The sequence below is a fragment of the Mytilus californianus genome, unplaced genomic scaffold (genome assembly GCF_021869535.1).
Source record: "Mytilus californianus isolate M0D057914Y unplaced genomic scaffold, xbMytCali1.0.p SCAF_1, whole genome shotgun sequence".
In the NCBI taxonomy this organism is placed as follows: domain Eukaryota; kingdom Metazoa; phylum Mollusca; class Bivalvia; order Mytilida; family Mytilidae; genus Mytilus; species Mytilus californianus.
Genome location: NW_026262581.1, coordinates 14752402 through 14896580, shown reverse-complemented (window position 1 = coordinate 14896580; position 144179 = coordinate 14752402). Strand labels below are relative to the sequence as shown.

The window sequence follows — 144179 nt, the reverse complement described above, 5'->3', positions numbered from 1 at the left end:
ACTGATTAGACGAGAGTAATAGAAAAGAAAATCTTCACGTGACAAAGGCTACAAAATCCAAAAATTGCTGTCTGAAAAAAAAAAGAAATGCAACACGTGAAGGCTGTTTGGTTTTAAAGATCAGAGAATATGACATATAGATGCATGTTTAACCTCATTCTTCATTTGAGAGAAAAAAAATACTGACACGGACTCGTAATGTATCTGCGGTTAAAGTGTTTCTTGCTATTCCTTCATTTAAAAAAACAAGTATTCCTTCTATTCATACAAACAAAGAACAATTAAAAGGTGTTGTTATAAGATAATTTGTTGTAGCAATTTAGATTTAATTAGTATGTCTCATATGGGGATTGGGATCGGCATCATACGGATTTTCAATATCTTTCGCTTCAAACAAGATCAGTTAAGAATAATCGTCAATTAACTTATATGTTATAATATTAAGATACTAAATGATATGTTGTTATGTCGGCAAAAAACTCTACAGAGCTTATGTTTCATGTAAACCCGACTTAAAATATTTTATTCTATATTCTATTCTATGTTAGCCTTATCAGTGAATATAAAGTAGTGCACGGAATGCACAAATAAAAGAGGTATAACCAAGGCCAAGTTTGCATACATTATGTTTTGTCTCCAATGTACAATTCTCTTAAATATTTGGCTGTTACGAACGTAGATGCAGATGTGACAGTGCGACTATGATCGTTATGTTAATTGATCCAAAGTTATAAATATTAGTCTTATTGTATTTATTTATTTTATTTTACAATTTAATTTATTCAACATCGATTTTATCAAAATAATTCCAAATGTTAATTTCAAACCAAAAAACAGATCATATCAATCATTTTTGTTTCAAAGATACCAGACAGCAATTAGAACTGCTGAAGTACGAATTTAATACAACATGGCAACTTGGATGATGCCAGAATAGCCAGAGACACTTTTTTTTACTTTGTTTACAGTTAATGCTATTGTTCATGATTTGTATTTTCAAAATTGATTAAGGATAAAAATAACGAGATTTAGTATGAAAGCTAGTGAGACAACTATCCCCAAAAGACACAACGGACACAGATATAAGAAAATTTTCAGGTCACCGTACGTTCAGTGTTCTAGAAGACAAATGCATAATTCCTTTCAAAGCAACCATTGTCATGATCAAACGATAACACATCAATGTTTCAAATAAAAAAAAGAAATGAAACTGCAGTCAACCCCTGGTTAAAGATGCGGCATTTGGAGTCGCAAAACTAACTAGATAGACTTTTCATTCCCTATTGTTAATATTCCTTTTTTAGACGGCGATGTTCCTTTGGCTCCATCATACGGTGTTTAGATATCCCAACTCGTTCGTGTGTAGTGATGTCATAGATTTTAACGAACGTAATCAATGCATCACTGGTAAATTATTAAGTCAGGGATTTCGTTACCATAAATTACGTAAAACTTTTACTAAATTCTTTCATAGATACAAAGATTTGATTGGTAAATTTGGCTGTACCTGTAGAAAACTGATTAAAAACGGTATTTCACATCCTAAATTTTACGGTAATATTGTACTTAAAGCGTGGAAATTACTATGTGATCCGTGTAAACTCATCGAACCTTTAAACAAACTTATTAGTAAAGGTTATCTTACCAATGTTGTAATTAGATCTTTGAATATAGTTTACATTGGCACTTATATCGATTTTGTCATCAGCAAATTCAAACATAACTAAATTTGTATTCTTTTCAAACGGGATGTATAAAGACACACCCACGTTCATTTTGATCTATAAAGAGGTTAACTCCTAACTATCCTACTGCCTGTCGATACTTTTATTTTTGGCATTGCACAAGCCATGCCTTCTTTGACTGTCCATGACGTTAAAATACTAAATCCCTGGGATGTGTTTTAGTTGATTTTAGTCTCTGATGCATGATTTTTTATTATTAATTGTTTTTGGCTTTTAACAAGCTGTCAGTAACTGCGAGTACTCTCAAATCGTACTTTCTTGTTTATTTGACCTGTTGATACTAATTGTAATGCTTTTTTTATTATTTAATGTTATTCAGGGTTATATTTGGTCTATATACCAGCTTTGATAAGTGTTTGGTATAACTATAAATTTTCACTTCGTACTATGAACATCAAAATTATTTATTTTGTAAAAATATTTCCTTTCTCTATTTGAACTGTACACGTATACCTAACAACAAAATTATTTTCATTTACCTGTGTTTAAAGTAATTGCAAATGGCTGATATTTTTGTTCGAGCATATTGTTTTTTTTAAATTGTTTAACATTTCACAGCGGTATAACATGTTACTTTTATTATTCTTCCCTTAGTTTATTTATTTTGTATTTACATTGTATCATAGATCAAATTTATTTGTTCAGTGTATGTTCACTGGTGTTAATATGTCCTTTGATTAAGTTTAGCCATTTCAGTTGATATTTTATAGTGTGTCTTTCTATGTTGTGATGTTACACTATTGTTTCAGATAAGGGTGAAGGTTTGGTACCATTAAAACGTTTAAACCATCTGCAATTGTTTGCACCTGTCCTAAGTCAGGAATCAGATGTTCAGTAGTTGTCGTTTGTTGATGTGGTTCATAAGTGTTTCTCGTTTCTCGTTTTTTATATAGATTAGACCGTTGGTTTTCCCGTTTGAATGGTTTTACACTAGTAATTTTTGGGGCCCTTTATATCTTGCTGTTCGATGTGAGCCAAGGCTCCGTGTTGAAGACCGTATTTTGACCTATAATGGTTTACTTTTATAAATTTTGACTTGGATGGAGAGTTGCCTCATTGGCACTCATACCACATCTTCTTATATCTATAGCTACTACCGTCGATCAGTGCTTCAGGGTCTATTTTAGAGTTGAACGTGCAAAGATATTCAGAAAGCAGCCGCGACATATTACAAATGCCCCATTAATAACACGATTATCGTGAACCTTTAACTATAGAAGTGTATTTATGTCGATAACCAGACTGACCAAAAGACGTTAAACCACAATTCGTCGTCAAAGAATTAAAAGGTACATTCAGTATCTTCAATTTTAATTTTTGTTGAATTTCTAATTTTGAGATACTTATCAAAAACGGTTTGTCGTATATGCCATTCGTCGCAAGTGGTAGACCATTTGCTTCATCAAGAAAGGTTTGTTTACATACGACCTATTCATTTGTATTGGAGTGCTAACTAAACAATATAAAAGATTAAAGGCCTTACATGTTTGACTTTAAGATGCAAAAAAAAAAAGTAGAAGAGTTTTGGTCGCATTTACAACTGAATACCTATCTTGTTACATGTATTATGCCAACGAATTCTGGTCTTTGTTAGTCTTGTATGTTTTTTTTAATTTTAGTTCATTTATATGTTTTGGAGTTTAGTGTGACGTCCATTCTCACTGAACTAGTACACATTTTTGTTTAGGGGCCAGTTGAAGCCCGCCTCCGGGGGAGGGATTTTTTGGCTGTGTTGAAGACGCATGAGTGACCTTCGGCTGTTTTTTTTTTTGCTCTTTGGTCGGGTTGTTGTATCTTTGACACAATCCCCATTTCCCCTCTCAATTTTATATTGTAATTTTTTCTATAATATCGAAAGAAAAAAATTGTATTCAATGCTTGTTACACTGATTTTTTTTTAGTAATCTTTGCTGCGTATACGTAGTGATAAAAAAAAAATAGAACTAAAGTGCATACAGAATCTAAAGCTCTTTCCAAAGTCCGATTTTCAGAGTGTTCTACTTAGTCGGAATCAGGTCCGCTTTAATGTGTCAATTGACTAAATTCAAATGCAGCATATGAACGATTGTTTTAGATTTTTCCGGTATTTTTCTGGTTTAGATATAAATGGCGTATTCTTGTAACGTCTACTGCCGCTAAAAAATAAATTTAGGTTGATACATGAGGATAATTATTTTCGCATTGCAACATTTTAAACCAATTTTACATAAACTTCCTATAGCCTGCTATTTTCTACGTAAAATATATTAGTTGGTATTGGCTTTGAACTATCTTTTAGTAATTTTTTTGCGAGTACTCTCAGATCTGTTCTTTGTGTCTTCTGTGTTATTTCTTATTTTTTTGTGCTTTGCATCGATCTGAAGAGTTAAACTTTTTCAACTGATTTTTATAGTTTGTTTTTATGTTGTACTGTTACACCACTGTACCGGGTTATGAGGAGTGTTTGGCGTCCGAAAAAATGTTTAACCCCGCAACATTCTGTATGTGGCTGTCCCAAGTTAGGAACCTGTAATTTAGTGGTTGTCGTTTGTTGCTGTGTATCATATTGGTTTTTCGTTTATTGTTTAATACACAAATCAGACCGTTTGAATTGTTGCACATTTATCATGTCGGAGCCTACTATAACTTAATTACTATTAATGCGGTAAGCGTTTTGCTCATTGTTGAAGGCCGTATGGTGACTTCTATGTCATTTGATCTCTGGTTGAAAATTGTCTCATTGGCAATCGGACCACATTTTATTTTTTTTATTTAGAGGGATATGATAAAACTATATGATAACTGTGTTTTTTTTTAATTTTTATTTGTTTACATTATTACTAACTAGTTAGCAGAACGTATTCTTTCGAACTCGTAACTTTACAGCGCCTTTTCAGAAAACATACCAAATATTGAAGAGATTAATTTGTTTTGTGTTTGCAAAAAGGCGATAATTTTTGTCAATAGATTTTCCACTGTGGCAATATGATTATGTACAGCGTACCCAATGTCACATGTACATACATTAGACGATAAATAAATACTTCATGCTTACTTAGTTTTAACGCCATTTGTAAGTTTTACCTGTCCTTTATCTACATTGTATGTAAATACAAATGGCGACTGATATATTAGGACAACGTCAATATTATTTAGGAATTTTGATTTTATCAATTTTAACTGGTAAGACTTAGTTCATAAATCGTCTTCTTATTAATAATTGTTTAACTTAGTTTTCCGAGATTTCGTATTTTATTTATTTGTAAAGTTAATTTTTGCTATAATTGTACTAGTAGATTAGTTAAGTTTAACTTGAATGAAGTGAAAAGATCAGGTTATCTATCTGCCGGAACACATTGAAATAATATATATCATCGAAGTAAAATTTTTATTGAATAAAGGCAATACCTAAAGAAAGGTACATTTATATAATATTGCATGTCTCAAAAATTACCTTTCATATATAATGTTACATTATTTTCTGTTACACGACTTTACCCAAGCCCTCAAGGAACAATTTATCATATGTAATACATACATTTGTACTTATTATTATATTATTGTATAGTGTTATGAGGTCAATCTACAACGACCATAAGAAATTATTATATAAAATTATACGATTTAGTGTATTTTACTTAGTTTAGTTAAATGTACACGAAAATGTACTTTTCAGATCGAAGGTGTACACAGGACAATAATAGTCCATTCAAAGGTCTATATAGACCACATGACATAATACGTTAACATTATATCAGTAGTAGATAAGTTCCCTGGAATAACCGGATATAACCAATTAAAATTAATCAAAAGAAATGGAGCAAATAATTTTGGAACTTGTTGAAACATCCTCGTTACTTGCAATTTCATTGGGAAAATCTCTGAAAAAATAAAAGTGATCTGACAAAACCAAAACCGGTCATTTCCATCTCTAACCCCGGTTATAGTATACTGAAAATACTACAGGTGTTATTCTTCTTCTTCTTAGATATAGTAGTTAAACTCAATAATGAGTACTCAATACTTGTGCGTTACGTAGGTGTTGGTAATGTCTATTTACAATAAAAGATCAAGGATCAAAAAAGAAAATACGGTGCATGCTGTACAGTTGGTGCAGGATAAAAACATTCCATCATCTAGGTAACCAGTGTCTTGAAAGCTTCGATAGTGGGAGCTTTCACTGTCGATTCCGGTAATTTATTCCAGGCTATTACTGTTCTTGGAAAGAATGAGAATTTGTAGTAATCATGTCTTGGGCTGAAGATGGTGTATGCCATGGTATTGTAGTGTCTTGATGTTCTATTTAGTGGAATTAGGTAAGTATCTGTTGGAATTGCTACTAGTCCATTTACAATTTTGTAAAATAGGCATAATCTGATGTTCACCCTTCGTTGGTAGAGAGGTATCCAGTTAAGCTTGCTTATCATGCTTGTGACACTCGATTCATTACTGTAGTCGTTGAATATATAGCGAGCTGCTCTTCTTTGTACTCGCTCTATTTTGTCAATATTTTCTTGTGTATAGGGGTCCCATATGGCTGCGCTATATTCCACTCTTGGTCTTATAAGTGCATTGACAGCATTGGTTTTTGTTTGTTGTGGAGCTTTTTTGATGTTTCTGCTGAGCATCCCTTGTGCTTGGTTTGCACTGGCTACAATGTTGTTTATGTGTAGGTTCCAGCTAAGGTCATCTTTGTTTGTTATTCCCAAGTATTTCGTGTCTGTGACTGCTTCTAGTTGTTTCCCATGCATGTAATAGGGTTCTTTTATGGGGGTTTTAGATCTTGTTAGGTGCATCACGTTGCATTATTGGCGTAAATACTAATTCAGAACAACAAGACAAGCACGAATCTGAACTCTAGTGCAATAGTTTTTTCCTTCTAAAAATCCGTTTGCTCGGCTTTCAATGAATATATACTGTTGGACTTTAGAAACGCAACACACATTTTGGTATTTTTTTACCAAATCATGCTTGATCCTCATAGAACTACTATTCATGCTTTCCATACTTCCTTATCTTTAGAAAAAGTCAATACCTGACTAACCTGAGGTTATTGAACATACCAGATTTTCGAAGTGACACGAATTTCTAAAAGCGAAATTTGAAATCCATAAATGATTTATTAAAGTTTTTTTATTTCGCGAAACAATTCTTTCAATCCATACTCACACTTGAATCATTAAAAAAATGTTGAATCTTCATATTGCCGGGACTTAGCAATGAAAATCTGAATGAGGCATACGAATTTTGCAGGCAGGAATACGTAAACGTGCTGTTTCTAGACAATTTCACGTCAGAAACTCGTCTTACTGTCCTTACAACAACGGTACAGACAGACGGGATTTGTTGATGACCATCCATTACCCGTTTGATATGTATTGACAACGCCATATCAATAAAATTGGATTATGCAACGTCATTTGCAAGACATGTTTACAGCCTGCAACGTCAACTGCTAGTCTAATCGCCGAATGCCATGCCAGACAGATCCATGCCAAAAATGTTTCCCATATACTGATATGCCAAAGATTCGATTGCAGAAAAACTTTTTAAGCTCTAAATTTTAATCCCCTTAATAGCCAAAACACGATGTAATGCTTGGGACAGTTGCAAAATCAGAAGGTACAAAACAGAACTCAAAACATGCCCAACAGAATTGGTTGACCTTTCTGACAATCATTTTGGCGATGGTTACAGACAGTCATTGCCTTCGGCGGTGACACATTAATTGTTAAGGAGAAAACGAGGGTTTCAGTGCATACCACATGATTTGACGAAAATGACGTCATCAATTCATCTTTCGAACTGCAAACTTTTTTTGTCAATAAAGAAATGAATGAAATGAATGATTATTCATTTATTTTACCATTTAAATTGCATATTTGAAAATGGGAATAACAAAAATAGTCAGTATATAATACAATAGATTTAATTCAAATGAAAAAAGTGACATATTTGACTTTTTCATATTTAAAAAAAAATCTATGTAGGGAAGAGTAATTATTTATCTATTCATTTATTTATTTATTTTACAAATATCATGTACTTCAATTTAGTTTCAAATTAGTCAGGAGATAACAGTTACTGTTTATATGACATTAATTTAACTTGCTTTGTTCATGACAAGGAATGTCAATTTAACCCCGAGTTTATCAAATGGTTCTTTTTTTTTTAACCAAATTCCACTTGCCTTTCAGATTGCTGTAAGTCTGATGAGTGTTCTGACGGCCGCAATTGTTCTGACGAAAACACTGAAGATAACGAGAGCACTTTGTAAGTTTATTCAGTATTTTTCCTTTCGATGAAATATGTTGGCATTAGCTTTGAGTGATAAAATGTGTCCTTTTTAACTTTTGTGATTCGAGTGTCACTGACGAGTCTTTTGTGGAGGATTCTGGTATCTATGATGAGTTTATGGACAGAGGCGATTTAAAGATTACAGAAATTGGTTCGACATAACAAATAGATCTCAAACTAACGTGAAATTAATTCTGAAATTAAAAAACAAAAACAAAAACACGGTGTAAATGTTACTATATTTTCAAGCAAGAAAAATGATTACCCTCCTTCCTTTTGTCATACATGTAAACTCATTAAAGGTTATATACAACAGTTTTTCAACACGTTTTCATTTATTTATGTTCCGTGAGGGCTATACATGTATAACACTACTGAACTGATATTTTTACACATAGTGTCAATTTCCAATCGTAAAAAATAAATCTTTTCTGTGTCGATAAAATTCGTTAAGTATAACTATGTTTAGAGAACTATATAATATTTCAATTCTATACAAAAAGTACGTTGTTTCAAATTGTTTGTTTAAGCTAATATCAAAATAAGAAAAAGAAGTTATTTTAATATGTAGAAAATTGAAATAATAATCATGCTACCGAAGTATGAACGCCAGGAGTTTTTATTTGAGTGTGTGTGTTTATCCTTAAATTTTCGTCGCAACTTTTCAATTAAATCTTGGTCTAGCAATATTCCTTTTTTTTCATAAGTCGTTCTTATCACTCGATTAATCTACATGTAAATCAGATATATACGGAGACATTCTATGTTCATTTGTTCGAACGTAAGAAATCGGTGACAACGGACAATAAAACGACTTTAAACAATATTATTGAAGGAATATAAATTATTTGACCTCTATTTATAAAAGGGACCTCGGTGGCCAAGTGGTCTTAATTTTTATTGTACATATTTGAATTAAATTTTATCAAGAGAAAAAAGAAAAAAAAGTAGTGGAACTAATGTATCACTAGCCTGTCAACGGTGAGGTTGCGAGTTCCAACCTCGCACGTGGCAGGTGCTTAATTGACTAGGATTGCCTTTTTTCCTGCCGAAGGTCGGTGGTTTCTCTTCAGGCACTCCGGCTTCCTCCACCAATGAAAAAATGACCGCCTCGAAAAATCCAATAGTGCTGAAAGTGGCGTTCAACCCCAATTAATCAATCCATTAATAAGACAATACAATATTCAATGCACAACGATTACATTATTCAATGTTAATATATTTTAGCTCTTCTGGAGAATTTGCTGGGATAATAGCAGGCAGTATTGTTGGCGTGTGTCTGTTTTTGATTTTTGTTATCTGTATTTGTAATGCAATAAGGAGAAATACTTCAACTGAACAAGAAAATTATCAAGATAAACCAACAGTGTCATCAGTGTCACATATTAGTAATGGAAATACAACAGGCAAGTATTATGTCATATTATCTGCAAAGGGATGAAAACACATTTTTTTATGAAAATTGTCTTACTTTTTTTGTGATTGCAATGTTTTTGATAAAGTAAGTGAGCAATAATAATAGATATTTCCATATTACCGACTTTTGACTCCAGAATTTTTATTTTTACGACAGGTAACCTATTATGTGGTAGGACCGTCTGGTACTCGGTCAAGTAAGGGCAAATAAAAGAAGTTAAATCAAACTAATAATCGGTGCAATTTTTTTGTGGGGGGACTGTTTTATGTTTTATTTACACGACATAATCATCAATAAGCAACTAATTTATTCCCAAATTAGATCGATTTTAAGTTTGATTTTCAACTTTCCCGTCGAAAAATTATATACTCCGGAGTCAACAGTCAGTAATGTGAAAAAAGTCTATTTAAGAAAGCTTTTGTTCCGAAAAGAAATAAAATATACGTGTAATAAACATCCCCCCCCCCTTTTTTTTTTATCTAATATCATATCCTATAGACCATGTTCTAAAATGTTGAATAATATCCAAGAAAACTTTCTAGAATTGATTCATGTCCCATACCATATCTGGAATGTTAACTCATGTCCCGTACTATATCCTAGAATGTTAACTCATATTCCATACCATTTTCTCGAATGTTAACATATGCCCTATATGGAATGTTAACTCATATCATACACCATGTTCTAGAATGTTAACTCATATCATACACAGTGTTCTAGAATGTTAACTCATATCATACACCATGTTCAAGAATGTTAACTCATATCATACACTATGTTCTAGAATGTTAACTCATATCATACATGTTCTAGAATGTTAACCCCTTATCCTACACCATGTTTTAGAATGTTAACTCATATCCCATATCATGTTGTAGAATGTCCCTTACTGATATATGTACGCACTAGGCTCTTTGGATATTATTTTATGATCTAAAATTTTATATTGCAGAAACTCCAAGGCCAATACAAGAAAATGGGGGCTATATAAATACCGGATTTATCATGGAACCCACGGCACCACCGTACACTGATTTAAGTTCTGCTCCACCTTCCTATGATGACGTCGTTAATGGAGAATTTTGTAAATAAGCGTCTAATGAGTGGACACATACTTCCTGTTAGGAAGTTATAACCGATGACAAAAGTCGATATCATCATATATAAATAAGAACATCATATAAAAATGCAATTCGATATGCTAGACACTACCATCTAGTATTACTTGCCACCAGGCATAGACAACACGCATGTGCCACTAAGTCTACTGCACATCCGTCAGCAGAGTGGACATTTAACGCACGACGTACATTAGATTATCACCCTGGCTTCCGTCTTAAACATGATTTCGGTGTAGAGAGTGCAAGCTCTAGAATATTTATGTTATAGATGATCACAATATCTAGTATAATCAACATAAAAACATTACACTGAGCATTAGGAAATACAAAGGCTAAGGCACGTATAGGCTAAAGATCATTAAATAAACTGCTTCTCGGAATACTTGATATCATATCCGGATACCTCGTTATTGGAGGAGAAATTACATTGAAGTTAATTGTCTTATTAAGAACTGTTTTTTTCATAGTATGCTCTATTATCATTTTAACATAGGTAGGCATTACATTTGTCATTATCTTTACATCGAGCGTAAGCGAGCTTAAACATGTGTACACTTAAAATGCTTTCCCCGTGTTTAACTGAGCATAAAGCATGACATGACATAATTATTTCGATTCTAATATGATGAATCAGAACATTTTTGCTTCGAAGCGGACATAAATCACGTTTATTAGAAAGGTATCTTATTTTGATTTGACGAAGCAAAAACAATCTAGAAATAAAAATGTGTAAAATTTTAAAATGTTTTTTATTTGAGTTCCCAGCGATCAACAGCAAATATCCGTTTTGATCTCCGTTCAGCTGACGTTGCAATGTTAATTGTGACGTTACGCACATACAACCCATGTTTTATTGGAATTAGAACTTGGCTTGTTTACAAAACGAAAGAAGGAGATCTTACTAGAACCAACACGTATGATCGTACCAGTCCTCCAAGGTTTTAAATAAAGACTACTCGAAATTCTATGGATTTAAATCTCGATAGAATTGCTACCCGTGTGTCTATTTGTTCACTATTGATACACAGACAACGTCGACTCGAATAGGGATCAGATTTTTCTGTAGGCAGAATATGCCAATTGCCTACCCATATAATAATTTACAACTCTAATTAGTAAAGAAATGTTTCAGTAATTAATACACAGACGAGTAAAATATATGAACGAAAGGAGATTAGGGGTACACGTAAATGAAACAGCAATCCAACAACAATAATAACCATAATGACATGTTAAATATTTGACATTGTTTGGTTAAACTACTAAGCATTTATATATTTTTGACATTTGGTAACTGGTAATTTATAAAATTCTAAAGTTAACTCTTAGACGTACCGTAGGACGGATATTTAGAGGAGAATAAGACGTTTAGCATGAATACAGATAATCTGCGGATTCCGATATTAAGTTGTTGTCCGTGTACGTTAATTTATGATGGTAATAAAATCATTCTAACACATCAAGCAGCAACAAACAGATTCAGAAAACCAGACGACATGTACTGGTTCATATGTTTTAGACTGAATATAAAAAAGAAGATGTGGTATGGTTGTCAATGACAACTCTCTACAAGATACTAAATGACACAGAAATTAACAACTATAGGTCACCGTACGGCCTTCAACAATGAGCAAACCCCATACCGCATAGTCAGCTATAAAAGGCCCCGAAATGACAAATGTAAAACAATTCCAACGAGAAAACTAACGGTCTAATTTATGTACAAAATAATTAACGAAAAACAAATATGTAACACAGCAACAAACGACAACCACTGAATTACAGGCTCCTGACTTGGAACAGGCACATACAGAATGTGGTGGGGTTAAACTAGTTTGAAGGCGCCAATCCTCCCCCTAACCTGAGACAGTGGTGTAACAGTACAGTCAACATAAGAACAAACTATAAAAATCAGTTGAAAAAGACTGAACTCATCAGATGGATACAAATAGAAATACATCTAAAAAAAAAGACAGAGTGGACAGAGTGGACGTGGACGGTTACTTGTACATCCCAACAACCGTTGAAAAAGACACTAAGTACAGATCTGAGAGTACTCGCAGTTACTGACAGCTAGTTCAAAGTCAATAACAATTAATAAAAAAAATCATGCATCTAAGACTAAATTATCAATCAGTACACATCCAACATCCAATGGATATCCACAGTCAGAAAGGATGTGAATACGTTTTTTAACACATCGCAAAAGCACAGCTAACAATTAGTAAGTGTTTAGCTACCGGACCAAGATACATGTATAGCCAAGCTAACCTCTATAGCCGAATGTTACCATGCAAAGGTCATGACATTTTATATATCGGTCTATATTCTTAAAATATCGTTGTTTTCTTTTGTTTCTGTATGAACATAATAAGATATTGGGGATACGACAATGAGAAAGCAAAACAACATCAATTATAGTCTTAATCAAAGTACTGAAGTACTGAACATCGGATGACCCGCAAGTTATGTTGGATGGTGAATAAATGACAGGCGGTAATACTGATACCTGCCAGACAAATATGTACACCGCCGCTGAATGCGTTTTCGAGATATTCATCCGCAAACACAATTTTACGTGTGCATAGATATTAATGATTTTTTACTTATATATATATATATATTTCTCACGACAAAACATTTTCATATTATTTATTTAGGTTCTTAAAAAATATTTTCATGAGTATTCATTGAAGAAATTAATTTATATTAAGCGATAAGGAATGTTATTTAGCACTCGATAATATCCGCGTATTTATACGAAATACGTTTGGTTATCACTCAAAATCGCAAGGGGCGTGTGCAGAAATTTCTGCGGCAACATAACTATTATCATTATTTTGAAAGATTGTATACATGCTTACCATGAATATCTCCCATGAGGAGTGAAACCGGAAGGAACAATGTGAACAATGTAGACAGCATAAGCATAAAAGCATAAAAGATTTATTTAAAGTCGGTTATACATATAACAATACAACATAAGCTCTATAGAGCTTTTATCCGACATACATATATGACAAGCACAATACATAAAACACATAAAATAGTAAGCACATCATGCAAAGAATAAATAATGTTTTCAAGCACAGCAATTTGTAAGCAAAATTAAAGCATATAAAGCAAACATAAAATGCAGATAAACTAACATTCATGCAATAGCTATTATATAAAACACTAAAAATAATTCAAGCATTCAAAACACAAATAAAAAGTTATGCATCAAAATATAAAAGCCAGAGTATACAAGATAAATAAATAAATGATCTACAACTCATTGAGATCTGCAGGAGGAACACTGACACGAACTGCCCTCCCAATTACCAATCAAACTTTTAAACTTACCCAAAGGCACTTCTTCCCTCATCTTATTCGGCAGTTCGTTCCAGAGTTTGGTTCCTGCATATCTGAATGAGTGTAGCCCATGGGTAGTTGTCCTTACCCTGGGAACATCTGCTATGTTGTTATTTCTAAAAGAGTAATTACATTTTTTAATTTCAATAAGTTCTTGTAGATATAATGGACACTGTTTATTAATAATTTTATACACCTCTATTGCTATCAATCTAATTCTTGTGATTTCTAAACTTGGTAATTTTGATTTAATTAACAGTTGTTGATAAGTACTACAATAGTCTTCATATATAAATCTTAGGGCACGCTCCTGTATTTTCTCTATTTTTCTGGTATTACAATCACCACAGAAGTGCCATATTACAGGACAATAATTAAAATTTGACATGATAAATGAATAATATATAGTAAGTCTACCTAATTTTGTTAAATGTTTACCAATACGTTTAAGTACATGTAACTGTCTTGATGCCTTTTTACAAATGTTAGAAATATGGGCATCAAACCTAAGCTGATAGTCAATTGTTACACCAAGTAATTTCACTTCTTTTTCACAGTGTATGATATTACCATCTAGATTAAAAGAAATATTTTTATTTTCAGTTTTCTTGCCAATGGCTATTGCCTGAAACTTGTCAGGGTTGGCCTTCATATGATTTAAACTAAACCAATTAATTAGCTCTAATCTTTCTTTTTCTAAAATATTTACAACAGTGTCTATATCAGAATGTGAATATGACAAAGTATTGTCATCTGCATAATTATACAATGAACTGCTTGATACAAAATGAAAAATATCATTCAAGAAAATATTAAAAAGTACAGGTCCTAACATAGAGCCTTGCGGCACACCTTTATATATATCTTTCCAGGTACTCATATCTATACCAACTTTTACACATTGTTTTCTTTTACTTAAATAGCTGTCTATCAAGCTTAAAGCTGATTCAGATAATCCATATGCCTTTAGTTTTATATTAATAAATTATGAGGAAGGCAGTCGAAGGCTTTCGAGAGGTCCATCAACACAGCAGCAATATATTGATCATCATCAATAGCCTTCTTCCAATCCTCAATGATTTTCAAAAGTGCTGTCTGGCAGCCGTATCCTGCTCTAAAGGCAGACAAATATGGATGAAAAATATTTTGAAAAAAATCAACTGTGTGAACGTTCATTTTGAAAAATTGTATTCGGGTGCGGGATTTTCTCGCTGTGTTGAAGACCCATTGCTGGCCTTGGGCTGTTTTCTGCTCTAAGGTCGGGTTGTTGTCTTTTTGATACATTCCCCGTTTCTCTATTCTCAATTTTATATATGTTTACCATGAATATCTTCCGTGAAGAGTGAAACCGGTAGGAACAATGTGAACAATGAAGACAATGCGAACGATTTTTAATACAAAGACATATAGAATCGTTTTCATAACATTGTGGACGAGACCATTTCTTGGCGCGCTCAGGTTATCAATTGACTGGGTCAGATAAGGTGAACGTTCGTCTGTAACGCCCACTTATCACATCGTACTTGTTGTAGACATTTAAACTGTGGGGTCGCCAAAGGTTCTAAACGCCTAAATCAAATAATACGAATAACTAGCAGAGGACTAAATCTTGTGTGTTGATTTTAATGTTGAATACTTTTTCTCATGCACATGCATGAACTTTACTCTTTTATTCTATTTAAATTCCCACTGGAAGGCCTCTGACAGACTGAGTGTGCGTAAAATCATTGTTATCGATAGCCAATGACAAACAAGTTAAAGGTAAATGATTCAGTAGTATTACCAACATAAGAATTGCGGTTGTCCACACTGTTACGGGAATACCTCTATGCATTTCTTTTTTTTTTTAATTTTCTTATATATATATATCCTAAATTGAGGTAAATTATATGGCCTTCCAAATACCGTTTCGATTCCTAACATCACTGAAGAGACATTAATTGTCGAAATCCGGATATGCTGTACTAATTTTTGCACCTTTTGTTTGCGGTATACCATCTTTTCCGCAAGTTTATTGTTTTCTGTTTGGTATTAAATTAATAGTTAAGATCTATTTTGTTACATCTGGTGATCCGTTTATTTGGCAATCGCCAATGGCAGTCAGCAGGGTTTAAGACCATCTGTTGTTCGACCTGCTAGTAAAATGCGTTTTGTTAAAATGTACTTTTTCACTTTTTTGGTCTTTTGGAAAAGTTGTTTTTGCTGTATTTAGACCCCTCTACCAAAAAAATTGTTTTGCATGCACACGTATAAAAAATGCGTTTTTTATCCAACGCAATCATAGGTTTGAACGTTGTTTTCAAATTAGACTTATTTATATTTTTTTCGTTTGGGCTTGTATTATATTTGCCTTCGGGTTTATATAATTCGTTCATCATATTTCGACTCTTCAAAATTCAAGAGTCAATCCTAAATTGAAGTAAATTATATGGCCTTCCAAATACCGTTTCGATTCCTAACATCACTGAAGAGACATTATTTGTCGAAATCCGGATATGGTGTACTAATTTTTGCACCTTTTGTTTGCTGTATACCATATTTTCCGCAAGTTTGTTGTTTCCTGTTTGGTATAACATTAATAGTTAAGATCCATTTTGTTACATCTGGTGATACGTTTATTTGGCAATCGCCAATGGCAGTCAGCAGGGTTTAAGAACATCTTTTGTTCGACCTGCTAGTAAAATGCGTTTTGTTAAAATATACTTTTTCACTTTTTTGGTCTTTTGGAAAATGTTGTTTGTGCTGTATTTAGACTCCTCTACCAAGACATTTGTTTTGCATGCACACGTATAGAAATTGCGGTTTTTATCAAACGCAATCATAGGTTTGAACGTTGTTTTCAATTTAGACTTGTATAACGCAATCATAGGTTTGAACGTTATTTTCAATTTAGACTTGTTTATATTTTTTCGTTTGGGCTTGTATTATATTTCCCTCGGGTTTATATGATCCGTTCATCCTATTTCTAATATTTCGACTCTTCAAAATTCAAGAGTCTATCCTGAATTGAGCTAAATTATATGGCTTTCCAAATACCGTTTCGATCCCTAACATCACTGAAGAGACATTAATTGTCGAAATCCGAATATGGTGTACTAATTTTTGCACCTTTTATTTGCGGTATACCATCTTTTCCGCAAGTTTATTGTTTCCTGTTTGGTATTAAATTTATAAATTTTAAAAGATCTATTTTGTAACATCTTGTGATCCGTTTATTTTGCAATCGCCAATTGCGGCAGTCAGCGGGGTTTAAGAACATCTGTTGTTCGACCTGTTAGTCAAATGCGTTTTGTTAAAATATACTTTTTCACTTTTTTTGTCTTTTGGAAAATGTTGTTTGTGCTGTATTTAGACCCCTCTATCAAGAAATTTGATTTGCATGCACACGTATAAAAATTGCGGTTTTTATCCAACGCAATCATAGGTTTGAACGTTGTTTTCAATTAAGACTTGTTTATATTTTTTCGTTTGGGCTTGTATTATATTTTCCTTCGGGTTTATATGATCCGTTCATCCTATTTCTAATATTTCGACTCTTCAAAATTCAAGAGTCTATCCTAAATTGAGGTAAATTATATGGCCTTCCAAATACCGTTTCGATTCCTAACATCACTGAAGAGACATTAATTGTCGAAATCCGAATATGGTGTACTAATTTTTGCATCTTTTGATTGCGGTATACCATCTTTTCCGCAAGTTTATTGTTTCCTGTTTGGTATTAAATTTATAAATTTTAAAAGATCTATTTTGTAACATCTTGTGATCCGTTTATTTGGCAATCGCCAATGGCAGTCAGCAGGGTTTAAGAACATCTGTTGTTCGACCCGTTAGTCAAACGCGTTTTGTTAAAATGTCCCTTTTCACTTTTTTGGTCTTTTGGAAAATGTTGTTTGTGCTGTATTTATACCCCTCTATCAAGAAATTTGATTTGCATGCACACGTATAAAAATTGCGGTTTTTATCCAACGCAATCATAGGTTTGAACGTTGTTTTCAATTTAGACTTATATATACATATATATATATATATATATATATATATATAAACGTCTGGATATTAGTCAACGATCTTTCTTACGAGGGCGCTGGATCGTTACGAGTAACGATACATGTACACAATAAATAAATTATATAAACGCCTAAAAAGTGTACAATACAACACCAATAATAAAAAAAAGGAAACATTAAATATAATTATCTATTATAAATATTTCGGATAACAGACATCCTTCATTACTATGATTATGATGTAAAATGAATCATATCAATCTATTCTGATTTAACTATAACAATCTTGAAATTCATACAATCAAAACAATCAAAACGAACACAAAAACGCTTGTACAATTCGAAAATGATGTAGGTTATATATGTATTTACAACAGAGACTGCATAGATATAATTCTAATAAAAAATAGTAATGTGCGATATGAACTGGTACATTTCTAAAATTTCAAAGGTGACGACAGTTAAGATGTTACAACAACGAATGTGTGGAAATACATTCCCAATGAACAGCACTGACCGATCTAAGCTGGTATAATATTTCAAAATTGACAACGGTAAATTAATTACAACAGAGGCTGCGTAATTAAACATCCCAAATAAATAGCAGTTTGATAATGATTAAAAAAAAATAATAAGAAATTTTGACAAAGGCTAAGTAATTGAACGTGGCTGCGTACTTGTACATCCCAAATAAATAGAACCCTGCGATTTAAACTGGTATAATTCAAGAATTTTAGAGTTGACAAAGGTAAAGAAATAGCAACAGAGACTGTGAAGTAATATGTTATATAACCCAAATGAAAAACACTGCGCGAATTAGAACTACACCTTTTCATTTATCCCATTTGGTGCCAATTTTTTAATTTTCTTATTCAAAATCTTTCCCGAGTGAGTATGTCCGCCCTGGACCATGAAGTGTCGTGGTCTATGATTGTAATGGTCAGTCGATTAAGATCTGCCTTAGTGTGGCTTGCTGGTGAGACCTGATTTATTTTCTAAAACAGGCTCTTCGTCTGTGGGCTCTTGCAAGGGATGCGGAAACAAACGATGTCTGACTTGCACACAAATACTGAATACCCAGACTTTTAACAGTCACTCCACTGGTACGGAATACACCATATTTTGCAATGTTAATTGCAAGACTACAAATGCTGTGTATCTTCTACAGTGTAAATGTGGTAAACAGTATGTTGGCGAGTCAGAACAGCCATTTCACAAACGAATGAACGGCCATCATAGCGACTATGAATGCAAGCCAGACCTTCCTCTCAGTCGACATTTGAGATCCCCTGGTCACACTAAGGCAGATCTTAATCGACTGACCATTACAGTAATAGACCACAACACTGCTTGGTCTAGGGAGGATGTGTGAAATGCATGTTGTAAAGGTCAGGTAAAGGTCAACCTACTGGTGTTCTAAATACCGACAGTAAGACTCTTTCAGTTGTCACATTTTGACACTTATTTTCGCTTTGTTGCAAAAGGAATCATCGTAAAGGTTAGAAATATAGTCATAAAACAAGCGAGATAAAAGTCAGTCCAAGAAGAGTTGATGCACTAAATACTGTATTTATTTATTTGATGAGGAATGACCATTATCAGTGTCTGGTTTTCAAACTCACCAAAGAAACCAGGTTTTCTTTTTGTGCATTAGATGCGCGTTGGTCTGTACGACTCGACTAAAATAGTTGGAAGGCAAACTGTATAAGGAAATTAAAAAGCATTGAAAATCCAAAATTCACAAAAAGCTTGCAAAGGCAACCACCAAAAGAATTGTTTTATTTTTAGGTCATTCTTTACATGAATGTAGAAAATTTACTTTGCGCAAACGTAACATTGGGACAAACATAGAACATTCATTTGTTGTGGGACCTCAGCAAATATTGTTTGTATACACATTTTGTAAAGGATATTTTACTTTTACAGCCATATAGACTTAACCTTGACAAAATTGAACTAAACTGACTGCTAATAACAAAATAGTATTTCACAGTTGCGCTTTTAAACATATTTGAAAGAAAAACAAAAATCGTTATGTAATTTTTGGTCTAAGTCCTAGAGCATAAAATTCTTTAAGTGTGAGGGAGCACATTGAAAAGTTCCATACCTGCTACCTTTTCTTAGATACTTTACGTGTATGCACAAATTGGAGAGTTGATAAGACAAAAATCTTGCGCTTTTGGTCGTTCAATTTTGGCGTGTTTAATGCATGTTATAATAATTTAGGTTTAGTTATTGCGCGTTTGGTATAGTTAAAAAAATCTATGAGTCGCACACATATATATGATTGCCGAAAAATTACATTTGATAGGAAAAGAAATTTACCTAGACTTTGCGTTTCCGTGTGTTCACGCATGTAAGATGAAAACTGAACCTTTATAATGTATCTACCCTGGATATCATATAACAATCTGAATCTACTCTAGCAGATACCATTTGAAAAAAAATCAGATCTGGATATTCACATTATTGCTATTTTTATTATTGTTATTTTGGAATCGTCCGGGTTCATTCTTCGGAAAAATGACCTATCGTTCTGAAAAATAATAAATCCCTATATAAGTATATATAATAAATAGTAATGAACAGGTTGAATGAGTAAGAACGGATGTTTTCGTTTAAAAACGGCAATTTTAACTTTTCTATTTTGTCAATGTTTAGAATTCTGCTTGCATTTTACTTCCAGAGGGTACACATTTCATGACTTTATAAAACCAAAAAGGTTAAGTACATAGATATAAGAAGATATCATAGGCGGATCCGGGAGGGGGGGGCCTGCGGGGCCCGGGCCCCCCCTTTTGTGGGAAAATTTTGGTTGATTATATAGGGAATCACTGAAGCATGACTGGAGCAGCCTCCCCCCTCCCCCCTTTTAGGTCAGTCAGTGAGCCCCCCTTACAAAAAGTTCTGGATCCGCCACTGGATGTGGTATGAGTGCCAATGAGACAACTCTCCATCCAAGTCAAAATTTATAAAAGTAAACCATTACAGGTCAAAGTACGGTCTTCAACACGGAGCCTTGGCTCACACCGAACAGCAAGCTATAAAGGGCCCAAAAAAATTACTAGTGTAAAACCATTCAAACGGGAAACATACATGTATTTATTGAAAATTTTGTTGATCAGGATTGACAGCGAGTTATGTCAAATGTCGTTGGAAAAAGGGTGAATGTTGGATGACCATGTTGCAGAAATTGCTAATCTTAAACCGTATGCTCCGGCGTGAAATGAAAATGATCTCATAAACTTTATTCCATCGTCTAAAAATAGATATTGAAGCCATGGATTTCTTTTTTATTATACTAAAAAACTTCTTGACATATTATAGGGTTTCCATATATATTATTTTTTTAACATATCGAAATCTCTTTATTTGTCTGTGTCACGTGCATATATAATACGTTGTCTGTTTACATTTTTACAAACTAGGATGAATGCAGGTAATTCTCTAAAGCGTCATATTACTAAATTTAGAACACAGGTAAACATTTGAATCATACCTGTTGACAAAGGATAGAAAATGGCGAAGTGGGACACTCCACTTCGAATCGGATTTTCCTTTATATCGTATTTAACAGGTAAACAAATTACTTTAAATCTACATTTCGTGATAACATACTCAATATTGGTTTTTTTATTATAAGTGTTGATCTATATATTGTATTCTATACTTTGATCTGACATTAAATTACGCAAGATCGAAGATCTATATCGGTGTCGATGACCCCTTACACCTGATCAGACTACTCACTTTTACATGAAACATTTTCATGATTTATAGTAATTGTAATAAAATGAAATGTACGCATAAAACATGGGGGTGATTCATAGACGCATCCGGTCTCGCTCCGTTTGAAACTCTCAGTTTGTTTCTATTGGCTAGAATATATTCCAAAAGTAGAATATATGTAAACTACATTATATTTTTACCAGGGCTTTGTATGTAAATGTTTATATCGGTGAATATAAATATTAACATGTTATTGGCAAATCTTTTTAAAAGATTTTAACCTGCGAACAGATATCTATTGTACAAATAACAGTTACACAATTAAATGTTTGTTTGTTTCGATAGTTTTGTTACTCCGCTTACATATGTAGGAAACGGCTATGTGATTTAATTTATATTTTTGCGTGACCGTTAATTTTGGGGTCCTCTTCGCGATCCGCGCTTAAGCCCCCATCACACTAGACCAAGACCACGAAGATCCCACGACGATCTATAAAAAACTAGGATCGCGGTGAGATCGTGGTATGGTCGGCTGGAGTATTCAATATTTCATAGAAGAGGGACGAAAGATACCAGAGGGACAGTCAAACTCACAGATCGAAAACAAACTGACAATGCCATGGCCAAAATTAAAAAGACAAACAGACAAATAATAGTACAGATGACACAACATAGAAAACTAGTGTAAGCAACACGAACCCCACCAAAAACTGGGGATGATCTCAGGTGCTCCGGACGGGTAAGCAGCTCCTGCTCCACATGTGGCACCCGTCGTGTTGCTTATGTTATTACAAATCCGGTAAATAGTCTAATTCGGAAGGTCACATTCGTGAAAAGGGAAGGGTATTGTAGTTACGACATAAGGAACATATCCGATATCATCTGTGAAACGGTTATTCCATAACGGTCAACCAACTCGTGATGGCGTCCGTAAAATTTACGAATTTACATAGTCTTCACGTTCTTACATTTGTACCACGACCTTGCTATGATCCTGATAAGATCCTGCTACGATTCCGCTACGACAGTAACACGTTCTAGTTACGATCTTGTCACGCTCTTGCTACGTCTAATACCTTACCACGACTTACATGATCTCTGTACACTTCTACCAAGACCTGCCCGATCGCATTACGATCTTAATACGAGTCTCCTACGATCGAACCACGACTCCACTACGTTTCCACTTCGTTGTCACTACGCTCTTCGTCCCTATACAAATCTTTACTTTTCTATTGTACACACCAGTTTCCTTGAGAAAACATGCCACTAAAGGTATCAAAAACATTTAGATGGTCGTGGTGCTTACAGAAGAGGTTCTTAAAGAACTACACGAACAAATATCGCCAATATAACAGCTTATATTCAAAAAATCATTTCATACTAGGCAAACTCCTATAGACTGGAAACAGGCCAACGTCGCTCCAGCTTTTAAAAGGGAGACAAACATAAAGCAGTAAATTACAGACCTGTTTCATAAAAAAATGAAAACAACACGTTTAATAATTTTATGCGTCCGAAGGGCTTTTCTGGATTTACCTTCATCAGGAACGCTCAAAGCCTAACATTTGAAATCCGAGGGATGTATAAGTACCGAAACAGTTGAAGAGCTATATGACAAAAATACCTAAAACAAATAGCCAAATCCATGTAAGGTCAACTTTGCCTGAGGGAGTTGAAACTTTAGTTTCTTTATAATTTCAAAATTTATGGAAGTAAATGGAACACATAGTTACAAAGCATTTAATGAACCACCTTGAAAATAACCAAAAATGAGATGATCCAACGACGAGTTGCTCGTTATATCAGCAATACCACAATACGAGTAGTGTTACAAACATGCTTACAACATTGAAATTACCATCACTAGCAGAACGTAGGCTATGCACAAGGTTGGTAATGATGTATAAGATATCATACCATCTTGTTGCTATTCCAGCTGACATACTCATTAAAGCAGACTCAAGAACTAGGAAAAACCATACACTCACATACAGGCATATACACACATCTAATGAGTCTAACAGACATTCATACTTTCCTTATACAATACCACAAATCGGAATCATCTCCCCGTGGTACTTGTCCGGGCACCATCCGTTGATAGCTTCAGGTGATAGCATTATTAGCATTAATTAAGATTGTATATACATTGTAGTTTTAATCACTAATTTGTTATTTTCATTGCACTAGATAATTATGTTTTGTTTAAATTGGGGTAAATTCTATAAAAATTCCACGTACGCGACAATATGTTATAATCGGATGTCGATGCCAAAAGAAGAAGATGAACAGAATGATGTCTTGCAATTATCGTGGCATGGACGTAGTAGTAAGTTCGTACTGAGGATGGCAAGCGCGTAGTAGCAGCGTACTATTGTCTTCCTCATCGTCGTATAATCGTATCAATATCGTAGTAGAAGCGTAAGAAAGACGTAGTGAAATCGTTATAGTCGCAGTGAAATCGTAGTATGGTCGCAGCGAAATATTTTGAAATGTTTAATAGAATGTATGGCTCTTTTGGTCTAATGTCTCATGTCAAATGTTCGATAGAACTTAAATGTCTATCCAGTATATATATGGCATTGGAAGCATTATCACTTTCATAATATATACATAGTAGATTTTTGTAAAGTTTATGAAGTATTTATAAAGTATGAAGCCACAAATTTCCTCAGAAGAAATAGAATTTCCTCAAAGGAAATATTAATGCAGCAAATTCCCTAAGGAAAATCTTTTTCCCTTGAGGAAAATACAATTTCCCTTGAGAAAAAATCTTTTTCCTTTAGGGAAATTTGATTTCCCTTGAGGAAAACTACTTTTCCTCTGAGGAAATTGTTGAAAAAAGGGGCATAACTTTTTCAACAGTGGTGCTAGAGCCAAAATTTTTTAGGACAAATATCAGGGAACAATACCAACCAAGTTATCAACTTCATTTTGACTTAACTCCAAAAATTAAGGTGACAACTTTTGCACTCAGCGGAAGTGCAAACTTGTCCCGGAGACTGTTAAACGCTTGTTCAAGTGTTTACAAAATGCGATTGTGACATGCTGCGCCCGGCATTTCCTATTATCAATCGACATGATACCTTTTTATTTATTTTTGTGTAAGGTCGAGATGTCAAGAACAGAGATAATGGGTTAAAAATGGGATAGAAAAGGGTGGTTTTAAAACTTTGACAAACATTCAGTTTGATAATGAGGTGAATATACCATATTTAACCAATAACTGCTGAGTCCACACACAAAACGACTTTAAGACCTTATGATAATGATAGATAAAAGAAGATAATCCAGTCATCCTTATTTTAGTTCAGTAGAGGATGCGTTGCTTTCTTTCAGTTTGTGCTTACATCTTTAGCTTAATGAACAATTGTTTGATTGAAATGCTTTATTCCATTTTAATTGGTTTCAATTTTTTTTAAATATATATGCAGATGATAACATGTTAGATTTGAAATTATCTATAATTTTAGACTAAAAATGCGTTCCAAATAAATAACCAAGTACTGAGACGATGATGTATGAACGAATCTGTATGGAATAAGCACCAAATAACATGGTATATAAACATATATGCAAGAATAAAGAAAACAGTCAAATTATGCAGATATGACTTATAATTATACACATACGAAACACTGATATTTTGACAAGTGGGATCTTATTTTCCATGCCGCATTTAAATAAATGATGATGGATAGGGTTTAACACCCAATTGCAAATATCTAAAATTCAAAATAGATTTGAGATATGAATTTCATTCAGATTTCGTTTTTATACCCCAGCCGTAGCGGAGGGGTCATTAAGTTTTACCCTTGTCCGTCTGTACGTATGTACGTACGTTCGTACGTCCCAAAATTGGTTTCCATTCTCTAACTTTAGTTTGCCTCAACCAAATGTTATGAAACTTATACACAATGCTTATTACCACAATATACAGATCAAGTTTGAATTTTGGTTGGTCACTTTTACCGTTCTAGAGTTATGCCCTTTACATAATTACAAATGGAAAAATTGCTGAATTTTTCGTTTCCGTTCTCCAACTGAAGTTTAACCTCAATTGAATTTTATGAAACGTATACACAATGCTTATTACCACAAAACTCAGACCAAGTACAGATTTGGCCCTAGGTAGAGTCACTTTTACAGTTCTTGAGTTATGTCCCTTTATAACGTTATATGCAAGCGGGGGCATCATCTGTGTCCCATGGACACATTCCCCATGTTTCTCTGTTGGAATGTAACTGTTTTTAGTTTCAGTAGATATATGACGTTTTCATCAAAAATTAGGTTTTGAATTTTTAAATATTTTTGCCACGAGCATCACCAAAGAGACATTTATCGTCGAAATGCTCATCTGGTGCAGTAAAATTGTACCTTTAGTGTTATTGAAAAAAAATTTAAACTAAGAGGTAACTTATATGAAATGTAGTTAAACATATGCCAGATTTTATGCCCTGGCAAGAGAATGAGAAAATTAAATATCTTCTTTGTTCATCAACCTCAAAAGAAGTAAAAAGCTTAGGATCCTTTTTTAAACAGGCATTAGAACTGAGGACAGGTGACTCTTGATTTATTTATATAAATATGTATATAAATAGATTGTTTTGCTTTTTTACTTTTATATGTTTTATGGGATATGTTTTCCTATGGTTTTGTTTGTGAAAAGTATTTTGTGTATGTTTGTATTTATATAATTTGTCACAAACTTATTGTTAAGAGTTTTTATGACAATAAACATTTGAATTGAATGCTATTATTAATCATATATAATTTTTGCAAAAAGGTGACACAACTGTTAGAATGTGTGGTCAACAATTTGAATATTTTAATTCAGTGTGTTACCAACATTTAAAAAATCGAACTTCAATCGAAAAATGGCATCGGTATTATTTCGTCCTCCATTCGATGAGAATGCCGATTTTTATACGACCGCAAAAAAAATTTTGTGGTCGTATATTGGTATGACGTTGGCGTCGTCGTCGTCGTCGTCGTCGTCGTCCGAAGACACATTAGTTTTCGCACTCTAACTTTAGTTTAAGTGAATGGATCTCAATGAAATTTTACCATATGGTTCAATATCACAAAAGAAAGCATTTTTCTAGTTTCATGACAATAACTTGTTTGAAAGTGTATGGATCTTTATGAAATTGTACTACAAGGTTCCATATCACAAAGGGAAAGCTGGAATTGAGTTTGGGGGTAATTTCCCAAAAAGTTTAGGAATAAGGGGCCAAAAAGGGGCAAAAAATAAGCATTTTTCTAGTTTCCAGACAATAACTTGTGTTCAAGTGTATGGATCTCTCTGAAATTGTACTGCAAGATACCATACCACAAAGGGAAGGCTGGGATTAATTTTGGGGGTAATTCCCTCAAAATTTTAGTAATTAGGGGCTATAAAGGGGCAAAAAAACAAGCATTTTTCTAGTTTCAGGACAATAACTTGTGTGTAAGTGTATGGATCTTTATGAAATTGTACTGCAAGGTTCCATATCACAAAGGGAAAGCTGGGTTAGAGTTTGGGGGTAATTGCCCTAAACGTTTAGGAATTTGGGGCCAAAAAGGGGCCAAAAAACAAGCATTTTTCTAGTTTCCAGACAATAACTTGTGTTCAAGTGTATGGATCTCTCTAGAATTGTGCTGCAAGGTACCATACCACAAAGGGAAAGCTGGGATTGAGTGTGGGGTGATGAATCATAAGGGGGTTCAAAAAATTTGGGGGGTGGGGGTTTCCTTTTTTTTCTTTAAAATTTTCCATTTTAAATTGGTTATTTCTGATTTATATATAAAAGCAAATAATAATGATATGGTTTGAAAAGCATACATGTGAACCTCCGGACAAAGTACAATAATCCCGTTTTCAGGAGTCTCCTCCCGACCTCCCGTTGAAGAGGAAATAATCCCGTGTATGAAATTTTTCATGAATGAAAAATTTCTGCCCAACATATCATCTCAGGCATCTGGTGTAACTGACATTACCTGAAGTTATATTTTACCTGTAAATCAATTAACATGCATAATTATATGGCTTCACTTGTCAGCTTGGGTGTCAAACATACTGGTAATCAACGAATTTTTACCTCAGGCTAACTGCCGTTGTGTAACAAAAACTGTGTATTTATTGGATTACTTCCCTTGATTTATCCTGTTTTAAGTTACTTTCCTTTTAATAATGAAAATTTTTAAAAGAATATAAATAAAATATAAATTGAACAAATAATCATTAAAGGATGGTAATTAAATGATTTTAAATGTCTTAGGAGGATTCTATACTTCCTTTCAAGGCTTAAATTGAAATTTATATAATAACTATGACCCTTGTTTTACAGTTAGAATGATTTTCTGAGTATGCAAATAAAAACTATTTGCAGATAGGTAAACACATGTTCTGGTTGCAATGATTGTTTTATAGAATATGAAGTAAAAAATTTAAAGAACATACTGAAAAAAAACAATGTTAGATTGAACATGTAGAATATAAAGATGTAGAAACTTTATATGTACAAGGGTACTATAAACATAATAAATTGGATGGAAAGTTGAAGAAAACACACTTTAAAAGACCATTTTTACAGCACACGGTTACATTTACTACAAAATTTATGTCGATTAAAAACCTCCTGATCTGAGTCCTAATCTCCTGACCAAAATTTCCCAATCTCCTGATCTGAGTTTCACAGTCCATCACATGTATGAATAGGTAAATTAAAAAATTAGAAGTTCTTAGACCACTTTCATTCTGTGTCAAATATTTAATTACAATCCAAATTCAGTGCTGTATCAAGCTTGAATGTTGTGTCCATCCTTGCCCAAAGTGTTCAGGGTTTGACCTCTGCCGTCGTATCAAGCTGCGCCCCAGCGGAGCATTTTATTTTTTCATACTTCTTATTTCAGACTTGTTTGATTATTCTCTTTGGAAGGGGAGGATACTTCGATTTCAGTCACGGTTTCTGTTGTTCCGTTGTTTTCCCCTTTTAGTTGATGTGTTTCTCTCGGTTTTAGTGTGCAACCCGGATCTGTTTTCTCTCAATCGATTTATGACTTTTGAACAGCGACATACTACTGTTGCCTTTATTTACCTAGACTGTTTCTTATTAAACAGACGACCGTGTTGATGTGTTTGTTTATGACCTCAATAATATTAGGCGATAGCTATCATCGAGTAAAGAACTCTGTACTAAAAGACTCAAAATTGAGGCAACTCACATATGTATCGTCAAGTGTATATGTTATGGTCACCAATTTTTGTTTGTACGAAACGCCATATTTGACGAAGGGTAGGGAACGACCATTTAACTTCAAAAGGGGGAAGGGTATTGTTTTTTTCCTTAAAACTATTCTGATCCCCAATTTGATGAAAATCAATATTGTGGTCAAGCAGATGACAAAACAAATATTCTGAATCCAGATTTTCCCCATACCTTTAGTGTTAAATTTTGAAAAAAAATACTTGATTGACAGCATTAAAAAAAGATTTTTTTTCTGACTCAGACAAAAAACCATAAACCCTCCGCCCCTTTTGAATTTAAATGGTTGCTCCCTTATTACGTGAGGAATGATGTTTCATTGACCGCCATTAATCTTGGATAATGATACGTAATTTAAGTGAGGATTTTTGGTTATTTTTTACAATTTTAAACACGCAAATATATTAACATAATACCAGTCTGCGACCTAGAAATACTTGCACAGCATTCAGTTCGTATTTGTGTTTACATGTAGGTTTTGTAAATATTAGAATTATATACAATCCTTAATAATTAGTTCCTTCCTTATTTCAATTTTGTCCAAAATACTAGATTAAATCATCCATCAAATATAAATTGCTTACTGTATACATATCCTAGTAGTTACCAATCTCTGAATCTGGTTTCAACAATTTTCATAGTACACAATATAAATAAGAAGATGTGGTATGAGTGCCAATGAGACAACTCTCCATCCAAGTCACAATGTATAAAAAGTTATCAATTTTGGTCAAAGTACGGCCTTCAAGACGGAGCCTTGGCTCATACCGAACAGCAAGCTATAAAGGGCCCTAAATTGACTAGTGTAAAACAATGCAGTAAACAGGAAAACCAATGGTCTAATCTATATAAAAAACGAGAAACGAGAAACACCTATGAACCACACCAACAAACGACAAGCACTGAACAACAGGTTCCTGACTAATGACAAGTGCATTAAAATACAGCGGGTTTAAACGTTTTAACAGGCGCCAACCTTCACCCTAACCCGATACAGTAGTGTAACATTAAAAAAAAACATAAAAAAGAGACACCCTATAAAATATCAATTGAAATGGCTTAACTCGATCAAAAAGACATTTAAACAAAAACAAGTAAACATACACTGAACGAATAAGTTTGATCTATGACAAACTATGAAATGGCGTTAAATAAAATAATGTTCATAGGTAAATTTTTAAAAATATAATAATTTTGTTGTTAGGAGTACGGAAGTAAACATTTTTTACAAAATTAAATAATTTGTTGATCAGAGTTCGAGTACAGAAGTGAAAATTTATTGTCATACTAAATACTTATCAAAAATTGCTATATATTAAAAATAGTGAGACGAGATATAACACAAAATAAGTAAACATTGAATTACAGAAATGCATTACAAATTGTGTCAACAGGTCAAATTAACCCCAAAGTACGAGTTGAGAGTACTCGCAGTTACTGAAAGCTAGTTAAAAGCCTATAGATTATCTGTATTTTGTTTGACGCATTTCTATCGTAAAATATCAGCTTCGAGCCACAATGTGAACCTTTTTGGCGAGTGAGCTAGAAAGCTTCACATTATGTCGATCGGCTGATTTTTAAAGACATATATATATTATATACAGCGAACCCGATAACCTGTTAATCGTGCTATTTCCCCTCCCTTAGACAGTTTACGCTTGACAAACACAATAAAGTTAAGTGACAATGTCTCCTCACACAATGTGCGGTCGCTGAAAACTTCTCCTCCGACAGTGTGACGTCACTGATAAGTTCTCACGTCCCAAAGCCGTGATGCGAGAATTACGGAGCTACTTAGCAGGGTGATACTAGTATAGGCAAAGGGAAGCACGATAAATGCTCACTCGGGCTTCTGATGCATAAAGCTGGATTTTGGTGGGTTTCAAAAATAAGGCACGTACTGCTATAAACCCATTCTTTTTTCAAAATCTAAGAGTTTACTTGCTCTAGCCCAGCATGAATATCTACAACTTTCGTAATTATGATTTAAGCAAGCAGTTATACTTTATTCCTTTGGTTATTCTATAAAATTATATCAACATTAAATAAAAAATGTTTTATAGCAATACAAAGTATTATTTTTTATCTATTTTAGTATCAGTATTATGCCAAGAAGGAGCTAAAACCTGCTATTACACCGTGATTGATCCAAGCAACCCTAGTCCTCCATCGGGCTCGAAATTTTGTTACAATGGATGTTGCTATCCGAGTTCTATAAATCCATGCTGTAATAAAATAGAACCAAATGAATCACTGCAAGTATTTATATGATATTTTTCTATGAATATTAATACTCTTCTGGAGGAATCATTGGATTGTTACAGTGTAGCATATTGTTTGTATAAAAAATCACCAGGACTACACATTATTCTATGAATTTTGCAGAGTATTCTGCGTTTTCACAACTTTTCTGGAGATAATTTTGAATTCTAGTTAATATGTAAAGATGCATGAATAGACGTGTCAATGTTTGTCTTTGGTATTTGTCAGTTAACAGTATTAAGTGGGAATACTGTTAATACGAGTGCATCCAAGTGATTTTTCTGTTTGATTTTATTGATAAATGTAGTATCTCAAGTTAAAGGTCTCTTGTTAAAGGTAGAGTTAATGCAAAGTCCCTCCAACTTTGTTTAGTTTTACTACTTGATTAAATTTTACTTGAAATAACAAAGAGAATTTCCTCCATTCACGTTGTAGTCCACTTAATATCATTGTGGATTAATTTTAATTCTGTTTTTGAGACACCAGACGGCATTTATTTAGGGAAAGACCATTAACTTCAAGGGGGGGGGGGGGGGGAGGTGGATGGTTTTTTCCTAAAAAAAAATTTGATCCCCAATTTGATGAAAAAAATTATTGTGGTCAAGCAGATGACAAAAAAAATATTCTGAATCCAGATTTTCCACATACCTTTATAGAGTGTTCAATTTTGAAAAAAATAATTTGATTGATATTGTCGAAAAACTAAAAAAAAAAATTTGACTCAGATAAAAAACCATACCCCCCTTTTTGAAGTTAAATGGTTGCTCCCTTAAGGGAAATTTTGCTGGTCATTATTATAAGTGTTTCTTTATAAATTCAGTTTAAATTATAGATTCACTTCATCAGACATTTTCCGGTTAAATATGCGACTATCAGAACATCCGTCAAATCAATTTCAAGTTCCATGATGGTTTTCAAAGGACTTAATTTCAGCTGAAGTCATGATGTATCCATGTAACTTATGCATACTAAATTGTCTCAATAAACATCGAAAGCGGCGGCGATCTACTTCTATTGGTGGCTGCTAATTCGAATTAAGGAATATGTACCCTTGTGTTGATTCAAATGAATGCTAAACATATGGAAATTTTATAGAAAATCCACAGCCTTTCCCCTTGTACACTAATATTTGACAATTCAGTGCTTGATAAATAGAGAATTATTGCATGCAGTGCTAGCAATGATTTTCTTAAAACAAGTTTAGAAATTAAGATATTGGTTATAACAAATAAAAATATGGACCGATTCAAGTACACCTTCTAGGGTGTGCTCGACTTTAGTGACTCAGCACGAGGTTTTTCGGAATGTTAACGTTGTTTAGGACAAAAAACGCTAGCACATCATGGTCAAACAAGTGAGTAATCTATGTTTAAAATTTTATAACGAAAATATCTGTATTAAAGTCTGTAGATTTTCTACAAAAAACTTGGTTTTATTTGCCACAAAATCCCCATTTTCGATTAAATGCAATAAGACAATACATATTAATCTTTGAACGAAGTTTCCTTTTGGTGTATGTACAAAATGGCCCATCTCTATTATTCATTATCTTTGTTGTATTGATACTATTGCAGTTTGAAAATTTCGTAATTCACATGACTACAGAAGGGGCCATAAACACATGTTTTACTGCATGCGCATCTATTCAGTTTCTATGTGCAACTGGTGTACATTGCCATATGAACGACGAATAAAACCTCTGACCAACACACTTATAAAGACTGTTTATATGATCGATTAGACGATTTGGGTTTGACATAATTAATATTACTTCCACAGGTCTGCAGGTGCCATTGGAGGAATTATCATTGGAGTTTTAATAGCAATAATTATTGTTGGTGCAGTTATATTCATTTGTTTGAGGAAATCAAGAATGAAAGAAAAAGAGGCAGCAAATCAGTATATGACACCACAGAAACCAGTAGTTTCCTATATAGCACCATCAGAAATGAGCGGTAAGGAAAAATTACGTAGACCGACACAATACTGATGTACTAGGGTTTATAACATTGTATCAAATTTCACATTAAGATTTTTTTGTAAAATGAAAAAATGCAATATTTGCTAATATTTTTGCTGGTCATCCTTTAAAAATGTACATTAAGAGAAAAGGTGAAAATATTGGATCTTGCATTATTAATTTTTCTCCTTAAAAATTGAATTATGTACATCTACCATAAAGTGAACATATTTATCAAATTGAAGATTTTGTAACAGGAAAGTTACAACAAGATATAGATTGATTATACAATTTCAAATAGAGAAAAAATAAATGTATCAAATGGCCCGAGAACACAGTTATTTCGTAGTGCATTTCTTTTAGACAATAAATTCAAATTAAAAAAATCGCACCTGCTCTATCTCAAAAAGATTTTTACAGTGTAGTGTACTACTATTGATACAAATAATATCAAAATTATAGAAACTTCTACCAGCTCTAACTCAAAATATTGACAATTCTGTGTTAAGGGGGTCTAAAATTCAGTTTGACAGCTTCAGGCATTCTAATTTTTGACCTTTTTTAACTGGACCAAATCACTACTTAACATAAAGATTCAGCACCCAAATTTTTTAAACATGTAATTTCATCCCCTTAATATTTCATGCATAAAATATCAAGAAATAAATTGGGAAAGTGTATCAAAAAAAAATGCAAGTTATACACTGTTCACACTAGGGACTATATTCGTAGACAACGAAAACCAAAGGACGATAACTGTGTCCTTGGACCTAAAAGGATAGAAAGACTTGACCAATTTTAATAAAACTTTGCATGACCTAAGCTTAGGCAATTATAAGATAGTTGGCCAAGTTTCATGGCCATAGGATATATATTATAGAAACTAGGGCCATTTTAATATTGAAATTTGGATGTTTATTTTTGACGTTTAAATCAAATATTTTCAACTGTCAAGATTTTGGCCTAAAAAATTTAAATATTGCAAAAATTTGCTTTTTAAATACTCTTGAATTTAATATAATAAGTTTTAAAAGCAAAGGAACACTCACTTGATTTATCAGATTTATTACAGTTATTCAAAAGTCAAATTTATATGAGCCTGTGCCTGAAAATAGAGATTTTCGAATTAAGGGAAGCCTTACATAAACATGCATTTTTTTCAACCAATTTGAAGTTTTTGAAGTTTTTTAACCAAACATTATTCTTCATTATATATTAAATGTACTTTGAATGTAAAGAAAAGTTACAAAAAGCATACCACATGAGTATAAAATGGTCTTAGGCCATGTAAGACTGAGAATTATTTAGAGTCGATTTAGGCCGTAGCCCATATTTACATATTTAAATGCACACAGAGGCTATAAGAAATTGAAATTTGTTACTTTTTGCTCATTTCGATGCTAAGATGTCATGATACAAGAAGTCTAATTGCAAAAGAACTCCTGAATTCAACTTTTTTTTGCAGACAGTATGGTCTGATGACCAGTTTTTCACTTTTCAATGGAAAACTTGCATGTAGTTTTAGTCTCATTTGGCATATATTTGAACCACTTACTATCCTAAAGAAGAAAATTATGGTAGCATATGAAATGAATAGGGTGTACTGATCATTGTAAAGTGTTTTTTTTTACAGATTTAGTGAAATATTTGTGATGGACTACAGATTTTATGTACAAAGCTCTTCACATTTCACATACATCAAACAAGCCGTTTAACCAGGGACATAAATACAAATATTCTGCACATTTTTTCTGTGATAATCTACTTTTCTCTAGATTCCGAGTTCACAAATGGTTAATTAAATTTGATTTAAGCATAGAAACACAAATATCAGGAACATAAAAAGCTGTCAGATAGAAAGTCAGCATGGCTCTTAGGCATAAAATGGAAACTGCTTTAAAATGCTTATTTTAGCCGTATAATGCCGAAATGGGACATTTTAACAGAATTTCTGTCAAACAAAGATGTAAATCCTTTACTTTTATTGAGTTTGACAAATTGAAACCAGCAAACCATTCAGGAAAGTTGCCAAAGTACAGAATCTACATTTACGGAATTCATCTCTTAGGCCCGAGAACACAGTTATTTCGTAGTGCATTTCTTTTAGACAATAAATTCAAATTAAAAAAATCGCACCTGCTCTATCTCAAAAAGATTTTTACAGTGTAGTGTACTACTATTGATACAAATAATATCAAAATTATAGAAACTTCTACCAGCTCTAACTCAAAATATTGACAATTCTGTGTTAAGGGGATAAAATTCAGTTTGACAGCTTCAGACATTCTAATTTTTGACCTTTTTTAACTGGACCAAATCACTACTTAACATAAAGATTCAGCACCCAAATTTTTTTAACATGTAATTTCATCCTCTTACTTAATATTTCATGCATAAAATATCAAGAAATAAATTGGGAAAGTGTATCAAAAAAAAATGCAAGTTATACACTGTTCACACTAGGGACTATATTCCAAAGGACGATAACTGTGTCCTTGGACCAAATGTACAATAGATTAAATATTTATTGCTGAATTTGATATTGATGTTTTTGAGGTTAAATACTTGAAAGAGTCTACTAATATGCAATTGCGATGTTGTCGGTTAGTTGGTTTTTATACGACCGCAAAAAAATTTTGTGGTCGTATATTGGTATGACGTTGGCGTCGTCGTCGTCGTCGTCCGGCGTCGTCGTCGTCGTCGTCCGGCGTCGTCGTCCGAATACATATTGGTTTTCGCACTCTAACTTTAGTTTAAGTGAATGGATCTTTTTGAAATTTGACCATAAGGTTAAATACCACAAAAGGAAGGTTGGGATTGATTTTGGGGGTTATGGTACCAACAGTTAAGGAATTAGGGGCCAAAAAGGGGCCAAAAATGAGCATTTTCTAGTTTCCAGACAATAACTGTGGAACGGTGTATGGATCTCTCTGAAATTATACTACAAGTTTCCATACCACAAAGGGATGGTTAGGATTTGCTTTGGGGGGTTATGGCTCAAATCGTTTAGGAATTAGGGGCAAAAAAGGGGGAAAAACAAGGTTGTCCTGGTTAATGGACAAATACTTTAGTACAAAACATAATTTAAAGCAGTGTAAGGGAGATAAATCCAATACATCATTGAAATTATCTCCCTTACACTGCTTTTAAATTATGTATAAAGTAATGGTTAATGAACAATAAAGATAATCTAAAACAGTGTAAGGGAGGTAATCCAAATACAAGGTTTTGGTTACTTCCCTTACACTGCTTTTAAATTATGTTTAAAGAAATGCATATTTATAAAGGAAGACCAGTAAAAATATCTGCAAATGTTTTCATCTTTTTTTTTTACAAAAAAATCCATATGAAAGATTTGACACTATATTTTTATTAATTCTATTATAAAATAGATTAAGTTAGCACTATGGTAAATTTAAATGGGTAATTATGGTTGCCAACTCCATTGGAAATTTGAATTGAGATTATGACCATATCTTGAGGGAAAGAATTTTTTATGGGAAAAAGGGGGGGGGGATAAAAAGAAATTGTGGGGGGCCAATTTTTTCTCATTTCAGATTTCAGAAATTAAAAAGAATTATTCTTCAAATATTATTTTTTTTTCAAATTTCAAATATTGAAAAATTTCAAGAAGTAATCTTTAATTGCACAGTATGGCGCATTAGATTTGTAAAATCTTTGATCACATTTATTTATTTGTTATGCCGATTCTAACAGTGTATTTAGATTTTTAATTTTGGGTCCAGTTTTCAAATTGGTCTACATTAATGTCCAAAGGGTCCAAAATTAAACTTTGTTTGATTTTAGCAAAAATTGAATATATGAGGTTCTTTGATATGCTGAATCTAAACATGTATTTAGATTTTTGATTTTTGGCCCAGTTTTCAAGTTGGTCCAAATTGGGGTCCAAAATTAAACTTTGTTTGATTTCAACAAAAATTGAATATATGGGGTTCTTTGATATGCTGAATCTAACCATGTATTTAGATTTTTTATTTGTGGACCTCCTTATCTAATTGGTTCATATTGAGGTCAAAAGGGTCCAAAATTAAACTTTGTTTGATTTCATCTAAAATTGAATTATTGGGGTTCTTTGATATTCCAAATCTAACCGTGTATTTAGGTTTTTAATTTTGGGTCCTGTTTTTTAAATTGGTCTACATTGAGGTCCAAAGGGTCCAAATTAAACTTAGTTTGATTTTAACAAAAATTGAATTCTTGGGGTTCTTTGATTTGCTGAATCTAAACATGTGTTTAGATTTTTGATTATGGGCCCAGTTTTCAAGTTGGTCCAAGATAGGGTCCAGTATTTAAACTTTGTTTGATTTCAACAAAAATTGAATATATGGGGTTCTTTGATATGCTGAATCTAAACATGTATTTAGATTTTTGATTATGGGCCCAGTTTTCAAGTTGGTCCAAATTGGGGTCCAAAATTAAACTTTGTTTGATTTCAACAAAAATTGAATTCTTTGGATTATTTGATATGCTGAATCTAACCATGTATTTAGATTTTTTATTTGTAGGCCCCGCTATCAAATTGGTTCATATTGAGGTCAAAAGGGTCCAAAATTAAACTTTGTTTGATTTCATCGAAAATTGAATTATTGGGGTTCTTTGATATGCCAAATCTAACCGTGTTTTTAGATTTTTAATTTGGGTCCCGTTTTTTAAATTGGTCTTCATTGAGGTCCAAAGGGTCCAAAATTAAACTGAGTTTGATTTTAACAAAAATTGAATTCTTGGGGTTCTTTGATATGCTGAATCTAAACATGTGTTTAGATTTTTGATTATGGGCCCAGTTTTCAAGTTGGTCCAAGTTGGGGTCCAAAATTATACTTTTTTTGATTTCAACAAAAATTGAATATATGGGGTTCTTTGATATGCTGAATCTAACCATGAATTTAGATTTTTTATTTGTGGACCCCGCTATCAAATTGGTTCATATTGAGGTCAAAAGGGTCCAAAATTAAACTTTGTTTGATTTCATCAAAAATTGAATTATTGGGGTTCTTTGATATTCCAAATCTAACCGTGTATTTAGATTTTTAATTTTAAGTCCTGTTTTTTAAATTAGTCTACATTAAGGTCCAAAGGGTCCAAAATTAAACTTAGTTTGATTTTAGCAAAAATTGAATTCTTGGGGTTCTTTGATATGCTGAATCTAAACATGTATTTAGATTTTTTATTATGGGCCCAGTTTTCAAGTTTGTCCAAGTTGGGGTCCAAAATTAAACTTCGTTTGATTTTAACAAAAATTGAATATATGGGGTTCTTTGATATGCTGAATCTAACCATGTATTTTGATTTTGGACATTGGACCATAATAGGTAAATTAAAAAAATTCAAGTTCTTAGACCACATTCTTTCTGTGTCAGAAACCTATGCTGTGTCAAATATTTAATAACAATCCAAATTCAGAGCTGTATCAAGCTTGAATGTTGTGTCCATACTTGCCCCAACTGTTCAGGGTTCGACCTCTGCGGTCGTATCAAGCTGCGCCCCAGCGAAGCATTTTATTAATTTTGTTGTGTCTTACATTAGAGAGATTCCAGGTAAACGGCATTTGCTTGCGAGCAACAGAGCTTAACAAGATGTCGAAAATTGTCATAACGTCCTTACTACAGACATCAAAGCAGCAGGAATCGTCAATATTGCTGAACTATTTGATGCTATGTTATAAAAGAGTTTTAAAGTAAATATTGAAAAGTATTGTCAATTGCAGTATATCAAATTGCACCCACAAGCTCTTCCTATAAACTACTAGATCAATTTAAACCTAACCGCTGGGCAATTGGCTGTCGGGCCTTTGGGTTTCAGAATTGTATCAGAGGTTCTTTTGTTGCTAGTTAGATTTCCGTTCCTGCAAATATAGCATAAGGGTAAAATGAACCAAATCAATTATTAACAAAATCTGTATAAATGTACTTGCTTTGTTACTGTCCTTGTATTTTGGTTTTCAAGATGAATCCGAACTGCAACCACACTTTAGAGCCAGAGACGAGTTAAAACAAAGCTTCAAAAGATCGATGAAACTTATACATTTGTGACCTGCTATCGGAATTTTGAAACATTGTTTGTCCCGAAGTTTAAATTTAAAAATGATTACAATTTCAGATACAACAGATTACAAGCGTGATAACAGAGGATATGCAACAAGTTTTTCCACGCAGGCACGTAGTAGGGATACCAGCCTTAGTTACCTGCCGCCTATCGCCAAGCACGATGATGATAGTGATCTTGAAACAGCAAGTAATAAAGTGTCTTATAAATCGGAGCCATATTCCATGAAAAGTGAACCTTATAAACAGCAAAGCCAAAACTATAAATCAAGGAGTTACGCAGAATCAGTTTCAAGTGTTGATAGACAAAGTGTGGCATCAGATCTGACTTCTGTGTCACGAGATCATCGTTCAGGTGACGGTCCACGTGATCGTCCTCCTCGTGATCGTTCTCCACATAATCAAAATACTCGTGATCGGCGTCAAAGAGATCAATCTCCACGACAAAGTAATTCTAGGCCACATCATAGACCACGTGTAAATTCATCTTCTAGTACGGACTCCAGGGAACATCGACCAAGACATGGCCATTCCAGACATCACACAAAGAACAATGCAAATTCAGTATCAAGTGTGAATTCAAGAAATCATAGCAAATCGATTTCAGAAAGTGTAACTTCTGATCAAGGCAGCATCGGCACAACAGTTTAGTGTCATGAAAATTTACGCACATACATTTATATATAGATTGTGTATTGATATCATATTTCTGTCTACTGGTTACACCAATTAACTGCCCTTTAAAATGATATTAAAGTACCCTTAAAGTAAAAGAAAGTGCAAATATTGACATTGTCGTGCATTGACATTATCCTGTTGATTTTCCGACGCTTTAATCTTGAACAATATATAAAACCGTTCAAAGTGTAATTGCTGCTTAAAACATCTAATTCGGTATATATATATATATATATATCCGTATACGGAATTTTTATAATGAATATGCATGTATGTCAGTCTATTTGAAGCCAGGATTATGTATGTGCTTCAATCTTTCACTTCTTTGTTTCTCGGAATGAACTACTATTTAAAATTGTTTCGAGTTAAGGCCCTTTGTTCACAAATATTATATACCGGTTTGTATAACATGTATGCTTCCAAACTTACAGAATATGCATATTGTAAATATAAAAATAAGAAGATTTGCTTGTTGGTTTTCCTCTGGTCCTCAATATGCCTGAAATATTAACCACTGGACATTAAGTAATTAATCTATCGATTGTGTACTCAATCAATAAATTTTCTGTTTTATATGTAATACACTGCTTAAATACAACTGTTATGTGAAAAAAGCATGCCTCAAGCAAGCAGTATATCATGCTACCTATATGAAAATCCCCACTGTATATATTTAAGGAAATCTGTATTCACCAGAAGTTTATTAATTTCTGTAACCCCAACTTTTCCCATTTCCAACATCAGAAATTTGGTTACTTTTTCACTCTTTTTTTATCAAATAAAAAGGGTAAGGTATTATGCAGATATTCGTCATCATGATTGCAATTAAAAGTTTTGCATTTATTTTCCCCTTGTATGGTTTATATGGGCATTTTTTGTATTAGATCAAAATTCTAGAGAAAAGGGAAGGGCAGCAAAAATCAAATGCAAATTCAGACTCAATATTTAGACTTTTAATTGTACATGCTTATTCAGAATAGTAAAATGTTCAAAATGTCACATGAATATATGTAATGCTTATAAGACGCTAGGTTTATATTTTTGTTGTGCTACATGTAGCTCACAAGGTTGTTCTCCACGGGAATTCGCTTCACCCCTACCCTATTCAGATTCAAACCGACCACTCTTGCTCTTTTATTTTGTATGCTTGAGGGGAGTAGCGAACAGCCGTTTTAAAGTATTCTCTTTTACCCGATCAGGGATGGACCACATGAACTTCTTCAACGGAGTCGACCAAAGCGGTTCAAAAAGGAAAAACAAATGGTTATTATTCAGTTGACGATAAAAATCTGCATGTACAACATTTAATCAGTTGTTTTTATCTGATACATACATTTTATATCAAGAAACTCAAAATGCAGTTAGTTTGGAAGAAATTTCCAATTGATTGATTGAATGTTTGCAATTAAGCCCAATGTCAAATATTGCCTTTGAATTTGAATGCCACAAAGTTTTGGAAACCTATCAGATAATATTCATCTAGGCCTTTCTGGCCTTTGGATAGTTGTCACATTGACACTAATACCATACCGTATTCTTTATATTCTTATTTTTCACATGCCAGAGTTACCTTTGTTGATTAGTATAAAATTGCTCATTGTGATGAAATAGATATTAATTATATATATATATGTACAATATGCTATATATTTTTTATTGTAACTTTTATTTTGTATTTTTAAAGAAACTTAATTACAATTTGGAATATATATTCTGTTTTAATTTCTTCTGCCATCAAGTTAATAGTATTGACGAATAAAACATTTTTATTTTTTTATAACGATATTGAAGTCCTGGTTACCCATTTTCAATTTCAAAATATGCAGCAGCATAATAATAAGGTAATAGCATTTGTCGTAACAAATTACCAAAAGTACTGGTACGCAATATCTCTTTCTTTCATCTACTTTTTGCAAGTGATGCCGGTTTCATTACAGACGACAAAACAACCTTACTTGACGACCAATATATTCTACTAATGAAATAGAAATATTCATTATGCATGATTTAGTTTTGACATGTCTTTTTTTGTATTACCGTATAGCGGGTCAATTCTAGCGATTTAGTGGCAACTGAGACTACTATTATAGTAGTCTCAGGTGGCAACAACAAAAGTATACGAAACATTTTGGCGGTTTTTATTTTGGTGGATACTTAAATACCAATTAAATATTATGGCGGATACTGAAATTGTTGCAGTTAAAAAGTTGTAAAAATTGACAAACAATTGTCTATTGTTATGATAAAATGATATCTTTTTTACCTGAATGACGTCTTATTTATTGATCATATTTTGATACAGTTAATCAATAGAATACCGGTAACGTAGATATTTGTCACAGGTATACACACTTCTTGTAAATTTTACGGTTGATTAATTACGAAATTGACCGGACCTGTGATGTACTTATTAGGTTATATAATTATCAAGAGTGATTTGACACTAATTGATAACAGTAATTACCTGACAAAGTTCTGTACACTCTTATTTTATTTGACATTGAGGATATACACAACTGGCAGTCACTTTATGTGTTAAAACTAACATATACCGTTATTGGCCTGCCGACCGGAAAAAAATAGATCGTTTACAAAACACTTTTGGTATTAGAAAGTACCGAACGTAACTATCCATGAATTTTTCGCGGAATTTATTTAAGCGATTTTCATTTATCCGCCAAAATAAGCGACAATAAACACCCAGCGAAAATAACCCGCTATACGGTATTCGCTCAAACCAAAAAAGAACAGACACACGTAAAATACACTGATGAAGTCTTCTCCACAATAAAATATATATACTGTGACAAAACAAATTGGATTTGAGCATGCATTATATAATAAAAACAAAATAAATATTACTAAACTATACTGAAAAAATGAAAGGGGACAAAGAAAGAACGCCAGATATTAGGATGATGATTGTGATGTGCGTTTTACCTATGTTGATATTATATCACGAGGAATCTTTTTGATCACTTGTAAAAAATTAAGACTTGTTAAACAATTTGCACATTTTAATCATAGGAAAGAGTATCTTTTCTAAAAACCAATAGTTTTATGTCCAAATTGCACCCTTTGGGAAGCCAGCTGTAACCATTAAACATAATAGCCTTTTCATGTAAATAGAAAGGACAGTCAAAGAAAAAATGGCGCATGTCCTCAATATCCAATCCACATCTACATGTTGGATCAAAAATAGGAGCGGAGATGCCGAAGATCAAACCTTATGCATGTACATTGTTTTGTACATCTACTCCCTTTAAAATAATGAAGTTATATTGAAACTCGGAGAAGACTCCACATGTTAAAACATCTCTTTATGCATTTTATACGTACCCATATTTTATTTTAGGTTCCTGAATTAAAAAAGAAATTCATACTGGAAATTTTAATAGCTTTCACCCATTTTGATTTATAAGATAAGATAAGATAAGATATTTTATTTCCAATTATGGGCCCAAAAGGGCATAAACATTACAACATCAATAATTTTTCAGAATACAATACAAACAATGAGATAAAAAAAAAAAAATTTAACGAGAACTATTTAAGTTCTTAAAGAATACGTAGATAAAGAATCTATAGTATGATTTTTTTTTTTTTAATACTAATGCATTTTATTGCAAGTGTGGTTGATATAGATAACAAACAAGCAGCCCAAAAAGAAAAAAAAGAAAAATAGATATCCACATATGTATAGTACACAAAAAGTTGGATCAATTAAATATATAATAATTAGCCAAAAAGAAAGTAGAAATTTATAGATAAATTTGTTTTCATATATAAAAAGGTATACATTGTGGTAAGTGTAGTAACAGCATTCTTTTTGATTTTCAAAATACTTGTCATATTTGCCTTGTTTGTTATCTTTTCAAATATCAACCGAAGTAAAAAAAAAAATACAGTAAACATTGCTATGTCATGTGGAAAATATCAAATTCATTTCAAATACTTGCTGATATGGAAATGCGGATTTCAAAAACAGTACATGTATAACAAAGCAGGGAATTTCCGAGAGCACTCGCATTTGCATAACATCAGTTTAAGAGTATGTTTGCTTTTTGTCGAGCCTTCGACTTTTGTCGAAAAAGCGAGACATAGCGATCCTACATTCCGTCGGCGTCGGTGTCGTCGTCGTCGTCGTCGTTGTCGTCGGCGGCGTCCACAAATATTCACTCTGTGGTTAAAGTTTTTGAAATTTTAATAACTTTCTTAAACTATCCTGGATTTCTACCAAACTTGGACAGAAGCTTGTTTATGATCATAAGATAGTATCCAGAAGTAAATTTTGTAAAAAAAAAAATCCATTTTTTCCGTATTTTACTTATAAATGGACTTAGTTTTTCTGCCAGGAAACATAACATTCACTCTGTGGTTAAAGTTTTCAAAATTTTAATAACTTTCTTAAACTATCCTGGATTTCTACCAAACTTGGTAAGAAGCTTGTTTATGATCATAAGATAGTATCCAGAAGTAAATTTTGTAAAAAAAAAATTCCATTTTTTCCGTATTTTACTTATAAATGGACTTAGTTTTTCTGCCAGTTAACATTACATTCACTCTGTGGTTAAAGTTTTTAAAATTTTAACAACTTTCTTAAACTATCCTGGATTTGTACCAAACTTGGACAGAAGCTTGTTTATGGTCATAAGATAGTATCCAGAAGTAAAATTTGTAAAAAAATCCATTTTTTCCTTATTTAACTTATAAATGGACTTAGTTTTTCTGCCAGTTTACATTACATTCACTCTGTGGTTAAAGTTTTTTTAAATTTTAACAACTTTCTTAAACTATCCTGGATTTGTACCAAACTTGGACTGAAGCTTGTTTATGATTAAAAGCTAGTATCTAGAAGGAAAATTTGTTAAAATTTTGTTCCACTTTTTCCGTTTTTTACTTATAAATGGACTTTGTTTTTCTTCCAGTTAACATTACATACAGTCTGCAGTTTAAGTTTTTAAAACATTTATTAGATTCATAAACTATCCTGGATTTTTACCAAACTTGGACAGAAGCTACTTACAATCAAAAGATAGTATAGAGAGGAATATTTTTATTAATTTTTTTCCTCATTTTTGTTGAGCCTGCGATTAACAGCAAAAGTAGGCGAGACACTGGGTTCCGCGGAACCCTTACGAATTTTTTTAATATCAATTTTGAGTTTTTCTTTTTCTTTGCAAATCTCGAATACTAAATTTTGTCAAATCCAGGTATATACTTTTAGTGTACTTCGGCAGAGAAAATAACACGAGTAAAATAGGAATACGTTGGTCCATTTAAAACGCAAATAGCCAACAAATTCATGCCAACCAAATTGACTCAAAATATCAAATTTTATTAAAACATATCTGTCGATACATTTATTTTTGGCATTGCACAAGTCATGTCTTCTTTGACTGTCCATGACGTTAAAATACTAAATCTCTGGGATGTGTTTTAGTTGATTTTAGTCTCTGATGCATGATTTTTTATTATTAATTGTTTTTGGCTTTTAACTAGCTGTCAGTAACTGCGAGTACTCTCAAATCATACTTTCTTGTTTATTTGACCTGTTGATACTAATTGTAATGCTTTTTTTGTTATTTAATGTTTACTTATTCAGGGTTATATCTGGTCTATATACAAGCTTTGATAAGTGTTTGGTATTACTATAAATTTTCACTTCTTCGTACTATGAACATCAAAATCATTTATTTTGTAAAAATATTTTTTTTCTCCATTTGAACTGTACACGTATACCTAACAACAAAATTATTTTCATTTACCTGTGTTTAAAGTAATTGCAAATGGCTGATATTTTTGTTCAAGCATATTGGTTTTCTTAAATTGTTTTACATTTCACAGCGGTATAACATGTTACTTTAACTATTCTTCCCTTAGTTTATTTATTTTGTATTTACATTGTATCATAGATCAAATTTATTTGTTCAGTGTGTGTTCACTGGTGTTAATATGTCTTTTGATTGAGTTAAGCCATTTCAATTGATATTTTATAGTGTTTCTTTCTATGTTGTGATGTTACACTATTGTTTCAGATAAGGGTGAAGGTTTGGTACCATTAAAACGTTTAAACCCGCTGTAATTGTTTGCACCTGTCCTAAGTCAGGAATCTGATGTTCAGTAGTTGTCGTTTGTTGATGTGGTTCATAAGTGTTTCTCGTTTCTCGTTTTTTATATAGATTAGACCGTTTGAATGGTTTTACTCTAGTAATTTTTGGGGCCCTTTATAGAATGCTGTTCGGTGTGAGCCAAGGCTCCGTGTTGAAGACCGTACTTTGACCTATAATGGTTTACTTTTATAAATTTTGACTTGGATGGAGAGTTGTCTCATTGACACTCATACCACATCTTCTTATATCTATAAACGTATATCAGAACTACAAAGTTCTGTGCCTATTTTGGGACTGTACACCATCTGATTAACCATCGGAATGACTTCCAATTGAAAGATTGTCAAAGGTCATGTGGACCAGTTTAAAGAAAATATTAATACAGGTATAAATAGACCAAAACGAGTACAATATTTGCGTGTTGTCACACACCGCGCGGGAGATGGTAATGGTCTCCATCCGTCCGGAACCGACACCAATAATCAAGAGACCATTTGACAGAAAGCTTGCATACTTGGTAGGATTATTTGCCATTATATTTTTTGATTTGACCATTTTTTTACCATTTTAACAGGAGTTATAGGACTTTCATGTTAAGTATTTTGTCATCTTGTGAATGCATCTCCAATTGGACTGTATATTGAAAGATCTCATACTTGCTAGGATTGTTAGCCATCGTGTGTAGTTAATCGTTTTGTACCGCCATTTTGATTCTACCTTTTTTTACAGGAGTTATGAGGCTTGGATAATTTTTGTCTCGCATCGACAAAGTTTTCACGTTTAAATATTGCCATTTTAATTTCAATAACTGCATTACACTATCAGAATTACATAACGTGAGACATATCTCGGTGTCAACAGTTTATTTGGAGTATTGAAGAAAATGGCACCTTTTGAACACAAGTCCAATTCTTCAAATATTTACAAATAGTACGCAGTACAAATGCGAATTGCTAAATTAATATTAAATATTAAGTAATTGCGCGTCTGGCATGGCGTACACAATTTTAAGCCTGGTATCTATGGTGAGTTTATGCAGTATTGATGGTCTTGTACAAGTTTGAAATCATAATTATACACTTCCGATTTTTCATCAGATTTTGCTTTCAAACCCGTAGTCTAAGATATGGTCGGTTTAATTATACTAGTCAACAAAAGAAACGATACAATGCAATGCATTTTCCATATATAATGAAAGTGGATACACTGTACCCAGGTAAATAATTGCCCAATTGGTCTAATATTTACAGTGTTATTTTCTTATCAAAACCATTGATTTAAGGCAAATACGCGATTTTTTTTCTTTCAATTTTTGTTAATTCAAAAATCGTAATGTTCACCCAAAAATTCAAAAATGGATATTAGAACTGAAAACTTTAAACTTAAACATGGTCTGCTTAAAATTTTGAATGCCTTTGCAGATATTTGAATAATTCTCATCTTCGAAATTAAGTGCCGACTTTTGTCATCATTTTTCGCAAAATAAATTTGACCCCTGTGTTCAATAATACCGTATTTTCTCACTTTCCAGTTTGGTCAGATTCTTTTAATCATATGCATTTGCCTTGCAAATGAATGTTTTTCATTGGATAATTTAACAGTTTTTCCTATTTATTATATTTTATGATAAATTGGGGTTCAAACTTATGTATCGTTACTTTTGTTGACTAGTTTATTTGAAAATCACAAAGTATTGTCAATCTATCGAATAACTTCCTGGAATTCTTTGTCTTTCTTTTATCAGAAATGTATTTTTAGTTTGTTCGATTGTTTGATTCAGTCTAAAGATTCTGATTATCTGTTGGTTGTTGATAAAGTTCAGTATTCTATCCTGATAATACTACGTTTGACACTATTGTCCTGTAGAATGTATTCTGTATCAACATAGAGTATTATCAAAGACTGCTCATGTAAGAACACAAAACACCCCTGTCAAATCGGGGTGACATTTTAAAACTTAGTTCTGATGTGATAATAATATTGGGAAGTTTCAAATTAAAGGAAGTAAGGAAGAAGACATTATATGAAAAGGAATTGAGAAAATATGATAATTCAATGTTATTAGGTCGTCTTTGCGCTTTATAACACAATCACCATTCTGTTATGTAAAAGTCAAGTGTTTCAAAATAGACAGTATCGGTGTCAATTGTTTAATCTTAACTATTCAACTCAATCTTAAAGATAATAATGATAGTATAACTTCATTTCTTTATGCAGAAAATGATAAAATAAAAATACTGTAGCAAACAATTAAACTAAGGAAGCTTTAAATAAGTAAGAATTTTGAAGAAAAAAAAAGACTGAATCAAATGTACGTGAGAAAATTCCAATCTGTAGATCTGCCTACTATAAAAGGTTATTTTTTCACATTTGCTTTACTTTTGTATCTGACAATTAAATTTAAGTAATCCCTATGGTTACGTCTTTATATGATTAATCATATTTCATTAATTTAGTGCTGAACCTAATAATCCTATCCTTTAATTCAGTTCTGGAGCAGTTGGACTGGTACATGAAGATACATTGTATTTCTAAGCCGGGAGAATACACAGTTCGTTTCTAAATTACCGAGGGAATCGTTCATTTGATAATAGATTATAACGATTGAAATGGGGAATTTAAAGGACAAAGGATACGTTTTTTTTTATCGGCGTTTTAAAAAAATATTTTTGTTCTATAGTAGAAACGATCTCCGTATCTATAAAGCAGTGAGAAGAAAAAAACCGTAAGTCGACGAACAGTAATTAAAACAATACCAGGGCAATAAAAACCATAAAAATAAACAAAAACAAAAAAAGCAAAAAAATGAGAATGGAAATGGGGAATGTGTCAGAGAGACAACCCGACCAAAGAGCAGAAAACAGCCCAAGGCCACCAATCATGGGTCTTCAACACAACGAGAAAATCCCGCTCCCCTATACCTCTAGCCAATGTAGAATAAACAAACACACAGCAATACGCACAGTAAAACTCATCAGTGTACTTCATCAATGTAAAAAAAAAAAAAAAAAAAAATACTGAACACGCAAGAAATAAATGGAAATAATAACAAGTTTTTGCTTGATATGTGTGCTTTTCTTAAAGTTAAATAGCTCACAGCAAATATTTTAAATAACTTAATAACCACTAAACAATTGTGAAACATCACGTTTGGGACCTTCTTAAATATCGTGTATTGTCTCTTTAAGAATGATGGTTGATGATACCTATAGCCGCAACGGTTACTTTTAAATGCAGAAACTTTCACAAAATATTGATAGAAAAAACTACAAAAAACATGAGAATGACTAAGTGCTACCAAAGAGTGGTCGAATGATACATTTATTATACTCTTGCAGATGTATGATAATTTCCTTTCTAAAAAAAGATCGTAGTCACAGTCGTAAATAAAAATCAATTGAATAAAGCTGATCGAAACTGTAAAGAATCATTTGCTGGTTGATAACTACATCTGGTGTCAAATATGACCGTCATCGTTGCTACAAAATGAAAAATTGACAAAAAATACTAATTCAAAATCTACAAATGCACGTGCGAGGTGAAATGTTACAAACTTTTAGTAAATAATAATTTAAAGGTTTTCTTGAAGCAGTGATGTTGGTGGACTTCAAACACGACTGACCGTGTTCCTACTAATCATAGAAAACAAAAATAAATTGTAGCATATTTTACGAAACTCAGCTAATACATGTACATGTATGCAAAAGATACCAAAGAGATATTAAAACTCATAAATCGAAAACAAACTGACAATGCCATGGCAAAAACGAAAACAAACTGACAATGCCATGGCAAAAACGAAAACAAACTGACAATGCCATGGCAAAAAACGAAAACGACGAAAAGACGAACAACAGTATACAAAACACAACATAGAAAACTAAAGACTGAGCAAAACGAACCCCTCCAAAAACCGGGATCATAGGAGAGCCGTAAGAGTAAGCAGATCCTGCTCCACTAGTGGAACCCGAGAAGGTATGATACGGGCACTGTTTTGATTCGTTGAATTTTACAATAAAAAAGGTATACAATATCTATCCTTACATGCTTCAGATGTTAATAAAACATTAGTTTGTCATACATCAGTATGTATATTTCTTAATTGTGTTTGACATACTTGCTTCAGAACTTCAAACTTCTTGCTTTTAATACAAAACAGCTAAACGACCAAAATATCCTTATTTAGAGATATTGTCTTTCATATTTACAACTAAGTTTTTACCCAAAAATATTGTTTGCTACAAGATGCCTTATGCAAAGTCTTTAAGATTTGAACCTGTGTAACATTTTTTGTTAATGCCTTAACTGATATAAATTTTCGTCCATAATGTGTAAAATTGCTATTTGGTCAAACATGTCAATTTCAACTGACTTTTTTGCACTAAAATGTCCAGACATATATTTATTCGTTGATGAATAAATCTAACATAGTTTGGAAAAGACTGAACAATTTTACTATTATTGAAAAATAAAGAGCAAAATAATGGCTCTTATCATACCTCCGGGTTTAAAATTTCTTAAAAATCATGTGAAGTACCAATTATTGCTACAAGTCTTTGGCTAAATGATCCATTGATGAGCCTCAATTCGTCCGAATTGGCTTAAATCCTTGGAACTTCCGTTATAGCCAGCATTACATGTGATTCTTAAACCAGGTCGATTTAAATGTGCAAAGAGAATCCAACATAATTATTGTCAATTATTTTTCGAGCCTTAGGTAGTTGTTTCATGTCCTTTGTTTTGGAGAGTGGTCATTGTTGACATTGGGAATAATCCAGTAGATGGCGTTTTAGTAACTCGTTTAATTTTGTCGTGAAACACACTGTGTGTGACAGCATACGAGAGGCGAAAGATACCAAAGGGATATAATAAATTGTTCAGCAGAATCAGAGTTATCTTATCATCTTGCTAAAAAAGAGGTGGAAAATACCAACGGAATATTCAAAACTCATTCGTCGAATTCAAACTTACAACGACATGGCAAAAATGGAAAGACGACCAAAAACAAACAATTGCACAAGTCTATATGGAAAACTAAAGACTGCTAAATTTTTATATCCTTTATGAAATTAAAAGAAGATGTGGTATGATAACCGGAGACAACTTTCCACTAGACTCCGAATTACGTAGAAGTTATTAACTATAGGTCAATGAACGGCTTCAACAATAAGCAAAACCCATACTGCATAACAAGCTACAAAAGGCCCCGACATAACAAATGTAAAACAATTCAAACAAGAAAACTACTGTCATAGCTGATTTATGTACAAAGCAATATTTTTGAAAAAGTGTTTTGTTCATTTTTAATTTTTCCAAAGTCATTGAATAGAATCGTATTGTGTTAACTTAAAACCATATCTGCACAAAATCCTTTTGTAAGTTTTACAACTGCACAAATAATGGTCACTTTGATAATATTTATTCAGACAGGTACATGTACGTTTCAAATTCAATAGAAACGTTCCGCTAGATTCCATATTTAAAGCGTAAATATAATTATTATACTTTGTAATTTCAATCTTGACAGGTATCAATTTCCAAATTATTTCATTTTCGTATTACTCCAAAACAGTTATACTGCAGCAGGAAATACAGAAATGGTTTTTGGATATTTACTTATATTACAGATGTTATGTAATATAATATGATTAGGATTTTTGGTGCACACTCTGTTAAACACTATATACAATTCACAAACTGAACAAATCAGTTTTAGCAGAAATTCAATTAATCTCGGGTGAAAGAAGTAACACATCGGTGTTATTATTTGTTTTAAAAAAAGTTTACATCATCGAATTCGTTATAGCGGCATTTGCTAAGATTTTTACAGTGTTATTAACAAAATTAAAAAGTTTGACATTGTATTCATGTTTCAAACAGTAAGTTAATTATACAATAACCATACCATATAATACTAAGGCAATGAAGTTTCCGGATTATCAGGAAAATGTGTGGCTCAAACCTGTTTGTGTTATATTTTTTGTGCTTTGTATCGATCTAATGAGTAACTGTTATGCCTTTTTCGATTAATGTTCATAGTTTGTTCTTATGTTGTACTGTTACATCACTGTCCCAGGTTACGGGGAGGGTTTGGCGTAATGCAGCAAACATGTTTCGCTTTCCTTTTCCTGTGACATTACATGAAAAACCCAAAGCCTCATTTATCTGGTTACATAAGCAAAGCCAAAGTGTGGTATACAATATGTAGGACAAACAGGACGGGAGGTTTTTAAACGAACACAGGAATATCTATACCGCTTCCGAAAACCTAAGAAATGTAAAAGTATAATTTATCAACATTTAGGTAAACACAACCACAATATTAAATTTATTAGATTTCAACCGCTCGAAACGATCCAGAAACAACAAGGGCAATCGCATAAACAATTTGAAGATTCTCGTAAAATTATCGAACTGTCTTGGATTAAACGACTTCAAACAGCTTATCCTCTGGGTCTAAATGACAATATACTTGGACAAGGGAACATATCTACAACTTCTTTTATTGATATCATGAACATTATGGATAAAAGACAACGAAATAATAGGTCTCGTGGTAAACGTATCAAACGAAATCAACGAATTAAACATCGTATAAATTATACACTTGGTAATCTCCTATCTATATTTAAAAAAAATGGTAGACATCAATTATTATGTAAACTGGGTCAAATACCAATTAGTAAATTACATGATATTTTCAAGGAGTGTGACACCATCTCTTTCTTCAGCCCGCTGTATGAATATTCGCGTATAATTATGGAACGCCATGACTGTCTTCTGATGTTGATTGTTTAATATGTTCGGTGCTTTATGCATTACGTTCAGTAGTATTTATATTTTGTTCAGTAGTTTTCATATTCTGTTCAGTAGTTTTGACATTATGTTCAGTAGTTTTGACATTATGTTCGGTGCTTTGGTTATTATGTTCAGTAGTTTCATTGTTATATGTAGTGGTATTTAAATTATGTTCGGTGCTTCTGACGTTATATTCAGTGCATTTTGCATTATGTTCAGTTCTTTCGACATTATGTTCAGTAGATTCAATATTATTTGCAGTACATTATGTATTACATTCAGTGGTCCATGTTTCTTTTTATTCGGTGGATTATTCATTATGTTCAGTAAAGCATCAGTATTATACTCGGTTAAATGGACTATATGTTCAGTAGTTGTATCATTATGATGATGCAGTAAAAATTGGGAAATCAATAACGGAAATTATCGGGAAAAAATACGAACGCGGACATTTTTGACGGACATTTTCTTCATGGACACTTTTACGGGATGGAATGAAAATGGAAGAAATGGAAGCAGTATTAAGGAAAAAATTACTCCTGACTTAATTTGTAAGATGTCATGATTGATTGATTGTTGTTTTCTGAACGTATAGTGGCAAATATTTCACGCATATTAATGACGGAGAGAAGAATTTTTAAACAAAAAATAAGAAGTTGCATGCATTGTCGTTGATACACCATGACTATAGAGAGACGACAAATAGACAAACAGCAAAAAATATATAAAAACATATTCTATAGCTTTTGTATTCCTAGTAGGTAACCCTTTTTATTGGTTGGTTGTAGCATACTAATCTCATGCACCGACTTATCGACTTTTAAGAGACCACGAAAAATCTCCTTCTGGATATTCTTATTGTATTCTGCATCCTACCCCGCTATTAGGCGCTTAAATATCTGATATTTATTTGAAATTACCCAAGATATATGAGGTTGTGGATGAGGTTTACAGAATAGAGAATAATGCCCCTACCCCCCAAAAAAGAGAAGGTGGGCAAAAAATAAAGAATAGAGAATAAAGGGGTGCTTTAAAAAAAATGTTTTAAACTTTGGAAAAAAGTGATTACAGAATTAAATGATTAACAGAATAACTAAACTTTTTCTGCATACCGAATTTATTATTGATATGGAATGAAATGTTGAACTGGTCGTAATCAGAACTGGTTAATTTATGTTACCATGCAAATTATGTACATTCGATATTTTCCTCGAAAATCACGATCTTGCACGAGAAAACAAATCTTGACGTACTATTTCGTCCACTATTGCAGACAAAGATAATCTTACATTCTTCTCCTGAATTGTGTCAGAAATTATTACAACAAAGATAAAACAGTTCGTTATAGACTTCAGACAAAAATGACAGCAAAAAGCTCTGCAATAGCAGAAAAACCAGAAAACAACTAGTCATAAATTTCTTACATTCAAAGAGCTACATTGAAATTTATGCTGGTATGCAAGGGTATAGAATGAAATATTGTACAAAGTGCTACAAAAAATGAACATTGAGTATCAGTATGATTGTCATTTTAAAATCATTTATTAAGATTTTTAATCTTCCAAATGCAAGCTGTATACACAAAAACTAACTAGGTCTAAGTGTAAATATGATTACCATAGACTGTCTATTAGACAGGTAATGAATATCAAAATACAAAGTGCAAAACTTTAATTATGTGCAAATTTTCACCATTTCTGTACAGTTATGGTTCTTATTATTTTAAAGTAATGCATAAAACATGACCCCTTTTGTTTAATAAGAGACTAGTAACTTCCCAAACCAATAACTTAATATCTGTTCTTGAACAGAGCGTTTAAAAACATATTTCTTGATTTAGTCTCTAGATCTACCAAAGATAGCCAGAATGAAGAGGAATAGATTGACAATATCCAGATACAGGTTCGAGGCTAATCCGTGTTACCATGAATTATCATTGATATGGTCATATTTATGAATCAACTTTCTCTATTCTGTGAACCTCATCCACAACCTCATTTATCTTGGGTTATTTCAAATAAATATCTGATATTTAAGCGCGGGGTAGGATGCAGAATACTACAGGAGTATCTGCAAGGAGATTTTTCGTGGTCTCTTAAAAGTCGGTGCATGAGATTAATATGTTACAACCAACCAACAAAAAGGGTTACCTACTAGGAATACAAAAGCTATAGAATATGTTTTTATATTTTATTTTTTGCTGTTTGTCTTTTTGTCGTCTCTCTAAGGTCATGGTGTACCAACGATAACGCATGCAACTTCTTATTTCTTGTTTGAAAATTATTCTCTCCGTCATAAATATGCGTGAAATATTTGCCACTGTACGTTCAGAAAACAGCAAACAATCAATCAATCATGACATCTTACAAATTAAGTCAGGAGTATTTTTTTTTCCTTGTGAAAATTGCCAACGTCAACGTAAACCAAACCAATTTAATACTGCTTCCATTTTTTCCATTTTCATTCCTGATCCCGTAAAAGTGTCCATGAAGAAAACGTCCGTCGAAAATATCCGCGTTCGTTTTTTTCTGAAAATTTCCGTTATTGATTTCCCGACTTTCACTGCATCATCATAATGATACAACTACTGAACATTTAGTTCATTGAACCGAGTATAATACTGATGTTTTTACTGAACATAATGAATAATCTACCGAATATAAAGAAACCGGGACCACTGAAGATAATACATAATGTACTGAAAATAATATTGAATCTACTAAACATAATGTCGATGGTTCTGAACATAATGAAAAATGCACTGAATATAACCTCAGAAGTACCGAACATAATTTAAATACCACTGCATATAATAATAAAGCTACTGAACATAATAACCAAAGCACCGAACATAATGTCAAAACTACTGAACATAATGTCAAAACTACTGAACATAATATGAAAACTACTGAACAAAATATAAATACTACTGAACGTAATGCATAAAGCACCGAACATAGTTAACAATCAACATCAGAAGACAGTCATGGCGTTCCATATATAATAACAGCTTTTTGCCACCATAGGCTGTTCCCTCGTATCGACAAACCTGAAGATCATAAACGTCATTTTCTAAAAATTTTAAATAGATTAGCAGAGGTATATTGATTTTATCAACTTATCTAGTATATTTAATGATTCTACCGTTCAAAACTTCATACCTCCCTATTTTGATAACACAGAACCACCTATTATTTCATCGAAGATTAGAAATGTTCCCTATGGCCATATGTTATTATCGTCCAGGACAGAGAGGTTAAAAACTTTTTGAAAAAAAGGACCAAAATATCGTCTTCCATCTAAAATAGATTGGAAACAGTGTCGTCAGGGCACCAAAGATGCTCTTTCCTCTTTTTGTAAAAATTGGTGTAAACGGGAAAAATCTGATAAAAAATCTCTTGATTCTTATTTAAATAAATGTATGAATGTGGTAGATAATAGAATATCACATTTTGAAAATAATTTAGAAGTAAATAATAGAGTACATAATACGCCTATTTCCAGAATAAGAAATAAACTTCAAGAACTTTCAAAGCGGTTTGTGTTTGTACCGGCCGACAAAGCAGCCAACAATGTGGTGGTGGTATGCCGTAAATACTACAGGACGTTCTTAAGAATGAAATTTTAAATTTATCTACATATAAGTCCATGCGCCCCACAGAGAGTCATATAGTTAACAAACATATCATAACCACATCACAGCTTAAGGCTTCTTTTGAACATTTGAAGGTCCCTACTATGTATTGGTTACCTAAACTACACAAAAAACCAGTAAAATATCGTTTCATCTCGGCCTCTAGTAAGTGTTCTACAACTAATTTTTCAGTGGTTTTAACAAGTTCCTTAACTATATATACTATCAAAGAGCTTATCATTAACTATTGTAATAAAATATATGAAAATAGTGGAATTAACTATTTTTGGAGTGTAAACAAATTCTTTGGATGAATTAGATAAATTACGTGCTTTTGATGGTCCGTTTGATTCTGTTGACAGTTTTGACTTTTCTACTCTTTACACCACACTTCCATACAATCTTATCAAACAAAAATTTGACTATTTGATTTAATGGTCGTTTGGTAAATCTGAATGCAAATATATTTTCTGCAACTCATTTAAAGCCTTCTTCTCTAATGAGAAAGGTAAATATGCTAGATATACTTACTGGAGGTGTGATGAGATGATTGAAGCTGTTAATTTTCTCCTTGATAATATTTATGTACGTTTCGGCAACAAAGTTTATCGACAGATTGTAGGTATTCCTATGGGCACTAATTGCGCCCCTTTTATAGCAGACTTGTTTTTGTACTGTTATGAATCACAGTTTATGACCAAACTCAGTAAAGACCCGTCTAAACTGCATTTAATTGATAAATTCAACACCACCTACCGTTATCTTGATGATATTTTTTCGTTAAATAATCAAGATATTTGACAATATACTACCGAAATTTACTCAAAGGAACTTACTTTAGATAAATCAAATTTAAACGGTAAAAACTGTCCTTTCCTAGATTTATATATTTCGGTTTTACACGGGAAACTCCACACTAAAATTTACGACAAAAGGGACGATTTTTCGTTCCTTATTGTTAATTTTCCCTTTTTGGATGGTGATGTTCCTTTGGTACTATCTTACGGTGTTTATATTTCACAACTCGTTCGCTATGCCCGTGTCTGTTGTGACGTTTTTGATTTTAACGAACGTAATCTATGTATTACTGGTAAATTATTAAGCCAGGGATTTCGTTACCACAAATTACTTAAAACCTTTACTGAATTCTTCCACAGATATAAAGATTTGGTTTTGAAGTTTGGTTGTACCTGTAGAAAACTTCTTTCAAACGGGATTGCACATCCTCATTTTTACGGCAATATTGTTTACCGTGCCCGGAAATTTAGAAACGATCCTGGTAAACTTATCGACCCTTTAATAAAAAAACTTAATTTAAAAGGTTACCAATTCAACACTGTTAATAGATCATTAAATATTGTTTTTATTGGTACTAATATTGATTTTGTTATCAGTAAATTAAAAGCAAACTAAATATTATTGTTATATACATATACACATTAATGAATCTACAATCTGTCGATACTTGTATCTTGGCATTGCACAAGGTCATGTTTTTCTCTGACTGTTTATGACGTCTTTACACTAAATCCATTGGATGTTGGATGTGTACGGACTGATAATTTAGCCTTAGATGCATGATTTTTTCATTAGTTGCTAGTGGCTTTGAACTAGCTGTCAGTAACTGCGAGTTCTCTCAGATCTGTACTTAGTGTCTTTTTGTTGTTTTCATGTACAAGTACCCGCCCACGTCCACTTGTATTTGTAGTATTTGTATTTTTATCCATCTGATGAGTTAAGCCTCTTTCAACTGATTTTTATAGTTCGTTCTTATGTTGTACTGTTACACCACTGTCCCAGGTTAGGGGGAGGGTTGGGATCCCGCTAACATATTTAACCCCGCCACATTCCATATGTGCCTGTCCCAAGTCAGGAGCCTGTAATTGAGTGGTTGTTGCTGTTGATTATATGCTTTATTTGTTTATTGTTTTGTACAGTTCTTGTAGTGTCCTGTTGCACCACTAACCCAGGATTAGGGGGAGGGTTGGGATCCCGCTAACATGTTTAACCCCGACACATTCTGTATGTATGTGCCTGTCCCAAGTCAGGAGCCTGTAATTCAGTGGTTGTCGTTTGTTTATGTGTAACATATTTGTTATTCTTTCATATTTTGTACATAAATTAGGCCGTTAGTTTTCTCGTTTGAATTGTTTTACATTGTCATTTCGGGGCCTTTTATAGCTGACTGTGCGGTATGGGCTTTGCTCATTGTTGAAGGCCGTACGGTGACCTATAGTTGTTAATTTCTGTGTCATTTGGTCTCTTGTGGAGAGTTGTCTCATTGGCAATGATACCACATCTTCTTTTTTTATATTTAATCCCACCACATTTTGTATGTGTCTGACCCAAATCAGGAGTCTGTAACTCAGTGGTTGTCGTTTGTTGCTGTGTATCTTTTTTGTTTTCCGTTTATTGATTTGTTAATAAATCAGGCCATTAGTTTTCTCGTTTGAATTGTTTTACAATCGTCATTTAGGGGCCTCTTATAGCTTACTATGCTGTATGAATTTTTGCTCACTGTTGAATGACGTATGGTAACCTATAGTTGTTAAATTTCATGTCTTTTGGTCTCTAGCGGAGAGTTGTCTCGTTGGCAATCTTCTTATTTTTATGTAGATTGTGCAGGTTGTTCTCTCTTTAGCATATAAGCTCTTATAAGCATAACGTACAAATTCTTTATTCCAAAAGCAACACAGCTTATAGGTATCAAGTACAATACATATTATTATTATACTCCACGTTTATGATTGTAACGCTTATCTAGCTGTAGAAACTTTTTTTTACTTACTTTTGGTTCCCCATTCACAAAAATGACTTACTCGTATAAGGTGATAATATTTCCATGAAGAAGCAGCAGTAAATCCTCCGGTACTTACTGTAACCACAAAAGAAATTGTATCTTATTCCAAGGAAAAATTGAAGAATGAATACATTGTATATATCATAGATCAAATTTATTTGTTCAGTGTATGTTCACTGGTGTTAATATGTCTTTTGATTGAGTTAAGCCATTTCAATTGATATTTTATAGTGTGTTGTGATGTTACACTATTGTTTCAGATAAGGGTGAAGGTTTGGTACCATTAAAACGTATAAACCCGCTGCAATTTTTTGCACCTGTCCTAAGTCAGGAATCTGATGTTCAGTAGTTGTCGTTTGTTGAGGTGGTTCATACGTGTTTCTCGTTTTTTTTATATAGATAAGACCGTTAGTTTTCCCGTTTGAATGGTTTTACACTAGTAATTTTTGGGTCCCTTTATAGCTTGCTGTTCGGTGTGATCCAAGGCTCCGTGTTGAAGACCGTACTTTGACCTATAATGGTTTACTTTTATAAATTTTGACTTGGATGGAGAGTTGTCTCATTGGCACTCATACAACATCTTATATCTACATATATTGATATCTACGGAAGCCGGTTAGTGTCAGGGTGGAGTTTTATTTTTAAGTCGTTATAACGACTAAGCTAACTTGTTATAACAACATAGCTAACTTGTTATAACGACTTAGCTTATTTAACTCGTAATAACAACTTAGCTAACTTGTTTAAACAACTTAGCTTACTCGTTTAAACAACTTAGCTTACTCGTTTAAAAAACTTAACTAACTCTTAAAACGACTTAGCTAACTCGTTATAACGACTTAGCTAGCTCGTTATAACAACTGAGCTAACTCGTTAAAATGACTTAGCTTATCTAACTCGTTATAACAACTTAGCTAATTTGTTTAAACGAGTTAGCTAAATCGTTTAAACAAATTAGCTAAGTTGTATAAACGAGTTAGCTAAGTTGTTGAAACGAGTTAGCTAAGTTGTTTAAACGAGTTAGCTAAGTTGTTTAAACGAGTTAGCTAAGTTGTTTAAAAGAGATAGCTTAGTTGTTTAAACGAGTGAGATAAGTCGTTATAACAAGTTAGCTAAGTCGTTTTAACGAGTTAAGTTGTTTACACGAGTTAGCTAAGTCGTTATAACGAGTAAGCTAAGTTGTTATAACGAGTTATATAAGCTAAGTCGTTATAACAAGTTAGCTAAGTCGTTATAACAAGTAAGATATAACGACTTAAAAATAAAACTCCACCCTGACACTAACCGGCTTCCGTGGATATCAGACTTCACTAATTTACATTGATATGTCTTTCTGTCACCATTGAAGAATATGATTTTCTTTGAAAATAGGTCATTACTCTATCTCATGGCTCAGCGAAAGACATTTAATGTCACCCTCGCGTGTAGATTATAATTCAATAACCTGTCAACGTAAATATCAATAAACATCTTGCTCGACTTCATAAAATTAGTTTCAATTTACAATTTATAAGACAATAATAAAAGAACAGTTAGTATACAGTCCGCCAAAAGTTAAGCACCACCTATCTTTGTTGCAGCGATTTTTTTTTCCATTTAAAAAAAAACAGTTAATCCTCGAAAAAGAGAAAATATTCATGTAGCAATTTTGCTAACATATGCCATAAACAAACCATAAACTTAAATTTGGTCACTGATGCAGGTTCTATGCATTTGAATTTTGCGTTCTTGGAAATAGTGAAAATTACACATATCAGAAACGGAATTTAAGTTTTACTTTGAATTTATTTTTTTACAACAATTAATCACCCAAAATCATTAAAAGTCTCTACAAATAATCTTTGGTATGTTCGGCAAATTTAATGTCAATATTTAAGTCAATAGGATGTGTAACCACCTCTCTTCCGGTACAGTTCCATAACACCGCGTCTCATACTCTGTACAAGCCTTCTGAACTTTAGTTGAGCAAATTTATTCCATTCATCAACAATTGCTCCTCTTAAATCGCCAAGATTTTGCAAAGGTGGATCTCTGCGATTGAGATTTCTGCCAATGGCATCCCAGACATGTTCAATAGGGTTCAATTCTGAAGACATGGAAGGTCAAAAGATAGTGTCAATGGCTTCTTGATCTTTGTAATCGGTTACAATCCTTGCCCTGTGTGGTCTAGCGTTGTTGTCCATGTACGAGGGTCTTGACGCAAGTTGGGGATTCTCAAAATGAGGGACTACAATGTTTCTAAGCACCAAAACCCTGTATGTCTGTCTGTTCATGTTACCCTGCAAAATATGCATACCCAGCTTACAACAGTATGAGAAGAAACCCCTTACTGTAACACCACTGCTTTCGTTGGGCAATGGTTGTTTTGGTGATAAGCAGTTTTATTTCCCCACCAAACTCGTATTCTGCCGTCTATTGGTCGAAACAGAAACCAACTCTCATCTGACCAATGCATATTTTGCCAGGTTCTCATGTTCCAGCGTCGATGGTCATTAGCCCTTTGAAACCTGATTATACGGTGCCTGGCTGTTAGGGCACGTCTTTTGACAACACGACTATAAGTTATATGGTTCGCTACTGACCCCCTACGGATCCATAGAGGGTCAGTAGTTAACCGTATAACGAATTTATCGCACGCGATACTTTTTCTGCAGCGTTTTGTAAAAAAATAAACAATGAAAGACAAAAACATCAATAGATGACGTCACCATTAACAGTAGACGTGACGTCATGAACCCACTATGGAATTTACTAACCCCCTACGGATCCATAGGGGGTCACCACGTGACGGCGTTAATCCAATCACAACGTGATATTTTACCCGCGGTGCGATAAGTGCTCTTAGGTAGCCTCTATGAAGTCGACGGACCAATATACGAACACTTACACAACCACCTGGAGGCCAGTGGTGTCTAAGCTATGGGGTAGGGGTAAATGGGTTGGCTTTAGCATGACCAATAAGTAGTCTGTCATCACGATTGGTAGTTAAACGGGGTCTTCCGGACCTTGGTCTATCATTTACAGTTCCTGTGTCAATATGACGTTGTAAAAATCGGATAATGACGGTGCGATTAACATTGAAATGGTTGCCAATGCTCCTAGTGCTCTTACCGGCATTTGACATGTCAATTGCTTGTCAACGTTCAGCATATCCAGAAATCAACGCCACTTTGCTTATTTGAATATTATACTAAAGAAATCGGATACGGGTCACGGAAATTATATTGAAATGATAGGGAATTTTGAAAAAATGTCTGTTTTAACTTTGATTTAAGTGATAGACAGGTTGCCGGGGCAGAAAATAAATATACACAACAATATACACCATTTAAACGAAATATAATGACTGTCGTTGCAAAAATCAAGGTTCCTGAGCTATTTTAAAAATCGAAGCGAGAGGCTTTTAACATTGCAGTATAAAATACAGGCTAAAATGGCTGAAACGTCAAATTTGCAAACTTCGTGTTGAAAATTGGCTAACATGGTCATTAGAAATACAGGTTGCCGGGGTGAAACTTGAAACTTGAATGTCCAAAGAATAAGCAAGTCCAAACCTTGTATGTGTAGTCGTTGAACTCTAGGTTCCCACATTTAGTTAAAATGCCTCTATTTCAAGAAGAATAAACTCACGAAAACACGAAAAATTCACTAAATTCGCGTTCATTGTTTTGATTTTGACCGCCTGACAACTTTACGGAAATATCAGAGTGATTGTAAACAAGGACTCTGTGACGGGCAACTTATAATATCCGTGTTTTAAAGATTTTAATGATATCAAGCCAGTCCACTTCAAACTATTATCACGTGGTACAATTCTCATTTACATATTATGAATATTAATTAGCAAAAGTACTACTAATTTCTGGCTATGGTCACAGATAACTTACCGCTTGCCATATTTCACAGTGACTTGGTGAAGGTCAAATTTCACCTGTACGCGAGACAGTAGGAAAATGATTTAAAGGCATCGAAACAGTGTATTTGTTAAAGTGCAGATGACCTTTAATAAAAGGTTGCTTGGCGGGTATATCGGAGTTTAATTTTTTTGGTCGTAATGAATTTTCTTAGTGTATGCTATAGGCAATTCATTACACCAAACATAAATATTTTTTCGCAATAGTTAAAAAAATATTGACAGTTATATTTAGGTGGTGCTTAACTTTTGGCGGACTGTATATAATAAATTTAATAACACACAGCCGAGAGGGTGAAAGGGCAGATTGTTACCCCATGAAAAATCATTGTCAACCTTAATTGGCTTTGCCACCGACTCTAACCGAGTGTGTTAATCACCCTAACACCTTCATCCGAGGGCAGTATGTTTTTTTTTTATTATACTGAAAGCCTTATGATACAAATGTGCACTATGTTATTAGAAGGACAATTGTAAAAAAAATAACGTCATAAATTAAGATAAATATATTCTAGAACACTTACAACACCAACAACACTACGGAAATGATGTAGAAATAAGAATCGGTAAACCTCGACCGGATCGGGTGTTAATTGTAATCGGCAAAAACGTTGTGCTCAGCGGGTATAAGCACCTGTTGCTAATAACATCACATGTTGCTATGGGTGGGCGGGGCTTATGAAAGGTTAGTGAAAATTAACAAATGCCGCATGTCCAATGAAATGAATGGATAATATAAGAAATTTGCATAAAGTATAATAATATAACATTACACGACTGTATTCATAAGGGGACGACCATTTGATATTCGAGAAAAATGAAAATAAAAATTCTGCCAAACAAAATGAAGGAAATAGTTGTGTACAAAATAGAAAAAATGAGCCAGACTAGCAACACGGACAATTCTACTTTCTGTTTTAAAGACCTTTCAAAATCTTCTGGTTTTGTCAGATTGATACATACCTTCAAACATTGGAAGGATGAAATTTCATTGGCTGATGTAAAACTGTGTAGCATCACCACTGGATAATAGGTACCCCGAAGCGGTGGAAAAAAATGTGAAGTCAGGTAAATAGAATACATTGTATATACTTTTTGCTATCATTGTTTCTTTGCTTCGGGGGTACCTATACCCGGTGATGCTGCTACACAGTGTGTAATAATTATAAAAACAGATAGTAAAAGGGAGTATTGTCATTGTAAGCAAAGCTTAGATACAGGATCAGTATTTTATTCAGATTGTATGAAATTAACAAACCCAACAGTTAAAAAAACAAACATGTGTACCATGTTAATCTGTTCAGCGCCCTGAAAAATTCTAACTATTGGGAACCGATGGAAATTCCGTGTTTAACAGTCCATTTTATGTTGATTTGTATATATATAAAAAGAAGATATGGTATGATTACCAATGAGACAACTCTCCACTAGAGACCAAATGACACAGAAATTAACAACTATAGGTCACCGTACACCGTACAGCCTTCAACAATGAACAATGCCTATTCCGCACAGTCAGCTATAAAAGGCCCCGAAATGACAATGTAAACAATTCAAATGAGAAAACTAACGGCCTAATTTATGTACAAAAAAAAGAACAAAAAACAAATATATAACACATAAACAAACGACAACCAATGAATTACAGGCTCCTGACTTGGGATAGGCACATACATACAGAATGGCGGGGTTAAACATGTTAGCGGGATCCCAACCCTCCCCCTGACCTGGGACAGTGGTGTAACAGTACAACATAAGAACGGACTATAAAAATCAGTTGAAAGAGGCTTAACTCATCAGATGGATAAAATTACAAATAATACAAGTGGACGTGGCCGGGTGCGTGTACATCCAAACAACAAAAAGACACTAAGTACAGATCTGAGAGTACTCGCAGTTACTGACAGCTAGTTCAAAGCCACTAACAAAATAAAAAAAATCATGCATCTAAGGCTAAATTATCAATCCGTACACATCCAACATCCAATGGATTTAGTGTAAAGACGTCATAAACAGTCAGAGAAAAACATGACCTTGTGCAATGCCAAGATACAGGTATCGACAGATTGTAGATCCATGAATGTGTATATGTATATAACAATCATATACAGTTTGCTTTTTATTTACTGATTATTAAAATCAATATTAGTACCAATAAAAACAATATTTAATGATCTAATTACAGTGTTGAGTTGGTAACCTTTTAGAATAAGTTTATTTAAAGGTCATTTTTTTATTTTTTTATTTTCAGAGTTGGCATCTGGTTCATATTGTTTTTAATCCTACAGGACTACAGTATATTACATAAGAACTGGAGCTAAATATTGTTATTACGGTTGCTGTTCTAAGATTTTACCAGATCCATGTTGTGGTTTTGTACCTAACTTTGATAATACAGACTACTACTCAGTATACCACTCAACTTTGTATGTTCTACCTAATACTAGTATAAGATAGCTTGATTATCGCTGTTCAACTCACTTGTATGTAACAAGATTGGTAAATTTCGGTACAGTAGAAGAGAGGCGAACGATAATTGATATTATAAACTCACAAGTCGAAAACGAACTGACAACTCCATGGAAAAAACCGAAAAAAGCAAAAAACAAACAATGGTAGAAAAAACACAATATAAAAAACTAAAGAACAAGTAACAAAAATCCAACTAAAAAACCGGATGTGATCTAATGGCTCCGGAAGGGTAAGCATATTCTGCTCAACATGTGGCACCCGAAACATGTCGTTCTTCTGCTCATAATGCTGTTCTATCATTTGTCACTATATAATAAAAATAAAGGTTAAATTACGATTATTAAAAGTAATTTTGTTCATATTTCTATCAAATCGCAAACGTATCTATGACATTTTATGTCTAATTTATTAGTAGGTAGACATGACAGTTATACAAGATAATGGAATAATTCTATTAAACATACGAACCCATTTGTATTCGGCATATTTTGCATACAAGAAAAACAATGAAATAAATTACATATGACTGTAAGAAAAAACAAATATCTATCAATGCTTTTATTTTTTTTGGTTTTCAAACCGATAACGTGTCCACGTATAACTGGCCATAGACAATTTCAATTTCCCCTATTTGTTCAGTATAACGTTTTGTCTCATTTGAAAAATCACTCATAATCTTTGGTGTGTGCAATGATCAGTACAAGTCCCAAAATATATCAAAGGTTTAGGAAAATGATACTGTCCCAGTTGATAAATTAAGCCAATACACATCCCTAATGGTATGGATAACTCTATCCTTTCATATCCATCCCATTTAAACTAATGAGAAAGGAAAGGGAAAGAAATTAAGGAAAAATACACTATAATTAAAGGGAACTATGTACGAAACTATGAGTCATTAATTGTGATCTTGGGCTAAATGAGTATTTTACATGTATATCATCGTATTGCTGTAGCAGCTGTTGATCGAGATTCAAACATAATTCGAATTAAAAGTTCCGTTGTCTGAGTTAAATTGTAGTAATATTTATATTATTGCTATTATTTCAGATCTGTTGGAGCTATCGCTGGAATAGTTATCGGTTGCATTGTTGGATTAAGCGTCTTTATAACGATCGTTGTTTGTGTGTGTTGTCGCATGAGGTCTCGTCCATTAACACAGGGACCAGTGATAACGAGCTCTCCATCGACAATTGCTTACACTAGTAGCAACAATGCTGTCTGTATGTAAAAGTATAATCTTAAAACTACTAGAAAATAGAAAAATAGCATATTAATGCATGTCGTGTTGTAAACTGATTCTTTTTGTTATGAAGGTTTATAAAAATGTATCACTTATTAATTCTATTGTCTAAAACTGATAAACTGATAAATGGTTGGCTTCATACTTAAACGAACCTAGTATTATGTATTACCATAAATCCTAATTAAAAACTAGATAACATAAAACGCGAAATAAATAGATGTAAAGTTTTCAATTATAGAAACAAAACTATTTTCTCATATTTGCTCTGTTTCTTAATGTGTCTTAGTGAAGCACGATGATTTTTTTCTCTTTACCATTTTTTCTTTGTCTAGTTAATTATTAGATGCATGAAATGTTCATTTGATAAAAATTTATTCGAGTATTAAATCCATTCACTGTATTTGTATCTATATTGCAGATCTTCAACCCACCTATCCACAGAATGTCGGGTTTTCAAGCAATGGATTTATCCAACCTCCAGCACATAACGAAGAAAACACCGCTCAGCCTCCACTATATGAAAATGTAGCAACTGAAAAACGTTGACTTAATAATGTTGTTATCAGTTTAGTGAAAAACTTACATATATAAAATTTAATTCAATATTTTATCATATATATCATAGTCTCAACTGTTAACAACGTTAAACCATACTATAATACAAAATTTTGTTTTAAAGAATATTTTTTAATTCATGCAACGTAAACAAGAACCATAATTAGTATCAAAATGTAAGAGTAGAAATACATTAGAAACTGATGCCTCTAATCTTGCCTCACGATTTCTTTTTGACTTATAGTTTTTCATTGCCCTTTGTATTGTTTTTTTTTACTTTACATCCATACAAGCCTAGCTTTAATGTTCATTTATTTATGCAATTTAGTTTTTATTTCAATATCCAAGGGAATGAAACTTAATAAAAAGCAGTGCACAATAATTTAAAACTGCTTTTTGATTATTTTTTTCACTTTGTATCGTAATTGACTTCCTTAATAAATACCTATTTTCCATTTTATTACAGTTTTATAACTTACATCTTACTTCCTCCTTTAACTACTCATATTCAAATGTGTGTCCACAATCAACTAACCGAATGTCAATAATGTCATACACGCTTTAAAACGTGTTTTAAAATATAAAGACAATTTATATGGAGGAAGATTTGACCTCAAACTTCTTTTCTATATTAATTTTATTTGAATAAAAACATTTGTCGATACCTATTTTCTGGCATTGCACAAGGTCATGTTTTTCTTTGACTGTTTATGACGTCTTTACACTAAATCCATTGGATGTCGGATGTGTACTGATTGATAATTTAGACTTAGATACATAATTTATTTTATTAGTTGTTATTCCCTTTTGAACTAGCTGTCAGTAACTTCGAGTTCTCTCAGATCTGAACTTAGTGTTGTTTTTTTTGTTAAGGGTGAGGGATTAATATATTCCCTGCCGCGTCCTCTCTGTGTTTTTGTTTGCTGTTTTTCTTTGTATCGATCTAATGAGTTAAGCCTTTTTCAACTGATTTTTATAGTTTGTTCTTATGTCGTGCTGTTACACCAAAATCCCAGATTAGGGAGATGGTTGAGCGACCATAAACATGTTTTACCCCGCCACATTCTTTATGTGCTTGTCTCAAGTCAGGAGCCTGTAGTTCAGTGATTGTCGTTGGTTTATGTCTGTCATCTTTGTTTTTGTAAATTGTTTTGTTGTTAATTAGGCCGTAAGTTTTCTCAATTGAATTGTTTCGTATTTTTCGAGTCGGGGCCATTTATAGCCGACTATAATGTATGGGTTTTTCTCATTGTTGAAGACCGTACGGTTGCCTATAATTGCTTACATCCACTTCATTTGATCTTTGTTGGATAATTGTCTCATTGGCAATCATACCACATCTTCTTATTTTCATATTACTGCATCTGTAATGGAATACAATGGTTGCATTTCGACCAGTTTAAAAGAACAAAATAATTGTTTTTTTTTTGTTTTTTTGTTAAAAGTGTATCGTACAATATTTGTAATCAGATTCTTTGTGTAGGAGAAATATCCGTTGCATTTTAAAATGCATATATCGTCTAAATGTATTCAAGTTTTGTTAAAATATCCGTAAGATGTTTTTCCGTAGGTTCTTATGAAGATATACCCTTTTACAGCTATTGATAAAAGTAAAACTAATGGGATACCAGTCAAATGATGGTACACTCAAACAATCATCAATATTACAAAGACGCAAACAACAATAATGGCTTAATCGTTCTAAAACTTGAAAAAGAGGGGAAATTTACTTAAGTGGACATACAAACAGTAAAAAACAAAACAAAACAACTAATCAAAGATACCAGGCTGATAATTCTAAAGTGCGACAGACACGCGTTTCGTCTACACAAAACTCATTAGTGGCGTTCGATCGAAACAGTTGGACGGCCAAATCAATTACAAAAAATTCCAAAAAGATCTACAGCCTCCTTGGTAACATGGTAACATGGTCGCTTCGAGTGCAGAAGATCGTGGGTTCGATCCCCTGTCGGTATAAAACAAAGACTTGACTATTGATAAATTCCCTTTCTCCGATATGCATGTGGAATTTAGGAGTAACTGCAAAGACTGGTCGGCTGAGAGTCAGAATAATTCCCGTGTAGGGTGACATGTCTTTCTCCGGGTTGTTACCTTATCAAATAGCATGGCTCATCTATTTGATTTAATATTTTTAAAGCAGTCTTCATATTAATAACATGTTGTTTCATGCTGACAAAAAATAACTCGTTGAAGAACTGAAACACATATGTTGTGAAATGCAGGTTTAGAGAAATAATATCTAAACAAATAGGAAACTTCCTATTTAGAAATAATTATTTTACTGTCGTACAAAGAATAGAGTTATCAAATATGTCAACGAAGTCGAACTGACTCTAAACAGATTCACTTTATCTAGGACTTCCAAACTACTATTGAGACTCCAGATATAATTGATATCGCTTTTAAAATAAGTGTCCCACATCGTCAAAATCAACTTACATATTGAAAACGCAAAATTTACTGTAACAAGCATCAGTTATCATTTACCCAAATTTTGGGTATTTACATGCTTACTTCCTGTGCTAACGAAGCGGAGTACATGCAAAAGCTGTTGACGTATAAGGAAGAAAATTATTACTGGATGCATGAAAAATGTTTTTTTTGTAACTTGTCAAACCACAGCGAAAAGGTACGCACTGCAAACACAATTTATCACAAGTCAACATGTTTGGATATCTGTGTTTATTCCAAATCATAGGTTTGTTTATTATAACTGTAATTATAAAAACATGATATTCTTTTAATTTCAAGCTCATACCATTTTATATAGATGTATACAAAAGTTATCAGTGTTCTTGGAGTTCGGTATTTTGTTAGGTATTGTACTTTTTTACATTGTTTACTCATACATATTACTTTTCTATTTAACAAAAGGTGTAATTATAACATAATATCAAATGTAAAGAATGAATTTAATGGATTTAATATATCAATAAAAGTATGTCAAACGCCATGATCGTCGTTGGAGACATCACCAGATACCAATTTGTATAAACGCGTGTCATTTGATTGCTGTCTCATCGACGTTCATCAATTGATTGATTGATAGATGTTTAACGCCACGTTCAGCACTATTGCGCTATTTCGTGGCGGTCAGTTTTTATTGGTGGAGGAAGCCGGTGTGCGCAAAGAGAACCTTTGGTAAGAAAAACGACAATCCTAGTCAATTAAGATTGGAGTCGAACGCCCCTGCCACGTGCCGGTGTCCTATATAAAAATAAGAAGATGTCGTACATGTATGATTGCAAAATGAGACAACTCTTCACAAGAGACCAACATGAGACAGAAATTAACAACTATAGGTCAACAATGAGTAAAACCCATACCACATAGTCAGCTATAAAAGGCCCCGAAATGACAAATGTAAAACAATTCAAAAGAGAAAACTAACGGCCTGATTTATGCACAAAATAATGAACTAAAAACAAATATGATATACGTACAGCAACAAAAGACAACCACTGAGTTACAGTTTCCTGACTTGGAACAGGCACATACAGAATGTGGCGGGGTTAAACTTGTTTGAAGGCGGTAACCCTCCCCTAACCTGGGACAGTGGTGTAACAGTTCAACATAAGAACAAATTATAAAAATCAGTTGAAAACGGCTTAACTCATCAGATAGATACAAAGCAGAAATACATCTAACAAAAACACAGAGTGGACGTGGCAGGGTACTTATGCATCCCCTATACAAAAAGACAATAAGTACAGATCTATAGCCATTTTCCCCATGGTAATTTTTCGTTAAGGAAGAACTGTATCGATCCAGTCCCCCCCTCCCCCCCCCCCCAAAAAAAATGGCATGATCCTCCCCCCCCCTTCCGGGGACCAGTATCATGCCTATTCTTCCCCCTAGTAACATTAGAAGCTCATTTTCCCCCTTTGTAGTAAGTCGGTGACTACAATTGGAAATTAATTATCCCCTAAAGGATAGTAGCCTTCTTTCAAATAGTTTAGCGTTACCACACAATAATCGTGGACACATAATCATACCAATGAACATGTCCACAGACTGGTGGACCCATAGATATACTAGTGAACACACTTAAAGACTGTTGGATGTGTAGACAGTCTAGTGGACTCATAGACAGACTAGAAGAAAACCGTTGGTTTTCCTGTTTGAATTGTTTAACACTAGTCATTTTGGGGCTCTTTATAGCATGCTGTCCGCTGTGAGCCAAGATTCCGTGTTGAAGGCCGTACTTTGACCTATGATTGTTTACTTTTTATACATTATGACTTGGATCGAGAGTTGTCTCATTGGCACCCATACCACATCTTTTTATGTATACATAGCTAGCCGGTCACGGTGGATGAACATGTCGACTGCCTCAAGCTCGTGGAAACGTAGACAGACTGGTTGACACTTAGATAAACTGGTGAACATGTCGTTTGTGGACACGCAGACAGACTGGTGAACATGTAGAGAGACTTGCGGACACACACAGACTGGTGGACATGTAGACAGACTTGTAGGCAGACAGACCCGTGAGTATATACACAATATGGTGAACTTGTAAAAGGATTTGTGGACATATAGAATACACAGATTGGTGGACATGAAAACAGACTACTTGACATGATGAAAGATTCAGGGACTTGAGACAGACGAGTGGCCATGCTGAAATGAACTCAGAATTGTGAATGTGTGATGAAATCACTATACTATCTGACATGAACATGCTAATGGACACAGACGGCTGCATGAACATAAAATTCAATGTTACTGATGGGTCACTTCTTATAAATAAGTTCAATACTGATGCCCGTTTTCCAGGATGTTAAACATATGAATGGATGGAAAATTTCAGCCTTTGATATATCAATGGGTGGCAATTCTATTAAACAATATATCAATGGGTTTAAATATCTTTATGAATACTAACTAAATTTATTCCTGAGCTGAAAGTTTTAATCTCCAACTTTTACAGTAGCATTTTATCATCCACAGCCAATATGTGGAACACATTTCCATGTAAGACATACGAATAAATCGATTTTTTTTTAATATAGTCTATATATGAATGGGGGTATTTTTTTAAGTGCAAATAGCACCCCTGTAATAGGTGTCCCACCCCCAGACGTTTCTACTGACACGCGTGTCGACAAAACGAACACAATTTGTACCAAACATTTCTTCTATGCAACCCAAACCGAAACACAGATTATTATAGCATTCCTGAGATCAATCATTTCTTTTGAAAATATGGAAAATATATGCAATAAATGGCCGTGTAATTTTGATATATATCCATTTTGCGGGGGAAATAGTGGCATGACGGAAAAGTGGCTATATGTTTATGTATTGTCAACTTTCTGCGGGGGAAGAATGACAATGATCCGAAATTTCTCAGGCGGGAAAATATGATCATGCCAGTTTTTCCCCCGGAACTCACACCCTCAGTGTTGACAGGCTGGTGTTACAGTAGTTCGACTACTTAGACCATCGAGTCCCCGACGTTCATCAAGTATCTCCTATTATTTCTTTCATTTTCATTTTTCGTAAATTATATTTCTGCAAAAAATACTTCATAAGGAGGAGCTGCGCTAATGGTTTATTTGACTTAGAAAATTAAATTATTGCAAATTCAGGTTGTTTTTTATGGCATAACGATAATTTTTACGTGTGACAAAACTGCAATGTCTTTTAGATATTATGGATATTTGAGGAGATTTTACGATGCAAAGTTGGCCAAACTTTCAATTTGCATATTTTGACACATATTTGTGAGTACTACGTTTGCGCCATGCGACAAGACCGAAGTTAAACGTGCAGCTCGGGTTTTGAATATCTCATACATTTCTTACATAAATGTCCCAGTTTATTCGTGTGTTGATAACTGAGTGATTATAAATCATATCTCTATATATATACTGTAAAGGAAATCTATGTTATTTCTGAATTTATTTTTATAGTTATTAGTTTCTCTTATATTTTAACAAAGGAGAAGGCATGATGTTAAGGTCATCTTTGACCCCTTAAATTTGATAATAAAAAAGTATGCACTGTAACACATTTGTCAAATAGCACCGCTCAAATATTTACTTGACTTTAGGTTATCTGATATCTGTATTCATTTATTTAATTTATTTTGAATGTTGTCTTATATATATATATATATATATATATATATATTCATATATATACAAGTCTAAATTGAAAACAACGTTCAAACCTATGATTGCGTTGGATAAAAACCGCAATTTTTATACGTGTGCATGCAAAACAAATTTCTTGTTAGAGGGGTCTAAATACAGCACAAACAACATTTTCCAAAAGACCAAAAAAGTGAAAAAGTATATTTGAACAAAACGCATTTGACTAACAGGTCGAACAACAAATGTTCTTAAACCCTGCTGACTGCTATTGGCGATTGCCAAATCAACGGATCACAAGGTGTAATAAATGGATCTTAACTTTAGATTTAATACCAAACAGAAAACACTAAACTTGCGGCAAAGATGGTATACCGCAAACAAAGGTGCAAAGGTTTTTTGTACACCATATCCGAATTTCCACATATAATGTATCCTTGTGCTCATGCAATGCAGTGGTTTTGAATTACAACATAGACATTTGATATTATTACTTTTTATTTGAATAATCGAGTTATTATAAAACTAAAAAAAATCACACACACACAGAAAATTAGGATTTCACCTTAATGATAATTAGAAAAAAGAATGTAAATTATATTCATATTTTTTCAAATAATTTCCTGTTTAAGATTTATAATTGGGTTGTATATTGTATAAAGTGTGCCACAAATAGACTGCGTTGTAAACATTGACATAAACAAGTCTTTGACGAAACAAACAAAAAACCAAGTTAAGATGCAACAGATATAATTTCTTAAGGAAGCACCTACACAAGAAGAGGAAAATTTGATGCAAGAAGGAAGTCAATTTAGAAATAAAGAAGATGTTGTGGAATACGACAATGAACTATTACCCCAACGACACAAATCTATAACTGAAATACCTAATTTTGTTTAATGTTCCTTAACAGATATTTTAAAGCTACTTAACAAAGATATCTTGCTTTAATTTTTTCAATGTCCGAATAGAATTTCGTTTAACGTGTTTCTTTTCAAGCAGTTTAAATTAGTATTTTCTTTAATTTTGTCATGTTAAAACTAATTTTAAACATAGCGTTTGTATTTCAGGAGTGGTCAGTTGCAAGAGTAAAGTATGCGTTTATTACATTTCTAGCTCTTTCCATTCATATTCTGATATCGAATATTGTTTCTATGGATGTTGTTCCAAATATACAACAAGTCCATGTTGTTCTGCATCATATTCATCATATTTGGACGGCATAAGTAACTACGGCTATACTTTGTATGTATTTTAGAAACGTCAAAAGTCTAGATAATTGTATCATATCACATTATTATATTAAACATTTATATTTTGTCCAAGCTATTAGACACGTAAACTGAACACCATTGTTTCTTATATTTCAGTGGAAAATTTTGCTTCAAACACACACATCATTCTATGATACGAATTCACTGAATGTACATGTACGAACCTTAATAAATGTACCGATGGAAGTAAAAACAACAACTTGTAATGTATCTTGCAAATTAACAATTTAGCGATACAAATAAAGGGGTACCATTACATGAAAAAGTAAAATCACAAAAATACTGAAAATTCAAAACGGAAAGTCCCTAATGATATATCCTTGTGGTATACATATACTTCCGTGGTGTCTTCCGTTAATTATTAGCTACCGACGATATTCAAATGACAGTTTACGCCATAGTTCATTTTAGTGTTCATTTCGCGGTCTAAGACGGGCGACGACTTTGAATTTTAACAGATATATAACGCCTTGGAGGGATAATAATGAAGAAAAAAAACAGTCAACAAAATGTAGAACTTCCCCAGCCGAAAGACGAGAAATATTTAGCATCAAGTATGGAATTCTTAGCAAATGATCATAAACAGTTCTACATAAACATAAGAAGACGTGATATGATGGCAATTGAGACAACTCTCCAGCATAGACCAAAATGACATAAATGAAAGCAACAGTTTATTATAGGTCACCGGGTGGCCTTAAACATTTGAAGAAAAAAAATACTATAAAAGGCATATATTAACTGACATGACAAAATGTAAAATTAAACGAAGAAACCAAAGCCCTGATTTATGTACAAAATAATAAACGAAAATCAAATATGATAGTCAGCGACCAAAAACAACCAAACAGGTATTGAATTACAGCCTGCTGACTTGGGACAGGCACATACAGAATATGACGCCAAGGTTTAAATATGTTTGCGTGCGCTCACTTAGAAATATGTCCTAAAATCAACATATCAGAATTTGTAACCACTACACGAGAATGGGTACACTGGGAATCAAATTAGAATCAAGCAAATGTAGGGTTACAACGGTTTCATTGATTGCAATCACTATAATATTTGTAACTAGTACTGTTTTTTAAAATATATTTCATTTCCAAGTTCAATTACATGGTTACATTGGTAATTGATCAGATATATCTATTTAACAAATATAATCCAGCAGTTTGCATACTTTTTTTTAAAGTGTAACCACGTGTAACTAGCGTGTAACCAAATCAGTGTAACCATTGTACCCTGAAAAATACTGATAAGAGAATGTAACCAAACCCTGAAAATAGACTTGTAAATGAAAAAAAAGTATTGACAGGATGTAGGTCCGTAGGGTGTGCATCCCTGTATAGGAATACATTTTAGCTATGTTTTAATTCATTAATAACAAAATCAATATTATCACCGATAAAACAATATTCAATGCTATTTTTACAGTATTAAATTGATAACTTTTTAGAATAAGAGTTTTCAGAGGAGCGATAAGATAACATGGATCGTTTCTAAATTTACGGGCTCTTCAAACAACACCACCTTAAAACGAGGTTGTAATATCCCGTTAGTTACAAGTTTTCTTACATGTTCAGCCAAACTACCAAACCATATTACCTTGTTTGTTTATCTCCAACTCCAACTGTAAAATAAATAAATGCACATATAAGAAAGAACGAGAGAATACACCCAGGAATAAAGGAAAAACTTTTTTCTTTAGGTATGAAATATAAAACGCTAGTACAAGCCTTTTAAGTCTAAAACATGTAAAAGCAATGAAAATGTATAGTTCAGAAAAAAAGAATTTGGATTTGAATGTCTCCCTCAATATAAATATAAGTAGTGCTTTTGTTATTGTGAAGAAGTAATTTATCAATCTTATTTGAATGATCTTTCTTCGTTTGTACAATGTAACTACTGATAAAGGTATACAACACATTTACTACTCGTGCTGCTTCCTCCACCCCGTAATTTTAGTAATCTAACATTTCATATACACCTGAAAAAGGACGCCGAAAACCATGCATGGAATATTGACGGGAGACGTCGAAATTGTTAGTCAGTGACGTCGTGAATTTGCGCTAACGTTAAGGGTAGCAAGGGTTTTTTTTTTTTTTTGGGGGGGGGGGGGGGGGGGGGGGGGGGTATTTATTGCAATCCAGCACGGTGTCATATAGTTTGCATTTGCCCTTTTGCGAAAGCTTGATAAAAGGCAGTAAATGTAGACAAAAAATAAAAAAAATACATTGTGAGAAAGCATGATTTCTGCATTTCAAGGATAAAAAGAAATCTTATTCGTGATATCAAGCTTGGCTTGAGTAATAAACGAATTATTCTTATGTGTAGTTATTTTTCACTCATTTTTACTTATCACGGCTTCAAAATGAATCCAAACTTGTTAATTTATGACGAAGAATACCGACTCTAAAATATTTAATACTTAGCTTAACTTTTTCACAAAAGTTCAAAAATCACAATTTTCAGCCTCAATTATCTCAAAAACTACACGGTGACCTATGTTTTATTTTGTGTTTTTTCACAACTCACCTAGGCCTACAACATATTTCAAAACTATAAAAATGACAATACAACGTCAGACTGTATCGAAAACTCTTAATATTTTACCAGTGTTACATAGATAACTTTCATTGAAATCATTAACGTCACTACAGAAACAGGCATAGTGTAAGAGTTGGGATATATAAACCCTGTTTTATGGGCAAAAGAAACATCCCGTTCGAAACAGGTGAAAAAGGGTTCAAATCGTCCCTTTTTGGCGTAATTGTTTGTATACGATTTTGCGTGTGAAATTGAAATATTTAAATCTAGGAAAGCACAATTATTTCTGTTTAGTGAAAAAGGGTTCAAATCGTGCCTTTTTGGCGTAATTGTTTGTATACGATTTTGCGTGTGAAATTGAAATATCTAAATCTAGGAAAGCACAATTATTTCTGTATATATTAGAATTATTTAAAGTATTTCCATTTGGCAAATTAGGGCAGCATATTTAGAGAATGTTGAATTATGTTACACAAAAACTAGTGTTGTTGAAATAACTAATTATGGAATTGAGAATGAATTTTACTGAGTTAACCATAAACTGAGATTTATATCAATACAGGAACAGTCTGTTAATGAAAGGGTGCAATTGGTGCCCACAGAAAAACCTACCAATTGTCGATAAAGCTGTATTGCCAAAACGTTTATGTATGTTGTCAATGATTAAATGTACAGCTCTAATTACAATGTATCTCATCCAACTGCCAGTTATTATATCTATCATATCTACCCTTTTGCAGCAAATGATTTTTCATAGAACCATTTTTTTAATAAAACAAAAACTCAAGATAGTTTAGAAGTGTAGGGTTGAGAGTCGAAAAGTAAGAACTTTGGACGTAAGACCTGTCAACCGAATAGAAGTTACCTTCAAAGGCCAGTAACTTTTTAATATCTAAAACATCCAAACATCCAAAGATTTTTTTTACTGTTTAATTAAACCAAATGTAAGTATTGTATTTAAACTTAAGATCAATTAAGATAAAGATGTGGGGAATTTCTTTTTTTTTAAATGTTATATAGATTTTGTCATTGGTTTCTTTTCACATATAAAAATATGAAGGTGTCGTAGGATTGCCAATGAGACAACTTTCCATAAGAGACCAAATGAGACAGAAATTAACAACTATAGGTCACCGTACGGCCTTCAACAATAAATAAAACTAATACTGCATAGTCAGCTATAAAAGACCCCAAAGAGACAAAAGTAAAACAATTCAAACGAGAAAACTAACGGCCTGATTTATGTACAAAATATCCAGCATATATACATGAGTGTGTCGTTCAAAACAATTGAGTTAAGTTTGCGTGTTTTCTAAGTGGACCATGAAATCAATATTTCCTTTGTTAACTTCCTATTTTAAGAGTACATCTATAGCTTTTGCTGGCTAATCAAATCATAGGACGGAAAACAGAAGTACCCGAAAATCTCATTGACCAGCTTGTTTTTCCATTTACAATTGCTAAAAACGATTATTGTTAACTAAGGGACAAATCAGTACTTTTAACTGTAATAGTTGGTGAAGATGCATAGATTTAAATCTTCAATCATACCGAAACTTTGTACAAGAAAAAGAATCTTCGTGCAATGTGTGCAAAATGAAGAAAAATGACAAAATGCTATAATAATAACACACCTATTATCAACCTATCCAAAATCCAGCATTCATTCACACGGTGTATAATTAAAAGGTTTCAGCATCAATGTTAAAAAAAAGGATACATTATTTTACTTACATTGCCGTAAGTTGTATATTGTTGCTACGGTATTCTTAAGTTTTTGAATGTTGTACAAATAAATTTTATACACTCCGACAATGGACGTAAATTGTATACATTGTCAAATCTGATCTGCGCCCTTGGTGAGTTTCGGAGGCAGCGATATTGTGACCTGACGATTCACTTAAAAGGACTTGTGACCTTTTTAAATGCTCAAAACTGGGAATCAGGTCAGATCAAAACTGTATAGTTAGTTTAAAAGTAACCAGGTGACCATAGTCATTTTTTAGACGTGACTCTGTGAACTAAGAGTTGTACCGTGTACTGGAGCCCCGTATATATACCATACATGTACAAAAATAAGCAATCAAAATAAGAAGAGAAAAGTGTATAATACAGATCATATCATTATTTTTGTTTTGCATGTTAAGTTATTTTATTTATAATCATAATAGGTTTCTGATATATCAAAGATTTCCCCCATTTCATAGGTCAACAGCTGGAACCATAGGGGCAGTTGTCGGTAGTCTCTTCGCTTTAACTATCTTCGTTTCGATCATCTCCTATATCTGCAAAAGAATGAGAGCCCAACGAGGCGTGCAAGGTCATATTATATCTCAACCTGCTGTAGCATACGTAACTACTACTGGAGGCGCTGTACCCACTGCATGTAAGATAACAGTATGAATGCATAGTAAATGTTAGTCTTGTTTGTGAAATTGTTTTTTTTTTTATTTCACCGAAAGGATAAAAGAGCGTTTCATTACAAATCTAAGCTCTGGTGGAATTGAGAATATTATATACAGAATTTGGTTTCCTTCGTATGAATCGAACGGGTTGTTTGGGTAACAATATTCTAAAGACACCAAGAAAACAACATTTTGCCTTTAGTAAGTTAAAAGACTAGATGTTAAACACGAATTTCACAAGCGTCCTCATATATGTAAATCTCTGTATCAACCAGAATTTGAGGTTGTGAATACATCCAAGAGTCTAATTGTTCAACCAAAAATATCTTCTAGTAATATAGATACAAATGTATGAAATTGAAATGCGCATTTTGAAAAAAGAAGGATGCTAAAAAGTGCTTTAATCTATTATCAACATCTTCCGCATTTTCCAAATGTACTATGTTCAGAACATACAGTTGTGTATTTGCTGTTAGATTTGTTATTGTGTTATGTTTCGTAAAAACAAAAACCTTTATCTTATATTAACCACAATATATTTATTGTAATATTTTAAGTCGAACTTTAATTTATGACCACCATTAATTATTATTTGTAGACCATCAAACTGCTTTCCAACCCCAATTTAGAAGTAATATTAACATAATGGGCAGCACTGAACAACTAAATGTTATTCCACCAAATAATGGAAATACAGCTTACCCACCAAGCTACGACAATCTTGCTCATGACAATGTGAAAGAAAGCGAAAATTCTTTGAACGCACAACATAGTTGATACAGGATAAACGCACATGTAAAAATTGTTTTTAAGAATATTCTTTATTTATTTGAAAGCATAATAACTTTTGTAATGTTTTCTGAAAAAGTCTGCATTTTTAATTTAGTATTGCATGAATTGTCATCTAAAATATTAAGATTATATAATTTGATTGCAACTATTGTCTTATACATTGACAATTATTAAAATGTATTTTATTTTTATTTTACCTTTGTTATTGAATCCAACGAGCAAATATTGTCATGAACTGAAAATGGAGGTATTTCAATGAAAATAAACACTCCTTGTGTAAGGCCTTGTTTCATGAACTACTAAAATGTTCATATATGGTCAAATGTTTGGTTTAGACGTCATAGTAGCATCTATCTAAAATTTCCCTACTCAAGTTTTCACATAATATCATTATTTTCAATTATTGATAAAACAAACCTAATTTTGAAGATATTGAAGAGTTTAACTCTTGCAATTTCACGGGGCTCTTATATAGCTTGATCTATTATTATTGTTTTTTTTCAAATGTATCGTTACGTTCATGCAATGCAAACATTTTGAATAAAAACGTAGACATTTTAGTATTTGTACTTTTTATTTGAATACGCGAGTAAATAAATCTAAAAATTCACAGACAAAAACAATTGGGATTTCAACTAGTATATAATTAAGAAGAAAGGATGTAAATTATATTACTCTTTATACAAGACTAGCACAAGTTATATTCATATAAATTATTTCCTGTTTAAGATTTATAACATGATTGTATATTTATAACGTGTGCCACAAATTGAATGCTTTGTAAACATCGGCATTCAAAAGTCTTTGAAGAATCGAATAATAACAAATACAAACAAAAACAAAAAACAAAAAACAAAACGAAAAAACAAAACAAGTACAGATGCGAATAAGGATAATTTTAAAAGGAAGTACCTTGACATTAAAAGGAAAATTTGACGCAAGAAGGAACTCAATTTAGTAATAAAGAAGATGTTGTGCAATACGACAATGAGACATTATCGCAGCGAAATAAATCTAAAACTAAAATACCTAACTTTGTTTAATGTTCCTTCACATATATTTTGAAAGGTACTTATCACAGCTATTATGCTTACACGTAGTAGATTCTATGTGAAAATATTTGGTGTCAGAAATAAAATTTTTATTAACGTGGTTTTTTTCCAAATTTAACCAAAATGTTTGTGTTTCAGAAGTGGTAATCAGTAAAACATGTTATTATTACATTGATAATAACTATTCGTTTTCATCATATTATGGTGGCAAATATTGTACTTACGACTGATGTTCCAGTTCTACATCAAGTAAATGTTGTTCTTCATCATATGCATCATATCTGGATGGCATAAATAACTACAGCTATTCTTTGTATGTATTTAAAAAAAAACTTTCTTTGTCCAGAGCATTGTATCATATCACATTAACATATTAAAACATTCATATTTCAGGCCTTTCGACATGTTTAAAACTGAACACCATATTTTTTATATTTCAAAAATTTTGATTTGAACGCATACATCTGTGATAGGAACTTCCCTTAATGTATATGTATCATCCTTAATAAATATACAGATGAAATTAAAATTATCAACTTAGAAATGTATCTTGCAATTAACATCTAACAATACAAATAAAGGAGTACTATTAAATGATATGCGTATGGTATACATATATGTCCGTGATATCTTCTGTTAATTATTAACGGCCGACGATATGTAAATAACTGTTTACGGCAAAACTCATTTTGGTGTTCATTTCATGGTCTAAGACAAGCGACGACTGGGAATTTTAACAGATATATAACGCCTTGGAGGGATATTGATGAAAAAACAGTCGACAAATTGTAAATCTTCCCCAGCCGAATAAGAGAGACAAGCAATATTTAGTATCAAGTATAGAAAATAATCATCAACATATGAAGACGTGGCATGATGGCTAATGAGACAACTCTTCAACATAGACCAAAAATGACGTAGATGAAGGCAACTGTTTATCATAGGTCACCAGGTGGCAATCAAAGTTTGCAAAACCCATTACTATAAAAGGCACTGACATGAAAAAATGTAAAATTAAACGAAGAAACCAAAGCGCTGATTGTTTTACTAGATAATTAACGAAAATCAAATATGATATACAGCGACCAACAACAACTATTTAGGTATTGAATTACAGCCTGCTGACTTGGGACAGGCACATACAGAATATGACGCCAGGAGTAAATATGTTTGCGAGTGCTCAACTAGAAATGTATCCTTAAATCAACGTATCTAAATTAGTAACAACTACATGAGAATAGTTACACCAGGTAACAAATAAGAATCAAGGAAATGGAGGGTTACAATGGTATTATTTGTTGCATTCATTTTATATTCATGAATATTTGTAACAAGTACCGTTTTTAAAACAGACTTCTTTCCCAAGTTCAGTAACAGAGTTACATTGGTTACTGATTAGATATATTTATCTAACCAACGGAACCTAGCAATTCGCAGATTTTATTGATTTAAATTGTAACCACGTGTAACGATCTTATAACCATAGTGTAACCATTGTAACACTGCAAAATACTTGTAATAAACATTAAAATAGAATGTAACCAAACCCTGTACCTAAACCTAGAATATAAAACAAAAGTATTGACAGGATGTAGTTCCGTTAGTGTGTATCACTACATAAAAATACATGTTAGTATTGTTTTAATTCATTAATAACAAAATCATTATTAGTACCGATAAAACAATATTCAATGATATTATTACAGTGTTAAATTGATAACCTTTTAAAATAATAATATCCAAAGAAGATTACATGGATAGTTTCTAAATTCACGGGCTCTATTAAAAACAGCACCGTAAAATGAGGATATGATATCCCGTTTGTTACAATAGATATAAGAAGATGTGGTATGAGTGCCAATGAGACAACTCTCCGTCCAAGTCAAAATTTATGAAAGTAAACCATTATAGGTCATAGTACGGTACACGTTTTCTTAAATATAAAAATAAGAAGATGTGGTATGACTGCCAATGAGACAACTCTCCACAAGAGATCAAATAACACAGAAATTAACAAATATAGGTCACCGTACGGCCTTTATTAATGAGCAAAGCCCATTCCGCATAGTCAGCTATAAAAGGTCCCGAAATGACAAATGGTAAACAGTTCAAATGAGAAAACTAACGGCCTAATTTATGTGCAAAATAATGAACGAATAACAAAATGTTACACAACATCAAACGACAACCACTGAATTACAGGCTCCTGACTTACGAAAGGCACATACAGAATGTGGCGGGATTAAACTAGTTTGTTGGCGCCAAACCCTTCCCCTAACCTGGGACAGTGGTGTAACAGTACAACATAAGAACAAACTATCAAAAACAGTTGAAAAAGGCGTACCTCATCAGATGGATAAAAATAGAAATACATCTAACAAAACACAGAGTGGTCGTGGACGGGTACTTATACATCCACACAACAGAAATACACTCAGTACAAATTTGAGAGTAATCGCAGTTTCTGACAGCTAGTTCAAAGCCAACAACAACTAATGAAAAAATCATGCATCTAAGACTAAAATATCATTCAGTTCACATTTAACATCCATTGGATTTAGTGTTAAGACGTCATAGACAGTCAGGAAAAAACATGACCTTGTGCATTGCCAAAATACAGGTATCGACAGAATATAGAGCTATGAATAAATAAAAGTAGCAGTAGTATACCGCTGTTTAATGAATGTGCATATACATATAAAAATCATATATATTTTGATTTTAATTTACCGATCACAAAATCAATATTAATACAAAAAAAAACAATATTCAAAGATCTAATGACAGTGTTGAATTGGTAATCTTTAAGAATTAGTTTATTTAAAGGATCGATAAGTTTACCCGGATCGTTTTCAAATTTTCGGGCTCGGTAACAACATCTCCGTAAAAATGAGGATGTGCTATACCGTTTGAAATAAGTTTTCTACAGGTACAACCAAACTTCAAAACCAATTCTTTATATCTATGGAATAATTTAGTAAAGGTTTTATGTAATTTGTGGTAACGAAATCCCTGCCTTTATAATTTACCAGTTATATATATGTTTAGCCAAACTACCAAAACGGATAACCTTGTATGTGTATCTCCAACAGTAAAATAAGTAAAGTCACAAATAAGAAGGAACGAGAGAATACATACAAAAATAAAGGAAAAGCACTTAATGCTATACCTATGAAATATAAATACACTAGTACAAGCCTATAATGATGCTCTGAAATATTCTTAACATCTTCTAAAACACGTGAAAGCAATGACAATGTATAGTTCTGTAAAAAAAAGAAGTTGGATGTGAATTTCCCCCTTAATATAGATATAAGTAGTGCTTATGTTTTTGTGAATAATAAAAATAATAATAAAACGGTTTAAGCTTGTATGACAACAAATTATACATCTTTGTTCGTTTGTAAAATGTAACTACTGATAAAGGTAGAAAACACATTTACTTGTCGTGTTGATTTCCCCTTGCAATTTTCGTAATCCCTATCATTTCTCCTTCACAACAGAATAACAAGAGAGAGGTGAATTTATGATACACATTTATTTATTTTCGAAAACAGTATAATTATTTTAAGGTAGCTCGAAATAATAAATATATATACACATGAAAAATGTCGCCAATAAACTTGCATGGGAAATTTGCGGGAGACGTCGAAATTGTCAGCCAGCGACGATGTTGCGGTTATCAAGGGGGATGCAGTTTTGGGGATTTATTCCGTTTTATCTCGTAATCCAGCACGGTGACATATATTTTGTATTTGCTATTTTGAGAAAGCATGAAAATTATGTCGAAAACTAGCACGGTGACCTATGTTTTATTTTCTGATTTTTTTTACAACTCGCCTAGGCCTACAACATATTTCAAAATTATAAAAATGACAATACAACGTCAAACTGTATCGAATGTTCTTAATAATTTGCCAGTGATACTTAGATAACGTTCAGAAACGAGCATAGTGAAATAGTTCGGATATATTAACATTTTTAAAGGCAATAGTATTATTAATCGATTTAACTGAAACAAATCCGTGTCACAAACAATAATCGAGGAAAACACACCAACTATAAGAGTTAAACAACGGAACAATATAAACACTGAACTGCTACAAAAACAAACGCCAACATACATAGAAACGGACTATTTGATAACAACTGCCGTATTCCTGACTTGGTACAGGACATTTTAAGAAAAAATGGTACATTGATCCTGGTTTTATGGCTAGTCAAACCTCCCGCTTATATGGCAATGTAAAAAAATAACGCTATAATGACAACATTACGTGACAGGAATACAGTATAAATAAACGCAAGAGCACTCAGGACAGAGAAATACATAAATAAATAATATAATAGTACATTACAATATGTAAACCACAGAAGTAATTGTTTGTATACGGTTTTGCGTGTGATATTGAGATATCTTAATCTAGGAAAGCACAATTATTTCTGTTTATACTAGATTTATCTAAAGTTTTCCATTGGGTAAATTTCGGCAGCATATTTAGAGAATTTATTATTATTTAACACAAAACCTAGTGTTGTTAAATTAATGAATTACATTGAATTGAGACGGATCTTTACTGAGTTGACCCTAAACTGTTAATCATATTAATACCGGAGCAGTGTACTATTGAAGGGGCGCAGTTGGTACCCACTGGAATACACACAAATTGTGGATAAACCTGTAATACCGAAACGTTCATACATCTTGTCAAGGATAAAATTTACAGCTTTAATTACAAAGTTTCTCATCCAACTTTCATTTAGTATATCTATTATATTAACCTTTTCGTTACAGAAAAAGGCTTTGTATGAATTGTAGCAAATTAATTTGCAGTCGGATTTTACAAAGAACCATTCTTTTAAAAAGAAAAATTCTTTTATCTAAGATTGTTTGGAAGTGTAGTGTAGACTTCAAAAGCCAGTAACCTTTAAATACCTAAAGCATCCGTCCAAACATCCAATTTTATGTTTGTAACTGTTTAATCAGACCAAATGTAATTATCTTATTTAAACTAAAGATCAAAGAAATTAAAATAAAGCTGTTGGTAAATTAAATAATCTTTTGACAAATTTTATACTTGGTTACTTTGTACGGCATATATACACGAGTGTGTACTTGGCATAATGATGTTCAGTTTGTTTGCTTGGAGGACCATTAACTCAATGTTTCCTTTGTTAACCTCCAAGTTTAATAGTACTTACACTCCTAGGACGTAAAACGGAAGGACCAAACACATCGGTTTGACCAGCTTGTTTTTACATTTACAATTGCTAATGTAAACATTATGGTAAAATTAGAAATGAAAGAATACTTGTTAATGAAAATATATATTCATTGAGTCCTGGTGATTCATTTTTTTTAAACTTGCGCGTGACCCTGTGACCTAAAATTTATACCCTGTACTGGACCCCCGTATATATACCATACATGTACCAAAATAAGCGATCAAAATTAGAAGAGAAAAGTGTATACTAGTAATACAGACCATATCATTATTTTTGTTTTGCATGTTAAGTTATTTTATTTATAATCATAATAGGTTTCTGATATATCAAAAATTTCCCTCATTTCATAGGTCAACAGCTGGAACCATCGGGTCAGTTGTTGGTAGTCTCGTCGCTTTATCTATCTTCGTTCCGATCATCTCCTTCATGTGCAAAAAAATGAGAGCTCAAGGAGGCGGGCAAGGTCAGGTTTTATCTCCACCTGCTGTTGCATACGTGACTTCTGCTGGCGGCGCTGTACCTGCTGCATGTAAGATAACAGTTTGAATACATAATAAATGTTACATTTGTTTGTGAAGTAATTACACCGAAAGGATAAAAGAGCGTATAATTTAAAATCTAAGCTCTGATTGGAATTGAAACGATGTACAGAATTTTGCTTGCCTTCTTGTGAATCGAACGGGTTGTTGGGCTAACAATATTTTAAAGACAACAAGCAACAACCTTTAACCTTTAGTAAGTTAAAAGACTAGATGTTACACACGAATTTCACAAGCGTCCTCATAAATTTAATATGTAATTCTTTGAATCAACCAGCATTTGAGGTTGTGAATACAATCAACACGAAACATCCAAGAATCTAATTGTTCAACCAAAAATATCTACTAGTAATACAAATACCATTGTATGAAAATTTAATGCGCCTTTTGAAAAAGGCTTTAATGTGTTATCAACATCTTCCGAATTTTCAAAATGTACTGTGTTCAAAACATACAGTTGTGTATGTGCTGTTAAATTTGTTATCGTGTTATGTTGCGTATAGCAAAGTTGAAAGAAAGACCTTTATCTTATATCGGCCACAAATTATTTAATGTGATTTTTCAAGTCAGACTTTCATTTATGACAACCATTAATTATAAATTGCTGTATTTTTATACCCTCAAACTGCTTTCCAGTCCCAATTTGGAAGTAATATTAACATATTTGGGCAGAACTGAACAACTTAATGTTATTCCAGCAAATTATGGAAATACAGCTTATCCTCCAAGCTACGACAATCTTGCTCATGACAATGTGAAAAAAAAAATCCAAAATGCTATGAACGTAAAAACATAGTTGATACAGGATATTATTCTTTATTTATTTGAAAGCATAATAAGTTTTGTAATGTTTTCTGAATAAATTTGTATTTCTAATTTAGTATTACATGTATTGTCATCTAAAATATTAAGATTATATAATTTGATTGCAACATATTGTATTATACATTGACAATTATTACAATATATATTTTTTGTTATTTTACCTTTGTTATTGAATCCAATGAGCAAACATTGTCATGAACTGAAAATAGAGGTATGTCAATGAAAATTAACCCTCCTTACATGTAATTGTCTTCTTCATCTGCACACGAGTAAAATACTATAATACAATTTGTCCCAGTAAAAGTCGTTTATTCATCTCAATTGATACGTTGCGCACATAAATACGCATGTTAAACGGACTTTTCTCTATCTTAAACTCGTATAGCAGTGTTATGAAGAATATCAACTGCAATCGACACTTTACAAGTCTTACAATTGACAGATACGATGTGTAGAAACATGGTTCTCCATTTTTGGGGCCCATTTTTAGACACGAGAATAGTCGTCTGATCTGAACATTTGTCTATCAAAAGTATGTCCTTTTTCATATCGTAACATTATTGTCTGAGTGTCGAGTTCCATGAAGGATAACGTCTGCATTGCAGGGAACGGTTGCCCTGTTGACATAACCAGTCTCGAACCCTTTTTGAGTTCATTCTAGTACTGTATTTATTTACACATGGAAACATCATAACTCTTTTTCATTCATGTTTATGACAACAACAATTGATTTGTGTTTGTCCTCTCTTCTAGCTGTAAATAATAATAAAAGGCGGAGGAGGGAACATAAAACACCCACTGTCTACACATTGATTCATATTTACGAATGATGTCCTTGTACCGATGAAGAAATTTAGTAAAAGTTTTGACAGTTTGTGATATCGAAATAGTTCAATATATGTACATTTTGAAACAATTTTAAAATAGGGAGATTTGGAATGATTGCAAATTAAAAAAGTATTAATAGACCAAAGAAAACGATGTGAGCATTCTACAGTATAAGTAAGCTTTAAAAGATCCGGTATGACAAAATGTAAACTAGTTCAAAAGAGAAAACCAACGGCCTGATTTGTGTACAAAACAATAGACGAATGGGAAATATGATATAAAGCAACGACTGACAACCACTGAATTACAGGCTCCTGACTTGGAACGGGCACATACATAGAGTGGCAAGGTTTACGATGTTTGCAGGCGCCCAACCTTCCCTTTACCGGATTGTTTCCGGCTTTTGATAATACAATGGATATTTTCACCGATTTTGAAGTTGATTTCTATTTGATTGCATTCACGATTCGTTACCAGACCTTACAAGATCCGATCGCAATGGTTGACCACCTATATTTATTCTTTCACGATGATTTTTCTCGATATACCGAATTACAGGCGTCTATATGTCAAGATTATCTAGAACAGTTCTGACACCTACATAACAGTTTCTGATAGAAACTGTTCTACCAATGAACAGTTTTATACAAATCTGATTTTTTGGTTCTTTCTTAGAACAGTTTGGACAGTTCTACCATAGAATAGATTACTAGTATCACAGTTCTATCTCTAGAACTTTTTTTTATTGTTTGTTTGTTTGTTTCTTTCTTTCTTTCTTTCAATATTTATCTTTTTCATTATCTTTTTTATTTTTTTATTATTATTCTAATTCATATAGGTATTTTTACACAACGCAGGTATTGTCTGTTTTTTTTTCTTTTTTTGGCAATGCTTTTGTCTGATTTTAGTTTTTGGCAATGTTTTTGTCTGTTTTTTTTTTCTTTTTTGGCAATGCTTTTGTCTGTTTTGTTTTGTTCAAATTTCTTCAGAAGATAAAATAACAGAGCATTATCACTGACAAACGTTGTTTAAATGTTATTTATTATATTCATAAAGTAGAGTCAGAGCTAGCTAAGCTGAATAGGGCTTTACTTTAAATGCTGCACCACCTCAAAATCTTCATTCAATCTACGTAAAGATTGTAAACTTTTGAAACAAAACATACAGAACTGTAACAAGCATCTGATATTATTTCACAAAAATCATGGGTTTTACATTCTTATTTCCTAAGGAAATCACCGCCCATAAAGTGTATACGTAGAAGGAAGAAACTTCTTATTGGAAAGATATAATAAGTTTGTTAAATTGTAAAAACAAAGCGAAAAGGTACTAATGCAAACATAATTTTACCAACCGGCAACATGTTCGGATACTTGTTTTTATTACAAATCATAGGTTTGTATGCTTTTTTTATCTAAAAAAAATGTAATTTATTTTTTAATTTCAAGCTCAGACTATTTTATATTTGTATACAAACGCTATTCGTGTCTGATGTTTTTATTTAACCTTACTTGTTATATTACTTTAATGGATAATTAAACGTGTAATATGATTTTTAAAAAGAGACTCTCAAGAGCCTGAATCGCTCACCTGTAATGTTTGCTTAAATCTTTCATTAATGATATTTTTTTCTTTTCAATATATATTAATGAGTGGCTTAAAAATGCCATTTAAATGTTCTTTGTATCTGTCATGTTTTCTTCAAAAGCAAAAAAAAATGCATTTTATCCCTTTGTTCCATTTTAGCCATAGTGGCTATGTTTCTTGGCGTACAAGGAAATAAACACAAAATTTATACTAGATACTCTGAAACTCATTCAGCTCAAGTTTGGCTGAAATTGATTCATCAGTTTCAAAGGAGAAGATTTTTTAAAGTAAGCAAACTAGATGAACAAATTGTGAAAAATTGTCTTTAAAGGGCAATAACTCCTTAAAGGGTCAATTGACAATTTTGGTCATAAAACTAATTTGTACATCTTACTTTGCTGAACATTTTTGCTGTTTACAGTTTATCTTTATCTATAATAATATTCAAGATAATAACCGAAAACTGCAAAATTCCCTTAAAATCATCAATTCAGGGACAATAACCTACAAATCAGATACCCGATTTGGCTGATAATTTCAAGGCAGGTAGACCTTGACATAATGAATACTTTAACTTCTTGTCTGATTTGCTCTAAATGCTTTAGTTTTTGAGATATAAGTTAAAAGCTACATTTTACTCTATGTTCTATTTTTAGCCATGGCGGCCATGTTTTCTGAGGAAACAGAAAATAAAACACAAACTTTATTCTAGATAATCTAAGAATCATTAAGCTTAAGTTTGGGTTAATTTGGTTTAGTAGTTTCAGAGGAGAAGATTTTTTAAAGTTAGAAAACATGATAAACAAATTATGTGAAATTGTCCTTAAAGGGCAACAACTCCTTAAGGGGTCAATTGACAATTTTGGTCATATGAAACTTATTTGTAGATTTTACTTTGCTGAACATTTTTGCTGTTTACAGTTTATCTTTATCTATAATAATATTCAAGATAATAACAAAAAACTGCAAAATTTCCTTAAAATAACCAATTTAGTGACAGCAACCCAACAATGGGTTGTTAGATTCATCTGAAAATTTCAGGGCTGATAGAACTAGACCTAATAAATATTCGGCAGGTACATGACTTACCCTTTTTAGAATAAAGAACATTTGGTCACATTCTAAGCTTATAGTAATATATGTTTGATGGCTTAAAGAGTTCTCATGCTGCCTCCGTCCATTTTTCATCATTACAATATTTTCTATAACTTTGTGTTCAACATTGGCACTGACAAATCATGCATTTTCAACATATTTTGTTTTGAAGTGAGCAAATCCGAAAATGTTTACTTGCAATTACATATATGTATTTATTAAGATAATTGTTTTGTAAACAGATTTTTTACGGAATTAAGAACATGATTTTCAAAAAAAGCGGGATTGTGAATAAAAAATCTGTTAAAGTATAGCACTGCAGTGTTTCCCAGATAGCCTGCATGTGAAAAAATGATACGACAAAGGTTAACATTGTTAAGTTCTTTAGTAGGAATACTATGTTTTTTTTACAATATTTACATTAAATATAGAAACAAAAATTGATAGACATAAAAACTTAATCCAAATGTAAATTTAAGATGATTGAATTAACGTCTTGTGAATTTCACGGCGTTTTATGTAAAAAATCTATTAGATAGATAAACCACAACTGGGTTTTGAGAGTTGTATGTTTTGTCGCTTATACAACTTTGTAACACGACCATTATACTGTGAATAGTAGTAAGTTGCATATCTTTTTAATTCGGAATAGCTTAAACTTTATCGGAATAATATTGATCAAATTTATAGAAATTTCATACGTGCGAGGAATTGTGCGTATATAATTTGGAATTGAGATTTGATAAAGACGTTTGTGTGAGAACTGACAAAAAGATATTTGTAAAGAAGATTTAATAATTTGCAGAATAGTACTTGACTACCAACGTAAAAAAGGCATCGTGATAGACAACGCAAGATCCCTTTGTGCATGATTAGAACGATTTTGCTATCTTAAAATTTGTTTATTGATTCATAGGCAACTATTTTACGCATGCGAAGGATGTAGTACTATACCAAAAGTAAAAAGTTATCTGTCTTTTCGTAGGATCTGAATTTTTCAGAAAATCGAAAGAAGAGAAACATTATTTTGACGACCACTGGAAAGAATTTCATATCGGGCAGACGTACAACCTTACTACAATAGGTTTTCTATCTCGAACGAAACATTGTTTCGCTGCTTAATTTGTGTTATTAGTTCTTATGTTAGAAACGCGAACGCAATTAACTGTCGCACGAGCGATATCGAGGTAGCAATATGTCGATACCCAGCTACCCTTCAGGTCAATTATCATCCATACATTTACATGAAGTTTGGGGTCTTAATCCCTTTATTTTTAAATGGGTGACTATCACACTGCTCAGCTCTGAATAAAATTGCATATCACGGCTTTGTGACGTCAAATACGTTGACTCGGCCTTTATAACTTTGACCCAGACATATCACCGATGTCATAATGAAAGAACCGACGTTGATAAGTTTGATCCGAACTTATCACGTCATCTTCCGGTTTTCATTTGTTTCTATCATGCCAAATACGATAAATCGATTACCTGGTTGTTTGCATATCTATATTGTAAAATATCAGCTGCTCGACACAATATAAAGTCTTTTTGAACACTCGACAAAAAGCTTACTATTGTGACTCGCCACTGATATTTTACAATATCAATATGCAGACAAACCAATAATCGGTACATACAATAACGTAATGAGATTGAGATAGCATTAAGAATTACAAAAAAAAAGGATTTCACCTAATATTATATTAAGAAGAAAGGACGTTACTTAAATATGTTGCTTTTTCAACAAAAATAAAAAATTCTTTTCATATGAATAATTTCCTGTTTAAAACTTTTAACATTGAATAGAGTGTGCCACAAAGTGATTTTTCAGCACCGATTAAAAAGTTTTTGTAGAGATAAAAAGAAAATAATAACTGATGCCAATGCAGATATTTCTTAAGGAAGCGCTTTAACAGGAAAAAGAAAATTTATTACAAGAAGGAACATCTTTTTTAATTAAAGTTATAGTAACTGAGTTTGCTTTTAAAAGTTGAGAGAAAAAAACTCGCTCAGTGGGTGCCATATTTCAATTCTTAATGTTTATTATTCGGATAATTTAATGGTGTACGCAGATCTTGTTTTGTTTCTGTTAAATGCATTGACAACTTTTTAGAATCTTGACATACTGTATAGATACCGTCTATTGTTTACGACATTATAGTGTTACGCCCCTGTGGTTTGACAGTTTATATTAATATTATCGTAATTTGGATTTGTGTAGATTACATAGTTGTGTTTACACTGTGGTCTTCGTTCCAAATTTGATACATGCAGATATCCGTGTTGCGTCCTGTTCCGTACAAAACTATTTATTTTGTAAAAATTATTTCCGTACTCCATGTATACCTTACAACAAAATTATTTTTATTTACTTGTGTACGTTATTTTATTCGGCGGCGGTTATGGTTGTCTTTCTGATATTATTTTACATCTAACCTCCTTGTTTTATTAATTTGTGTATTTACATTGTGTCATAGATCAAATTTATTCGTTCAGTGTATGTTTACTTGTTTTTGTTGATATGTCTTTTTGATTGAGTTAAGCTATTTTAATCGATATTTTATAGTGTGTCTTTCTATGGTGTAATGTTACACTATTGTTTCATGTAGTGTGAAGGTTGGTGCATATTATAACGTTTAAACCCGCTGCATTTGCTTGCACCCGTCCTAAGTCAGGAACCTGATGTTCAGTGGTTGTCGTTTGTTGATGTGGTTCATAAGTGTTTCTCGTTTCTCGTTTTTTATGTAGATTAGACTGTTGGTTTTCCTGTTTGAATGGTTTTACACTAGTCATTTTTGGGGCCCTTTATAGCTTGTTGTTCTTTGTGAGCTCCGTGTTGAAGGCCGTACTTTGACCTATAATGGTTTATTTTTACAAATTGTGACTTGGATGGAGAGTTGTCTCATTGGCACTCATACCACTTCTTCTTATATCTTTTTACTCTCCGATATGTGTAGCAAATTAAATAGCCGGAAATCTGAGGTACACGAAAGAATAGAATACATGTAAATATCGCCAAAAAAAATCAGCAACTTTGACTTTAAAAAAGATGCAGAAGATATCAAAAAGGACACCCAAAACATACAAGTCAAAGCGAAACGGACAGCGCTATGACAAAAAAACGTTTACATTTGAAGGATTGGTACAACAAAAATAAATTCGGTAGCCCTGTAAATTTTATATTAATAAAACAGAAATTTTAGTGACAATGAAATATAAATTTAAAGTTGAACGTTTTTGAGAAAAGTCAATTTAAAATCAAATTATCTAATTATTTTAGTGTTTGTGGAATTTACGTGCATCCTAATACATATATATTTTTACTTCATTTTATAGAATCTGCAGATTGCTTTGTTCCCGAATGTCTAAAACTAACTTGCATACTTTTTGAATATTTATTTGCGGCTCTAATGGATCAACTTGCCTGCAAAAATTCATAAAAATCCGTTTGATTGTCCATTTACGTACCCGTCACCTAAAGAAATCTAACTGACATACGCCTGATGTCGAAACAGAACTGCTTCTATACGAAAACAATTGCATGACGTTGTGCATTGTTACGCTTCATTTATGACGTTTTTCGTTCAAGTTTCCAATCTAGGGCCTATCTCATGGCACTCAACGGTATTTCAAAAAAAAAGCGTGGCACTCTAAGGTTGTATTTAACTTAGTTTCTAAAACTTATTATGTATTATATATTGCCTTTACCTGAATAAATATTATTATTATCATTAAGTAAGTAAGAGTGCTTGGTGATAATATTTAATAGACTTTGAAGTTGATAATTAACCAAGTCTTTATATCAAAAAGCTGACGTACTGTTTGCTCGGGTAAATCGCAACCATGCACCGAGTATGCCGAGTTTTTGAATACAGTGTCCCAAGTAGATTATTCTGCACCAAGTATGCAGAGTATTAGAATACAGTTTCCCAAGTAGATTTTCCTGTACCAAGTATGCAGAGTATTAGATTTTCTTGTATCGAGCGCTAGAAGAATTGTTTTATTAAACTTTTTGCAAGTAATGCACCTCGTTATATTACTTATTATATTTTAATGTATTTTATTTCATGTTATATATTTTATGAACGACTGTATTTGTTGTATTGCATATTACTGACGCAGAAAATAATACAATTTATGAACTTCCATTATGATTTTTATTATTACTTCCTTCACCGGAGGCCCACATAAGTCTCCTAAATTAAAAACCTCGGAACGTTTCAATAATGACCTCTAGATGTCGTTTAGTTGATTTTTTTTTTATCATTGTAGGAATTGCTGTCTCATTGGTACCAACCCCGCCTCTCATTTTATTCATAATACTAATGAATAAAGGAAGAGGAATACGGTAAAGACACCGTAACCCAACAACAAAAAAATACATCTTTTTCAACCATTTTAATTGAAGATCCTTACAAAGCTCAAGAGCTTGATTCTTTTTTTTCCAGATTATTACTTACTAGTCCAATGCAGCTCAGATATAATCAGTTTTAGAAAGAAAATTCTAATCGATTACTCATATATCAAATACGAAATATCACACTAAATCAACTGATAAGTATAGATTATTACATGGCATTTTTCATATCAGACCCTTTATCGACCCTAGGTCATGATATCAGCCCAAGAGCCGTAGGCTCGAGGACTGATATCATGAACGAGGGCCGATAAAGGGTCTGATATGATAAATGACATGTAATTATCTTTTTATCATATACTTCAACCAGAGACATGTCTCTGCTTCAACAGAAGAAATACAGACAAGAACTATTAATTAAAATTTTGTCTTTCCATGAATTTTTAGATAATAATTTACAGACAATCAAATACAAATTTCTTAACTTTAATTATTTTTATTGATATTACAAGCATTTTATTTATCTTGTCACAACAGTTATCATGAACTTAGTTTGAAAATATGCTCCTCAACCATTTTGTGAAAAGTCTTAAAAATCACTTGCGGTTTTCCGCTCTGTGTTGTCGTTTTCGAACAAATTTCCGGAAATGCACAACGTTGCATGTGATAAACGTCACGGAAATTAACGGAAAGGCATGTGATAACATTCCGGAAGCAGTCAATAAAGGTTCCTTTATCAGCCCGCTGAGGAAATTCTTAGGAATCTGATCAATAAACCTAGTAATCATTTCATAGCCTTTTAATATTTTTAAATGTTATTGAACTGTAAAATTTTAGTAATATTTTATACAAGTATATGATAATATAACATTAATATATCTTTTCCTGTTTTTAGGAACACAATATATTAATTAAAAATAAATATTTGTTTTTCAGGAGTTGTCAATAGTAAAACATGTTATTACTACAGTAGCTATTATTCGTATTATTCAAATCTGAGAAGCAAATACTGTCTACTTGGCTGCTGTTCCAGTTATTCATCAAGTCCATGTTGTTCCTCATCATCTTCATCTTATTATAAGTACGACATAGACATATACAGGACTATGTATGTATATTAGAAACAACTGAAGTATTATATCATTTCAAACTAACACAATTTTTATTTAGATTTTATTTTGTTCATACCTTTCGTGTTGCTCAGTCTTAAGTTTTCTATGTTGTGTTTTGTGTACTGTTTTTTGTCTGTTTGTATTTTTAATTTTTAGCCATGGCCTTGTCAGTTTATTTTTGACTTATGAGTTTGAATGTCACTTTTGTATCTTTAGCCTCTTTTTCGATGTTGTAACTTAGAACTATATTGTTCTTATTGCAGAGGCAACAATTTTGCTTTTTAGGCCACACCAATTTGATTTTTAGTTCCTCGGACAAAAGCTCCAAAAAATATGGGGCGAGCGAGCGAAATTTTTTTTGATTGTATTTATTTCTTGAAAATGAGTTTTGTTGAGGCGGGTGCTCTACAAGTAGAGCGAGCGGTATAATTTTTTAATTGTGCGATTTAGAATATTTGTACATGTTAAAACTGGGTTACTTCAAAGAAAAAGGAGGATAAACATGCTCTTATGCATATAATTGAAGTTGATGTATTTGTGCCTGTAGTACAGTCTGTACCATACCCAACTTTTTGGTTCGCTTTGGTTTAGTATAATTTTGATTATTTTCGTCAAATAAGCTTTGACTGCGTGAATTTTTATTTAAATTCATACATGTGTTTATATTAAGGAACATATCAGATGCAGTTTAGCAAGAGGAATTATGTTAGTTAGGTAAATGAAATGTGTTGAATACAATTAAAATATGTGTATGTATTCCAAAAAAATGCCAATGAAAAATATTAAGTTTTTTTGATATAGTTGTTTTCATTATATGGTAATGATTGTTTATTGGCTGCTTGACATCCAGTTGGAACTATTTATCAATAATAGGATCAACATAATGAGTGAGGTGGATATTTCAACAACATCCTGAGTAAGATAATTATATTGCTATGCAAGCAGATCTCAATGTATTAAAACATTTAATCCCGCTGCAAATGTTTGCACCTGTCCTAAGTCAGGAATCTGATGTACAGTAGTTGTCGTCTGTTTATGTAGTTCATACGTGTTTCTCGTTTTTATATAGATTAGACCGCTGGTTTTCCCGTTTGAATGGTTTTACTCTAGTAATTTTTGGGGGGCCTTTATAGCTTGCTGTTCGGTGTGAGCCAAGGCTCCGTGTTGAATGCTGTACTTTGACCCTATCATGGTTTACTTTTATAAATGGTAACCTGGATGGAGAGTTGTCTCATTGGCACTCATACCACATTCTCCTAGATCTATTCCCTAAAATGCATTTAACCACATTCACATGCATTATTCTGACTTAGCAAAATACTTTTTCCTTTTGCCCCTGAAACCTGTAATTAATGTATTTCAAACTGGAAGTGGTTGCACCAATAATACATCCCTAATTATTATTAGCATGCCAATCGCAATACCACCACTTTGGTCTCGAATGTTGGAACTCTTAAATTTTCCCTTACAAAAGAGTTCTGATTGCATGTCAATAGACTAACAAGGGGATATGGAGTTTTCATTAAAATAAGATAAATCTGTCATTTTTCAAAAATTCATGTGAATTTAATATTAATTTCATCCAAGACAGATAGCTCTAGATATCTATGTCTGTTGTAGTCCGAGATTACTCTGACGTCCAACGGCTGTTTTGCCAGACAAGCTGGGGCCGTGGAATAACAGCCCCCGCAACAGCCCCCATCTTGTCTGGCAAACAGCTGTTGGACGTCGGAGTAATCTCGGACTACTGAACAATGATCGGGGATGACAATGGTTCTAACAAGTACTGATGTGATCGTGGTCATCTAACGAAAGATTTTTTATTTTTGTCTCCTAGAACAGGTAAAACGAAATGCATTTCAAATAACTGTGTGTTTAATGACTACGTGTCCTCGGCAATGATCTGACACAACTTCATGTTGGCATCCCGATTTTTGACGTTTTATTTACAAATCGATTTATCACACGTGCGTTTGAATCGCTCGGAGCAATATATACACGAGAAAAACGTCTAAGAGAAAAAAAAATGTCAAGGATAAACTAATTTTGGAGCGGCATGAGGCCCAAAAATTGGCGGAAGCGGTAATTATTTTTTTTTATTGAAAAGTCAATTTCTCCAAAACAGGAGCGGGGAAATCCAAAGAAATATTAATCAAATTGGTGTGGCCTTATCATGTATTTGTAAATGCGCAAATGACCTTATTGATATAATAATTACTTACTTCTTCTGCAGCAAGATCCTGCAATCAAACTGGTTAATTAACCGGGTGTAAATAAAACCCCATCCTTGTTTACCCGGGGGTACATTCCAAAAAAATTTAAAAAAAATTCCAAAATAAATAAAAAGCAAAAATTACAACAACAAAAAATGAATTTTTACAAAATCAAAAAAAAAAAAAAAAAAAATTGGGGTGCAAAAATTAAAAAGCATAAAATTTTTCGAAATTTCCCAAAAAATAGAGAAAAAAGCTTTTTTTCAATTTTACATCCCGGATATTAAAATGAGTACAGGAAATAAAGAACGGGTACATGATAAAATTGATAGTTCAGTATTGTTGAATTTTATACATATTTGTACAGTTCCTTCAGTACCTTCATACTCAGTACGTTTTTTTTTGTTAATAAAATGTTTTGTCACAATATTGAAAAATCCGTACTGATATAAGTACTACATTTAGTAGTAATGATATTACCAAAAGTACAATATTACAATTTTATCATATAGCCGTTCAGTGCTATTTACAATATGATAGAAAAATACAAGACAATTGTGAGGTAATTCTTGGTAGTGTAGCTATAAGTTTCTTTTTTGTATTGTGTATTGTTTGAAGTTTTATGAAAAATACATGATAGTTTAAAAGATTGACATAAAACATTCAATGATACTAGCTTGACATGTTTTATCCGTATGTTACATTTAATAATTTAAGAGAGATATATTCTAAAAAGTGTAACAAAAATACTGAACTTCAAGGCAAATTCAAAAAGGAGAAAACCATAAAAACTGGCAAAATTAAATGCCATCAACCAATGGAAAGGTGAAAAAAAACTGCCATAAAAGGGAACATTATCATGGTTATATAAAATTGAAAATTCACCTTTTACGGTAAAAAAAAATACTCATCATTTTTAATTGCTCTTTTCAATATATTTCATTACTTTTGACTGTTAGATTGTTTGTCATTTGTTTTCATGCTTTCCTCGTAGAAGACCTTTTATTAGAGTTGTTTCGCCTAAAACTAATTTATTTACCCCTCCTCCCCCCACCTAAAAAAAGTTCTCACCACAAAACATTCCCTTTGATGGTAATGGATTCAGATTTAAAAACATACAAGCGTAAACAGAGCTATTTGTGTTTATATAGGAACATGTTTCATAGTTGTTCATTCATTAATCCTACAGGAATAATGCACATGAACCATACTATTTTTCTTTGTTACATAGATCAACAGCAGAGACCATAGGGATAGTTATCGGCAGTCTCATTGCTTTGTCTATTTTTATTTCAATCATCACCTGTATCTGCAGAAGAATGAGACAGGGTGCGCAAGGTCAGGTACTATCTCAACCGACAGTAGCATACATAACAACTACTGGAAGCACTGCCCCATCAACAAGTAAGATAAACGTTTTTATATTAAGGCGAAGTGTACGTAATTAACTACTCCACAGAATTTTTTTAAATTTTACATGGGGATTCTGCTTGTAAAAATACATCAGACAATAAAATAAAAAAAGGGGGTAACCGTTTTCGTTTTTCAGATACAAGCTGTTGAAATTAACAGCATGATACGCCAAAAATACAAAGGATATATAGGGAAAATCATAAAAATCGGCAGATATTTTTACTTTATCAAGATTTTCTAATTCGTTGCTCCACAGTTTTTTTTTAAAAATCGATATGCGATTCAAAAATGAACGACGAACCCATTGGTGCAAAGAAAGTCCTTAGCAACCGTGCTAGTTTTCAAGCTATATCCTGTGGAAGTTTGATTTTTAGCGGAAAGAATAAAAACATTCGGCGACGTTATTGATGTCTACTGTACATAACGTCATCACAATTTCTACTCTATAACGCTATTATACCGTACAGTGTCGTAACAAAATCGTGAATGTGTATAACCCATTTTCCTAATTATTGCAAATGCTCAAGCGTAATCAATTAATAAGGAAATAAACTGACTATTTTTTAAAGATATTTCTGCTGCCAAAAAAAAGCAAATTGGCAAATAAATATACTGCAAGTGAATGAAAGTTACTATATAGACTTAAACTCCATCTTTTTTTAATTAGACAGGGTTCAACTTCTTTTTTTAAATGCTTGTATTTATAGCTGACTATGGGCGTTGATCATTGTTGAAGGCCGTACGGTTACCTATAGTTGTTAATTTCTGTGTCATTTGGACTCTTGTGGAGAGTTGTCTTTTTGGCGTTCATGCCACATGTTCTTTTTTTATATTGTATTGTTCTAATAATTATGAATCAAATATCAATTTTAAAATTGTCCCAGTTAACACAGCGTTGACAGAATGATTCTATACGTATTTAGATAATCGGTTATAATATTGGGATCGCGTATACACGTCTTTTTTTAAATCTTATTTCTGCATGTTTGTATTTTAAAAAAGTGAATATATTTGCTGCATCTTTTCATCCTCACCATTTCCGGCGCTATTCGAGGGATTGCGCACAAACGGCCCATTTTTTTGTCAGGTTCACACGCGTGCACGTGACATAACTCTGCAATTTTATTTAAAAAATTTCCTGTCTCGATCGCTTTCCCTTTTCTTTAACTAAACGACAAAGCATGATATAATGTTTGCTGGAGATTTTAAGTAAAAAAGTAAATAATTTTTTGTACCATAATTTGTTAAATATCCACATGCACGACTCCCAAAAAATAAGAAAACTGCATCTGCATATTATCTTGAGAATTTTTATGGCTGTAATAAGGTCAAAAGAAGAACCCGCATATGAATTTTAGCAAAGTAAAACAGATCGGAGTTTTAACTTCACGTAGCACAGATCATTCCCAGTGTTAGCCTTGGCATTGTGTATATTGTGTATAATGCTATAGCATTGTGCATTGTGTAATGCTAAAGCTTTGTGCATAGTGATATGCTATAAATGTACTTGTGTAATGCTATAAGAATGTACCAAGAGCCGGATGCTATACGAGTTTACCTAGTATAGTGCCATACAAATTGTTCCTGTATATAATGCAAATGAATTGCAGTTTTGTTAATATAATATGAACATAAGGAGCTGTGGTATGATTGCAAATGAGACAACTATCTGCCACGTTTAAGGTAGATCGGGTGTCTTTTTCTGAGCGTCCGTTCTGATCATGTTAATTGCAAAAACTTTTTTGTTTTAAAAATATTTTACCAAGTATCATTAAATATACAACAAAATACCTAAAACTTGAAGTTTAAAGATTGAACTATCAAGAAATTAAGTGTCGTAAAGTATATTTAAAATTTTTGGGGATTTTTTCAAGAAAATAAGGCCCGTGACCCCTTATTTTTATTTGATATTTCGGAGTTATTAATGAAAAGCAATTCTCTCATCGAATCTTAGCCAATTCTATCGTTTAATGTTTCCGCAATAAGGAAAACTTAAGTTTCCCCTATATCAACAATACAAAATAACCCAAATTTCGTTAATTTCAATGTGTTATTACAAAAAAACAAGGTCCGTGATCCCCAGTTTTTATATTGAAATTTAAAATTACATTGACACAGAAGTCTTACAGAAGTTTAAGAAAAATTTATCGTCCAACATTTAGACACCCCAGCTACCTTAAAGGATGTGGATGTAAGCAATTGTTATAGACAATCATACGGCCTTCAACAATGAGAAAATCCATACCGTATATAGTCGCCGGGTTATAAAAAGCCCCGACATTGTAGAACTATTTTTCTTCACCCCTACCCCTTCTTCCCCTACCTTATACTACTGCTGAATGATACACAAAAGCACAACAAAAGAGAACAAATTTCGCTATCCCTTCGAAATCGGAATTTGATTAAGAAAAAATAACACGTTCTATTTTTATAATACATGTGTAGTTTCAGTTCCAACCATGATTCTAAATTTAGATTTTACTTTCCCCAAAAATTGCGGACGGAATAGAAGACACCTGTTTATTTTCTGCACCTTGAAAACTGAGATTTGGATGACATAGGTTTTACTTATTCTGAGATAAATGTAATAGTGAACAATTCTTAGTTTCTGAGTGTGTAATGTTTTGTGACGGAATCTGATGGCTTTTTTTTTTTTGCTGTTGGCTTTTTCTTCGGCTTATAAATGTTGTACTAGTGGTCGATTACCCCTTAGTATCTTTTATACTTTTTACATAAATAATAAAATATAAAACATCATAAAATTTTCAATTGCATAAAAACGGACATGCCAACGTCTTTCTTGTTCAAGACACAAATTCACATGCAATATAATTATTCGTTACCTACAATTTTACGCTACAGGATCCTACAGTACACTGTGCATTTCATTCAAAACTATGGTTTTTCAAAAAATATTGTGGGGTCAATTCTGGTTTGATTTTAATGAATTTGATACGAATAGAAGCAGAATTGTCACTGGTTTATTTTTTATTTGGTTATAATTTTGTTGTTTAGGCGTTTTTACCTTCTGTTGAAATAAACACGAGTCGTATTGTGTACCTGCTCTTGCGTGTCTAAAACAAATACAGTGGTAATAGAGTCAGACTAACTCACAATAGGATACTCAGATTTCTGATCGGAGTCATTCTAATAATTTCTTTGTTTTTGTCTTTTGTTTTCTAAGTTTTGAGATAGCACATGAATACTTGTTTGAATTCATGATAGACCGCACAAAGTCATTTCTCTTTCATGTGCCCATTTTTCCTTTCTTGGAGTAGGGGAGATAACCCGCGTAACTAACGACGCACGTTTTTTATCCTGAATTCCGCTAGAGGCGTGCAATTACGTACACTTCGCCTTAAGTCTGTTGTGAATGGATTTCATGAATATACAGATTGTACTTATCAAAAGTTAAATAACAAAAAAAAAACAAACCCCAAACAAAATTCATAACTGGAAGTCATCAAATGGCAAAATCAAAAGCTCAAACACATCAAACGAATGGAAAACAACTGTCATATTCCTGACTTGGTACAGGCATTTCCTTATGGAAAAATGGTGACTTAAACCTAGTTTTATAGCTAGCTTATAATAACCTTATAGCTAGCTTAACCTCTCACTTATATGACAGTCTCATAGAATTCCATTTTATTGACAATAATGTGTTAGCAAATCAAACAGACATAATAGGTATCAAATAAGAAAAAAACAAAAATAACCTAGTACTCATTTAAACAAAATCCAACAGCACAAGCATTATACAACTAGAGGTCACAAAAGACTTTAAACTAGCATGCTAATATAAAAAAAATAATAATAAGGGTGTGTGGAGTGATTGCCAATAGGGCGACTATCACCAGAGACCACAGGAAGAGGATGTTAAATAAAGCTGGTAATACAATCAAACACAGAACATCCAAAGATCTTATTTTTCTACTGACCAAATATTTAACCAGTTTTAGATATATGAAAATGAAACGCGTAGGTTTAAAAAGAAGTATGCAAAAAACACCGAATCTGTAACCAACTTCTTCAGTTTCTCGAAGTCTACGTTGTTCAGATAATAGTAGATCGTAAGAAAAGTTGTGAACTCGTATTGTATTCGTGTTTTATTATCTATCATGTAGCTTTTAACGTATAAAGCAATTCAGGATATACTATATACCAGGTTTTAATTATTAATTGTCATATTTTTAGACCCCCAAACTGCTTTCCAGCCAACATTTGGAAGTAATGTTAATATTATGGGCAGCACTGAACAACTAAATGTTATCCCACCAAATAATGGAAATACGGCTTATCCACCAAGTACTGGAAACACAGTTTATCCACCAAATAATGGAACTACAGCCTATCCACCAAGCTACGACAACCTTGCTCATGACAACGTGAAAGGAAGTGAAAGTTTTATGAACGCATGTACATAGTTGATGAAGGATAAACGCACATGTAAAAAACATTCATTAATATTCTTTATTTATTTAAAAAAAAATAATAAGTTTCGTAATGTTTTCCAAATATTTTTGTATGTATAATTTAGTATGTATTGTTATTTTAAAATATTACTAAATATTGTGAACTTACTAGACGAATGTATACATTGATAATTATTGAAATAACAAGTGTTACTTTTGTTTACCTTTGTTTTGAATCAAACAAGCAATTATTGACTGTATAAAAGTGGAGGTATTTCTATGAAAAAAATCTCCGTACCTTCTTCTCATATCATCTTACGGCCTTCAACAATGAGCAATACCCAAAACGTATACCAAGCTATAAGAGGCTCCCAAATGACAAATGTAAAACAATTCAAACGAAAAATACTTAATGTCTAATATATGTGTAAACTAATAAATGAAAAACAAATATGATATTCATCAAAACACACAATAACTGAAATACTGGCTTGTGATAGGCACATACAGAATATGGCGAGTTTGTGTTTCTGGGCCCCCAAACCTCACTCTAACCTGGGAGAGTGGTGTAACAGTACAACATAAAACAAACTATATTATCCATTTTTAGATGCAGACGTTCTCTTGTCGCCATCTTATGGTGTTTATATATCTCAACTTGTTCGATTCGCTCGAGTATGTAACAACGTATTTGATTTCAACGAAACAAATCTCTGTAATACTGAAAAATTATTTCACCAGGGTTTTCGATATCGCAAACTGGTCAAAACATTTACTAAATTTTATCATCGGTACAAGGACATCATTCGTAAATAGAAATCAACATGCAGACATCTTATACGTTCAGGTATTTCACATCCAATATTTTATGGTAATATTCTTTACAAAGCACAAAAATGTCGGCATTCACCTCAAAAGCTAACCAAACCTTTAAACAGACTTATTCGGAAAGGATATAGTTACGATACTGTTGTCAAGTCATTAAGGATTGCAGATTTTGGTATTAGTATTGATTCACTCATAGGGTCTTTGTATCGGAAATAAACACATGTATTCTAAAACCAGTTGTTGGCATGATACGGGTTATGTTCTTCTCATATATTTTATGATGGTATGGTACTAAACACCTAACGAGAGGGATTGTACTTGATTTTCATATGATGAAGTTATAATCTTTCAATCAGTTTAATTGAGGTCTGGAGCTGGCATGTCAGTAACTGCTAGTAGTCCTTTGTTCATTTATGTATCATTGTCATTTTACTTAGTTTCTTTTGTTACCTACTCTGACATCGGACTCGGACTTCTTTTAAACTGAGTTTTACTGTGAGTATTTTTATGTGTTTTTTTATTCTACATTGGCTATAGAGGTAGGGGGGGGGTTGAGATCTCACAAAACATGTTAAACCCCGCCGCATTTTTGCGCCTGTCCCAAGTCAAGAGCCTCTGGTCTTTGTTAGTCTTGTATGTTTTTAAATTGTAGTTCTTTTATATGTTTTGGAGTTTAGAGTGACGTCCATTTTCACTGAACTAGTACACAATTTTGTTTAGGGGCCAGCTGAGGACCACCTCCGGGTGCGGGATTTTCTCGCTGTGTTGAAGACCTATTGATGGCCTTCGGCTGTTGTGTGCTCTTTGGTCGGGTTGTTGTCTCTTTGACATATTCCCCATTTCCATTCTCAATTTTATAATAATCAATTGAAAAGAGCATTGCTCATCAGATCGATACGATGCACAACAACAACTAACAAAATCACAAAAGACACAAAGTACTGAAAAAAACTGAAAGCTAGTTCGAAGCCAATAATAACTAATAAAAAGGTCGGGTATCTAAGAATAAGATATCAATCAGTAAGTATCCTACATCCAATGGATTTAGTATAAATACGTCATTAACAGTCAGAGGAAAAAAATGACCCTGTGCAATGCTAAAATATGGGTATATACAAAATATAGGACCATGGATTTACATATGTGAATATCAATAGTATTTAGTTGTGTTTTTATTCATTGACAAAAAAATCAATATTTATACCGATAAATTGGTAACCTTTCAGAATATGTTTATTTAAAGGAGTGATAACATATACATGTATATAAAAATAAGGAGACGAGGGACTAAAGCCAATGAGACAACTATCCACCAAAGATCAAATAAAATGGATGTAAGCAATTTTAGGCAACCTTACGGCCTTCAACAATGAAAAAAACCATAACGTATAGTCGGCTATAAAAGGCCCCGACATAAAAATTATGTTTGTGAAAGCGAAAACCTCATCTTAAAAGCAAACTGTAAAAATCAGTTGGAAAGGACAGGACTGGTCATATCAGTACTTAGCTCAATATCAAATATTCAAAGGATAAAAGACTCAAAGTACTAGGCTAAAAGAACTCACAGCTTCTGAAAGATATCTTTAAGCTTAATTTGGACTAATAAATGTTCTCATGGATAGATATGATAGCATAATACGGTAAACTCCCTTTTTTAGGTTAATAAAATTTAATTTTGGTCAAGCTGGATGCATGAGTTGCGAACACTCAGTGAAAGGCGGGTTATTGGGTGACAGAACATCATGAATATATCTGAAAGTGAAATTAATGAACTTTGCAAGATGATTTCCTTTTCATTCTACAGAAGGTTATGTGTGAAATGTGATTAACATGAGTACAAAAACAAGTCGGTCAGTAGGGATGCACACTAAGAACTCTTAAGAATACCGACTGTATGTTACATGTATGTCTACAAAAATTAACAAATATGTCGTCCAATATTAAGTCCATCATCTAAATGTTGTCACCTTCGTTGGTTTATATGTTGGTGGAATAATTGCGGTTGTTCACAAACTAAGATTTTTTCATGACCTTAAAGAATTAATGAATTTGGATCTACGATTCCCATTTTTGTAGAAAAAACTCTGTTTAATGAGACAATTTAAAAAATTAAGTAAAAATTTCAAAGGATTCGACATATAAATCATTGAATATGAATGATGATTAAAAAAAAACTTAAAATGTTACCTTAATAAAACCTTTTAGAATGTGGAACAATATAAATATATGGAATGCTCCAGAATAAGCGACAACCTGCAAAAAGAAAAAACAAAAATAGAGCAAATGGAGGTTGCGCAGTCAATGATCAAGCTTGGCTATTTAGTCATGTGACATATTATATATTGTAAGAGGAGAACAATTTATTTGAAGTAAACATTTTTTTTTACCCAAGCAGGAAGTTATTTTATTATTTTCAATGTATCTGCGTCACGTTTAAATAACTAAAAAATGGCGTATAATATATGTACAATATATTACATTGTTGTTTTGATTTATATCAAAGGTATGTATCAATTTGTTATATAAACCCTTACGAGTGCTAATTCTCCTTAATCCTTTTTTACTAGATGAAAATGCACTATACAATACACGCTGATCGAGGTTTCATTTCGATTCATCATCATAATTGTGTGGTTTGGGGAGTTTTCTATTGTTTAATTGCCATGCAGCATTTGTATCATTTAATAATAATCCATGTGAAACAATCCCTAAGAGAAAAAATTAAAGACGGGATCATCTAACTGTGAATTCTCGATTTTCGAAATATTTTCATGCTAGTACACCTTATATAAGGTCAGTCTGTGTCGGAATATGCATTCTGATTTTCTCTTTCTTGAGAGGAAGACGTAAGAATTTTCTCAAACGTGAGAACAAAATTGTACCTAATATTGAATGTTTACCCGGAAATCAACAGGTTAATGGAACGTACCTGAAATTGATATCCTCGTTCCTGGTTTAAAAAAATAAAAAAACATAAACTTCGCAGAATTACATTTTACCGTGCTATTGCGAAGCGTTGAGATTAAGGTTAACACTTTTTTCAACATTGAAACTAACATATTTTATTTTGAAAAAAGTTGTCAGTGTAATAGATTATGAACTTCAGATACTTATAGATAGAAAATTAAAACGAGTTTTCCATTTCTATAGATTTCAGGTACTATTATTTCCTGTAAAGTATACTTTACTGATCAATAAATGTTGACAAAAGTCCTCTATACGTTAGGACTGGAAGTAAGTCTGTTAGCAAATGCAAAGATAAATTATATTTCAGACATACAATTGGTTATAAGTTATAAGTCATTACCAACCACAAGTATATACTTTTAAATACATACACAAGGTCATGTTTTTCTCTGACTGTTAATGACGTCTTTACACTAAATCCATTGGATGTTGGATGTGTATTGATTGATACTTTAGTCATAGAAAAATGATTTTTCAGTAGTTGTTATTGGCTTTGAACTAGCTGTCAGTAACTGCGAGTACTCTCAGATCTGCATTTAGTGGCGGTTTTGTTGTAGGGATGTATAAATACCCTGCCACGTCTGGTCTGTGTTACTTGTTTTTCTGCTTTGTATCTATCTGATGAGTTACGCCCTTTTCAACAAATTTTTATAGTAATACTATGTTCATATGTTGTACTGTTACACCAGGTTAGGGGGAGAATTGGGCGACCGCTAACATGTTTAACCCCGCAACATTCTGTATGTGCCTGTCCAAAGTCAGGAGCCTGTCATTTAGACAGAGTGGTTGTAGTTTGTTGCTGAATATCATATTTGTATTTCGTTCATTGTTTTTTACATAAATCAGGCCGTTAGTTTTCACGTTTGAATTGTTTTACATTTGTCATTTTTGGGGCCTTTTATAGCTGGCTATGCAGTATGGGTTTTGATTATTGTTGAAGGTCATACGGTGACCTATAGTTGTAAACTTCTATGTACTTTGGTCTCTGGTGAAGAGTTCTCTCATTGGCATTTATGGCACATCTTCTTATTTTTATATCATATTAATAATCAAGATGCATTGTAAGGAATGAGTAGTTTTATTTCCAAATTTTAGGCGTCAATTCTGCATTATACTGTGGAGACGATTTATGTGAGAATGGATGTTGCTATGACGAGGAAACCACTAGGACTTTCTATTGCTGTCCTGAAGAAACAAGTTTGTAAGTCAAGGAGATTGATATATACAATCAGGGCCGTAAATTATAACCTGTTTAATAGGAGGCATTGATAGGCAGGCGTCTGGGCCACCTAAACCCCCCAGAAGCTGAACATTTTTCATGCTTTATCATACCTTTTGTATTTTCCGAAGATATTTCAACTTGGTTTAAAAAAAAAACATTTTGAAACCTCAAAATTAAAAGTGCATTCTATACATAGATGATAATTTTGATTTTTGATATCAAATTCACATTTTAATATTTGTTTTTTTTTTAAGTTTGGTGAAAATAGGTACATTGTTATCTTATAATTATGATTTGTTAAAGTTTTAATTTTGATCTTATTTGTGATAGCACTACTAGCACTATATTTAATTATTCCTCTGCATTTTCTTGTTTCATTAGAAAAGATGTAGCTTGATATAGTATTCTAGCTTGGACATGATCTACCACAAGATAACTGTTTTCAGACTTAAGTCCTCTATGGATAACAAATGTATCCAAATAGGAACTAGGTTACAACTGTAAACACTATTAATTCAAAATTAAGGCAAAGTACATGTAATGGGGCAGTATTTCGGAATTCTATGAAATTTTAAACGCATTTGGAAATCGTTGAACCATCTGAAAATCTAAAAAGTGAAATATATACAATTCATATATTTTTATAAAAACATTCAATCGAAATCCATGAAAAGGAATTTTAATACACTAGTAATGTACATCATTAAAACACATTTTATTGAATTTCAATTTCTCGAGATTACGTCCACAGAATTTTTTTGATTCACGGCTTATTTTTCAAGAAAATTAAATTATAGTCTCGGTAATATGTAGAATGAAAAAGGCGGGGAACAAAATAAGCGTAATGTCACGACGGCAGCACGCTGCAATATCGTAATTTTCCGTGTTTTTTTCATACATCAAACAAATTATAATGATAAAGACTGCAGAGCAAAGTCTGGAGATTGCTAATGTTTCATACCATTAAAACGGAAATGCGCACAGCGGTAACATATCATTTTTAAACAAAGTTCTGTTAAAGGTAGTTTGAGAAATCCCGATTTTAAGCTAATAGAATGCGTTTGACGATTACGTTATGGTAGAGAACTAGTGTTTGTTTGACCATTGAAACTTAAATTCATTTCTTTTTAAAGTGCCATTTTCTGCCCCTTAAAGATCTGAAACCATGTAGACATCACAACTGATTGTAAATAACAGACAAAGAATTGCATATAGAATATTCAATGCAGAAGAGACACTAAAGATAAAAAAAAGTTGAAAATATATACATCAAGTATGTCGAAATGATAAGTAAATAAAACAAAACATTGAACCTCTAGAGTCTCTATATTAATGCTACATATACCGATTTTCGATACTCAGATACAGTTTAACTACTTCTAAATGCATCCGAAATTTCATAAAAAATCTGAATAATTGTGACAATGACACGATTCTGATCTGAGATTACAAAACATTACACTTCGCATTTGGATAGTTTTGAATAATTCTCGGTTTGATAAGCGACAAATGACAAATGTTATAAGGAATGCAGAGGCAGTTGTTTGAAAACATACTAAATAAAATACTAGAATGTTTTTTTTATTTGATATTAAGAGGCTACGGGTACGATTAATGTTCTAGAATGTCGGGACAGGTGTCAGGCGTCAAGACAATAACTATCAAATCCCATATATTTTTTTATTTTTTATTTCTCTTTTATTATCATTTGTGTTTCGATCTACAATAGAAGCGAAGAACTGTTAATTGTTTCCCAAAATTGCACCGATTGTACTTCTCTTAGTTGCTCGGTTATGTGAAAATATTCTATTGCAAGTCATACAACTATTATTCTATTTTTAGATCTCCCGGAGTAATTATTGGAATAATTATTGCTAGTGCGTTTGGTTTATGTTTGATGTGTTGTCTATGTGCGTGGACGAGGAAAGTTTTACAAAACAATAAAGACATACCATATGTCAGTTTGAGGGAAGAAAGACCGGGGCATACACGATCTACTAATGAACAAAACACACGTGATTTAAATGAGAGAAATCAACCAGACGATAGCAGGACATCTGAACGTTTTGTTTATATACGGTTTTTAATAGGCAAGTACTTATAGAATGCAACACACATTTTTCAATTATCAAATACTTCGTGTTAATCGAGCACAGTCAACCTTTGTACAAAAAGGATCAGAATCCTCCTAATTTCAAGTTATCTTCGATTTTAAAACATGAGATTACTATGCAAGTGATACGGTCAGCTTGACTGTAAGTATAGTAAGTATATGTACATGTTGAGGGGGTAAGCATATTGCAGCTACAAAATCCAGGCCTAATAATGATGATGCAAACATGGAATTTAGTATTTATTAAAGTTACAAAAATATCGAAGCAACTATTTCATACCTTTTAGATATTTTATTATATAATATTGGTTGGTCGAATTCATTATATCTGGTTTCATTATTATACAATGTTCCAGTGGAGATACCTGTTAAATGCTGCAATATCATCAGAATGGTTCGATCAGTTTAGACAAAAGCGATCCGGTGACATGTTATGGATGTTTTCTCCATCATCGCTATTTTACTAAGCGATATTTTGGTGAACTTTATAAACCGTAAGTTTAAAAAAAAAATATTTGAGATCCATGGCCTATGATTTTGAAATTGAGGTCAAATCCACGTTCTTAATTTTGATCTTGAAAAAAAGATCGCTTGTTATCGCTTAATTCTCCTCTGAAACTATACAAGGCACAAATACAAGGGCTGGAGCATAATGTCTTGGTTATTGAGATGGAGGTTTGTATATCTGGTCCAAAGCAATCATATTACATCATATCACCGCTAAATTGTTTAAATTAAAGATTTATTGATTCTAACACTTTGAAGTTAAGTTATTATCTTTAACGCATATTTTGTTTGTGTTTTACAGCGCGAATAAACATTCGCCGTAACCGTGAACAAAACAGTGAACCTGTACTTCCGCCTACATATGACGAATGTACAGCTCCACCGCCTTCATACGACAGTGCTGTCAACTCTGCAACAGGTGGTTCAAACCCTGTATAGACATACAGAGAAAAGAACAGCGGATCAAGTCATGCATATGTAGATTGTAAAATACTCGACAGGACAAACATAGGGATATAGTATATAGAAAGTGTAGCTTGTAAAAATGGTTGTTATTCCCTTCAATATTATAATTTGTATTAACTTACACTAGTGTTATTGTTGCACATTTTATAGAATTAAAGCTTTTATGTTTTCTTTTAATATTATGATACTTTTCTGAAAACAGACTTTAACGGTAGTGTACAGCAATGATTAGCATTTTTATGTTATGCATGCATATGCATACATGTTAAATTGTCACTAGTCAAGTAAAGTATTAAGCTCTAAAAAAATCCAATTATAATAGACCTTTTCAACAATTGTCTGCACCTACAGTTGACAACGACTACTACAGGTAAGATGTAAGTGGTCGTCTTAAAGTTGTAATTGTTGTAAATAATGGTAACCAGTAACTGAATTGAAGAGAATTTTTGTTTTGCCTATATGTATTTACCACAACGATATTTTTCTTGTTTTGGTTGTAAACCATTTACTGACTTCAATTCTTTAATTTTATTTTTGAATTTAGCATGAATGAGGGTCTGGATGGGGTTTACAGAATGGACATAAATGGATATACTACAGAATCATGGGCAAAAAAAAAAGAAAGAATAGAGAGAAATAGGCAAAAAAAAAAGAATAGAGAACAATGGGATGCTTAATTATAAAGAAGACAGAATAATGGGCAAAATAAATGAAAAATAGAGAAAATGGCTTAAAGTAAGAGAATACAGAATTGAGGGACCCCCTCCCAGACCCTCGTGAATGAATTCAAGGGAGATCTTTAATGTTCCCATCAACATATTTGAAAGATGAGCTTCAAGCTACTTTAAATTAGCAAAATGAAAAAAATAAGTAGTAAATATTTAAACAGACAATTGTTTTATGTCTATTAATTGACAAGGGCAGCACATGTCTATACAAAGTCCGTTATTTTTGGCCTCATATTCCTTCGTAATGTACTTTATACTTAGTAGTTTTTTTTAATTCACTCATGCTATGTTCAATTTAAATCTGCATTCAATGACAATTTATACAGAACATTTAGATAACGCGAATGTCCTATTTCATATTTTGTTTTTAGTTCCAATAGCACAAAACAGATTTTGACAATAACGAGAAAAGGGTGGCACGGACAAGGATTACGGCACGAATAAAGCATAAAATCACACAATGCAACACATAAAACAGAATTTACAGTTACCACGTGATCTTGAAGACTGCCGGGTAATCATTACCAAGCAACCAGATCCGACAAAAAAAAGTGATCAAATTCAATGCCGCAGCCGCATAATATTGTAAAATGGAAACTTCCGAGAAAAGAATATACCATTGACCAACATATTCCGGGGTTGGAACAGGCGCATAACATGTGCGGCGGGGGTTTTATATATATAATTGGATCCAAAACCTCCCCTATGTTTGATCAAAGGCAAAATAAAAAAAGACCATTGGGACGCATAGTAAAACTAGATAAGAGTAGGAAATCGAAGCGTAGATCAACAAAAAGGAAAATCCAGAAACAAAAACACATCTAGTGACAAGAGAAAAGGGCAATTGTCTCAGAGAAAACCAAAGTTTAATGAGAAAAAAAAATGACTCCGTTAAACTGGGATCAACGCAAGTGCTCCGACAGGGAAAGCAGTTCTAGCTTCTGACAAGACACTAGACGTGTTTCTCGTAAAGGTTATGGCCTGGAACTGAGAAAATGTATCAATAACAAAGGGACAACTTATAACAGTCAATTATATTCAATATGCACAACAGGTATAATGAAGATTGTTGAGAAACGCAACCTCTACAATGTCCACAAGTGTGTTTTGGACACGTTACTGACAGACAGCTAGTCACGTTACAATGTCCTCTCCGTAACTTTGATAATATGGGGCTGATAAAATGTAGAGTCATAAAAAAACATTTCAAAAACGAGTTAACGGCTATTGACAAACGGTGCGTTCTTCCAAGGAAAACTCGAATATTAATAATCATATTACCGAAGAAACAATGGATTCGGATGTGAATAGATTGCCGATTTTTTTGTCTATTGATAGAGAAATGGTTTAAAAATAAATGTTTACATATAATATGTATTATATGATAGAAATGGAAAAAACCACAGAAAATCCACAATTAATAGCTATTTGCTCAATATCCGTTCTTTTTCAAAATAATACCGTTCAAATCGAATACTAGAATGTATGTATATGTTACATGCATGTTATACATGAATGATTTTTATTTTTGATACATGTACGACCCCTCTATTTCTCCTGTATACTGTAGGTGTCAATAGTCGGTGTCGAGAGTTGTTTAAAAGGTCTGATAGGCAACATAAACTTTCTGATTTTGACCCTTAGAATTAAAACAAAATTAGTACAGGGAATATTGCCATTACTTCCTAGGTATTGAACCGATCTCGAGATAAAATTTTATAAACTGTTAGCGCATTACGCATTTGCTTTACAGAAGGAGGGTTTTCAATGATAGTCATGTATTATATCCCCAAATTGAGCAAAAAACATAACACATTATAAGAGCAATTGTTTAATATATATTTTAAGATTATTTAAGAAAAAAAATCATGCCAGTCAAATATTTGTTGGAAATTTTCACATTGCTTGGGCCGTTTTATTCGTCAATTATATTCCTCGCTAACGGCTCAGGCCATGTAAAAAGATTATGGCTAGTATGCATTATTTCGATTCTAATAGGACAAATACGGTAATTCAACAAACAAAAACTGAAGCGAAGACAAATGGGCAGCTGCAGTATGTGATGATGTTCTATTTTACCCTCTGTAAGATAAAGCTAAATACTTCCAATAAATATATGGCTTGCATAAATTGTTTCTTAAATAGCCTCCAGATTTTTTTTTTTTTTTTCAATTACATTTTTAACACAGTGAAATACATTTTTACACAGTGAAATCTACATAGTGTTTGCACATAGGTTAAGATACATGTGAATTTGGGAGGTTAATTGTAATACATGTACACTAAGCAAAAGTTTCAAAGCAAAAAGACTGTGACTGAGGGGCGTGGCCAAATTATCTCCATAGAAATTAAGATGTGCCAATGCTAATACAACTGTATTCTAAACATCATTGACCTACCACTAGTTGTTCCCCATAGATTGACCTTATCACAATTGCTAACGCCGCCGCTGGAAACATAATACCTAAGTTTCGCTTTTTCAACTTCGTCGAAGCGAAACAAAAAGGTTGGTTAAGATTTGAAATTAATACTCCCCGTTATTTAAAAAAAAAATGAAAACTCAGCCTGGACAGTTTTGGCAATTTATATAAAATACATTTTTGTAAAAGTCAAGCCTAGTTGAGGAGAATGAAGTTTTACAAAATACATATGTAGTACTGAAGGACGACAGCGACTTCAAAACAGAATATGCCACGTGTAAAGTATATACAAACTAGGATATGTGGTAGTATTGCCAGTGACACAACTATCTACCAGAGTTCAAATGACGTGGATGTAAGCAATTGTAAAAGAACATACCACTCAACTACTTTTAAACACGCCACTATCCTCATTCATTAAACAATGCGTTTAAAACTTTCTGATGATTTGCAATATTGAACCATTAACTATTAAAAACGCAGTGTAATACCTAGTTCGAATAGTTATTTCCTTCCTACTGCTTTTAATTTTTTTCTTTAATAATATTAATATTTTTTACCTCTGAAAAGTATATTGAAATGGAATTAATGTGATGTATTTTGTTGGCGTTTTTGTTTTACAATTTTGTCCAATATGTATTATACGTTTATAGTGATGCATTCCAAAGGCAATTGCGAGCAAAATACAATAAAGTATCAGAGTTTCTTTCATCTTCATATTTTTTTTATTGAATGATATATACATGAAGATAAAGTAAGGCGATACAAGGACATTGTATAGAATGAGTTTTAATTCAAAAAGTTGAGGACTGGGTTAAAACAATCCACCAACTGTTGTCCATTTCGACCAAGTGTCGTTAAAATATAACACACCATGGAAAACCTATACGGGACATTCAGGTAGGTTATAAAAGGTCCTGTGATGACAAAAATGTTAAACAATTCAAAACAGAAAATCGATGGTCTACAACAAACGGAAAAAACTATGACACGCAACAACCAACGACAAACACTGGACAGACTCCTGTATGGGATAGGCACACAAAATATGGTTATTAAAAGCTAGTTAAGACCAAATTTCTACTAATGAACAAACCATTTTTGTCTAGACTAAACTATCGATCAGTACATCTCTACTAGTGCAAAAACGCCAGAAGCAGTCTGAGATGAAAAATACGTAATCTTCTATAATGACGAATGTACATGTATAAGAAAGGACAGGATTATATAGGACAGTACATGTTAGTTACTGGAAAGAAATTATATACATGCCAAGTTATGTATTAAACTTTTAAAAATAAAATATTTGCGTAAAGACAATATTTAAAGATATTACTACAATTTTCAATTAATAACCTTTCAATAAGCTTATTAGAATGAGCAATAAGTTTATATGGATTGTATCTCAATTGAAAAGCTCTATAAATTACATCATCCTATCAATTTGAATTTGATTCCTCCTTGTATATCTAAATGACTCTTTTTCTACGAAACTTGTGAATCAATTTAAATCTCTGGCATTCTTAACTAATTTCCTAAAGTACAGAAGGCATTTAAGCACAGGAATATCAACATATTATTAATTTTCCTTTTATAGACGGCGATGTTCCTTTGGCTCCATCATACGGTGTTTATATATCCCAACTCGTTCGTTATGCCCGTGTGTGTAGTGATGTCATAGATTTTAACGAACGTAATCAATGCATCACCGTTAAATTATTCAGTCAGGGATTTCGTTACCATAAATTACTTAAAACTTTTACTAAATTCTTTCATAGATACAAAGATTTGATTAGTACATTTGGCTGTACCTGTAGAAAACTTATTTAAAACGGTATTTCACATCCTAAATTGTACGGTAATATTGTACTAAAAGCGCGGATATCACTATGTGATCCGTGTAAAACTCATCGAACCTTTACACAAACTTATTAGTAAAGGTTATCTTACCAATGTTGTAATTAGATCTTTAAATATAGTTTACATTGGAACAAATATCGATTTCGTCATCTGCAAATTAAAACATAGATATAAGAAGATGTGGTATGAGTGCCAATGAGACAACTCTCCATCCAAGTCACAATTTGTAAAAGTAAATCATTATAGGTCAAAGTACGGCCTTCAACACGGAGCCTTGGCTCACACCGAACAGCAAGCTATAAAGGGCCCCCAAAATGACTAGTGTAAAACCATTCAAACAGGAAAACCAACGCTCTAATCTATATAAAAAACGAGAAACGAGAAACACTTATGAACCACATCAACAAACGATACCCACTGAAGATCAGGTTCCTGACTTAGGACAGGTGCAAACAAATGCAGCGAGCGAGTTTTAACTAAATTTTTATTTTCTCCGACAGTTTTTTGGGATGTATAGATACACATCCACGTTCGTTTTCTATGTAGAGATTACTCTATCAATATATAACATTATACATATTTATCAAAAGGTTAACTCCTAACTATCCTACTGCCTGTCGATAATTTTATTTTGGCATTGCATTTGTCTTCTTTGATTGTCCATGACGTTAAAACACTAAATCCCTGGGATGTGTTTTGGTTGATTTTAGTCTCTGATGCATGATTTTTTTTTATTATTAATTGTTTTGGCTTTTAACTAGCTTTCAGTAACTGCGACTACTCTCAAATCGTACTTTCGTGTTAATTTGACGTGTTGTTACAATTTGTAATGCATTTTTATTTAATGTTTACTTATTCAGTGTTATATCTCGTCTCACTATTATAATGTATACCACATTTGATAAGTGTTTGGTATGACGATAAGTTTTCACTTCAGAATCTGTTCTCGTACTATGAACAACAAAATTATTTATTTTGTAAAAAATATTTCCGTACTCCATGTAAACCTTACCACAAAATTATTTGTATTTACCTGTGTAAGTTATTTTATTTGGCGGCATTTTGTCCTAGGTTATTGTTGTCTTTCTGATATTGTTTTACACCTAACCCCCCTTTTTTCAATTAATTTTGTATTAACATTATGTCATAGATCAAATTCATTCGTTCAGTGTATGTTCACTTGTTTTTGTAAATATGTCTTTTGATCTTTTAATTGAGTTAAGCCATTTCAATTGATATTTTATAGTGTGTCTTTCTATGTTGTGATGCTACACTATTGTTTCAGGTTAGCGTGAAGGTTGGCGCCTATCAAAACTTTTAAACCCGCTGCATTTGTTTGCACCTGTTCTTAGTCAGGAACCTGATGTTCAGTGGTTGTCGTTTGTTGATGTGGTTCATAAGTATTTCTCGTTTCTCGTTTTTTATATAGATTAGAGCGTTGGTTTTCCTGTTTGAATGGTTTTACACTAGTCATTTTTGGGGCCCTTTATAGCTTGCTGTTCGGTGTGAGCCAATGTTCCGTGTTGAAGGCGGTATTTTGACCTATAATGGTTTACTTTTAAATAATGTGACTTGGATGGAGAGTTGTCTCATTGGCACTCATACCACATCTTCTTATATCTATGTTATTGTCAAAACCAGTTTTGTAATGCTAAAACCAAGTAGTTATGAGTTAATGCAAAGGGCCAATTTATGGTTTGTTATGGTTTATATAACCAAACTAATTTCTGTAACATCTCCAAGGAGAGAACTACAAGTCAGTGTTGCGTTTTTTTATACACCGAGCGACCATTGTTGGCTGCCAATCAAAATGCTGGAATTAGATCTTGTGCAATGTAATTATTCGTTAATAGTATGCAGGCAAATATCATCAATATGGTTATTGCTTCGGGTTTAATAACCACTAAAAGAATAGAAACCCACTCTATTTTAAATCCATTCTTAGTATTCTCCCGATCTAGTTCTTTTCATTAAACTTTGTAATACGGAGTCTGCTTTGAAAGCTTCTTATCCATTTTTGTGAACCTTTATTGTTATCTAAATGATACTTGCATCCTGAATTTCTTATTTTTTTCAGTTTTATATCATAAAGGGATTATCGGCGATATAAATTTTTCCATCTTGAAAAAGAAGAATATCAATTGGTCTTAAAATTAATCTAGTCATCGCCGTTTTTCAATTATTCTAAAGTAGTAAGATGATGACGAGGGATATAGAAGATATAAGTATTTTATAATATTTTCGTATGAACAGAATTGTGATTCATAACCATCACTAAATCTCAAAGTAATTTACATTCACTTCAACTCAAACCAACAAATTGTGCATTGAAACCAGACCATGAAGAGGTTCGCTGTTCTCAGAAAATTTGTATACAGTTGTATTTTAAGCTGTAAGTAATTATTTCGTTAATTATTAGAAAAGAGTGCAATTAATATAATATTATCATTTTTTTAATGTTTAACAGTCAGGGGTTTTAATGGACATACAACATTGTAGATATTGTACATATTGACTAGGTTTTCGAGTAGTACTATAGTCCAATTTGTTTTATAGTCAGAATTGCATCAACTTAATGTAGGAGCAACATATCTATTTTAAAGAAAAATCTGTACAAAATAATCGTCATGTAGTTATTTTAAGACAAATTGAAGAAAGTTTTTTGCTGATTTTATGTGTTTTCTATACACATGTACATTTATTCTGAACAAATTCATTCAACAATATTTCGATAAATAAAAGAGAAAAATTCATTTCTGTCGATATCTAGTTACCGTTCAACGTTCCAAAGTTGCATGCAAAATTTTACAAAATCTGTGACATCTATATAAAAAAATGTAGATTGCAAATGAGACAACTTTTCACTAGAAACCAAATGACGTAGATGAAAGTCAATATAGGTCACCGTGCGGCCTTCAACAATGAGCAAAACCCATATTGCATAGCAAGCAATGAAAGGCTCTGACAAGACAAATGTAAAACAATTCAAATGAAAACGAACGGCATGGTTTAAAAAAAATAAAAAATAAAAATATGACACTCAGCAACAAACGACAACCACTGACTTGGAACATGCACATATAGAATGCGGCGGGGTTAAATATGTTTGTGGGCGCTTAACTCTCCTCTACCTAGCCCATTTACGGTTTGTTGACCTTATAATTGAAAGCTTTTAATTAACACGGTACCATACATTCAATATGTATATGAAAACGCAAAACTGTTTCGAATCTCCTTTTAAGGTATAAATTACAGTACCAAAAAGTAGCCATGTTATCAATGGAAGCAGTATTCATTTAACACAAGGTATAGATCACCAAAAGTTAATTTCTATCATTTATAAAATAAAAATAACGCTTTATAAATAAAGTGCATCCTTGTCTTTATTTACCCTAAGCAAGAACTTCAAACCAAAAAGAGTAGGAGGTATGAAAAAAGCTATCATTTGACCACGAAAATTGCAAAAACAGTAAACTTATTTAAGCCTTTCAAAATTATGGTAATTCTTTTGATAACAGAACCAGTTGCTTTAATCTGGAAACTTTAGTGGAGAAATGTCCCCAGTGGTGTCACAATGATAGCAAAATATATTTTCTGGTAAAGCTCTTGCTCATATCTAAATACAAATAGATCTCAAAATTGGGCTAGTTTAGCAGTTGTGCTATTTTACACTAAACACAAGAAGTTTGAAACGCTATTTTCAATATGCAATACAAAATTAAAAGATATAAATTCTGATGTCTGTCAGACAAATGTCTTAAGAATATCTAAAGAATACTATTTGGAAGATTTATGATACTTTTTGATTTTCTAATTTTAGGGGCTAAAAATGGTCTTATCATATTTTTTTTGATTTTTTTTCAAAGGGATATCTAAATACTTAAATACATAAAAGAGCTATCTGACCGAAGAGTACCTCAAAAGAAAAGACAAATTCACTGAATGTTTACTCTGCATGATAAGACTGGAATCTTAGTGTTTCAATACTTTATTTTAAAAAAATCTCATCAAAGATACCAGGCTTATAATTTTGTAATCTAAACGCGCGTTTCGTCTACAAAAGACTCATCAGTGACGTTCCGGCACTAAGCTGAATGGCCAAATCAAGTACAAAGTTGAAAAGCATTGAAGATCCAAATTCTGAATGGTTTTGCCAAATACAGTTGTTATTAATTCATCATTGGATAATATAGAACAGGTATATTATAAATCATGTCAGTGATCTGGCACTGACTGCTTAGCTGATGATATTTTAATGCACTAGAACGTTCACTTAATGCCACCTTTGCTAGAGGAATTTTAAACCTCGATCTTATAATTTTAAACATATGGCCATATTTCGTAAGACACAGATTTTATTTTGGATTGAACAAAAATGTTATATGTCAAACATTAAAGAAAACAAATTATGCTAGTCCAAATTGTAAACGATTGTAGCAACAGCATGTTCCACCAATAACTGCACGAATTGAAAATAATTGTATTACATTAAACTCAATATACCTGCATAACGTCAATGCCTATAAACTAAAATCAGAATTAATTTAAACCTATACGGTTTGATTGACCATATTTTCTTACCTAGTAAGCAACACAAACAAAAATGTTAATTCTAATCTTCTGTGTAGTGCAAAATACAACTGCAATTTTAATTGTGACGTTACGCAAGTGCAACCCTTATTCTATTGGAATTAGGACATGTACTTGTAAAGGAATTTTAGTCGTAAATGGTCATTTTGATTTTAGCAACATCTGAAAATCTGAACAATAAATTATTAATTCATGTTTAGTCTTTCAGTTGTAAATTCAGAACTGTTCCGACAATTCGCTCGCAGTCCTTTAAGCACTGTTCAATACTATTCAGATTTAAATGTGTTCAGGTAAATAACAACTAACTGAAGGCGTAATGTCTGAACAGTACTGAATTTACCGCAGTAGATAAGTCTGACAATTGTCTGAATGACTGATAATGACTTAATCATTTGTTTTTCGGTCTTTTAAAAACTGTTCCGGCCAAAATCGGTTTACTGGTGATGACTTCATGATGTGAAAAGGCTCGGAAATACTAGAGTATTTTGCAGATCGGTTGTTTTTGCCAGTTTCATACGATTAACATATGCCATGCAGTCACATCGATATATTTTTTTTTTATATTGCATGTTTTTGTCTCAATACATGACAACTCTACGACAGATATTCGTCATCAAACAACATGAGGGTTGTACAGGATTGTTCAGAGCTAACACCATAGATACATGTATACTTAATCTGACACTAAGCCTAACAGTGTTAGATCTGCAAACTTGCGACAGTAAACATTTAATTCTTCCTTTAGCGCGATTTGAACCCATGGTTCTATGATTTCGTGATAAATATATAATATCTTAATTACATATAAAAATTTCAGGGAAAATTCAATGTGGAATTTCTATGGAATTATATGCCGTTACGAACGAATCTACTAGTGTTTTTTTTGTGTTAGCAATAATTTAGTGTCGGTTCCATTCACCTTAAAATATATTAACACGTTTAATGATTTATAGGGATATTAAAATGAATTAAAATTCCTTATCCATCTTGTATAAAACAAAACACCATAATTATAATGCCACTTGTGTTAGTCCTTGGAATACAATCTATTTAGATTTTTACAATAAAATTATGATTTATTGTTAGAGAAAGTGCATAAAACTTTTTTAAGCTGATTATTTGGGATTAAACTTAATTTCAAGGACTTGATGTTTCTAAAATATTAAAACTTTTAGCCGAATAACCTTTAAAAAAAAATGAAGGTTAATGTAACATCGTCCCAATCCCTAGCAACATAATCACTGACCTTCTGTTTTATTCTTACCAATTGAACGAATTAATTGGCAACAGAAGCAATAAATTGAATCAATACCGGGCCAGTTTCTAAATTAAATGTCAATTCATTGTAAGTACTTTTGTATTATTACATTTTTAGCTATTATTTTTTACTAATCCGGCAAAAGTTTTTGATTGCTCCTAAAATTCATTAATTCTTTATTATTTTGCACAATACAGTTCATCAGTATAATATGCATAAATATACAATTTACAAGCTGTATAGCGTTACAAACACAGAAATAATAAATGTCAGAAATATCAGTCACATGTTATACAGTTTGTGAGTTTCAGAATACATATAAAATAAATATGTCTTAAATATTGTTTCTGCACTTAAACGCATAGAGTAAGTACATTCCAAAATTACAAAGTTCCTTAGTGTTTTTAACAGAAAGTAATTGTACTAATTTATAAGTTAATATTTCTTGATAAACTTCTTACGTATATCAGTATAATAAGTACATTGTAAAATAAAATGAAATTCATCCTCTACTGAATGTAGATCACACATAATACACATTCTACTATTTTTACTAATTCCATAAAAACGATCAGTTTCAATACATAGATTGTGTGAGGACAGACGAATTTTCGTTATCCATTTACGAGACATTAGAGGAATACATTTTCGTAAATAAAATTGTAATTCTACATTTGACACAATATACATATATATTCTACACTTTGGTGATATGGCAAGCGTAAAATGTAACTCTTGCTTAGCTTGATCGTATAACCGTTGTTTGGTTAATTGTAAAAATGAACTATTCAAACAAAGTACCCATTGGTTGTCCCAATAATTATTCATACTAAGATCATATAACAGTGTTTTAATACAAGTTGCCCAGTTTTTGCATTAATTACTATTTGCTACTAATTCATAATATACCAATACATTAGCAGTCGACCTCTTGACCCCTAATAATGTTTTACAATAGTCCAAGTGAACTTTTTCTACATTTGGTGCTCTATGAACACCCCATACTTCACAACCATACATTAAAATACTACGTACACAAATAAACTAATAGAAGTAACAGTGTTCAGGTATAAGGATGACGCCTTTTTCCACATATTAAACATGGCTTTCCTGCCTTGTTCAGCACAGTGTTTTTGAGTAATATAAAATTTACAATTATAATGAAATAACACACCCAGATAACAAAAATAATTTACAATATCTAATGTTTTACCATTATAAATCCATGTCTCATTAGGTCTGATTTTCCCACCTTTACGGAAAACTACTATCTTGATTTTTTTTAGGGTTAACTGAAAGACCCCATTTCTCAGTATAACCAGATAAAGTATTTAACATATTTTGCAAGCCTTGAATTGATTCAGACATCAATATCATAGCATCAGCATACATTAATAAAAAAAAGTGTTATGTCCTGAAATTCAAGTGCACAGTCTCCATTAAAGATGAATTCATTCTCGAAGTCATTAACATTAAATGCAAATAATATAGGTGAAAGAACTTCTCCTTGCATTTAGCCGAGGTTATTTGAAAAATATTTAGAATTAAATCCATTGAATCTAATACAAGATCTTACATTGCTATACATAGATTTTAAAATATTAAGCAATTTTACTCTGATTCCTACTTTAGAAATCTTGTACCACAAACATAGACGATCAACTGAATCAAACGCTTTTAATTAGTCAACAAAGTAACAATATAATCTATAACCTTTACAGAAAGACTTTTGTATGACAGAATATATACAAAAAACAGAATCTACTGTACTGTAACTATTACGGAAACCAAAGTATGCATCAGATAACATATCTTTCATTGTTGCCCACTTCAATAATCTACTATTCAATATAGTAGTGAATAGTTTACCAAGATTGCTGACAAGACTTATACCACAGTAATTTGCTGGGTCGTTTACTTCCCCGGACTTAAATACTGGCACGTGAATAGCATCAGACCAAGTGGACGGAAAATATCCGGAGCTCAGAACAGCATTGAAAATAGTACATATATAGGGCAGTACGAGATCCTGAAACTCAATGAAAAATTCATTTAATAAACCATCAGGACCATGACTTTTAAGTATTGAATAGCTTTGATAAGTTCATCAATGGTTATATCCATATCTAGTTCTTCAAAACACATTCATTATCTGGCATTTCTGGTCTTCTGTTGTGCTCGTCAGTTTTAGGTACTAGAGTTTTGAAATAATTAAAAAAAGTCAGTTACTGCTAGATCACTGTTGATCTTTTCTGCTCTTTTTGAATACAGAATAAAATTTCTTAGGATTGTCCTTCCTTAATTTACTTAGGATATCGCCTTCCTGTCGCATATATACACGTCTACGTTTACGTTCAGTCTTTATATGTCTTCTTTACACGATTTAATTCAATATGGGTATTCTTTGATTTATTACCATTAAATATAGCTAAGGTTTAGAAGTAATTTACATAAAGTTCCTTACACCGTTGATCAAACGAAGGCTGATCAATATGATTATTTTGCTTCTTATGATTTCGTTTTATTTAAGTACCACTTTTATGACTTTGTTGAAAAAATGGAGCCATAATATCAATGAAAAGACGGTTAAAATCATTCACACATGAATCCATATCATCCTGAAACTCAGCTTCTATATTCTGGAGTGTCAAATTTATATTGTCAGAGTTTATTTAAAGTAAAATTGAGAATGGAAATGGGGAATGTGTCAAAGAGACAACAACCAGACCATAGAGCAGACAACAGCCGAAGGCCACCAATGGGTCTTCAATGCAGCGAGAAACTCCCGCACCCGGAGGCGTCCTTCAGCTGGCCCCTAAACAAATATGTATACTAGCTCAGTGATAATGGACTTCATACTAAACTCCAGATTATACACAAGAAACTAAAATTAAAAATGATACAAGACTGACAAAGGCCAGAGGCTCCTGACTTGGGACAGGCGCAAAAATGCGGCGGGGTTAAACATGTTTTTTGAGATCTCAACCCTCCCCCTATACCTCTAGCCAATGTAGAAAAAAACAAACGTACAACAGTACGCACAGTTAAACTCAGTTCAAGAGAAGTCCGAGTCCGACGTCAGAATAGGAAACAAAAGAAAATAAACAAAATGACAATAATACATAAATAACAACAGACTACTAGCAGTTACTGACATGCCAGCTCCAGACCTCAATTAAACTGATTGAAAGATTATGTCTTCATCATATGAATATCAGGCACAATCCCTCCTGCATTAATACGACTCATATCCTTATATTCCTCATTCCATCGAAAGAATTTGGATGCCTCAGCATCCACAACATTGGACTGGACACCATTACATTTAAAAGAAAAATAATTTTAACAGCACTCTTTGATACTTGATGCAAGTAGAATTTATTTTCAAATATAGTTGACAACTCCCATCAATTCGGGAACGAAAGTCAGTTTCATTCGTTGTTTACTTCTGCATGTCATAATATATACTGTGAATTCAGAAATTGCGTGCATCTATTGTTGCGAATTTTGAAGAATGGTAAAAAATGCGAGATTAATTATTCAGGGAAATCTGCATACAGATAAATGCATCAGATACAGGAATGCGAGTTCTTTATCATTACGATACTCTCCAAGTCGCATTATTCACATTAATAAAAGCTTGCAATAATTTCTGAATTTACAATGTACAATTTGAGGTTATTTTGGCCCTACTGCAGTTTTAATTTACTTTATCAAACGTATTGGTTTAAACACAAGTCAAACAGACTTGTGATCGAAACTGATCAACACATCATTCCTTAAAAAAGGAAAGGTCTAGATGCTGCGGACGGGTAAATCGTTCCTGCTCCGTAAATTTCACTCACAGACTTCATCCTTGTATGGTCTCCAAAAATACACGTACACCTTTTGAAAATGGCGATACATTAATTTGTCATTTCTGAAGGTCATGCTTTATCTTTCTGGGTGTTATGATGTTAGAATACAAGTAAATAAATAAATGTGAGTTATGAGTATGTTCTGTTGTCATTGCCTTTCGAATGTACTTATATAATACGAAAGCTATAAAATATCTAAATTTTTTTTTCAGACATGTTTCTTCATCCTATTGATGGGTATAACAAAAGTGTAATACTAGCACAAAGGAAATTGTTTCGATTAAAGTATCAAATGTTAAGAGCTCAAGGTAGGACAAACAATATTCTTTACTCCATATAATCACGTTGTTACCGTTGTTTGAATGTGCATTGCCCTGTAAAACCAGCGATCAGTATTAGTCCTTTGTTTTAAAAACAAAACAGAATGGCAGAGGCAATGGAATGTATACTCTATTTTATTCATTCTGTCTGTATACAAAGTATGGGTAAATTTCTAGTAGTATGTATGCTATTTTCATCTTGGTTGGGTTATTGAAACGAGATTTTATCACTGGTAAACGACTTCGCCTTATGTAACAAAGTACATTTATTCCATGTTAAATTCAGTGGCGAAAATGTCAAATGTTATCTTATTCGTCAGTTATAAAAGCATTTCTACTTTTACCTTTCCAATGCTTTAGTTCGAAAATTGGTTGGGCAGGTAAAAATGTTATAATGTAAAGACGCAGTATCTACGGTTTCCACCAAAAATAGGGATATAGTGCATTATGTATATTAAATACGAATGCAATGTATTTTGGTGCCCATCTTAACGTTCTTTTCACGATAAATTTTATCGGCAATAGTTTCTTTGAAAAACCGCCCTATTCATATAATCCTGTATTGACCTAATAAATGTTCCTGCGTTCAAAGTCCTCTTGAATAGTAAAACGTGCTTACCAAAAGAACAGTGAATCGTGGTAGATCGAAAACTTTTGATGAATTTTGCTCACAAACGAATGGTTTAGAAGTTTTAGCGGTATATACCAGGACCGCGATAAATATAGGAAAACAGCATTTCCAGCAGACGTTTAATGGCCTCAATGAAATTAAATTGGTAACGAAGCGTTCGTAGGGGATTCATAATTTACTACCTGTAGCATGTGAATTTATATACGATTACACATTTTTGAAGCGCTACGAAATAAATAAGATTGGGAGTGTGTAGTTGTATTTATTGATGATTTAAGTTGATAACATTGAAAATTTGCGAGAAACTTCAACTACTAGTAGTTATATTATAGCAAATACCCTTTCCGTGCTTCATCGACTCAAAGATTTACTTTTGAAAATGTGATAATTTTTCTTATTGATTATAAAAAATTGTCAGGAAAGAGCCTGTCAGGCAAGTGAAATGATATGAATTCAAATATTGATACTAAATGTCGTATGCACATTTGCTAACTTAAGCTTTTCATGAACCAGGTCATCGCCCATGACGTGATAATACAATTCATGCATAATTTTTTGTTCTGGTCTTACAGATCTCGAAAAAAATAGGGTTTTACTCCGAATTACATTTACTAGAGTACTGAAAATGACATGAAACATGTGTTCTTATTGATAACTTTGAAATTAACCTCAAATATGACTTTCGTAGATACTGCCTCTATAATATTTCGAATCATCAAGCTAACTCGCTGTCAAATTATGGTCACACTAAATTATTATTACATGTAGTGGGGGATAACGTTAAACTAAGGCTAAGATTACTACTTCCTCGTTGAAAGTGTGATGTCTCATGCAAGATACAACATGTACCGCTGACGGTAGACATTCAGACTCCGAAGGTTCAACCCGCCCCAAGTCTGTGCCTCAATTGTTGCATTATCCAAATGATACATTGTTTCTTTAAATTTCCAGTTCATAAAATTATGTTATTGTTTTAAAGGCATGGTTGCAATTCCCTCTTGTAAAGTTGCCTCAGATTATTCTGGTAATGTTTTCGGTTTTTATGCTCTTCACCATTTTATTTTTGGCTTCCCAGACTTTTGTTTTTGAGCGTAATTAATGAAGGTGTCTTACAAATACGTGCTGTGCGCCCGAAATTCCTTTGATGTTTAGGTTATGTCCATAAAAAAGAATGGAATTCATAATATTTGACTGAAAAAAAGGTTCTTTGTGCAACATAGTATGGGGATTTATATTTATGAAAATAGAGTATAAGAAATGTAATTTGGTCAATTACCAGTACTATCAAATTTGCATACAGGCGAGACATATCGCTGTATCACAAGATATTTATAACTTTGTTTTCTTTACGGTATAATATTTGTTAACTTTTAGAAGATATGAGCTGGTGTATATCATTATAAGAGACCAGAAAAACACTACAAAGAAAATCAAATTTTAAGGAACAAATAATACAAACTCCCTGAAAAAGGGGTAAACGCATATGCTGCGGGAGGATGGGCCTTCCTGCTCTTTAAGCGACACCCGTAAGGTCGACAATTCTGTCTCCAATTTGGGGGACAGGCTACACTTAATACTTTGACAAGTATCAAATTGCCCAGGGTCCCCCCCCCCCCCCCCCCAAAAAAAAAAAAAAAAAAAAAAACTCACCCAAACGCTTTGAGAATCATTAATTGATTTTATTTAATACTAAAGTACTAAATGCCTTCTTTAAATTTCTTACCTTCTTTAAGTTAGCTCGTTTTTATCAAAGAGTATTTTTTTCAGTAAAATTGGTTCCTCGATCTAATGCGGACAGAATAATAGAAATAAAAGGAAAATTTACTGGAGTTGTGACAGATAATTCTGTTCTCGATACGATCACGGTGTCTTCATTAGTAGAGTGTGCTGTGTTCTGTAGAGCTAGCGATCAGTGTCAGTCTTATTTTTGGAATAGTCTCCTTTCAGAATGTCAGAGGCAATTAACATTATACACTACTTCGGTTGATCTGCATGAATACAGGACTGGAAATACGTATTTTGTTTCTGGTAAGTGTACACCCTATAACTGGCCATCGGTACCATCAAACGTAATCGGAAACACAGATAAAAACCTGCTAAACACAATTACTTAAACATTTGTATTGCAATGACAATCGGAGACAAAAATCTGCTGTACACGATAGTAAAAACAATTGTATTGATAACAATTGAACGAAGATTCAATTGTATCTGTGCCATACCGATAGCCAGTAATAAGGTGTGAAGTATGATTAATTAAAAAAAATCTAACATTTTGATATTTGATTTATCTGTTTCATAATAATAATTCTTAGGTACAGTACGACATGACAACATGTCCGGTGAAATATTTGATATACAATGTATGTTGAAATACTCTGAAATATTTCTTGTGTACATTTTGTTATTTTACTGATCGGGATTGAGAGGAGAAGAAGTAATATATAACCATGGAAGTATTATATTGACAGGAACTCCACCAAACGGACTTCAAACGTTTATAGTGCGGTGCCGCGAAATCGTTAAATTTCTGTTAATTAACTCGACATTTCATATCTATGCGTGGATTCAATCATTTTTTTGGAACCTCGTCATTGATCGTTAAAACGGAATATACCGAAATAACCGGATTGTGTACTTAATTTTCAAGGAAATGACGTCACTAAATGACAAATATGACAAAAAATTAAATTCAAACTTGGTTACCCGTAGAGGATTCGGGTTGGGGGTATGTTAGATGGCTTTGATATGAAAAAAATATCATATTTTGGCATAATGAAATAGCGCCTAGCGAAGCAAGAAGAGAACAATCGTCCAAAACTTGTTTTCGTCTTGCTTCACTGTAGGCGCTATTTCTTTCATTTCGGGCTATTACGTCACCCCTTTCCTCGAACCATGGATATACCAGTTTGAAGTTGCCATACATTTGTTTTATGATTTTTATATTTACCTAAAATCAGTTGCAGCTACGTTAACTCAATGATTTGTATAGTGATACAAATCTTTGGTTAACTTATTTTACCACATTAGATATTTGCTGCAATAATTAAATAATTAATATAAGTTTCACAATTTTGAATATAAATATCATTCAATTTTTTGTACAATGTAAAGATAAAGAAAAAAGTAAAATAACAAAAGTACCGAGCTCCAAGGAAAATTCAAAATGGAAAGTCCCTTAGCAAATGGCAAAATCAAAAGCTTAAACGCATCAAACGAATGGAAAACAACTGTCATATTCCAGACTCGATACAGGCAATTCTTATGTAGAAAATTGTGGATTAAACCTGGTTTTATAGCTTACTAAATCTCTCACTTGTATAACAGTCACATTAAATTCCATTATATTGACAATAATGTGAAAACAGTTATATTTTTGTAACACTCGATAAAAATTGACAACATTTTAATTAAACTTGAGTTGTCCTTCGCCATCTTGCACGCCAAACGCGCATCACATTATTTTCCGCAAACATTCTTTTTTAGGTGAATGTAATTTTTATTATCGGAGATTTGCCGATTTAAAACGTTCCAAGGATTAAAACATATTAAACAAAAATAAAAGTAATCTTATCTTACTTCCAATTGCAATAAAATTTCATGTGTTATTCTGCTAAATATTGACCTGTTTATAGATCTTTTCGGCTTTCGCCAACGTTAATTGAAAGGAACCAGGTGTCGTCATTCATGTAGCGATCTACAAATAACCACGTGATTTTCGTGTTTATTTACATTGGTAGGTAGATAAGACACTCGATATCAAAACCACATGATAAGAGTAGATTGAGTAAAAGGGAACAAGCGTTGGCGGCATCACAGAAACCCCACAAAGGACAAACTTGACAAACTTAGTCGGAACCTTTTATTTTCTAAAGAAATCAGTGGGGATGGGAATGTACTAATTTTTCGTTGAAGTTCCTGTCAATATAATACTTAGCAAATAGATATTGTTGATAACAAATCTTGGATAGTCTGATTAAAATTTATTTACAACTTGTATAAAATCTGAAAATCTCTAATAACTTAGGGGTTTATATGGTACATGTATGTAACATTTCACATACATGTTTCATACAGGAACCACAAGGCTAAATAAGGAGACCTTATGGTTTGAAATCAAAATTTTACGACAAAAGAGAAGATTTTAGCTTCCTAATTGTAAACTTTCAGTTTCTATGTAGCAACATTCCAGCAGCACCTGCATACGGAGTATATATCTCCCAGTTGATATGATATTCCAGGGCTTGTATTTCCTAGCATGCTTTCCTTGATAGAGGGTTGCTGATCACAAGGAAGCTATTAAACCAAGAGTTCATAGTGGTGAAGTTGAAATCATCCCTTCGTAAATTTTACGGACGCCATCACGAGTTGGAATATCCGTTTCACAGATGACAACGGATATATTTCAATTGTCGTAACTACAATCCCGTCTTCTTTTCCCCGAATGTGACATACCGAGTTAGACTTATCACCGGGTTTTTACATAAATGAGCAGCACGGCGGGTGCCACATGTGGAGCAGGATCTGCTTACCCTTCCGGAGCACCTGAGATTCCCCCTAGTTTTTGGTGGGGTTCGTGTTGTTCAGTTTAGTTTCTATGTTGTGTTTGGTGTACTGTTGTTTTTCTGTTAGTCGTTTTCTTTTTTATGGCGTTGTCAGTTGATTTTCAACTTATGAGTTGGAATGTCCCTTTGGTATCTTTTGTCTCTCTATAAATTAATCGGAGAACATGACTTTATAAAATTATCCAATTTCACTTGAAAAGAAGTGGCTATGCAAATAAAATAACCTACACACATTGATAAACAGTAAGCTCATTTTCTTTACTTAAAAAAGCTTATCTTCCTTCAAAACTACAGTAATACAGCCAACTGCAATAGTGTTATATATATTTTTGTTCACCTATCCCCAACGGTATAATAGAATATGGTTTGATATTATACACACAACCTTTCCAATTTTCCAACAAGAGTTGGAATCACATGGATTGTGTTGTGTTATTGGGTTGGTTTGTCACCTTAACGAATATCCACCATCCCCTTTTATTAAAAGAAAATAATTAAAGTAAAAAAAAACAAAATACGAGTTCTGATTAGTGTACGTGCATACACATTCATTATTTAAAAAAAAAACCCACTTTAAACGAAATAATATATATCGAGATGACAAATCATCAAGTACTAATATTTGTTTCTTGTTGTATACTCTTTGATAGAAGACAACCTCGTAAAAGCAACAGGGGAAAGTCTGAAGGACAGCTTGTGTAAAGGCGCAGGGTATAATATGAGTGATACTGGTATCATGTGCTATCAAATTGAAAATAGAAAACAAAATTATGTAACAGCATCGAGACAGTGTGTCAATGAGAGCGGTCATTTGGTCAGAGTGGACTCAACAGAAAAGTTTGATGACATCAAAGCGGTCATGTTAGGTGAAGGTAAAGTTTTTCTCCTTTTTAAACATTAACGTAACAATGATTTATAACATATCACCAAAAACTCCATTCGCTACACATCCGAATGCTTTTATGGTTTTCATCTGAAATTACCAGCAAGCAGAGCAAATGCAGTCAGAACCACTCCAGAACTGAAAAAGACTTTTGTAATGTGTGTAGCTGTTTTCAGTTCTAAAGTAGTCTAGCAAACTATTCCATTTAGAAGCAGCAGCGAAGCGAAAAGATTTCTTACCATATGCGGTAGTTCGTTCTACACTTTGGTATTTCCAGGGTGTTACTGTATCTAAAAGAACATAACGTGGGTTTAATATGAACCAAATTTTGTAAACAAAAAGGCGCCCAAAAATTCAAACTTTGTGTGCAAGTCTCACATGTTGGGCTGAAACTTATGCATTCTGAAGAAGTTTCAGAGGATGATAAATAGTCGTCATTCACGAACCGTAACGTTCTTTTTTGTATATTTTCAAGGTTTTCAGAATTTTTCTCTTTAAAAAATGCCAAGAAAATGGGCAAACATTTAAATTACTCAAAATGAAGGTATGAAAAATGGTACGTTTGTTTAATCTGGTTGAATAGGATTCGTTTATCTTGAGAATATTCAACTGTTGTGGAGCCTTCCTACAAAAATTACTTATAACTTGATGGTTTCTTCACATGACAGTATATTTTGCTGAATTTGGATTGACGGATTTTTAGCGAAGGTGTTTTTTCCTACAATATTTGAGACTCAGATTGTAAAGTAGATAGGAGACGTCATAATCAGGACTGCTGAAAGACAGGGTATTGTCGTCAGCATAATTGTACAATGTCCTCTGTATAACAAAATAAAAAATAACGTTTATGAAGACATAAAATTAAAGGGCCGCGATAAAGAGCATTGAGGTAACCCGTTTTGAATGACAGTGCAGCCAGTCAGAATAATGTTTACTTTAATTTGCTGTTTTCTGTCGGAGAGATATAATTTTAACAAAGTTACTGAAGGTGGATAAACCATCTGCTAATAAAGTATCCAATAAAATATCATGTGGTAAACAGTCAAAAGCTTATGATAGTTCCATGAAAACTGTAGCTATATCAACGAAAACTCATGGGCTTTTCGCCAGTCTTCCTGTAATTTGAGTAGCGTAGTCTGTCATCCATGCCTGCTACAGTCGAGGCAAATAGGAAATTGCATAATATTATGAAATATCCTAATTAAACACATTATTATGAAATTCAATAATATTAGTTATTCGAATAATTTTGTTGCTATATTATGAGATTTCGTAATTCATAAAATTATGGAAATCCATAATATAAGAAGAAATTTTGATTTTCAATTAATTTTTTCGTTCGTTTTTTGGACCCCTTGACTATTTTTGGGAAATTCTTCGGAGAAAAAAGTTATTTCTGAGTGGCGTTTATATCAGGGCGTTAGGAACAACTGTCAGATTTTCTACGAAACGCCTAAAATTTTCCCGAATCCCCGCTATATGAATTATTTCGAATATTTGACAATGGGAGGTAATCCATATCGACTAAATGGGCAAATTGCGGTTATTGCTCTTAGATAATTATATTTTTATCTTAATGTTGATGATGTGAATTTTTAAAATGTCTTTATTACTTTGCAGTGATTTACATCTGTTTACATCTGTTTACTTAAATTACATTTATTCATCTTAAATCATATAGTTAGGCCACACCAATTAAATTCCTTGTTCGACAGACCAGTCCCCATAATATTTATGTCCAAAAAAATTTTTTTTTTTTTTAATATTCCCGCTTCCAGCATCTGGAAATGTAACTGGGTGTATTTCCCGCGCCTGTTTTTTTGTAAACATTTAAGAAATGACTTTAATATGTTTTCTGTCTATTCGAAATAACATAAAAAATGTGGTGCACACTAAAGTCATTTCTTAAAATTTAATTCTAAAAAGAAGTAAATCATGATAAAAACGTTGATAACGTCTCGGTCGCATGACAAAATTATGTCTATGAGCTGATAGACAAAACACTTTCAGCCAATCAGAAGACGTGTTACATCCAAAATTAAATTATTATTAAATTAATTAGCGATCATCAGAGCGTTTTAATCGACGTCAAATCGCGATCCTTTAAACTGTCTCATGCATAAACACATATTTCTTATCAAAGTCACGACGAAGAAACACACAACCAACATACATGTATAACACAAAAAACTAAAATGTATACACATTAACGAACACAATAAATCCCTAAAACTTTGGGTGAACTCAGGTGTTCGGGAAGGATAAACAACTCCTGCTTCTTGCAAGACATCCGCCTTGTTTTTAATTATAAGTCAGGTCTTGTGAATGAGGAAAGACATCTATGAAAGTTCAATGAAAATCATTTAAGACAGTTAAAATAATTATTGAATTATTCAGTTCGATATCTGATGTTCTTAGAAAGTAACAGTAATACAAGAAACCATAAATATGATGCAATTAAAAGTGGGCATTACATGTTGGTGAACAGAAAAAAACACATCAGCAGTTGATATATTAAAGAAATGCCAAAGTTCAAGTTGTAAATCAAATTTCATACCATCTTGATCAATATTGTATGAACCTATGATTTTATTTTTCAAAAAAAAAATATATAATTGGTCGCCTTTACTTTTGAAGCTTCTCTTCAAAAATTTGTAATTTTTTTTTTTTAATTTTCAAATCGCTCGCTCGCACTAATTTCTGGAGTGGAAAAATCCGTAGAACAAGAAATTAAATTGTTGTGGCCTTAAAGACGTTAAAAATTAAACGTAGTTGTTAAGACTGTTGTCATTTTGAACAATAAAACATTGATAAAATAATAAATACATTTGGTGATAATGGTGTAATTTTTCCAAATAAAATAACGACAATTAACAAATGAATTTAACAGTTAAAAGTATATTTTGTTATCAATTTTGTATATGCAGATATTTACTTTATTTATTGCGTGTATAAGACACTCTGATAACAACAAAATAACGATAAAAATGGTTTCAAGTTTAATTATAAATGACATTGCCTTTTCCCTATTTTGTTGGGGTAATACATAACCTTTTGTTAAATGAATCATTGGTTAAACTAGGATTCACACATTTTGAGGAGATTCAAACCAGTTTTCAATCAACAAATAAAGTTGTAGACATTTTTCTTGTACATGGAAGAATCCTAAAATATAGCTTTGATTTATCGATAAACTCCAGATTTAGCATTATGTCTTTTTTTTTAAACTGAGCCCTATCCGTGATCAAATGATTTCCTAAATAGTATGCAGTTGTCAAATTAATGGTCATAATGGAACGTTAAGAATTAAGACACATACAAAATGCAGGGTATTCGTAAACGAATAATTATCTTCTGAACGTACACTATCTAAATAAAAATCTAATCAGATTAAGTAGACACACTTCTGTATAATATCATTCCGAGTGATAAGTTTATCCGACCAGCCTACAGTTATAACATCACAGTTGTTTGAATTATTACAAAGAGATGTCTCACTATGCCTGTGATCTTGATTTAAAGCGGAACTAGTTAATATTTTTATCGTTATGAAAGTGTTCATTATACAAAATATAAATATTTAACTTAACAAATGACAAGAAGGGATACTGTGCAACGATTAAACAAATTAACACCGTATAAAATCGATATATTAAATTATTTCATATATAATGTAAAATGTAAAATGTATTCAGAAAAAAGTTAATCTCTTAATGAAATTTATTTTAAAATTGTTACTGATAATCTTATTTTCACAAAGTCTTAAGATTGTTAACCACAGTGTGTTTACGCACACCGGTCTATTCACTTGCATCAAACTTTTAAAAAGTTTTAATGTCCTTATGAATGTTATAAATTGAAACTAATTCTGATCTGGTCTCCAAGATTATTTTTTTACGAAAGCATTATCATGATTAATCATTTCAAACTGATTTTAACAATAATCAAAACACTAGAGGTTTTCTTGATTTGTACGATTTATTCATATCAATTATTTATTACTTATATCCAACAAACATGCATGAAGAAACATCATTGATCCTGTATGTGTCCAACAATGTTACAAAAGAGTGTGCGTTCAATAAGCATGATAAGTGATAGAACCTTCGAAGGACAAAATTAATGTACCTGTCGGATATTTTTATTATAGAACAAGTTGTCGTTGTGATGCATCGTTCTTTCATCACATTTAAATAAAGAAGTTATTCAAAACATCTTCGTTAAACCTGGTTTTACAGCTAGCTTAACCCCCCACTTGTATGGCAGTCGCATACAATTCCATTATATTGACAACGATGTGTGAACAAAACGAACAGACACAATAGGTAAAAATGTCAAAAATTGGGGAACAGCAGTCAACATTGTGTAATAATCTTAATCACTATAAAAACAAACCAATATATAATAAAGAAATACAAAAAGGCATATAGACAAAGCACATAAGCAAAAATGAAAGACAAGAATACTAAAATTGACCATAACACAATGACGGGATGTATAAGTACAGAGCCACGTCATATGTAACAAAGAAACACAAAAAGACATATAGACAAACAACATTAGCAAAAACATGAAAAAGGAAAGACAAGAATACAAAAATTTACCATAGCACAAAACACAATAACAGAACGTTCCATCTCTTTTGAAATTCGTCTGCGATATCCCTCAAATCATTTGGGTCAGTTGGTTATGAAATCACCTCATCTTTATATTCTTCAACTATTGCTCGGCAAACCTCGGGTAAAAATTTGCTTACAGTATTCCGAGCAACTCTTAAGTCATACTGCTAGGTAGAATACTTTTCACCAGTAGCTTATTGTCTTAATGTGATGGTAAATTTGAAACCAGGCGACAAGGCTCTTCTATATAGAGTATCTGTCTTCTTGATTCTTGGTTTAACTTTTTCAAATATAATGCATCGAACATCTCTGGTGGCATTCTCAGAAAATTAAAGAAGGAAGGTTCATCCTCGAATCGTAACTCGTTCATCAACTGACCATAATGACCACACTGGAGCCTCCTTTCGGAGGAAAACTAAGATCAACCCCAACAGGCCTAAAAGTCTAAAGTTTCTTTTTATTCTTCTTATTCGCTTTCTCAATAACAATATCATGGCCAGGTCGTTAAGATTGTGTTTCTGTGTTAATGATTGAAGAAGAATAACTACATTTACATGGTCTTGTATTTTCATGGTTCAAATGAAGTTGATGTTTCAAACAAAACCTGGAGAGCTTTTTTTATATTTTATCTGACAATGACAATGAGCATGACTAGAACTCGAAATGGTCGTGGTATGAATGTATAGTCAGGTCGTAAGAAGAGCGTGATGAGGACGGCATGGGCGTGCTAGAATCGTACTATGGTCTTGAACAGGGTGATATAAACGTGGTAAAGTCGTAGTAGAAGCGTTGTTCGGTCGTGGGGAGAGTGTGATTGTCGTAGTAAGGTCGTAGTAACGTCGCTGTGAGATCGTAGCTCAGTCTCTCCGACTAGAATCACGCTTTTGCTACGATGGTACAGCAACCTGTACGATCTTACCACGACCTTACTGCGCTCTCACTACGCTTCTACAACGATCTGATTTCTCCACGACCGCACCACGATTGGGTTGAACATGTTCAAAGTTGTTCCACGCTCATCACGATTATGAAAACCTTACCACGACCGTCGACATTTGAATTTATTTTTCAGAGATCGAAGTACGATCTGGTCTAGTGTGACGGAGGTTTATCATATTTTACTATATATATATATAAGTGATAACAAATATTTGCCACTGGACGTTTGTTTAATTTCAATCACTTGTATAGTCAGAATAATGTTTAGGGTAATTATGAACTCCCTACAAGAGACCCAATGACCAAGAAGTTAACAACTATACGTCACCGTTGGCCTGCAATAATGAGCCCACACCGTTTAGTAAGCTACAAAAGGCCCCCAGATGACAAATGTAAAACAATTCTAACGAGAAAAAAAACGGTCCGATTCATGTACAAAACAAGGACCAAAAAATACATTTTATTACAACTACAAACGACTACCACTGAAATACATGCTCTGAGTATACTGCATGAGACGGGGTTAAACTAGTTTTCTGGAGCCAAACCTTCCTCCTAACCTGAAACAGTGATGAAACAATACAGCATAATAACAAACTATAAATGTTCCCGAAAAAGGGCTTAAATCATTAGATATGAAATTTAGTTGATAAGGGCTTTGATCGTTAGATCATTACAAAACAGAAAAAAAAACATCTTAACAAAACACAGACCGGACGTGGCAGGATATTTATATATACCTACAACAACAAGAAAGTCACTAAGAACAGATATGAGAGGACTCGCAGTTACTGACAGTTTATTCAAAACCAATAACAACTAATAAAAAAACATGTTTCTAAGACTAAAATATCAATCAGTACACATCCAACATCTAATCTATTTAGTGTAAAGGTGTCATTAACAGTCAGAAAAAATCATGAATTCGTGAAATGCTGAGATACAGTGAATGTGCATAATGATATAACAATTATATTTAGATTGGTTTTATTTTAGCGGTAACAAAATCACCAATATTCAAACAACACAGCTGTCTTTTAATACGCCTATGCCAGACCCAAAGACCTCTAAATTTCTATTGGCACTATCATTCAAATGGTTTCTGTTAGATTGTCACAAACTGACCTTGTTACAAGAATAATAAATGTCGGTGTATCGCAATATTTATTAATATGGTAATACAAGTTTCAAGAAAGAGTTTGTCAATAGAAATGGATGTTTAAATATCAAAATCTAATTTCATTGAATTTTTAAAGTTTCATGTTTTTTATATGATTTCTTCAGTAGTTTTAAAATTAAAAAGATTTGTACAAAAAAAGTGCCAGACAAGTATACGACAGTGAAAATGCAATCACACGACACCGAATAACGAAAAATGTATGACGAGATTAATGCATGAGTGTCTACATTATACTAATGTTTATTATTAATAACTCAAAAATCCAAATGGACAAAACATGATTGACAATGTGACAACTATCCACCAAAGTTTAAATCAAGTGGATGAAAGCAATTATAGGTAACCGTAGGCTGGGTTTATATCCCTCCTTTTTCTCTAATATCAAAAACAGAGTTTCTATTGTTCCGGCTAAAAATCTATGAAAATGCACTGATATGCCTGGACTGGGAATAGGATAACAGGGTTGGTGTAACCCCTCTTCCTTTTTTATTCTGTTTTTCTTTGAATTAAAAATAATGAATGTTTTTTCTCTGTTAGATATTATCGTAAACACAATCTTACTTTTGAGACAGGGTTACTTGTGCCTACCATTTTCTCTTATTTCCTACATGTATGTGTTAAAAATCACAGAAATTTTAACTGAAAAATCGTTCAAAATCATTTCACGACCTGATTTGAACCAAACTTCAAGGAAACGATAAATTCAGGAATCTCTTTGGGAATCAGATATTTCCATTGAAGTCATAAGTTAGTGGCCTGATTCGTAACCTTGCAGGAAACGGACTCATAGACCAACAAAAAGGAGAGTGGTTTTTGCCCCCCCCCCCCCCCCTTAATTCTTTTAGAATAAAACAAATCTGGATAAGCTGTATACTTTGCAGTAAATTAATTTGCATTTTGATTTGCTTTAATGATAGAATGGAAACAATTTGCACAGTTGTTTTCCTCCAATACTAATCATGCTAATAGTGACTTTAATTCAAAAATGTATTTGCTGCATATCAATATCTAGATGTTTGTATGCTTCTTTTGATCTCATTTGAAAAACAGTTTATTTTGAGGGAATCGGTGTTTTTCATGGATTAACCAGTAGAGTATGGCCGGAATAACAGCATATAAGCAGAGTAAAGCTATCCATCCGTATGGCCAGAAGAATAGACATTTTTGCTATTTTCCGGCTAACCGGAAGAAAAGCCACTGCCTAACAAAAAAGACACTAAGTATAGATCTGAGAGTACTCGCAGTTACTGACAGCTAGTTGAAAGCCAATGACAACTTATAATAAAGCATGTAAACATCCTAAGATTATAATATCAGTACATATCCAACATGCAATGGATTTAGTAAAAGCCGTCATTAAAGTCAGAGAAAAACCGTGTGCCATGCAAAAAAATAGGTATCGACAGAAAATTTTAGTGATAGCATTGGAAACATATAGATAACTCGAATGTCCTAGATTTTATTGTTTACAAAAGGTCTTAAACAGCCTGAAAAAATACAAACAAACGTCGTGCTGAGTTACTTTAGTCGAGCGCATCCGAGAATGTGTACTTAAATTGGTCCATTTTTTGTTCTTGTTACCAACTAATATTTCTATTTAAAAACTTGTTTCGGAGAAATTATTTCTTGCAAAAGCCATGCAAACAAATGTATCAAATCGAAAGAAAAGTAAAATAAAAAGGAAATCAGAAAAAACAAATACACAGCTGATACGAACCAACACATTCGTTAAAATAAAAGAATTCGGGTTTGTAAAGTAGGAGTGAAACACAACAGATTTCTTTCCTAAATTGTTAAAAAATTTTAATTTGTAGTAACCCCTGGGGAAGGACGAGTGAAATGAATTGAGTGCTAGGGGTGATCCGCTGGAATCAGACTCTTTCCGATGCTATATATATAATACATGATATGGGTGCACAGTTCAGGGGCAATATACCACAAGGTCAGATGCGGATCTGTAAAAAGGGGGAGGAACCCCGACGAGACAACGTTCGGAGATAAACTCAGAAAAACAGTAAACAGTCTGTATAATTATAAATGTAGCTAAAAAGGATGAGCTGGGGCACCTGCCCCTCCCCTCTCCCATAAACCGCCTTTGAAGGTTAATATTAACACAAAAGTATTAAAAACTAGAAATCAAGTTTTCACATGTATAAAGATACATGTCAGAAATCGTTAATTGATCAGATATTTGTAAAATTGCATTACCAACTCAAATTATATTTTAGTATTATATATTGATATGGCATTATATCAGAAGCGGATTCATGCGGGGACGTAGCGGGCGTGCATCTCCCCACCTTAAAATTTGCAAAGCATGGGTTGTCTTCAGCTTAATGAAAGACCTTTCGATAATTATAACTTAAGAAAATGTTCGCATCGCTCCGCTCGGCGAAAGTTTAAGTTTGTGCCCCCCTCCCCCTCACCTGATCCACCAGTCTTATCTGCCTTTTGTAAAATAAACCACATGCAAATACATTTTAAATATTAGAAAAAATATGATACGGCTGCGATAGCCTCGAGGGGAGGGGGGGGGGGGACACTTCAATATTTTTTTGGTAGGGGTGAGCAGCTGAGACATCAAGTACCCCACCCTTTTCATATATTTTGTTTGTCAAAAATATATACCTTGTCATATATCAATTAAAAAAAAAAAACCTATAGATATATTTGGATATTTTTCATCTTCTGGTACATTAGTATAGAGATTTTTTTTTGGTCCCGCTCATCATCAAGTTTATGTTAAGAAGCAACGCAATTGTACACACCTTGCTTTTCAGTTTCCTCTATTTGACCCTTTTATATCTTTCATTTTGAAGAAATTTCAATTTCAATAGACAATAAAATTTGTTTGGTAAGATAAATGTGGTAACACTCCCAGAGAGTTACACTTTCACAGGGTTTTATATTATATAATGAAAAACTGATAAAAAGTTACATTGCTCTTGACACTATGGAATTTCTTTTAATAATTGTTATCATGTTTCATTCATACAAACCTTTGAATGTTAATTAGGTGCACATGTCAAA

The 144179-nt window shown here is 32.7% G+C and overlaps 3 protein-coding genes and 2 long non-coding RNA genes across 7 annotated transcripts; all 5 read left to right on the top strand.

The window, feature by feature from the left end:
- The first annotated feature begins 4766 nt into the window (after positions 1-4766).
- On the top strand, positions 4767-11305 carry LOC127711133 (uncharacterized). Of its 2 annotated transcripts, none has more exons than XM_052217110.1 (4): positions 4767-4907; positions 7922-7997; positions 9249-9427; positions 10394-11305. In XM_052217110.1, exons 1-4 carry the CDS (start codon positions 4841-4843, stop codon positions 10531-10533), a joined length of 462 nt encoding a protein of 153 aa, XP_052073070.1. In that variant the 5' UTR covers positions 4767-4840; the 3' UTR covers positions 10534-11305. The 2 variants fall into 2 exon arrangements, with proteins under 2 accessions (XP_052073070.1, XP_052073135.1); XM_052217175.1 differs by lacking the exon at positions 4767-4907 and adding an exon at positions 5675-6040.
- A 21666-nt stretch (positions 11306-32971) lies between these two features.
- Positions 32972-41573, top strand: LOC127711394 (uncharacterized). The gene is made up of 2 exons (XR_007986692.1): positions 32972-33119; positions 39242-41573. It is a non-coding gene; the product is annotated as an uncharacterized LOC127711394 (long non-coding RNA).
- Positions 41574-51496: 9923 nt separating this feature from the next.
- LOC127711443 (uncharacterized) lies at positions 51497-87178 on the top strand. 2 transcript variants are annotated; one of them, XR_007986714.1, is made up of 6 exons: positions 51497-51611; positions 65374-65548; positions 66645-66817; positions 67259-70114; positions 74585-74759; positions 87161-87178. It is a non-coding gene; the product is annotated as an uncharacterized LOC127711443 (long non-coding RNA). The 2 variants fall into 2 exon arrangements; XR_007986725.1 differs by lacking the exon at positions 87161-87178 and adding an exon at positions 79543-79672.
- Positions 87179-90280: 3102 nt separating this feature from the next.
- On the top strand, positions 90281-105418 carry LOC127710940 (uncharacterized). Its single transcript, XM_052216922.1, has 4 exons — positions 90281-90397; positions 96981-97152; positions 100601-100773; positions 104980-105418. The coding sequence occupies exons 1-4, from the start codon at positions 90364-90366 to the stop codon at positions 105207-105209; spliced, it is 609 nt and encodes a 202-aa protein (XP_052072882.1). The 5' UTR covers positions 90281-90363; the 3' UTR covers positions 105210-105418.
- Positions 105419-108364: 2946 nt separating this feature from the next.
- LOC127711042 (uncharacterized) lies at positions 108365-113476 on the top strand. Its single transcript, XM_052217031.1, has 4 exons — positions 108365-108528; positions 110088-110193; positions 112057-112304; positions 113136-113476. The coding sequence occupies exons 1-4, from the start codon at positions 108474-108476 to the stop codon at positions 113270-113272; spliced, it is 546 nt and encodes a 181-aa protein (XP_052072991.1). The 5' UTR covers positions 108365-108473; the 3' UTR covers positions 113273-113476.
- Positions 113477-144179: the final 30703 nt, after the last annotated feature.

Coding starts and splice junctions, on each gene's coding strand:
- LOC127711133 (XM_052217110.1), top strand. CDS start 4,841: ATGGCGACTGATATATTAGGACAACGTCAATATTATTTAGGAATTTTG. Junction 4,908..7,921: donor GATTTTATCAATTTTAACTG/GTAAGACTTAGT, acceptor CTTGCCTTTCAG/ATTGCTGTAAGTCTGATGAG. Junction 9,428..10,393: donor TAGTAATGGAAATACAACAG/GCAAGTATTATG, acceptor TTTATATTGCAG/AAACTCCAAGGCCAATACAA.
- LOC127710940 (XM_052216922.1), top strand. CDS start 90,364: ATGTTCGGATACTTGTTTTTATTACAAATCATAG. Junction 97,153..100,600: donor ATAGACATATACAGGACTAT/GTATGTATATTA, acceptor TTTGTTACATAG/ATCAACAGCAGAGACCATAG. Junction 100,774..104,979: donor AAGCACTGCCCCATCAACAA/GTAAGATAAACG, acceptor TCATATTTTTAG/ACCCCCAAACTGCTTTCCAG.
- LOC127711042 (XM_052217031.1), top strand. CDS start 108,474: ATGGCGTATAATATATGTACAATATATTACATTGTTGTTTTGATTTAT. Junction 108,529..110,087: donor TGTTTTGATTTATATCAAAG/GTATGTATCAAT, acceptor TCCAAATTTTAG/GCGTCAATTCTGCATTATAC. Junction 112,305..113,135: donor TTATATACGGTTTTTAATAG/GCAAGTACTTAT, acceptor TGTGTTTTACAG/CGCGAATAAACATTCGCCGT.